At 42.4% G+C, this 122,463-nt stretch overlaps 6 protein-coding genes across 11 annotated transcripts; 5 read left to right on the plus strand and 1 right to left on the minus strand.

The window, feature by feature from the left end:
* Positions 1-5,724: 5,724 nt before the first annotated feature.
* atp5f1d (ATP synthase F1 subunit delta) lies at positions 5,725-11,545 on the minus strand. 2 transcript variants are annotated; one of them, XM_086116409.1, is made up of 5 exons: positions 11,302-11,545; positions 9,978-10,131; positions 9,783-9,871; positions 6,385-6,521; positions 5,725-5,852 (listed from the first exon to the last, which is right to left on the minus strand). In XM_086116409.1, exons 1-4 carry the CDS (start codon positions 11,416-11,418, stop codon positions 6,399-6,401), a joined length of 483 nt encoding a protein of 160 aa, XP_085972535.1. In that variant the 5' UTR covers positions 11,419-11,545; the 3' UTR covers positions 5,725-5,852; positions 6,385-6,398. The 2 variants fall into 2 exon arrangements, with proteins under 2 accessions (XP_085972535.1, XP_085972534.1); XM_086116408.1 differs by having other exon boundaries at positions 6,361-6,521; positions 11,302-11,544.
* Positions 11,546-12,461: 916 nt separating this feature from the next.
* Positions 12,462-31,206, plus strand: cbarpb (CACN subunit beta associated regulatory protein b). Of its 2 annotated transcripts, none has more exons than XM_086116381.1 (10): positions 12,462-12,566; positions 17,058-17,130; positions 18,374-18,525; positions 22,816-22,877; positions 23,268-23,430; positions 24,902-25,073; positions 25,401-25,544; positions 25,650-25,887; positions 27,244-27,424; positions 27,752-31,206. In XM_086116381.1, the coding sequence occupies exons 2-10, from the start codon at positions 17,083-17,085 to the stop codon at positions 29,223-29,225; spliced, it is 2,634 nt and encodes an 877-aa protein (XP_085972507.1). In that variant the 5' UTR covers positions 12,462-12,566; positions 17,058-17,082; the 3' UTR covers positions 29,226-31,206. The 2 variants fall into 2 exon arrangements, with proteins under 2 accessions (XP_085972507.1, XP_085972508.1); XM_086116382.1 differs by lacking the exon at positions 12,462-12,566 and adding an exon at positions 14,915-15,002.
* A 20,270-nt stretch (positions 31,207-51,476) lies between these two features.
* Positions 51,477-60,378, plus strand: fstl3 (follistatin-like 3 (secreted glycoprotein)). Its single transcript, XM_086116059.1, has 5 exons — positions 51,477-51,671; positions 52,598-52,777; positions 55,759-55,974; positions 56,825-57,052; positions 57,135-60,378. Exons 1-5 carry the CDS (start codon positions 51,605-51,607, stop codon positions 57,185-57,187), a joined length of 744 nt encoding a protein of 247 aa, XP_085972185.1. The 5' UTR covers positions 51,477-51,604; the 3' UTR covers positions 57,188-60,378.
* An 11,192-nt stretch (positions 60,379-71,570) lies between these two features.
* LOC147202551 (E3 ubiquitin-protein ligase RNF126-like) lies at positions 71,571-79,868 on the plus strand. Its single transcript, XM_086116370.1, has 9 exons — positions 71,571-71,687; positions 73,780-73,838; positions 74,113-74,173; positions 75,927-76,162; positions 76,245-76,313; positions 77,024-77,093; positions 77,184-77,277; positions 77,908-78,023; positions 79,000-79,868. Exons 1-9 carry the CDS (start codon positions 71,613-71,615, stop codon positions 79,183-79,185), a joined length of 966 nt encoding a protein of 321 aa, XP_085972496.1. The 5' UTR covers positions 71,571-71,612; the 3' UTR covers positions 79,186-79,868.
* A 1,216-nt stretch (positions 79,869-81,084) lies between these two features.
* Positions 81,085-93,109, plus strand: bsg (basigin). Of its 4 annotated transcripts, XM_086115421.1 has the most exons (10): positions 81,086-81,303; positions 84,567-84,658; positions 84,743-84,917; positions 86,337-86,505; positions 87,424-87,512; positions 87,711-87,847; positions 87,933-88,209; positions 90,803-90,827; positions 90,907-90,978; positions 92,053-93,109. In XM_086115421.1, the coding sequence occupies exons 1-9, from the start codon at positions 81,240-81,242 to the stop codon at positions 90,965-90,967; spliced, it is 1,089 nt and encodes a 362-aa protein (XP_085971547.1). In that variant the 5' UTR covers positions 81,086-81,239; the 3' UTR covers positions 90,968-90,978; positions 92,053-93,109. The 4 variants fall into 4 exon arrangements, with proteins under 4 accessions (XP_085971545.1, XP_085971546.1, XP_085971547.1 ...); XM_086115419.1 differs by having other exon boundaries at positions 81,085-81,303; positions 84,567-84,917; XM_086115420.1 differs by having other exon boundaries at positions 81,085-81,303; positions 84,567-84,917; positions 92,057-93,109.
* Positions 93,110-94,133: 1,024 nt separating this feature from the next.
* hcn2b (hyperpolarization activated cyclic nucleotide-gated potassium channel 2b) lies at positions 94,134-118,822 on the plus strand. The gene is made up of 8 exons (XM_086116209.1): positions 94,134-94,918; positions 95,840-96,263; positions 99,424-99,585; positions 103,751-103,969; positions 110,114-110,260; positions 111,147-111,387; positions 113,713-113,877; positions 116,068-118,822. The coding sequence occupies exons 1-8, from the start codon at positions 94,233-94,235 to the stop codon at positions 116,949-116,951; spliced, it is 2,928 nt and encodes a 975-aa protein (XP_085972335.1). The 5' UTR covers positions 94,134-94,232; the 3' UTR covers positions 116,952-118,822.
* The last annotated feature ends 3,641 nt before the right edge of the window (positions 118,823-122,463 follow it).

Genomic DNA, 122,463 nt, shown 5'->3' on the forward strand with positions numbered 1-122,463 from the left:
CAGACACTTCCCTTTGTGACAAAATGCCACTTGTTGAGTTGATTCTTTGGAGGGATGCTCAAGTCTCAACATTTCTTTTGGGTGACATTTTACCAGGTTTAGTTTGAAGGCCGCAAATTGTTCCACTGTTGAGGTTCCAATGCGCAGCAGTAGGCAGGCAAACAGGCATGGTGTAAAAAATGTAAGCTTGGATCGAGGGTGACCTTTCACAGATAGCCTCACCCAGCGCAGAGGGATTAGCTGGACTGTTGAAGGTCAAAGAGGAGAACATTAGCACCTGCCACCTAAAGGGAAGTATGCATAAATAATGTTCGCTCATTGAGGTTTGAAAGTTAGAAAGAATATGCGGTGTAATACAGTCGCGAACAGCAAATGCTGGTTATTTCGACATTTGTAGTTTGTTTGATTTGTGAATGACTTTTATTCCTAATTTTAGTGATTCTCAAAGTGTGGTATGTGGATCACTCCTGGTGCGTGTGCTCCCTCTCGTGGACAAGGGCAGAATGACTTAATTCAATGCTGATCCAGTCGAGTACATTTGTAAAGTACAGTTCAGTTGTATTTAACTGTTAACTTTTAACATTAAAAAGATTTACAAATAATCTTTGGAACTGTTTGCTTTCAAATATTTTTTTTTTTACAATGTTGAACTGGGACTGTTATGGTCTTATGGAGATGTCACTACAGATGACGTCACGTCATTGCCTCACCTAAAAAAATGAAACGTTTGCATGGCTGAATTACTACAATGTCACAAATGTCTATTTCGTGTTTCAAGTGGGATTAAATTAAAGTCAAACATAAAGTCAGTACTGAACGTGACTCATAACTTTGCAGATTCACGGACAATCCGATACGTATCCGATCTAGGACCACATATGAAAGCGACCCAGGTTGGATTTCAAAAACATCGGAATTGAGGCATTCAGACCGTCATTAAAAATACAAAATAAAAAAATCCAAAACAGGTCTTACACTTGCAAAAATAATGGGTGGCATTTCCCTGCAGTGTGAACCTAGCCTTGGAAAAATGAGCATGTGCTCACATATAATAAAAATGATCTTTCAATGCTGCCAAAGCAAATCAACAGGTGCTCTGATGGTAAGCACTTCTGCTTTTGGCTTGTTGCGGTTAAAGCGTGAGAAAGCACAACACAACAAAACAAGCCTGCAGCGATGGCATCCCGTACTTAATGTGCAATTAAGAAATCATAAAATCGAGTTCAACTTTTGTGTGTGCATGTGTGCACGTGTGCATGCGTGTGTATATGTGTGTGTTGGGGGGTTCATTTATCGCCCGCTGTGCAATTCTGAAAGCAAGATCAAAATTTTAGGGAAAATTCATTGAACTTAAAAGTTAAATACAACTGAACTATACTTAGGACGGTGAGTCTTTGGCATCCCACTACGGAGAGCAATCGGATATCATGTGCACTCAAGGATCACAGTCTCTTTGCCTTATTTGGGAAGAGTCAAGTGTCCCGTGCCAGGATTGGCGCCATTCGGCGCTTGGGTTGTCAGCTGTGGGCTCAGGTGGCCTCGCACAAGCACTGGCGGGGCGCACGGTGACGTCAAGGCCGGCACTGACGCACAGGTGGGACATTTGGTAAGCATCGGGCGTGTAAAGCCACAACTTGGAGCGAACCTGTTCGCCAGCTTCAGCTAAATATAATCGGAGATCCGCAGAGCCGGTCAAAGACAAGCATCAGTCAGTGTGCGTATGGGTGCGTGTGAGTGTGCGGTTTGGCCTTCTCTTATTGGAAACCACCACACTCCTATCTGAAACCTCATCTTGCCGGCACGTTATTTGTCTTTTTATACACATCCACACATACACGGTGGTGTACAAGTTGGGTCCCGCCCTGATGGTGAACTCTTTCGAGGCCTAAAGCAAGTGACACCTTCAATTGGAATGCCAAACAAGCGCAATCTCCTTTGTCAGGAGCCACAGGGAAAGACACATATGACACATTGGGCACATATACACAAACTTATGTCAAGGGGATACAACAATGGCATGATGCAATAGGATGATCCCGTCCTCACACTGGTCAGTTTACAATGGAATCTTCTTCAGATTGATGTCCATGGATTGTTACGGATGTCAAATCAGTGATGCGAGGAGCGCATTGCTCATTTGAATCAACAAACCAGTAAAAACGACCAGCGAGTCAACCCAAAATTGTCACGGATTTGAACCCATGTCAAAACAAGAACAGTATTGATGTTGAAACACGTCGTGCACATAATTATATTGGTAAAGAGCAAATTGAGTACTTTGTGCACACGATACAATTATTTTGTTGCCAGGAATTAGCATCTGTGGCTAGAAATGAGCTTTTTTTGTGCATGATTTACCGATTTTGTGACCGCAAATGAGTATTTCTTTTTTTTTTTTTGTCGAAACCAAACTTGTTTGTATGTTTTTCCGTCACTTGTATAAACTGTACCTGCGTGCCAAGGTTGCTTGCAGAGAGGTGGCAGAACAGCTAACGGCGCTACATTGTTAACATGCCATGAGGGTGTGAACGAGGTTCACTGAGACAATATGCCGTGAACAACAACAGCTTTTGTTTGTCATGCAAACAAAAACATATGTAGAATTCACTTTGTATGAGTGTGGCGCAGTGGAGGTAGGCGATGTGATTGTGACGACGACATCTGTGATATTGAAGCGTTGGTACCTGCGCATCTGAAAGAAAAAAAGCTAATTATCTCAACCTTTTTACAGCAGGCTTTGCCATTTTCTCCACTCCCCCCCCCAATGCCCACACTTTTGCTATTTGGAGCACTGCTACCTGGCTGTAACACGCTGTGTGGAGGCAAGTGTCTGAATGCATGTTTGGCGGATGGACGGGTGGGTGGGTTGTTTGTGCCAAGCGGGGGGGGGGGGGGGGGGGGGCTGCGGGAACGGAGGGACGGATGGCACATGAGGGGGCAGAGTGGTGGGAAGCTGGTGTCACGGCCTTCCTCCCACCGCCAGGCTGCACGCAAGGAGCTGACGGAGAGAGCCTGCACCAAAGTCTCCAACAAAAGGTCGCAACTCCAATCAGACTGTTCTCCGGATGCCTCTTATCCTCTTGTACCTGCCGCCAAGGCCTCGTTTCGCACCTTTATACGCACTTAGCTGTGCTTGACCATATTTACTGAGTAAAAAAAGTCTTTTGAAATCTCCCCCCCCCCTTCCTGGAATAGGCCCGACTGTAAAACCAAAATGGCAGACTTCCCATTTTTTCGACATAGTATTCTAACTATCTGACTATCTGCAGTGTGACTATCTCACAGTCACACTGCAATTCCAACCCTAATAAATTACCGTCGCCATTGATGTCTAATTGGGCATCACACAATTCTGTATCGAGTAATTATGATTCCAAGCAGACAAAAAAAGAAAAATCCCTAAAATATATATTTTTTAAATGGCCCCTTCACACAAAAATGGCATTCTCTCCCCACTGTGTCTTTGCACGCACTGGTCGCTGACTTTTTTGTGGGTATCACTCATGATAGACATCCATCCATCCATCCATCCATGCATCCATCCATTTTCTAATCCGCTTATCCCCACAAGGGTCGCGGGCGTGCTGGAGCCTATCCCAGCTGTCTTCGGGCAGTAGGCATGCATGTTTTTGTAATGTGGGAGGAAACCAGAGTACCCGGGGAAAACCCACACAGGCATGGGGAGAACATGCAAACACCACACAGGAGGGCCGGAATCGAACCCTGCAACTCTGCGCTATGAAGCAACGTGCTAACCAGTCGTCCACTGTGCCGGCGATGATCGAGATGCGGACCGAATGCTTCACCAAAGAACTGAAAATTCCTTTGATGCTATCTATATTTATAAATAGTGATAAAGAATGTTGCGTAATACCGTTCCAAAAATAGGATGTAGAACTAACTGCCTGCCCCATTTCCAGTTGTGTAGGAATAAATAAAAGCTACTGTCTGGAAATATGTTATTTGTGGACGAATCTTCCCTTCCTGTTACTTAAAACTTTCATAATCACCCCCAATTAGAGCGTCCCATGTTTTTCTTAGTTGTGGTGGATGAACAAACACTTCTGCTGTGCTGTCGGTTGCATGAACGATCACTAACACGAGGAGCGAAATGTCAATGGCGATTGGCGAGGCATGCAAAATGTGTCCCATGATTTGGCAGGACTAAAAAGAGGGTCTTATGAAAGACTTGCAAAATTCAGTGGCTGGAGTCATACAGTCAGATGACAAGTGATCTTGATAGATGAAAGGGTGCGGCCTCCAAAATGGGTTCTGGTCATGCCATTTGACGATTACTGCTTCCTATCTGGAAATCATCACGGTTCCTCCAGACGTTATAGAATGTTTTTTTTTTAGGGGAAAAAAAAGGACGCTCAAGGGAAAAAATGCGTGAAGGGTGACATTTGTGGCCTTGAGAACAGCTGATGTCATCCACTCGAGTCTCTGAAATTCATTTTCAGTGGCTGAGGGGGCGAGGTGTTGTCTTTCACTTAGCAGAAAATAAAATGCACATGTAATGCATACTTTAAAAGGAGTCATCTGTTTTATTTGTTCTCTATCCAACAAGCTGGCTGTCACGGGAGGCTGCCTCCCCCCACCCCCCTAACACTCAGCTCTTCCGCCTTCTCTTTGTGAATGACACACAATCACAGTTGACGATGAGGCACTCTAAAGCAGTGACACAATTTGACTGAAGGGAAGTGTGGATAACCGCTGAAGCGAATGAAGGCGCTCAAGTTTTGACACAGTGGGGGAGGGGCGACTCATGCTTTAAAAAATAAAATAAAATAAAAATCTGGAAAACTGAAATGAGGAGTATCTAGATAAGTACCACATTGTGGTGTCTTTGAATGTTTTCAGCAATTATCTTCAAACATGTATATTTTAAAAACAAATGTCTGAATGAATGCCCTTCACAGGGACTTAAAGTCAATTTTCCATTGTGTAATTTTTTTTTTTAAATCATACTTTGGCTCTTGATCCAAACTGCGAGACAAACTCAGTATCTCCTGTCAAAAAAGTCCAATAAATAGTTTCTTGTGATGCAGGTGTTTCATCCAGACTGTCTCAAGTGTTCATGTCCACGAGCAGCTTGAAGATTTTGATGCAAGCCTCCAAACAGTTCGGTTCAAGAGCTGTTGAGAACTGGTTATTTTTATTTCGGATCGGAGACATCGGGCTCGCAGGTCCATGCTGTGATTCAAAATAATATCGCGTTTATGGATTCACAAGGAAGCGGGAAGCCTAACCTTCGCGTTCGGCCTCCCGAGTGTTTGGATGTCAGTAAAAACATGAAAGTGCTTTCTTTGTACGCTCCGACGTGTTTAAAGGCCTCAAGAGTCTTGACATTTGAAACAAACTGGTTTGAATCCAGCACACGATTGAATGAAATGAAGCTTCAAGTTGGTTATGAAACCGAAAAAGGTCCCGGTGGAGCACAATAATGGGCGTCTTTTTCCAGCTTGATGAGCAAAACCCAGGGGTCATCGCTCATAGCAAACAGATTGTTATCTCATCTCAAAGCAGTTGTATGTGGTACTTTATTTCCTTGAAGGGATGTTTAAAAGGTCAGTTAAATAATAATCAGATGATTTGACACTGTGGAGTACTTGAATAAATCCCAGATAGCTGATATCTGCTGCCACCAAGAGGCCGCACAGCGCCAAGTTTTAGAAATGGCGGAGGATGAAGTTGAATACAAAAAAGCAGGCAAAGGTCAACAGATATTTTCAAATAAATTTATTCTGTTTTTGTTCTTTTTTTTCGTCTACTGTACAGAGCAAGCATGGCACCCACAGGGCAGCTGGAAATGCTGAATGTGTGTTCCACCAAAAGAAAAGAGCCAAGATAACCTGGAAGAGCAAAGAAAGAAACAAAAGGTCTTGAGTTGCAACAAACACAAAAATCAAGTGATGATTGATGAGCTGTCAAATAGCCCACGAGCCACTACATTGGGTATTTATGACTGGTCCAATCAGTCGAGCGAACAGCAATAACTCACCACAGTTGGGCTTGTACACTTCATCGTGGTGAACTGCTGAACGTCTAACTTTTGACAAAGAAAGAGAAGCCAAAGCTACGGCTCCGACGACCTCACCAAACTTGAGCAATGGAAAGAAAGGGTCTACCCGTCTATTTGTTTGCATTATTGTTGTTAGGGCGAATCCGATTGATGACTTACTGAGTTCTTTCCGCCTCACGTGCGGACCAAATATGAAATATCGCGACGGGCCGCTTGCCTCGTGCGTGTTTGTTCACGGGGCACGCCGGTGGGATTTTGCTTTCGCCTCTTGCAAGGCACACCGAATGAAGTGGCTGGTGAGGATGAATCAACTTGCGGAGTCTTTTTCTACGGCATACAAATGAACTGGTGTTGGGCCACACCACGCGGGGGAGCTCTATTCCAACGCCTTGACGATGGCCTCGTTGGCATCTACGCTGACTTGAACCTCTGCCCTCGCCATCTCGTCGGACGTACCGGCCAGGTCGGCCTGGGCCTTCTCCAGGTTGGCCTTGGCAGCCTGTGGAGGGGCAAGAACACTGAGTTGAAAGGGAATGAGACAAAGACAATTGACAAATACTGTGCAGGATGATATACAGTCGAGGGAAGATGAACAAACAAATCATTAATTTTCAAATTTGGACACACGAGATCTCCACTGCGCAGTTGGTCAACAAACTGAAACATCCACATGAGGCACCAAAGCACCTCCGTCAAGGTTTAAAGGGGAAGTGAAGTCAAAAATGATCTTCACAACAAATATGCTCTGTGAGGCGCTAGTCGTCTGAAAACGGCGTTCTGATTATGATTGCCTTTGTGGAGTATGAATGAAGCAGAACAATCCACCCATTTTCATCCATCTCTGTGGCGGCCATTTTGCTACTCTGTGTCGACTGAAAACGACATCACAGTTGCTGAGGGCTCAAGTAACAATGAATCGCAGGTCGTCGGTCAAGCCGAGCTGTAAACGGTCAAACGACCTGAGCAACTGTGATGTCATTTCCATACGTTTATCCGTTTCCTAGCTTGTGACGTAACATAATCAGTGTCTTCACTGATATCATCAATCATGAAATAGCTCTCGCTTTTAAAAAAGGTTGGTGACCCCTGCTTGAGGATATTATTTGCGAAAAGGATGAAGCACTTCATCCAGATGCAGAATATATTTTGGATCGGCATATTGGAAGGCATATAACGTACATGAACATGACAAACAAGGATACGGGATTAGAATAGGATGGCTACGTTATTATATAATGTGGTAAGATTCGACAGGGATATGCAACGCTTCGCCTCAGGATTCAACAGGAAAATGTATGAAAGAATACCTACCCATCAAAAATACAAGCAAATCTCGGAGGACGTCACACAGGTCAAATGTGTACAACCAATCAAGTTCAAAAGTAGCAGAAGCAGGCAGCAACTCGTGTTGGAAGTCGGTAGAGAAAAATCAGAGCTGCCGCATTTGCTCTGAAAGCTCAATTTGTCACAGTGGCGATTAGAAAGTAGAAATGCCAAAGATGGCTGGAAGTTAAAGGTCTCCCAGTGGGGATTTGACACATCTGCTATAGCTCAACAGTGAGTGACCTTTTCCTCCTTATTAGCAGCGTGGCCTCGTTGTCGGTATTGTTGCCGCACATTCGGAGGAGGAGGAGGAGGGGGTGTGAAAAAATAAGAACAAAACAAAAAAATGAAATAAAGCTCATTTAGTCCTTCGGAGTCAAGTTGACAGTGCCGTTGCCCAAGGTCAAAAACGGGGCAATGTTGAGAGCGTGGTGACGCATTAACAAGCCTGACATTTAAACGGTCAAGTTCAACTGCGAGGACGGCCCGATGGGTCGTCACCAACGGCTCGGCAAATCAAAACGGGAGGTAATTAGAAATCTTGCCAGGGGTTCAAAGACTGCTTTCTCTCGACAAAGAGCACGGCCCTGCTGGGAGATGCGGCGGGGGAAACGGCTGGAATTATCAACCCTTCAACATCATCCAGTCGATGAGGAAACTCCCAGCTTTCAAATCTCATTAAAACAAACCACATCCATAACAGAAATCGACTTGCTTGCACTGGACTCCCTTTTTCCTGGAAGCAAGCAGTTTTCCACGTCCAGTCAGACTGTTCAACTTCATCTGCACTATGTCTGGACACCATGACAACAGTTTTTAGTTGGTGCTTGTAAATGAATTTGAGGCTGAACTCCCAACCACCTTAAAGCCTGGAAAATTTGGAGTTGGACCCAAACTATTATGGAAATTTCTCAAATACTGCACAAATTTTGGACATTGAACCCTCACAGTGCTTGACGTCATGCAAGTTGTTGCTGCAGATCGGTCAGCTTCATTTCAGCCGACAGCATATTGTTCTTAGCGTTTCTGAAGGTTTAGGCAACAGAAGTTACTGGCAAATATGCCGACTCATTTTAAGTAGAAAATGTTCCAGTATCAACACAGCTGGAGATGATACGAGTCGTCACATGGATGACTGAGCACACGTCTTACTCCTGTCAAACCATGTTTAGCACGGGAGTATCATGCTTATGATTTGCCAGGGTTGTAAACATTTGGATGGGAATCTCAGCTTCCAACATTTGAAGAAAAAAAAAGGACTTATTTGGACCTTTGCATGACTGGCGTTGTAAATTTGAGTCCATCTGTTTATGATGCTTGACAAGGAGCAACACTGACTGAAGATGTAGAATTACACGTTAGCAATATGCTTGTCAGTTGTGATTTAAAGTGTTTTTAACATGCTTTGTTATTCGTGCTGCGTTACGATCTCCTCTCATATGCGAATACTTAACTTTGGGGCATATTTGGAACCCAAGAAATTTGGGTCCCATTCCAAATAGTGCATCATTTGGGGTTTTCATTCTACCACTGTATATGGCAGCCAGTTCTGGGTATACCCTGTTTCGTTTACAACTGTCCTGCAACGAAGCTTGAGGTTATTTATGAACCATGTGCAGCATTCTCATTTGTGCCGTGGCACGTTAGAAGGCAAAAAAATAAATAAAAGGCATTTATACAAATATTTTACATTCATCTGACTTACCTACTGCATGAGTAGGTTAGTGATAGAATAGGACGTGTTAAGACGTAGGTACAAATTGGGGTTGCGTTACTATCGTGGGGACACAACACTGTCCTAAACTGAAAGACCCCTGTAATTTTTTAGGGGTGATGACAATCTAACTCCCCCAGATGGGATAAGTAAAATATTTATCGATCGACCTTGCCTCTAAGCTTCATAATTCAATTATAAAGGTTATTAACACACTGTACTTTGTTTGCAAAGTGTCCACTGCGGAATAGAGTGCAGAATGGTGTAAGCTTGCCTGTACTTGGTGATGGTTAATCAAGCGATCGAACAGGAAGTAGCTTTGTGCCTTTTGTCACTGGTTCGGACGTTAAGTCGGCCTCAGCTAGGCAATATGTATTTGTCACTGTTATAACAGAAAGCCCTAAACTTATTTAACTCATTCAGTACCAGCCAATTCTGGACCAAGTCTGAAAAGACGTTTAAAAACGTCTTTGGGAGTGAATGAGTTAAAAAGGGGGGAGACATAGAAGAATAGGCTTTCTTTTTTAAACCACACCACATTAAGTAATTTTTCTTATGTGCCAAAGATGTGGGGATAGCATTAATTATTGATTCCTCTATTTTCGACTCCATGCTGATTCCACTGTGGAACTCAGACAACATTTTTCAGAATGGATGCACCAAATGTCATCACAGCAAGCAGTACCCGAATTGGACTTTTTTTTTTTTTTTTTTTTAACTCACAGCCATGTCCAGCTGGTCCAGCGGTACAGCCTCCTCAGCGAGCAGTTGCACGGAAGAATCGGCGTTGACAGTTATGGACCCACTGCTCACTGGGTGACATATCAGCAGGAATGTATTCATCAGACCAAATAACCTACACATTACAGCGCATTCAGGGGTGGTTGAGTTGGCTGTTATATGCCATGTAAGACTTACCAAAGTATTTAGCAGCGGAGCCATCATCATTGAAGACCGTGACGACGCCGGGCCGGAGCACCTGCAAAGTGGGCACGTGGGCGGGGAGGATACCAAATGCACCAGTGAGTGTGGGCACATCCACTTGCTTCACGCTGGCCTCTTTGAAGAAAACCTGCAAATATGACAAGAATATTATGGGAATTATTGTCCACGTTGGAGTTGTTTCACAAAAGTAAGCCCTTGCCATTTCATGAACTAACCTATTTTGGACCTTTTTTTTTCTCTACAATGACTAAAACGTCATGCCTACATGCATATTTTTGTGCTTTTTGTGCAGTAGCCGAAGATGCCACCCAAATGCTCTGCTCCTTCTAAGATGAATATGATTCCTATAAAAGGTCCTACAAGGAGATGAGGAGGCTCTTTGTGTGGTATCCCCAGAAAAAGCAGGTCAGTAAACATCTGCAGAAAAAGATCTGGACTGCTAATGGCAGTAGTGGAAGTCAACACCTTCTGAGCTGTTAACACCCACCTGCTCAGCGTAAAGGCCCAACAAAAGACAGTCATTTACGATATACTTTTTCTTTTTTTTATGAGAATACCTATGATAACAGGAAAGGAGCGGCTGACACGTTTATGTGTTGCTAAGAAGCAACATAGACACCAGCATCCTTGCACTTCGTTTTTCAAAAAAGTAACCTGGAAGCAGTTAACGTTAATGGTATTGCTGTACAATTAGTTTGACCTTTTATTGCAGTGGTTTGAGATCGTAGCTTTGCGTTATATCTAGGCATTACTGTATTGGAAATTATCAATAAATTTGGGAGTGCATTATTCTTACGGTGTTTTCCAAACATATTTCCTCACCTCGGATACGGTTCAAAACAATTGCTGTCGTTTCAGGGGTGACATTTCATACTCCCAAGTGTCCACTGTGTGCAACCCAAGGTTGCACAGCTATCATGACAAAATTCAGTCGGAGTTCAGTAAACATATCAAGTTAGCGCCATATAATTTTAAAAATGCATGTGCGATAGTAGGCATGTCATTTACACGAAAACCTTTTTTTTTTTAAGTTAACACGGTTGGAATCAATTACATTGCAGGTCAACTAGAAATGAATGACAGCAAGCATTGCTAGCTCGTTAAGGCTAAAACATTTCCAGCACTCAAATTGTGCAATAACCGATAAACCCGAACTCGGACAAAGCAAAATAATCAATTGACATACACTTTCGAATGATTTTTAACAAAGTCCGACAATGCATTTTAGGCGCAAATTGAGCAAACAGTTTAGTTAACGCTAGTTAGGCCCGCTTAGCATTCCCAACGCCGCGGCTACCTGAGTCGGAGAGGCAAAAGTGAAGGACATCTGCGGGGCACCGGTGGCGGCCTCGGCGTAGCAACGCGCTTGCCTGAGCACGGGGAGTGAACGGCGGAGAAATCTTGCTGCCATCATGTTGGAAAATTCTGACTTAGTTCAAGTACGAGTAACTGACAGGGAGTCCCCAAAATTCCTTGCGTCCAGGCAGATGGTGTGCGTTTGGTGGACAAGGACGTTGGTAATCTACCCACAATTACTTGCGGCACCGTAACTGTGCTGGGTAATGTAGTCTCTAAAGCGGAAAGACTGATGCGTGTTTCCGATAGCTTGCTTGCTTAAAAAAAGTTCTATTTCATGATCTTGACTTCTACGTTCTCTCGTTTTGTCTAATATCCAATTTCTCCCACGGACCTTTAACATTGACGATGACCGCTTTATTGCTGATGTAATCTTATTTTGACAGACAGACAGACAGATAGATAGATAGATAGATAGATAGATAGATAGATAGATAGATAGATAGATAGATAGATAGATAGATAGATAGATAGATAGATAGATAGATAGATGGTTGGGTTAATTTGCCAGGAGATGGCGCCATAATATTGCTCAAAATATAATGCTCATGGTAAGTCTTTTATGTAGGAAGACTGGCGCAATACCGGAAGTCTCGTGCTTTGGTGCTGAACGATAGCTGGCGAGACGATAGAGAGAGAGAGAGAGAGAGAGAGAGAGAGAGAGAGAGAGAGAGAGAGAGAGAGAGAGAGAGAGAGAGAGAGAGAGAGAGATCGGAGGAATTTTATAAATTAAATTTGCCGACTAGATGGCGCTATAACGCTATTCAAAAGGGTATTTAGCACGAGTGGGTCAGAAGTTGTTTTTTTGCTGTGTGGACCGAATTTAATTGTGGCTTTGCAAAGAAAAAAATACCATTTTGTTTTAATTTCCTATTTTATCATGTATTCGTTTATTTATTTATCTATCTATTAGTTTTACAACGAAATAACACATTCCACTGGGGAAATTATTTGGACCGAATGAATTTACACAACTGTGTGTGAGAAACTGTATATTCTGGTCAACCCTCGAGCCAGTCGTCTTTAACTCACTGGTGACGTCACCTGAGGCTTCACTGACTGGCCGGTGGGCGTGTCTTAAACGCAGGGCTTCCATTCATAAATACCTTTAAGCCGCATGAAAAATTTCCACATTCAAAAGTGTTCTCGCAGACTTTCCCGTGGTTTGCCCCCTCCGCCGCTGGCCGGACCACGCAGGTTGAGCAGGTGAGTGCAATGTTGTGAAGGATACGTGTGCTTCTTTGTGAAGCCTGATGTGCATAAATGTCTTCGATGCCGACTCTGCCGAGTATCTACATCGCTGCATTCATCGTGCATTGAGACCACGCCGTGTCATCGATTAAGTCCATTTCGCCGTGATCCTGTCCTCTTGTAACTTCCGTGCACCTTAAATGTCAGCTAATTTGCAGGAAAATCGATTAATATTGCTGAAACATGCCTGCGCCATACAGGTTTTAGTGTTACTGTAGAAAACAGCGCATACAGTAGTATACAGTGACAAATGATGTAGTCTTGGTATAATCTATGCAATAATTATAGTCTAAACTATATTAACAGTGTTAATAAGATACATAGTGAGCAGTAATATTGAATATTTTTGTTTATTTAGTAGTATTTTTGCCACAGCAAATCATGTTAATGCAAAGAGTCGGGGACAAAAAGCCACTTTTCGAAAACCCTTTTCAATTGTTCATGTTAGCAAATAGTAAAATAATGAAATATGCACATCACACATGCAATTTATTAGGCATGGGCCACTCATCTGAGGTCTCGCTTTATTTATTTATTTAGACTTTTATTTAACCACCAATTGAGATGTTTTCAGTTGCAATGCTGCCCTGCCTGCAAACAGCAGAGTAAAACAAAGCAATCATCATCGTCATCATCATAACTGGATCTAATGTAGTACCTTTCATGAAACCCAGAGGACCCAAAATAGAAGCAAATACAAAGTGCATGTTCATTTTGTGATTGTGTCAGTGCTCTGTATTATTTATAAGACACTTATTCCAATATTTTCTTTATGGGTTCTTTCGGTTTGGAGGTGGGGAGAGGCTTATACAGTATTTGTACAAACATGTTGAAGGTGGGTAGAAGCCTTCATTTGTACACACACACTCTTTCTGATGATATTAAACAATATTATCAATGCATAACCATCAAAGAGAAGTGAAACTAAAAGTTAAAATGAAATAAAAAGGGCGGCCCGGTAGTCCAGTGGTTAGCACGTCGGCTTCACAGTGCAGAGGTACCGGGTTCAATTCCAGCTCCGGCCTCCCTGTGTGGAGTTTGCATGTTCTCCCCGGGCCTGCGTGGGTTTTCTCCGGGTGCTCCGGTTTCCTCCCACATTCCAAAAACATGCATGGCAGGCTGATTGGACGCTCTAAATTGTCCCTAGGTGTGAGTGTCGGCGTGAATGGTTGTTCGTCTCTGTGTGCCCTGCGATTGGCTGGCAACTGATTCAGGGTGTCCCCGCCTACTGCCCGAAGACGGCTGGGATAGGCTCCAGTACCCCCGCGACCCTAGTGAGGATCAAGCGGTTCGGAAAATGGATGGATGGATGGATGGATGAAATAAAAAGCACCATTATGACATAAGGCGGTCAAATGGGAAGAACCAAGAAAGTAGCACACAACATTGTATGCATAACTATGATGATTTTACAAATCAGTTAATGTGTTAATTATTTTAATGATTAATTGATGAATCACATGTTTTCATTTCTGTCGTTTTATTGAAAAATACGATGATCAAAATATTTTTGATGAACTTGGCACTCGATTAGTGGTTGATTAATCGATTAATCTTTGCACTTCTAGTGAACACCAATCATTACATAACCAAACACTATTTTAACACTGTGCCCGCTGCTGTTTTCGTTATGAACAGAGTTCAAATATGCTTGAACATTGAATCACTTAAATTTCTAAAATATGAACTGAGAAACGCTTTCTAAACACTGTTGGGTCAAATCGGGACGGAACCCACTTGGATCAATTTGACCCAACTTTTGGGGTTATTCATTTAACCCCAAAAGTTAGGGCAAATGAATAATTCACAAAACAACCCCCCAGCCCCCCAAAAAGATTGTTTTGTGCAAAACATTTACACTCACATTCATACCCATGGACAATGTAGCATCTTTAGTGAACCAGTCTGCGATGACTTTGGAACCTATAAGAACTGCGTGACAGATGTGCTTACCACATTTCACCCTTCTGCCAGACACAATGTTCTCAAACATACATTCAAGTGGAATTCAGTTGAGCCTTCCTGATGTCTCCGAGGCGCATTTCCTTACGTAAGGTCAAACTTGACATTTAAGCGAGCGGTCTGCCGCTCTGTTTTGCTCGCAGTCGTGCCGCCGCGCTGCCCTGTTGCTTCGAGGCCACTGGGCCGCTGCTGAAGGATGATGGTGGGGTTGGGAGGCGGATTCTCTCAAGCCACACACACACACACACACACACACACACACACACACACACACACACACACATCCAGAGCCGCTGCTTCTGATGCTACTACTGCTTCTGCGCACTGCATCAGGGGTAAGACAGACTTCGAGCATAGGGTTGTATTTACAGGCTCTTGTGCTGAAATTGCTGCATTGAGTGGTGGGCATGTTGCTTCTTCCGTGCTGTGGTGAGTATCCAGGTTGTGTGTGTGTGTGTGCGTGTGTGTGTGTGTGTGTGTGTGTGCGTGTGCGTGTGCGTGTGCGTGTGCGTGTGCGTGTGCGTGTGCGTGTGTGTGTGTGGGCGTTTGGTGCTGCAGTAGCAGGATTAATGGCTATGATCTGAAAGAGGCAATGCACAGCAGCAGCAAGCAGCGGTGGACCTCCGCTTCTGATTTGTAGCAAGGGCTTGTGTTTCGGCGATGGGGAGGTAATTAGACATTCTACCAAGTTGACGTGCCGGAGTGCTAGCAGATGATTTAACACAACACAGATGTTTTGCTTTTCTGTTTGGCCGATGATTAAGCGCATGCATGAGCAGCACGTGAGGGGCACACTTGTCTCTGCTCACAGTTGGGATTTTGGAAAGGGTTGCCAACAGAAGCATCCACAGTCATTCTTGCATGTGTTTATTATTAAACAAGCTTTATAGTAGCATCGCTAGGCAACCGAATACATTTTCCTCATGGAGGAAAATGTGTGATTTAGATCGGGCTTAATGTGTACAATTTTAAAAGTGTTGTTTTAGGAACAATGGATGTGCTTTTGCTAAAGGGACAGACTGAGTCCAGGTTTACACAAGAACAGTCAGTCCCAAACACAGTGCTTTGGCACATTAGTGTGCCTTGAGAGTTCATCCAATTTCACTTCATTGGTCTGAAAATGACAGTTTATTTGCGACAAATAATTTCTCTTGATTCGTCTATCGATGTCCGCCACATATACTGACAGGTGGAAGAATGAAATGCTCTTCCACTCGATGACAGAAGGTACAATTAACCTGTGAGTGCAGCTGTTGTCATACATGTAGAATAATCGGGTGGTGGTTATTAAACAGGCTCAGATTTCACATTGAGTAAATTGAGACGAGATCCTCATGATTTCAGTATATATAATGTACCCTCGGTGATATTTTCCTTTGTGCCACGAGTTTTCTAAAACTTTGACACTGATGAGTTTCTAAAATGACAGAATGCAGTTGTGTGAATCGGCAGCCAAACCGCATACTTAGCATCCATTTTTATTAAGGCCCAGACTTGAAAGCATTCGCTGTGATGAGTTGACGTACACTGCGCCCAAATTAAATAACGCATTTAATTGCACTCTTCTGTCTATTTCCAAGCGATGCAGAATTTTACTGAGTGCCCTAACTCCTGCCAAAGTGATAAGACTGATGAAGAAGATGCTTTGAGTTGTAGTCTTTGAACACTGCCTTCAAAAGGAAGTTTAGAAGAGCCAAAAAAATGTAAGCTTACTTTACTGCTAAATAAATACATGGGAAGAGGAGCTTGAGAAAATCACATCTTGAATTCAAATCACAATATTAACCCTTTCCATGCACCCTGTAACCTGATAACATGATAAGCTGTCCACTGTCGTAACCGCTGTCCCTGAAAGGGTTAAGTTTAACACAATAATTGCAATTTCAAAATAGTTCAGCCCTAATTTAAAAGAAGCACTCTCTGAAATATTCTGAACCCCTCTTTCCATTCCATGTCATATTTCTGACATCACAAGTATAAGATAAGATAAGATAAGATATCCTTTATTTGTCCCACACTGGGGAAATTTATGTGTGAGCCACTGCCCACTGAGTGTTTTATTCACTTTCTACATGAGGCCATTCATCAACAATCAACTCCATCTTATGTAACATATTCATTGCAACACTTCTGTATAGAAGGTCAGGAAGATCATGGTGGAAACCGGCATTGCCTGAAAGCGCTTACTGAACTCGTCCGCTCGGATTACAGTGATGCACTGAGCTGAGTTATAGTCCTCAGTTCACTTCTTTCACTTCCACTCGGATCGTCAACGGCGGCTCTCAGCATTCATGTGCAATCGCTATATGTGTAACTGTCATCCCTCGTTAGACTCCGGTTTGCTTACTTGATTTAATGCAAGCAAAGGATTGTGTGGTATTGAGTGGAGTTAAAAGGCAGCAGCCTGCCTATTGTGCTTTGACATCTGTGACTTGATGAGGAGGTCCCGAAACAGTCATTTCCTCTGTGTGTGTTGTCTCTCAGGGGGACTCCTTAGTTGGCCTGGACCATGAGCTATGAGTCTGCCGTCTGGAACATCCCACCAGAAAACGCCACTGTAAGTTTGGTGCCATGTCAAACTTCCTGTGGTTGTACGATTTGGTCATCCATTGCACTCGTTAATAAACAACTTCCTGATCTGGATCCGGCATTAGTAAATAAGTAATCTGATCCCAAGTGTAATTTCTGCTCACAAAGAAACAATATGACGACGTGCTCTGGCTGTCAGTCTATCTACTGTACTGATTTATTTGTCTAATAGGGTAACATGAAGCCTTTTTGGGTGGTGGTCCTGCTGGGCCACCATCATCCAGTTTGTTGTGGTCCTACTAACTTGATTTAAAACAATACTTAACCAAATTCATATTCGATATGCAGTCCAGGAATGAGCAACAAAAATTCCTTATACTGTCTCTACTACAATATGAGTAGGCCAAGTACTGCAATGCTTTTGCGTATTTGGAATAATATGCAGTTGTACCTCAGTAATCTAAAAGTATTGAATGAGTTGAATTTAGTGAAAAAATGTACCGTACAAAATGGGTTCTTGCACTTAATGTTGGTTTCTTGTTCAGCAATTCAGTACAATCCTTGAATTGTAATTTTCATGCAAGAGAGCCTTTTGTACCTGGAAAAATAATACAGTATGTTTTTACTTTTGTTGTTTGCTTCAAACGCTTTGTTGTTGGATTAGGTTAGCGGATCTTTTATACAAGCATTTGGAAAATGGAAAATGAAATATTTTAACCGGGTTAAGGTACAGCGCTTACTACAGTGGACGCCTTATCGTGTTATCAGGTTGCAGGGTGCATGAAAGGGTTAAGAGGATGTATTTTGCACATGTGCCTGTATTTTGTCCATATTTAAAATAGCTTTTTGGTCATACATCTGGTCAGGAAGGGTATGTGTCCTCCAGCCTTTAAATTGCCCATCCCTGATGTAGGCCTACCTGTGGATGAAATATTGAAATGTTTACTCTCAGCGGCCAAATGCACGCAAGCACGGGGATCAAGGCAGCTGCTTAAAAAAAAATATATATATACACTGTCCACTCTCCAGTATATGGTTAACGTGATTTAAAACAATACTTTAAGGACAGCATCTCAAAAGTTGTTGATTTTTCAATATTTATTTTTTTTCAAAAACCCACAATTAATTTCAACAACATGCAAAGAAATTATACGTTCTATCACATCACATGTCTATAAAACACGAATACGACTCGGTGTGTGGCCAGACACGTGGTGGTCCCGGGCCATCAAGCTACTGTTAATGTCGGACCCTGTCTCATAATGTCTCAGGAGGTACCGCTTGAGACGGAGGAACAGCAAGATGGCTTTGTGCTTCTGCTGGTGATCCTGTCCATCTTCCTGGCGGGGACGTTGATCTTTGTCTCCATTCTTCTCATTACCTGCCGCCGTTGCTGCCGAGGAGGAGGTCAATGCTGTGAAAGGTATGAAAATTAAAGAATTTATTTGAGGACTGATTTAGGTCCATCGCTTATAATTTGAATGAATGAAAGGAATTTAAGATATTATTCATGCAGAATGGGAAAATGTGGAACTGTGTTGTCCGTTTTGATTAATGTATCAAATTAATCTCAAGTGCAGTGGAAATGGCCTTGATCGCTGATTCTCAAAATGCCACTAGTGGCTCCCTCTAGTGGTGTGTGAAAGAATCACTGAATTAAAACGAGAAAAAAAACTACAATCGGAACACATAATGAACCGTGTAGCTATGCATACAAGTTTCGAATTGTTTTGACAATCCCGTGTCATACATTCTTTACTTTTCAAGCATGGTGCATTTCAAAGTACAGTTCGATTATATTTCACTTTTACGTCCTATAAATGTGCACTTTCATTCATCAATCCTGTTCGCATTCTCATTCTTCTTAACTAATTGTTATGTTCTATACATCGAAGCGCAGCATTAATGTTTGAACAGAGAATAATAATGTTACTGACGCTTACAATAATAAATAGGCTTTACATGATCATGATTTTGTAGCCACTAACCCAGTTAAAAAAAAACTAAACAAAAAAAATAACCAATAGGTAAATTACAATCGAAAACCCATTTTGCATGACAATCCAAAACATCCAGCTGATCATATCTATGAAACGTATAGTCATGTATACACTTTATAGGAGTAAAACCATATGCTCATTTGACAAACACTTAGACCTACTACATGATTGTACAAAATATTTTCATGTCACGATGATGGTGGTACTTGAAAGGCCAAATATTTTATGAGTTGGTATTTGTGTAAAATGTTTGAGAATCAAGGCCCTAGAACTAAATTCATACAGCCACTTGGTTTTCACACAGCTGAAAATCTTCCATGCCAAACTGATCTGCCTGCCCGTGTTTGTCAACCACTCATTTCCTGGAATCGAGCACCCACACAAAACGTCCCATGTGCATGCACACCTTTATTGCGTATCTCCTGTTGAGTAAGCATCACCAAGGAAGTACATTGGAACCGGTTCAAAAGTTTTGTGTTTATTTATTGGGAGTGACTTGTTCAATCCGCCACCATGAGGCTAAAGGAAGTTCAAAGTGCCGACCGGCCCTTTGAATAAAAAGACAAGAAACACCGTAAAATTCAAGAGTGAACTTGTAGTATGAAAAAGGCGGGTTACGCTTCCAAACAATAATCTTCCTCCGTCTTCCCCAGTCATCACTTTCTTGCGCCATCAACAGTCTTCAGTGAAGAAAAAAGTTATCTTAAATGTTCATTTATCAATGCCGTTAGGCAATTCACATTGCCTTAGGGCTGCAACAAATGCTTATTTTAATCTTTGAATTTAATTTCTCCCTCCTTTTTCAAAAACATGACGTTCTTTCAAATTGACAGTGCAGAAAATGCACAAATGTAATTTTATTATGTTCCATTTCACTGGTTTGGCCGGTAACATGTCAGAAATTTGGCAAAAATGTGGATCAAAGTAAAACCAGTTGGTTGCAAATTATTTATTTTGAAAGAAAAAAAACACACACAAAGACACCCAGTCTGGTTTGATGGAGATTTTAGATTGATGACATGCTGAAATTCCAGTAGTTGTTGATCAATTTATTAATCATTGTACCTCTACATTGCTTTCTTTATGTTAAACTGTAGTTATTCTCTGTAAAATGTTTTTTATAAATATATTTGATGCCAGGAACAGACTCATTGGATTTGTATTATTTCCTATGGGAAATATTGATCCAGTTTCTGAATAATTCCGTTTTAGTTAGACTTAACCATGAAAACCGAGGCACCTCCGTACATTTCACATTCTCCTGTATCCTTGGCCAAAAATAAAAAGGTATAATATGATAAAATGGTTAAGAAAAACTGTGAAACAACCCCTTGTCTTGTGTGCACGTGCTAGTGCGGTCCCTTTAAGGACTGAGCAAGAGAGAGAGTGTGGAAACGTAGTCGTGCAAGGTGTGAAGGAAGCCCCTCAGGGGAGGTGCACCTCACGCCCACAGAGAAACACCAGTCTATCCGATTCATTATTCTGCTTGTTGCCAGGCAGAACCTGTGGGTTACAATGGGAGATACAGTTACAATTTCAAATGAATCTTCTCAATCAATCCACTTTGAGAGATTCCTAAATTTAAAGCACTATTTAGCACTAGTTCACCTAACAATGTTTTCCCACATTCACACTGAAATTGTGTGTTACTCATAACTTTAGTTTCATTGGAGCCGACTGACAATAGTAAATTTCCGCGCATCATTGACGCTACCCGGAATGCTAAAATTAATCGTTTATATCGGGGGTCGGCAACCTGCGGCTCTGGGGCCCAATATGGCTTTAGCGTCGCCCTAGTGGCTCCCTGGAACTTTTTCAAAATGGTTTGAAATGGAAATAATGCGGGAGGGAAATATATTTTTTGTTTTAATATGGTTTCTGTAGGAGGACAAACATGACATGACAACGTTTTCCAATGCTGTAAAAATGTGTTGATAAATTTTTAACTTCATTATTTTTTTGCGGCTCCAGACGTTTTTGTTTTTTTTGGTCCAATATGGCTGTTTCAACATTTTGGGTTGCCAACCCCTGGTCTAAATCCTAAATATACCATAAACTATGATCCCCAAACACTTTAAGAGCATTTCAAATGCTGATCATCTTCAAATATTGGAATTGCATATGAAGCTTCCTGCACAACAATCCAGGAGCGTCTTTCGTGAGATCACCTCACAAGCAGATTGCAATTGAGCCGTTTTTGCAAGGTGCTTAAAATTGGATGGGGACGGGGTTTTTTTACTTAGTCTTTATATTTACAGCAACACACATCATTGCCCGTACTTAAAAAATATGAGAGCAGCAGGTATAAACAGAGCACGAAGCCGCCAAAAGGCAAGGAAGGCTGTGGCGGTTGAGAGCATCGAACAATCAGCCGGACTAGTACGAATGATGAGCGTAATGAGATTTCATCGCAGCCATCGGCGGTGATTAATCTACCCCCACCCCCACCGCACTCTGCTCGGTGCACAACACAACACACACATTCACGCTGACATGAAAACTGTGAGAGCCACACCGGAAATGAAAGACAAGAGGAAGCTGAGATCTGGGATGGCACACATACTTTAGCCGCATGCATGAAGTTTATTGCTCTGCACCAAGATTTCAGATGGAAGGAAATGACTGGACGGGATTTTCATTCTCTTTTCTCTTCCTCGTAAAGTAAATGGCAGTTTTAGGGTTTCACTTGGATGAAGCAAGGCAAGCAAATATGTTTAACACCACACCGTGTGTGTGACTAATGCCTGTTGTTTTTCACACCAGCATTTGGATTTTTATTTGCATTATGTCCATGATAATTTTAGAGACCTTTTTTATGAAATCACATGAACTCATTACGGTTTTATTTCCTGTGGTGTTATGGTCAGATTAAAGCAGAACCTTTAAAGTTGAGCGCAATCCATTCTGAGACTCTGTTCGACCCCCACTTTGTTGTCCAAATGACTTTTCACACATGAAATAACAGAAATACAAATAATTCTAACATTTGAAAGGAGCATTTTAAGTGTGTCATTAATGTATAGCTGAAGAACAAAAAAATCAACATGCAGTTTGAGGACTTTCGACCAGACAGTAGTAGATATAAAAAGCCTTAGGAGTAAAGATGTATACCCGTGACATAAAAAAAATATATAAATGACCAAGATAAATGTTGCAAAACCTTTTCCCACATTTAATGTGCCCTATACAGTTAATTTTGTCCAACACATAGCAAAAAGAAAGCTATGATAAGGTGCGTGATAATTGATATAATTGACACTATGCATTGCGTTCCGTTATGAAACAAGTTATGGTGATGTAGCATTGATGGTTTGCTTCCAGATGTCATTTATCAGCCCATCGCTGTATATAGTTTTTTTCTATCACATCTCATTGTGTTCTGCTATGGTGCAGTCATTGCTGAATTTCTACAGGTATCTGATTGGCCAAAATGTCCTTACGGTTGGGGTTTACACAGCAGTGCCGCACCGCTGTACAATTAAAGCCACACTTGAATGCAACACGAGTTGTGGATCAATGTCTAGGGACTTTGGAAAAGTGCAAGCTAATGAAGCACTAGCTGACTGACATGATTTAGCCCCTCTTGTCTTGGAGCTATTTTTCAATGAAGCCACTGAAGCATCAGCTTCTGCATTTGTCCATCTTGCTTGATGTGAAAACAAGACGGGGCAGCGTAATGCATTTCAATGTTGTTGGTTGTTTTTGTGCCGCAGAAGCAGCGATGATGTTGAGAAAACCAACGCTACATACACGGAGGAGTCTCAGCCCACCCATGGTGAGCGTGGGTGGTTTATATGTGTGTGTGGGTGTGGGAGGGGAGGGGTGGGGGTACAGTGATAGAGGGAAGAGAGATGCAAGAAAGATGTTGGGCACAGTGACGCTTTTATCATGTCAGCACAATGTCTATTACATTAAAAAAAAACAGCAATTTTTCAAATTACTTGCTTAAAGCGCTCGCAAAGTGCCTACGACACGTTCTGATACTCTGCGGACCAGTGAATGCACTCTGTCGCTGCAGAAAACGATTTAATAAAAGGCAGCATGAAACTGCTTTTCTCAGGCGTTTTTTATGAAGGAGTTTCTCCTATCTGGAAAATGATCAAACAACTGCAATCACTTGGGCATAATTGCCACATTTCTTCCTTTTTTTTTCGTCTCCGGGTAGAAATCACGATCAAGGTGGATGAGTCCGACTGTTTGTCAGTGGCCAGCTCTCACGATCAGGAGACAGAGCGCTTCCTCTCCACGGGAACCACGGGCCGTCGGGTCTCCTTCAACGAGGCAGCGTTCTTCGATCACGGCAAGAAGGCTCAGGAGAAGGGTCGCAGGTTAGAGAGAAATGCATGCCAGAATTGTCCATGCTATGTCACGTTCATCTATGCATCCATTTTGTATCGCATGTCTCTTCATTATGGTCGCAGGTGACCTGGTGCCTATCCCAGCTGACTATGGGCGAGAGGCAGGGTACACCCTGGACTGTCGCCATTCGTCAACCAGTCGCAGGGCACGCATAGACAAACAACTATTCACATCCACATTCACGTCAATGGAAAATTTTGGGTCTTTGATTGATTGAACATGCATGGTTTTGAAACGTTGGCAGAAGAACAAAAACACATGGAGAACATACAAACTCTACAATCCAAAAACATTTTGACTATGGGAAAGAGATGCTAACCACTAAATGCTGCAAGAACACGTATTTGAAATGTCAAAACTCAAAGAGACTTTGTGGTGGTACACCAAGAAGAAGTATACAATTTTGTTTCTTGGAATAAATATGCTGGGTACATGGAAATGTATACTTATGCCAGCCCCCGACAATTTTCGACCTCGAATGGACCGGCCGTACGGGAGTCCTCCTGAAATTTCCGATGGCCACAATTCACAAATATCACGTTACACCACCTGCGCCACAACTTAGACCAGATTTTAGATGGTCTAAAGTTTAGTTTACTTTCAGCCAAATGACAGGTGCTTGTAAAATAAAACTCCCTCGGTCCGCTGGTACGGCCAGCATGGAGCTGCGCCGTCTGCCAATTTCTTAAACATGTTACACTCGGCTTGCGTCAGCATGAAAATGAAGATGCGCAAGTTTTGATAAAAGTCTGCCACTCAAGGAGCTGTGCAGTGCTGTCACAGTGTGCTGGAGGTACTTATAAATTGAGACTTTCTCAATGTCCATTTCCTGGATGTTCAGGAATGCAGATGGGGAGTGACAGCGCCTGCTAAAAATCCACCACCAACTCCTTTGTTCTTCCACTACTGATATGTCACTATTCCATAAAGCCCTGTGTAACTTCTCTGCAATACCGGCCGTCTCTGTCCGTAATGAGGCTGACAATGACAGAGCCATCAGAGAAATTCTGCAGGTGACAGATAGGGGTGCTGTCGCTGTAGTCTGCCACGTAGCGGAACAGGAAAGAAGCCAGGACAGTTCCTCAGGATGCCTCGGTAATCCAGGGAAACATGTTAGACTTGCAAGGCCATGTCCTAATGTGCTGTGGTTCAGTATCTTCCGTGTAATCTGGTGGCCAGACTTCGGTAATTGCTTGAAAGTGACACTGGATCCTCACCTATCCTAGCTGATCATTTCCAAGAATCTAGTCCACTGTAGAGTTACGGATTATGGATATTTTAGTATCGGTTCTGGATACATTATAGACTCCGTTATTTTTATACACTTCACGTCTTGTGAAATCACAATGTGCATCATATCAGCATGCGCTGAACTATACGAGTATATAACTACTATACCTCTATATATGCTCATTTTTTCCCCCCAACCTTCAATTTCAGATACACTCTGACTGAGGGAGACTTTCACCATCTTAAGAACGCGCGGCTCACGCACCTCCACATTCCGCCCCCGACGCTCAAGATAGTCACCATCCATGAGTGCGACTCAGCGGAGAACACCATCGCCATGACAACGCACCCTGTCGCCAAGTCGGCGCTCTCCATCTTCCAGGTGACAGTCGCATCCAGTTACTCTATCCCGGTTACATCATTGCTCATGACATCCTCGTGACAGGATCTTGAATATCATGTCACTTAAGTCAGGACAACCACGAAATAAATTGACGATTCCAAACACAGAGACAAGATCTACCTTTTTTGGCTGCGTGTATTAATTTCCTATTTCGCTCCTCATGTTCAATCATTTGAGCTTGCAGCCTGGGTGGATTTTTGGGGGAAAATATCGCAATGGAGCTTTGTTGTAGCCAGCTCGGTTTGACTCTTCATTCCGTGACGTAATCAAATGACAAAGACTCATAGTGTGTTTGAACCCCATCAGCCCATGCTGTGTCCCCTGCCGCAAACTGCACTGACCAGCTTGAGCCCCAATTCCAGCTCTGCTCTCCCTGGGGACACCCTCAACTCAACCGTGGTGGAGGCCACTTTTAGTGCAAATACGACTGCTAAGACAAATGGAGGGTCTGTAAGTTGCCTCCAGTTACTTTACACCGCACATATCTGGAAGGTGTATCAATAAGAGATATTTTGGATTGTCAGAGACCACCATTGCTGCTTTCTGTCTGTTCAGACGGAGATGATCGGAGTAGCGTCCCGGGGCCGAGGCGGCAGCGTCAGCGCAGGAGGAGGGACCGCCCCCGCCGGCACTGTGCCTCCTGTGACCAGCGGTTCAGGAGGCCAGGGTCCTGTCCAGCAGTTCTTCACGAAGCTGCGGCGCCACGCGAGCCTGGAGGGGGCCAGTCCCTATTTCAAAATTAAGAAATGGAAGCTCGACAGCAGCCAGAGGGCTTCAAGTCTTGACATGAGAGGTAAGAAACATTCCATTGAGTGAAGTGGATTTCTGTGAAAATCATTTTCATAGTTATTGGAAAAAAGGAAAAGTGGTTCAGTCCTCAACGTTCTTTGTAATTATTTGTGAAAACTCTTTCAGGAGGGCATGTGCAGTTGAATTACAAAACATTAGGCTTAGCTATGACAGATACATCTCTTGTGTGCAACGCTGCCAGTCATTTTTCTGCAAACTCAAAGGCAACAAAATGCTTTACAACTTCTCACATGACCCCAGTTTTACAATTTTGATTATGTGCCGACCAAAAACCAGCGGGAGGTTTTCTTACCTGGGATCAGCCCAGCATTGCATTTTTCATCGAGAAAGTTCATATCCATAACTAAAGTAATCCCTCGTTTATCGCGGGGGTTACGTTCCAAAAAGAACCTGTGATAAGTGAAATCCGTGAAGTAGTCATCTTGATTGTTTACAATTATTTTGTATACAGTACAATACTGTATTGAATGAAACCAAAGATTAAATAAATGTTCACGCCCACGTATTTTAAAAAAAAAACTAAAATCGAAATGTTTCTTACAAACAACTGATAGTTTATAGAAATACTGTGTTTCGTCAACATGGAGAAAATTTGCCAAGCTTTACAGCGATGAGGCGTGGAGTCTGTTGACATTAGTCGACAGTCCCTTAGCCAATCAGGATGAAGAACACAATGCACTGTAAAAAAAAAAATTAAAATTAAAAAGCGAGGGATTCTCCTAATATGTCCTCCTAAAATCTCCTAATTTAATGTCCATCGTGCAGTGAGACATAATAATAAGTATAAGAATCAACAATTCCATTCTGATTTTGAACACATGAGTTGAGCACAGCAGTGTCCATTGTCCTCTGAAAATGATTTTTTTTTTCTTTTTCTTCACCATGCCGAGGTGTTTCACTTAGCCGCTTCGGTGTATGGCAAAAATAAAGCAGGGTGCCACGGTAATAAACTGTGAGTGGCCTTCTGGCTGCTCTGACGATTTGGATATGCACAAACACAAAAAGGACAGATGGCTTGATGATTCAAAGTTGTGTTGCTCCAAATCAATTTAAGCCCCCGTGTGAATCCTGCCTGGCATCACACACACACACACACACACACACACACACACACACACACACACACACACACACACACACACACACACACACACACACACACTCCCCTATCTACTGCGGGATCAGTTTTTCCTTCATACCAAGACTCCAAAGATGATCCCAAAATCCCCTTCAGATGCCTTAACGGCTGATGGTAGATTTAATCATAATCAGTTCGCATTTCCCATCCTCCTGTCACCAAACTTTCCAAACTTCTTCCCCTACTCTCTTCCTGCGTCAGGCTCACCGAAGAGAAGGCAGTTCCAGCGTCAACGGGCCGCCAGCGAGAGCATGGACCAGGACGACAATGACACACATCATATTGATCTTATCCAGTACATTGCCCGCGCCCAGGACATCGCCTACGGTCCTGGCCGGCCTGTGCTCTCACCTCCATCTGCACCACCCCCTTCCCTCGGCAGGTATCTTTAATTCCCTTGCCATTCATCCTGTCCACTGCTTTGCTTTGCACTCATCTTATCAAAAATGTTCAGCGACGATTATGACGCTACACGCTCTGCGTTCCAGTTCTTCCTAAGGGGTTCCATACATTTCAACAAGTCGCTAAATACTGTGATACTCAGCTAAGATAAGTGTCAGGACATACCACGGCAGCCACTGCAAATCATATCAATCATTCCGTGCTCCGTGAAAACAGCCGCGTCGCCGGTGAATGTGATGTTCCGTAATGTTCTGACATTGTCATTTTTGCGTATTTCCTTTTCCTCTTTACCTGTGTGCAACCACAGGGTAGAGGTAGAGGTAGAGGTGATGGTGGAGCCCACCTGCAGCCATACTGGACCGGGGGTGATTGGCCTGTCCCCTGATCCCCAAGATGAAGGGTTTTCCCTGGCGACAAGGGAAAGCTCAGAACCGCTATCACTCCAGGATCCCCAGACACTTTACAGAGACATTTGGACCTTACGCGCATCACTGGAACAATATGCTGCCTCAGACCAAAGCAGCAATAATGATCGGAACTCTGTCTGCAGCGATGCTGACAGCGTGTGTACAGAAAAAGAAAGAGAAGAGCTCCCCAGCTGCTCATCCCAAGACTTGGGAGATGAAACGGAAGGTGCAGAGGATGAGAAGGAGTTTTTGGTGTACATGGATGAGACACTGGGGGCAAAAGATGTAAGGAAACAACAAAGTACTGAATCCGAGCGAGGCGGGAGTGACGGTGAAACGTCTACTCGTAAATTGCTGCAAATGGATAGTGGCTACGCTTCAATAGAGGCCCCTTTTCGTGGTCCTGAAGATTTGCGCATGTTTGGAAGCAGCAGCCCGAAGGAGAGAACGGCCCACGAGAAAAGGCACCACTTCACCAAGGCAGGGCGTTCTGGCACGATCGGCGAGAGCTTTGAGTCGCACCTCTATGAGGAAGGGCCAGATGAGCAATTGTTGGGCGCCACTGGAGGAGTTTCCATCGAAACTGGCGTTGAGCCACCGAGCTGGTTTCCATACGGCCAGATGATCACCCCTCGGGAGGCTTCACAACCCCCCGCTCAACCCGCAACACTTCATCGGAGAGACTACAGCATAGATGAGAAAACGGATGCGCTCTTCCACGAGTTTCTCCGTCATGACCCCCAATTTGACCAGCAGGAGTCAGCGCTAAAGAAGCACCGGTCCCGAATCCACATTCGAAAGCAGTGGCAGCGGCACAAACAGTGGAGCGACCCCGGCGTCAGACACTTCCATTCCTCTTTCGAGAGACAACGAACTCCATTACGGAGGGGTGACAGTGTGAACTGCCCGATGGATACGAGCTACCAGAGCATGCTACCGCGCATCGTCAGCGCACCCGACGAAGAAACCAGCGACGGCAGCACCCCCGAAACTCCAAAGATGGAGATTACAACTCGCGAGGTTGCAGGGAAGGAGAAAGGACAAGATTCCACCGGCGATCCGATATCATCATCATCATCACATCTTCAACCATCCATCTCCGAGAAAGACGAACGGCAGAGTGAGCGTCCGGAGACTCAAGAGGACAGCAAACCGCCCGGACACCCCTTAGAACCTTTGGACGAGCGATCGCCCCTTCAACCACCCGACTCCTCGGGCTACGGCCCACAAACCATCACGGCAGAGCTCACGGACAAATTGACCGCTAACCTAGACGAGAGGCTATATACGAGCCTTCGAAGGACCAAGGACACAGCTACCGAGGGTTTGACGGTGACGGCTACCCATGCTTCTCCAGACCACAGTCCGGTGTAGCTCCACTCGTCTTCACGGTTGACACCATAGCTGCTCATTCGCACTCACGGCTCTGTTTTGATAATTAATTTAAAATGAGATGAATGAACCAGCCAGGCGGTACAGTTCAGTTTGGTTCGCTTCGGTAACATTTGGAAGATTAAACCCTTATCCGGACGGACATCATTTGAATATGACAGTTTTACCCAAAAAGGCTGGTGCTGCATGCACACGAGAAAATTTCGACCCATGCTAGTTTGTAAATGCCACCTTTTTTGTCTTCTGTTGTCACGTAGAGGTTACAAGCAACTGTGAAACATTTTTTAAATTTCCCTTCACAACGTTTGAGGGTAGGAATCTAAAAAAAAAAAAATGGAGCATCACACAAAAATGAATGAAACGGTATCGCTTGGTGGTCATTTAAGGGTCTTATTTTTGTCATTTGTCAGTGGTCAGTGGTGAAATGATTTGTAGAGTCGAAGGTAATGACACGGGCAAACATTAATTTTTGTTTTTCTGTTCCTGTCTTCTCGTAATTAATGTTAAGTTATGGAACGGTGTAGATGGTCCGCATGCGGCAAGTAAAGTGGTACAGGTGTAGACTAATCTATAACAAAATACTATGATAATATATTTTATCACTACAATTAGTTGTTTTGGGGGGTTTTTAAGCCTACCTTATGTGTTGCATTTTATAAACACAAATATAGAATATGCGCTAAAACATGCTGGGAGATTCAGGTTAAGCTAGTTGTTCGGATCACTAGTTTGCCAAATCATTGGACCCACATTCTTTGACTGGGTTTGTACTCAACTGTATGTAAACAGACACGAGTCACAAGTATCAGTTGTAGTCGAAAACACTGTCGCTTTCCATGGGTAGTTAGCTAGCTAGCTGCTAGTATTTCTTCGATTAAAGCTCACGTGAAAACATCGCATCCGTTTCCATACATTGTGTTCAAATAGTTTGGGTTCTACTTCACCTTTTATCGATTTTCTCTTAGAGTCTCCTTCAATGTCTTCATTCATGTGCAGCTAAATATATTTATGTACGTGCTTTAAGTGTGAACGTGCTAGACACTCCAATGCATTTTTTTAAACAACACAGGATCGCGGAGAACACTTTAGGTCCAGTCCTGGTCTTGTAGAGGTTTGCGGTTTTGCATTAGCAGTGAGCTAAAAGGCTCGCTCTTTACGGGTGTTTGCTTTTTTGTTGGATTTCTATGAAAGGCATGACTTCTTGCGCATGACGCTCAACGGGAAGGACTTTATTTGCCTTGCATCTGACATCCTTGTTTTCCTGTCCGCGTATCCTCGTCTGCTCCTAAAACAGTTGACAGCAGAGGAGATGCCTGCTAACTTGCAATGCACCTAATAGCCAATCATTTTTTTGCTCCTGGATCTTTTTGCTTGAGTGTAAGCCTGTTTTGATGATAGAACATTATTCCCAGGGGCTCCCTGCCTCATGCGCAGTGAGGGGAGCCTCTGCAGAGGTGTGGTATTGAATATAAATCATCCCAGTAGAGGGGAAACCCTCATTTTGAGTCTCCTCCTTTGTGAGCCCGTTGCATCGCGGTGCCTCTGCAGTTAATGTTTGAAGGATGAAGTTCCCTGAAAGTCAAGAATCAGCATATCGGTACTAAAACGTAGATCAGCATTTTGGTTTTGCGTATGCTAGTAAATCATTTCGGGTTCACGAGAACAGATTGGTGGTAACTGGAAGTGTTTTTTTTAATGAAATATAGGTTTTGCTGAAAGTATTACTCTGATGACATTTACATTTCCTGTCGTCCAAAGACAGCTGGGTTGGACTCCAGCATGCCCGAGACACGAGTGAGGATGAGGATGTTTCTCAGAAAACGTGGTCCGCACAGGGCTGCAAATGTTGAGCCAGTTAGAGAGTCAATATTTTTTCCCCCCTTTTACAAATCAATCACCATACTTGACTGTTTACATCCTTGCATAAATACTGCAGAGATCAAATAAACAACCAGACTGAGAACGGCGCTGTTGTTTGTGTGTGAATGTATTTGGAGCAATGAAAAATAGCGACTTCCTGTTCATGACATGTTGACACTCCTATGTACGCGAGAGCCCTTGATACCCATGAAATGCATCAGCACGGCTAGAATGTAAATACAACACAATGCTGTCAAATTCATCATTGTCCATTGTGTGACAATGCGTCGGCAGAAAAAAAATTCCGCCGCTGTACATTTTTAGTTCTCGAGGTAGCTCCGATGATTTACAACTGTAATTAACCTTATGCTTCTTGATGTAGAATGGGAACAATGGTGCGGTGTTAACATTTTTAAAATATATATTTTTTGGTAATTTTGCAACAAATAAGGAGTCATGGGCGGCCCGGTAGACAAGTGGTTCATGCGTCGACCGTGTGGAGGTACCGGGTTCGATTCCTCCCTGTGTGGAGTTTGCATGTTTTCCCCAGGCCTGCGTGGGTTTTCTCCGGGTACTCCGGTTTCCTCCCACATTCCAAATACATGCGTGGCAGGCTGATTGAACACTTCAAAATGTCCCTAGGTGTGAGTGTGAGCGCGGATGGTTGTTCGTCTCTGTGTGCCCTGCGATTGGCTGGCAACCGGTTCAGGGTGTCCCCCGCCTACTACCCGAAGACTGCTGGGATAGGCTCCAGCACCCCTCGCAACCCTTATGAGGATGAAGCGGATCGGAAAATGAATGAATGAATGAGTAGTCATGTCGAGCATGGTTTCCAGTTTAAGTGGTACCAATTGCGCCGTAAAGTTGATGAATGATTTTTTTTCCCCCCAGGGAATTGCATGCACTTTTTTTTTTTAATTCCTGCCCGTGAGTCAGCAGGATTTGAAAGGCACCCAGTTCAGCTAAAGCTGGCATTTCATATTTTGCATTGCCCTTCAATGTATGTAATGGCTTTTGGTGCGGTCAAGGATACACACAATCACTGATGCAATCTGTTTGCTTTTTTTAAATAAACAGAACGGCAACAAATAGGACACACTCACACCAGAGTAGCTGATGGCCACAACTCACGCCCATACCCTCCACACTAAGACTGACTGTCCCGACTTAGACTTCCCCTACCCGGCTTGTCCCCTCTCACTGACATCATCCCCCTACTCAACTGGCCCCCAGCCTCTCACACAAGTTCTTCGACTGAATATCTTTTTATGAAGGCAGTAAAGCTGTCCCAAGAGTAATAATAATTTCAAACCAATTTTATACTCAGTAATTGGTATCCATGTACCTACCGCTCCAATATGAAACAATTGGAGTCGACTACGACATTCAAGAATCTCCTGAGAACATAGAGCTGAGTGAACTCTCTTTATTTATTCAAAGCACACCGCAGGAACATTTGATTTAGAGCATATATTATTTTTTTAACTAGTTTTACACAATTTCAGTTTTGGGCTCACGTCTACCTTCCTGGGAAATGATTTCTAAGAACCAAGCATAAGCGGTTCAGAGAATGGATGGGTGGGCGTAGTCCCATTTACATAACGCATATTAGAAGAAATAGGAGTATGAGGGCCAGATTGAAAAGAAGCATCCATCCATCCATGTTTTATGTTGCTTATACTCAGAAGGGTTGAGTTTGAGTGAGACGTGTGGTACTTCTGGAGTGGACGCAGCCACTCACAAGCCACATATAGACAAGTAATCAATCACATCGATGACCGATTTTTTTTTTTTAAGCGAGCGTATGTTTTACCATGCTGGTGTCCAATAATACAGTACGCCTTATGTATGTGTTCAATAAAGAAATGGCACCCGTAACTAAGACTACGCCTTTGAATACGGTGTGCTGTATGGTCGCGAAAATACATTATTTGCTTCATGTGGCCCTAATAGTCTTTCATGGTTGAATGTTTTTTCGCCATCTGTCAAAGTGGGATTGGGATTGTGTTGCTGCCACCAGCGGAAAATCCCGAAAGAGAGGAAAAAAAACATATTTTACATAATTTAGAGCTCACCTATGATGCACCTAACAAAAGATGTTCACCATCAATTTTGCTAGATGTATGCTTATAATGCTTATCCGGCAAAGTGTACATTTAATGAGTTTTCATTATTATTCTAACAACTGCTTTCAATAAGACTCAGTGCGGTTTGCAAGTTGGAAAGTGCACATTTATCTATTATCGCCAACTACTGGCCCGGCATGCACATTACAGTGTTTTTCAATCATGCCTTTGTTTGCAGCTTTTCATAAAGTCTTACATAAACCCAAAGTAAAAATACAATTACTTTCTGAGAATGGTGAGGAATAAGAATGCCTCCTCTGCGTAAAGCGTAACACAATCCCGCTGCGACAACGTACAAACAAGCCAAACCAATCACTTGACCTCCTCAGGAGAGGAAATAAATGAGCCTCGTCTCTCTCTCTTTGATTGGGCCCTATGATGCTCCTTTTTCCAGGCAGCCCAGATTAGATCTCCCGCCTCTCAAAGATGAGTGGGCTCGGAGGCTCATTAGGGCAACAGTGGTGTTGATGGAAGGAAGCGATTTCAAATAAGTAGCTGGCGCAGCGGCCTCTTCCTTCTGATTATTATCTTTTTTTTTTCTAATCTCATCACATCGGCTCCCTGGATGCATAATCCCAGCTCGAGTTTTTGCGCCGATACACAACACGTGCTCTGCAACATGTTACTCCATGACTATCTATAAGTAGAAGATGGAGAGTGAATATTGTTGAAAGACTATAACCACAATCACTCCTCATCGGATTCAGAAGACAAAGACTCCATTCATTCAGGATCAGTGCGACCATAATACTAAGAAAATTGATTATGTTATTGATATGGCTGCTTCATGTTTCATGACATTTCTTTCAGTCATAGTAGATTCCATTTCTTTATCTATGATTATCTTTGAAAAAAAGTGCTTTGTTACAGCTGCAGCTGTTGTGAAAGCGTGATATAAATCAGGATGTATTGTATTGTAAAACAAAACAAACAAAAAAAGCCATGGAAAATCCTTTCGATCACAGGTGTCAAACTCAAGGCCCGGGGGCCAGATCTGGCCCACCACATCATTTTATGTGGTCTGCGAAAGCAAATCAAACATGTCAATTTCCATGATGCTTGCTAAAATCTCGACCAAAATTAAAAATTCTCATGTGCAATAAATAAGAGACATATTTAAGTATTTTCTTGTAAACAAACGTGAACTAAAATGTGGCCCACGACAAAAATGACTTTGACACCCTTGCTGTTGATGCTCACAGAGTTGAAGTCATCCCTGTCAATGGTTTAAACTCCCAAGATTTGATCCATATTTAAACTCTAAATTGAACTTTGGGGGTTCCCCTCTACGTAACTAATAATAGAAATGAAGCTTTATATTACTGAGCAAAAAATGTCTTGGTCGGTATGATGGAATACTTTTTAGCACGTCTGTCTCGCAGGAAAAAAAATAGGCCAGCTTTTGCATTATCTTAAGGGCAAACTCAAACAAAAATGTCCATCAGAACATGCTTGAATATTTCTATATTGACTTATCAAATGCATTGAATCGGGGATTAACATTTTAGTGCAAATAATATCTCCTCACACTGTACAAAAATAAACATATCAATGTCCGATTCTCTGAAGAGACCAAATTGTTCTCTCTCCTCAAACACACACACACACACACACACACACACACACACACACACACACATACAATACTCAGCTAAACCAACTTGTTGCTTTTTGTTGAAGGTCAAGCCATGGGAACCGATCATAAATCCTTTTTCCCTCCGCTCAGGAAATACATTCAATTTATTTTTAGAACCATTTATTGTTGTTCAGAATGATTTCTTGCCAACTTAATTGTCAAAACAAGACAGCCCAGGAGTTACAGCGCATTACTTTTTTTTTTTAAACCATTTGGGATAACAAAAAAGAGTATCAGATCCAATTTAAAACCCGCCTCAAAACTCACTTATATTCTTTGGCATTTGACTCAGCGTGGCTCAGACTTGAACTTAGATTTACTGTTGGGTGCTTTCTACCGTCCTTGTTCATGATTTACTGCTTTATTGTTGTATATATGATAATTGCTCCATGTACAGCCCTTTGTATGCAGCGATGGCTGTTTGAAAGTGCTCTATAAATACAGTTGAGTTGAGTTGTGTACGAAATATGCATCAGATCAAAGTAAAACAAATAAGATAAAACAAATTAAGATGAAGGACAACATTCATCATTCATTCATTCATTCATTTTCCGAACCGCTTTATCCTCACTAGGGTCACGAGGGGTGCTGGAGCCTATCCCAGCCGTCTTCGGGCAGTAGGCGGGGACACCCTGAACCGGTTGCTAGCCAATCGCAGGGCACACAGAAACGAACAACCATTCGCGCTCACACTCGCACCTACAGACAATTTGGAATGTCCAATCAGCCTGCCATGCATGTTTTTGGAATGTGGGAGGAAACCGGTAGACCCAGAGAAAACCCACGCAAGCACGGGGAGAGCATGCAAACTCCACACAGGAAGGCCGGAGCTGGAATTGAACCCGGAATTTAATTGTTCATGTGAATTGTGAACATAGGCTGACAACACGAACAGACGGGCGGATAGATAGATAGGTCTAAATTAAAGGCTGAAGCTACTGAATTTGCATTTTTAGGGGGGGGGGGGGTCCTTTTTTTTTTTTTTTGTCAAGATGGAATTACTGACAAGCGTATTTAGTTGTGTGTCTCAGTAGGGTGTCCCCGATGGTAATATGAGTATTGCGTCATGTAATGTGATCATTATTTCCGGCAAGTCAATTCGCGCGTGTTACACGTCCCATCTGGAAAGCACGAATAATTGCGGCGTTCCCCGCTTTTTGCGTCGTGCCTTCGCCAGTCCGCCCACGTGTTGCACATTTCAAGTCACTGCACAAAAAAAGGCGCACGTGAATGAACACGTATTCCTCTTCCCCCTCCTTCTGGCGACACCTCGCCTCCCCGAAGAGAGGCTGTGAGGAAAACCCACCACGCTCCTTCTCCACTCGCCCACGCATTCCAATCATCGCCACCCCCCCCCCCCCCCCCCCCTCTCCTGAAGAGATCGCCTTTCTCGGGTGGGCAAAAAAAAAAAAAAAAAAAAAGAGACGCAGATGACTCACCATCTTCCTCCTCGCTCCCATTGAATGGGGTGAAACATTTCAATTCGCACCAACTTGGGACTGAATATGTGCCATAAACATTGGACACTCGCATTAAGTGCCATGTAGAGTCAAGATAGTGTTTAGCTCTCATACACATGTAAGCTTATGTTATATAATTAATTATTATCATTTTATTTTTGAGCATCATATTCTTTCATGTTAAGATGACCTCAGAACCCCTCAATTTACACACACAAACACACGAATATCCCCCCCCCGCCCCCCTCCAAAAAACCCCTCACAGTTTCACCCCAAAAATCTCTCGCTTACACACACAAAAACCTCACAGGCGTGATTCACACAAACACACGCCAAAAACCTTGCACCCACAAAAACAACATCTGACTCACAACCCAGAAAACTATCACACACAACTTCTCTTTTTTACCGAAAACCTTCCTACTAAATTGAAAAGAAAAAAAAACAGACTGAAAAGAAGACATTTTCTCCATGAAAGAGAACTTTTATATCTAAGTGAGACTCAAAAATGCTTCTGTGAAAGTCAAAACGTGTGTGTGAGAGAGTGTGTGTGCGTGTGTGTGTTCGAGGTTTCCTGGTGTGTGAGAGTTTATGGTGAATCTGAGAGGTTATGGGGAATGTGAGAATTTTTTTATGGGAGTGTGAAAGGTTTTTGTATGAGTAAGAGTTTTCTATTTCATGCGTGGATGAATGTGAGAGTTTTTGCCGGGTGTGAGATGTTTCTGGTGAGTGTGAGAGATGTTCCTTGAGTGAGAGGCTTTTTGGTGCGTTTGAAAGTTTTTGGTGTGAAGTCATAAAGCCAAATGAACCATATTAATTTATGTGGATTTCGGATGGGGAGAAAGGTGCACCTTTCTCTCCATCCAAAGCGGTTGCTATGTGATGTCATTGTGAGATGCTTCATGAGTTTGTAGAACAGTAATATTTTCAGGATAGGTAATTGCAACCACCTGGGAATGGCCAATTGCAGCTCTGACCTGATTGGCTTGCAGCTCAGGTGAACTCTTTTTATTAACAGGTGATTGGGGAAATCACTGGGCTGAACAGCTTGAAGAGCATTTGATACATGAGTTCTGCCAAACCTGGTTAGCTGGCTCCACTTGAAATCAAGAAAATTGGAAAATCTCCTTCCTAGGTCCTGGCTGAACTGACATTTTATTCTTCTTCCAAACGGCCTGCTTTTTCGCCGCATAACAGGTGAATATGAGAGATTTCTTTTGTTTGTTTCGCATGAGGCATTTTTAGTTGGGCATGACAGTTTTTTGAGTGTGTATGAGAGTTCTTTGGCGGATGGGTGAGAGGCTTCTTGTTTGAGCAAGATTTTTTTGGGTGTACAATGTGCAAGAAGTTTGTTGTGTGAGAATTGTTTTTGGGGGGGTGAAAGTGAGAGATTTTCATTGTGTGTGTGTGAGTTGTTTTCAGTTGTGTATGTGTCAGAGGTCTTGGGAAAGTGTGGGAGAGGGTTTTAGTGGGAGGCTAAGAGGTTTTTTATGGTTGAATGAGTGGGTGTTTTGGTGTGGATGTGGAGTATTTTGGGTGTTTTTGTTGTTGTTGAATGTTGTGGGGGGGGTTGTTTGGTGTGAGCGTTGAAGGGTTTTGGTGTGAGCGAGTTTTTTTTTTCAGTGGATGAAAGTTTTTCATGGGTGTGAGGGTTTTTTTCTGATGCATTATTAGATTTTTTTTGGATGTGAGTGAGAGTATTACGGGGGATTATCAGATTATTTTTAGTGGGAGTTGTGTGAGGTGAATGTGAGTGATTTTTATTTTTTGGGCTGCATTTGAATTTTTTGACACGCTAAGTTATCTACCAATCATTTTTGTAGGATGTGTGAAATGTTTTGGGGGATTTTATTTTTGTGACTCTGACAGGTAAACATAATTTTTGGCCTATATACAAACCTCATAAAAATGACTTGCTGTTGACTGCTGTGGATAAAAGCCTATGATGCAGCATCCTTCCCTCGTGTCCAACCCACACACACTTTCCCCACCCCCTCCCTCGTTAAAAAAAAGTCCTACTACCACCTTCCTTTTCCTACTTTTCTCAGCAAATCTCCAGGGAATTTAAAAGTTGCAGTCCAATTTATTGCATGTCAGCTGTGACGGCTTGACAGCCACACGCCCCCACGCAGCCACCAGTTAATTAAACCCCGTTGAGATACGATGGCACAAACTGCCAACTTGTCGAGAGCTTGTTAGCCCGTGCTACCTTGTACCGCGATAACCCTAAAGTCTCATTTATACCCTGAAACAAAGTCAACCCTTAAACTCTTCTTAGAGGCTTTGGTCCAGATACTCTGTTAATTTTGTCTGTAGTCCTTTCTGTCTCCTAGAAAGTTGAAGGTATGGATCAAATGTTGCAGTACGCCTGGAAATAGTGGGCAAAGTGTAGAAATTTTATAATGGAAATTTGCCAGAGCGGGTTGCTAAACATGATCGGATTTGAAATGTCTTTTCGACTTGCATGTGATTCTTTTGCCAAATGTTGTTCTTGTACGCTCTGTTCCGAGTGACGTTTTACAATTGTGTTTGTAATCCGGAAACTAATCTCGTTTTGTGTAAAAGAGACGGCAGTGATCCGGATTCTTTCTTACAGTGATTAAATAAATGAGACAACTCCTGGGGTTTCCCGGTGTGGATTGCATTGACCCTTTCATGCGCCCTGTAACGTGATAACACGATAAGCCGTCCACTGTAGTCACCGCTCTCCCTGAAAGCGTTCATATAGAAACAACTGCCACTACACTAAACTTGCAACCTTTTTAAACGGACTTCTAATCGGAGGGTACTTTCCTTACGATATACATTTTGAGCTTTCGAATGGTGTGCAAAGAACTTGCTCGCGTAGTAGCATCAGAATATGTCAAATTGCCACCCTCGGTTACTGCCATACATAGTAAATCTTTATTTACTGTAATTATGATTTAGGATGAGCATAGATTATTGCTATGCTAATTCTGTACAAATTTGACGTGAAGTCGCAAACGTAGTAGTTGTAAATGAAGGTCCCCCTGTATCTTGTTTGCCCCCATTGATAAATTCCGTCAAAATTTCAGCTGGTCGTGTTGTCTTTAATGTTCGCTACACTATGAAGGACCAAACAGAGGACTGCACGACAAAGTGCAGTCCTCTGTTTGGTCCTTCATAGTGCTGTGTCCAAATTCGTAGGCTGCATCCTCCAAAGGCTGAATTTGTCTGCCACATAGCGTAACTTCCGGCCCGACTCGACCACACCGATATCGTCCGAATTCACCCAGCCTTCGAATTTAGCCTTCAAACGTGGCCTTTGTCGCTAGTCTAATTGTATGTAAGAAAGCAAAATGTAGATTAAATAAAGTGACCATCCAGCTAAAAGATGAATGAATCAAGTTGTTGACAGACTGGGTGGAGCTAATCGGGGAGGGGGGGGGGGACAAATCAGCATCAGGTAACCCCCCCCCCCCCAGAACAAGCGTACGCAACATTTCAGCGTGACTATCAAACCCACTGTGATGTTAATCACTGTTGAAGACCTCACATAACGTAAACTAGCGACACTTTTAAAATGGACTCCAACTGACCCACGAGCCTAAAAGTTGCAAGTGCTGTGGACAAAAGGGGGATCTCTGGTTTAATATCTCATTGTTTCATTTCTATATGAATTTATTTGATAAGATTCTGTTTTACATCGGGTGATTGGAAGCTCCAAATGTCCTTCTTTCCAAGGCATCATTCATTGAAGGACAATAACGTACAATCAAGCAGTATGCACTCTTGACAAATAAAGCTCTTTTAATCAGCGCTAACAAGTGTTCTTTGTCAACAAATCAGTGTCGGGTGCCTCTTTTTCATTTCATCCTCCTCTTCATCACCTCTCCATCACAGCGGGGGTCTCAGCTGATGAGGGAGATCCATAAATATGCAATCAGAGCGAGGTTCTCATTATCACCCTGGCCATCTAAACCGGAGCCGTCAAACCCAAATTCACACCGTTTGGAAGACAACGACACCTTGGCGAAGGACTCGCAAAGGGGTCGGCGGGTGAAACTAAAATAAAACGCAAAGGTGATGCACGACGTTACCGAGAGTGTGCCTATAAGCTGACTGCTGCAGAATGACTCACCCTGTTGCCATGGCAACCCAAAGACATGCGCTCCTTCTAATGTGCAATTTCAAGCGGCCGGTTTAGCAGGCAGGCAGCCGAGGGGGGGGGGGGGGTTGTTGTGATGTACCATTGTGGTGAAGGGTCATTGAGGGCAGCGTGGGCGCGCGTGCGTAGGTGTCGCACCAAAAATAAAAAATGAAATAAAAGTATCAGCGGAGATAACGCCGTAGACCAATGAAAGGCATTGTGTGTTGAAATGCTGCATGTGGGTGTTAAACTTACATGGCCTCGATAAATAAAAGCCACGTAGGACAAAGTCTGGCCTCCCACCTTCTTCATTATGAAGTTTTTATTGCTGCAGGAATTCTCATGTTCCCTTCACACGTTCATTTCCATCACCCTGAAACTGTGCAGTATGAGGCACAATGACTCATTCGTTTAAATCGCTGTTTTTTTTTAATTGCTCACTGTGACTGACATGAAATGTCAGAGTTGTCAGTCAACGTGTCAGATTTGTTTCAGATGGCATTTCATACAAGGTTTGTGAGCCTTGTCCCCTGTGTGTGTGTATATAATCATTCCACATTGTTCTTTTGTAAATAACATGCCATTGTGTCATTATGCAAGGTTATTATTGCATGTCACAAGTTCCTTTTATATTCAGTATCCTGTATGTGTAACTGGAGCTGCTGTGTTCATCCTTGTATACTGCATTCCTTGTCTGCTCGATTTCACAAAATGTCAACGTGGAGGTGGAGTACACCACGGCTTGCGGGCTCTCACATGTTGTGATTGAAACATACAGTATGACAGTCGAGCTATTCCGTGACACAAAATGAAAGGGAATGTTTCCGTCTTCCCGTGCAGCGGAGGCGGGAGAAAAGCAGATTTGCGAAGAGACAAAGAAAGGCTCTGGTGTTTCATTTAATTGGCTCCTGTGTGGACACGCGCTCTCTTCCTGGTTGCTCGTTTGTTATGCTCGGCACTAGGAAGAAGAAATGTTCCAATAGAGAGGCTAACACAATAAAACAAGATGGGATGGTAAATAAATCCAGTGGCGCCTTTGACTTCTGTGTTTAATTCCTGTCTTGACCATGCTCGGAAAGCACAACACTTGTATGTCAAATCAGCAATCCTTATTGGAATGAATGGAAATGGCACTAATTGGTCCCAGCCCCACAAAAAAAAAAACACCCCCAAATTTTGAATGAATATAATAAGGAAAGCAGCATTCTAAAGCATAGAATAGAATTTTGTTGCCATTGTCACGGGATCAATGAAAATCAGTAAAATTATAATACAAAAACGGATTTGAATCATAAAATGTTTTGTTTTAACCAAAGCGAATTGAACTGCTATTTTATAGTATTCCATGCTTGACTCGTATCACACCCCTTGTATCGAGGTACATGATCTTTTATGATAATGCACAAGAAACATACATTCATTCGATGTTGCTGATTTGTTTTTTGGGGAATTTCATTAACCTAAATAGGCTTTGTTACTGAACCATTTGTATTTAAATATCCATTGCTTAAAGCTTAATACCACCAAAACATTGATGCTAGTTTGGTTAGCCCGTTTATTGCCTTTTACATTGTGGGTTAGCATTAAGCTATCGGACCTTTTGTAAATTGTACAGTTTGAGTAAATACATAACATGTCATTCTTTTTGTTGTATATGTACAGTTAAATTGTGAATGGTAAACAATACTTCATCACTATTTTCATGATGAAAACGACAACAGTTATGTCACAAACACAAAAGAAGCTTCTGTGTCCCTAATTAAGTCAAAACATCTTCACATCCACACTAAGTTTGTCATTCATAACATTTCAAGTGGGCAAACGGGTGAGCAGTCGGTGACATGTTGGTGACATAATGGCGACCTCCCACAGCAGTTGCGTATCACCGGTACGCAGTTGTCCTACCTTTTTTGCCGACCCATTGAACACAGAAGCATAAAGACCTTTTGTTTTGTAACAGCTCGCACAGCATGGTGACAATTTGTGTGCGTGCGTGAAGTGCTTTTCAAAACGATTACGTGAATGACGCGTGGGAGGCCCCAGTGCTTCGGTACAACCAAGCATTCTGGGAAATAATGACTCCTCCTTGTGCCCTTGTCGCACAGCCAGGTGGAGTTTTGACGTCATCGTCGTCCTTGTGCGCTGGCCGCCTTGTTTTATTTTTATTTTATTTTTTATATTGCTGTTATTTTGCAAGCAGCAACCCACACACTCAATCTCCACTTACCGTACCTCACCACCTCCGCCGTGCACTTACGTAAAAGAACTTTTAAGGGCAATTACACCTGCAATGCACTTCTTTTGGGCTACCTGGGCTTGCAGGCCTCAGGAAATATCCGGGTTTTTTTTCTCTCCAGGTGCCTTGCATTCAACATAAATGAACTAAAGTGATGAATTTAGTCGTCGTTTGATTGAATGTGTGCCTTATAAAGGTCGTTTACTGTTTGTTTTTAGGTGGTTGCAACAAATTTGACCCTGTTATGGGGGGGGGGGGGCGCGCAATCATTTTTTAACCAAATAATTTGAATGGGTTCCTCCTACACACATTTCAATGTAGGAGGGTTTGTTTTTGAGTTTAAAGTCAAAGTACCAAATTGTCCTTTTTTATTGCAAAGCAGCATGAGGTGCCTTTTAGCATTTTTAGGACCCGACAGGTGTGTTCAATCAAGTAACTGGGGCAAACCAAAGGAAGAGCAAGAGGGGGGGGGGGGGTTGATGGGAGGTTTGCAATTGGTGCATTTTTTATTTGGTGCAGTACATCATGTGGAAATAAAGGTCAATGAAATCCCATTTTAATTCTTATTAGAATATTTTATAATGTTGCTTTATTTTATTTTTTGTCATTACTGTATATTTATTATTTGCATGCTTGATACTTTACACCACCCTAAGCAGCACAACATTGGTTGCAGCGCCATCCCCCTCAGTTAAATAAGCTTTCCATAAATCTAACCAGACATTTTTTTTTCACATTTTCAAACTAAAAATCCATTGTAATCTGATGTTTTCTTCATGCAATGTACATTTGGTTCTATTTTAAGTCTCAAGCCTTGACTAATTAATACTGCATGGGCTTCGGCACGGGCCCTCCCCTTTGTGTTTATAATGATTGACAGGGTGATGCCGAATTACTTAAAAAAAAAACGACATAAATTTAAATATTAATAAAGCATCAGGCTCATTTCGGTCTACCGGTACCCGTGGCGCCAGGCACCGCGTGAATCAAACCGTGCCCTGGCGGTGAGATTGATCTAAAAAGAGACTCATTAATCAGCCTGTCAATAAAGAATTGAGAAACAAAACGTGGGAATCTGCTGCGAGTAGTCGCCATTAATTTCCATGTAAAGCCCAGGTGGGGTCACGCAATTTGTAAGATATGAAATGAAAAGTTGAATACAAAGAGGTGTCTAAAAGTGCACCCCATAAGCACTGTATTTTGTGACGGAAATGGTGGTTAAATGACATATCGTCTCTTCAGACTGGGTTTGAATTGATTTATGTATCCAGTGGTGTTGTTCATGTAACAAAAGCCTCAGCTACGCCTAGGTCTTTTGTCGTCATGGTAACTGCAGCCAGCTGGAGCATCAGCACTTGTCATCAAAAGGGGCTTCACGGTGGACGCATTCACTTCATTTTCATATTTTTATCGGGGCTGGCTGCTGCATTTGAGTAAGAGGATTTTAGTGTTGGTGAAGCAGCATGTGGCTCATCGCCCCAGGGTTATCTCTGTACTCCCTGTGCTGAGTAAATGTAAATGTGATGGCTCCTGGTTAATTTAAGTGCGACCGCAGCTCGGAGCACGACTGCTTTCTGTGCTTTTGCTCAGTGGAACTACTTCTTGAAAGAATTAAAGGGACAGTGGAACGGGCTGAACATTGGCACTTGTGTTGTAGTTTTATATGTAAAAAATGATGTCAGCAGCTAAACATCGGATGAGAAAATGAAGAAAGTATGGACCTCGATATTGAAATTGACTCCCAAATTGACCTGGCAAGACAAATGAAATTTGCAGATTCTCTCTTGGAAGCCGAAGTGTTTTGGAAAGAAATGGCTTATTTGTACAAGAGGAAAAGAGCAGCAAGTATAACATTAACTTTTTTTATTCAATTCATTCCGAATACACAAAAGGCTCACTTATGCTTAATAATACGAATAATGAGTACCGGTATGTTTATTTCTCACTTCTTCCCCAGTCTAAGATGCGAGCCAGAGTAGCACACACAGTCATTACATGATACAATATAGTGATTACAATTGTGTATTAATAATTAGGTGATATCGATTAGCTTGTCTGGCTCCGGCATACACCTCCAGGCCTTGTATGCTTTTTATTTATTTATTTATTTATTTTTATTAATGGATTTATGATGGCTCATATTTGTGCCGCCATTTTTGCAGTGAGTCATTGAGTGCAAACACAAACTTGTTCATGCTACGCATTAGTAAATGACTTCCTTCTTCACAGAACTTAGATTTAAGAAAGTGTGAGAACGCTTACAGCAAAGATGTCATGCTGACGATGTTGTGGAAAATCATTTTTTACTAAACATGCTTATCTAAGCTCAGAGGGACTCGTTTTGAAGACATGAATGGCATCAAGATGAGATGGAGGCAAACCAACTTAGCACATGAGACAGTTCTGAAGTTTTGTCCATAGCTAATGCATTGAACCAATCAGGGAGCAACACAGAGCAATCGGGTTGCTGTTACATCTTGCAGAAGTTCCGCATTTGATAAACTTTGTCCCCCATCCCCTTTCCCACACACATACTTTAATAAGTGTCCATGGAGATTTGGTTACATAATCACTTGTGAGGGCAGCAGTTCATCAGAAATGCACTTGTCAATTTGGGTACATGCACTAAAAAGTGCTTCGGCCACTTTGGCTGACCTAGCTGCCGGGTCATGGGCTGAGAAAAGTTATGATATTAATTGGGCACTCTTTCAGAAATAAGATAACAAAATATTTACTTGGTTATTTCATTTCGTGCATGATTAGCAGGCATAAACTCCAAAGAGTCTTCTTTTTTTTTTTTTTTTTTTTACACAAACAATAAAAAGTCACATTTCCAGAACATGACCCTCTTAAAGAGTAAAGTTAATGGTTTTGGTCTCCCTTGCTTCTTCAGAGTGGAGATGGAATTTGGTGATATCAATTGACTCCTGACTTCATGCAGTCATTGATTTTTCCGGTCAAGCATTCAATATTATTTATAAGCACTATTCTCATGCCCAGTGCAAGTCTAGCGCAAAGCGCGGTTTAACTGTGCGCTAAGGTGGTTTACCACTTTTTTCAGTATTTTTGTAGATGGCCGCAGATAGAAAGGGCCGTTTGCGGCGTTGTGGGGGTGATCACTGTCAACTTGCTAAAAATAGTAATCGCGTTAAGTAGAGAAAGTTGACGTTATCTGGACTGATTAACATCGTTAGATGTTAGGGAGGAGCCACGCTTAACCCGGGTTGTTAGCAGAAGTTACCAGGTGTATGTTAGTTACCGTTTAAACTATGGATATACTGTAAACAATTATGAATATTTTCAGGAGTGTGTCAATTACGTTCATTGTTGCGTTATTGGTAGCGGCCAAGTCCTGCTGCTAAAATTCATGGGGGCACATTCTACATACAATGTGTTTCATTCTTAAATGAGATTCTACTCAGTTTCAATCCAAAGGCTCAACCAACTTTAGTATCAAAATACTTCTGGGCCTAACTAAGTTCTTTGATTTTCCTGTCAGGCGGATAGGATGTTATTCTATGACTCTAGTGCACAGTTGACCTTTAGTTTGCTTACGTAATTAACTTTATAATCTCCAGCCAATGTCCTGAATGTTCTCGAATCCTGTGTGGAACATCTGTTTGTTGAGCAGCATGCAGATGGAGCCTGACCGGAGGCCAATAGCGGCAGCAGTGGGTGTGGGGGTTTCTCCCCTCAGTCACGACTGCATCGGCATGCTGCTCTCGTCGGCAAATGGGCGGGGAGCCGAGGGGGGTGGGTGTTCCAAGATAAAGGTGAAGAGGAAGGAAGGAGGTGGGGGGGCAGCTGTATGAGCAGAGCGTGTGCTGACATTAACCTTCTCCATTAATGAAGCGCCGGGGGGACTTTGCATGCACAGGAAGGAAGTGGAGAGGTTGAGGGCAGCGTCAAAGTGGCAGAGGAGGAAGGCCGTCAATCAAAATGAGACTCAAATTGAGTGGACGCATGACGCGGCTTGCTTTTAACCTCACCACTCTCTTGACTTTGGTTACATTGTGACGTACGCACTGACAACTTCATTTATTCTCCATCACATTGACTCACCCGTACGACACTTGGTGATGACATTAGGTCAATACATAAGAGCTGCGTGGTACTAAGAGGTACTCCTGAGTAGAAGGAAATATGAGAAACGGCTCTCAGCATGACCCAATGCAAGTTTACACTGCAAAATACGACAAATTATTGCTATAAATGACTACAATTATGTCACTGATGGATGATGTGGTGCACGGGTGTCAAAGTTAAGGCCAGGAGACGGATAACTGAATTTATTGTAGCTCGCAGAAGCAAATATTGTGTCAACGTTCCTGATTCTGCCTAAAATCTCGATAACCTTTCTAAATGTCATGTGTAATGGGGCCCGCAGCAAAAAAAGTTTGACATCTCTGATGTGTTGTCTTTTTAGTTGTAATGTAGCAAGAGAGGAGAAACTGTACAGAGCATACAAAAGGACTTCGGAAAACGTTACTTAGTGTGGTTCAGATTTGTTTGGGGCTGGAGTTACCAAGCTTTCTTAAATTGAGACCTACTTCTTGTGTAGTGATTAATATAAAAGTTTGATCCACACTTCTGAAATAACTTATTTGCCCAAATTACTTTCTACAATACTGTTAGGAACTCACAATGTCCCATTACGAGCAAGCTATTTTTGGAACAGGCCTGGGAGCTACTCATGTAGTCCTAGGGGACTACCTGGGCCCTACAGGGACTAGGTTGGTGATGCCTGGCCGAATGATTAGTGAGTATATCTCACAATAGCGGTTTGAACCTTGGCTCATGTTTTCCTTTTTCACCTTCTCCCCATACTTGCTTGGGTTTTGTCCGGAAATGCCAGCATCATTGTGGGTTCCAAAAACATCCATGTTCGGCTGATTACGGACTCAGAATTTAGCTAAAGTATGAATGGCCATTTGTCCCTGAATGCCCTCTGATTGACTGGCGACCAGTTTTTGATTCGAAAGCCCACAATCTTATTTTGATGGCTTTTTAGATCAAAATGACGTCGTATGATCCCTTTAAACTGCCCGTATCAAGTACAGTATTCCAATCGAACGACAAATAGCCAACTGCCTGCAAGTGTGGCGAGATTTTTGGGCAAGGTAAATGGTGACCCCTTCTGGAACTGACTAGTGAACGCCAGAACATTTTCAGTACAGAGTCGTCTTCAAAACACTGACATACCCAAATAGTAGATGCTGGTAAAAATGTACATCCAGACATCATTTGAGGCTTCTGTTTTGTTAGCTACATCGACAAGGTTTTATTTCCATTCACATAATATTGCCATTTCTTAAATCAGTCAAGCTAAAGCTAATACTAGCTGCGGCCATATTACGAGTTTGCTTTTTATCACCATTACAACGCTATCTTTTGACAAGCAGTGGGTACGGACTATTCACAAATATTATTTTATGCCAGGGAAGCTCTGTTAAGAGAAACATAGAAGGTGGAGAGGCTGATCAACAACTCAGTCTTGATGCAACTTCTTTTATGTCGATGGGTGCCCTACAATTGGCCCCGCAACCAGTTCAGGGTGTACCCCGCTAGATGAGAACAAAAGCAGTCAAAAGTCACCAGCATTGTATGAGATGACTGTACACGAATCAGCAATACTAAACATATAAAGTCAATTACATGTAAGTGTCATAAACAAAATTATGCTGCAAAAAGCTAATTTGCAGATAGGACCCCACACTATTTAAAATGCCAACTTTTGCCACTAGATGACAGTGATGTCTTCCACCACATCCACCCAATGTTTGGCCTATTAACCAGAGAACTCCCTGCCTGCCCAGTCAGTCAAACCTTCAATATGTGTCCAGTTCACCCAGCGCAGCATGCCAATCTTCACTTTCACTCCGTCAGATGGAGCCACGCCACATGAAAGGGGGCCCCGATACGTGCGAAAGATCATACATTTGAGGGCGCTCCCCGTTCCCCGACATGCTGTATTCATTTGTATGGCTCGGCGGCTGTGATGCAAACCATATGAGTGAACGGGCAGACACCCAGCGAAAGAAGCAGCCCACCCACGGCTCGTAGGCTCGCTTTTTGTCTATCCTTCCCCTCCCAGGTCAGGCGGCATTCCTTCTTGGGCCCTGGGGATCTCGACTAATGAATGCAACCAACATCCTTCACGAGGACTGGGATATTACAACATGTGCTACTTAAAAGACAAAACAAAGGAAGAAAACGATGAAAAGAGAACATAAAATATGGTGTCAGACAAATTTGCTAGCTTCTCACAACAAGGCGCGTGTAGGAATGGTTGTTAGGATTGTATTATTATTTTGTGTTCAATGTTATGGACAGCGCTTTGTTACAGCTGCCGTTGTGAAAGGGCTACATAAATAATGAGGTATTCTATTGTATTGTAAGGAGGTGAACGAGCGCGCAGGGAGATGTTTGGAGGAGACTCCTCTTTGGTCACAAAAAAATAGAAGTCCTAATTCCTTACTTTCTTGTCATGTCCTTGAAAAAAAATATGCAATTGAAATAATGCATGAAAATATTGTATGTGTGCTAACGTGTAACGTCGACTGTACAAATGTGGGTCTAAAAAAAAAAAGTCTACTACTGGCCTGCGAAGTGAAAATCCCTCTCATTTAAAAAAAAAAAAAAAAAGAAAATGAATGAAAAGATTTTGTCGATGCCAAACCGCAAGTACGCATGTATTATTATGATTATTAATTTATTATCATTTAGTATTGAACAACAGAATACCTTCACGCCTTCTCTGACTCTGTCCTTCTTTCCCATGCTTTGATTTACCACAAAAGTTGGGGAAATCATTGCAACCGCAGCAGTTGGATCAGATAACAACAGACTGTCAATCAACTGCGGCGACACTGGAATGGTATGATCATTGGAGGCACTTGATTTTAATAAGATTTGGCACATGCTGGTTAGAAGAAGTCCCCCGGTTATAGGGGTGAGATCACAGTCTCTGCTTTCTATCACAGAAACCACATGAAGAAGGCAGGCTGGGGCAGTCAGGTCCATAAGTATTTGGACAATAATATTGCGTTGCTGTGACAGACCACCGCTGTACGCAGACTTCATGATAAAGAATTCGGATCAAGTGATGTCATTTGTAGGGCGGCATGGTGGTTGACTGGTTAGCACATCGGCCTCACACTGCCGAGGTGCGGGCTTTGAGTCTGGCTCCGGCCTCCCTGTGTGGAGTTTGCAAGTTCTCTTGGCTTTTCGCAAATGGATGATGACGGAATTCTTTTCCCTCGCAACATCGACAGAAGTCCATAATATTATGGGCTGGCGTATCATTGTCAAAATTTACAGCCAAGAGATTTCCTTCATGAATGTATACAGAGAGGGCTGGCAACAAGTTGCAAACCACTTGTAACGTTCAAGAACAGGAAGGCCTGATCAGACTGCAACCGATGAATGGATCCAAACATCAGCTCCCGTGTTTTGCAAATGAATTCTCGTGTATCAGAATGACAGAGATGAAAAGGAATAGCTCAACCAGAGGAACAGTTATGCCACGCAAATGGAATGGGCTCACAGGTGGAAAGGAATTGTGTGGTTAATTCCTCTGCGGATGATGACATATTGTACAAAAAAAAAAAAAAAAGACACACCGGGAAATAGAGATTTCAAGTCAACAGTGAGTGATTAAGATCTTGGGAACTTATAGGGCCTAAAAAAACACTCACAGGGAGTATGTGAACCACAATGACAATGACGCTCGATTTTCTCCACCCATGACTTTATTTTTTGTGGATTGTATGTTGTCGGCTGTCAGTCTTTCGCCAGCCTAAAAGCCACAAACGTCAGGCATTGAAACTGTGTCTTTGAAATGTTTTTTTTAGATAGGTATGGGGTATTTTTTTCAGTACTTATTTGTGATTATCCATCCATTTTCCGATCCGCTTATACTCACAAGGGTCACGTGGCGTGTTGGAGCCTATCCCAGCTATCATGGGGGGTCGGCGGCGAACACCCTGAACCGGTTGCCAGCCAATCGCAAGGCACACAGACGAACAACCATCAGTGCTCACACTCACACCTTGTGACAATTCAGAGTGTTCCATTAGCCTGCCACGCATGTTTGTGGAATGTGGGAGGAAACCGGAATACCCGGAGAAAACCCACATAGGCACAGGGAGAACATGCAAACTTCACACAGGAAGGCCGGAGCTGGAATCGAACCTTGCACCTTTGCATTGTGAGGCCGACACGCTACCCAATCGACCACCGTGACTCTGCATGCGATTCCCATTTGATAATTGCATCTTCGTATCCTTCAGTCATGTACAGTTGGTTTCAGAATTATTTGAACAGTGACTATTTCCTTGATGCAACACCCCAAAGGATTTAGAGGAAAGGAGTGGGAAAAGAAAATCCGCTCTAACGACTTCAGGTTGCATCCACTTAATAATCACCACATTTAGTGATTATTAAGCAATATCAAGTGTTTCCCCCAAACACTTCAAGTAGTCAGAACAATGCTGCCATCAATGACAAAAATCCAAGCTGTTGTGGTGTACTTAATGAGCGTGTAATTAGTCTTTTGTGAAGCTTATGAGGTCATAGACGTGGCTAGCGTCTGGCGCACGGAGGGATCATTTCCCGACTCTGGAAATTGACTCAGCCTCAAAGTGTCGTGCCTGCCCCTTCTTATTACTGGCTGAGAGCAGCGCCCATCCCAGCAGCATAATTCCATCTGGGCTAAATATTTATACAGAGGAGGAGGGTTGAGGTGTGAGGGGGGTGGGGGTGGGGGGGGCGGATTCTACATCACTTTAGCCACAACACATTCATTCACATAAGGAGAAAGAGGCTTCAACACCAAGTTAGTGTGAGAAGGTTCGTGCCGGAGAAACAACAATTTTATCCCTTTTTTTGGTGAATTTTATTTTTTCGGGGGGGGGGGGAAGAACAGCACAGGATGAAGAGCTTTGTGATATTCGCTGTTACTCTCACTTTGTGTCAGATTGGGAGGAACCCTGCCAGTGGTACGTAGATTTTGGATTAGTAATTGCATGAATTGGTGCATTTAGTCCCCTTATTGTGCAAAAAGAGCTTCCAAAGGTGTGTGGAAAAATAGCATATCGTGTTTAAAAGAACAAAACTGATGGAAGAAGCTAGTTGAAATGCATTTACTTTTATGAGCCGAGTTTCCCAAACTTAGGCTTGAGGACCCACAGGTGAATTTTTTATGTTTATTTCTTGCAGGTCTATCATGCGCATAATTTAGTGGAAGTTGTATTTCTTTCAAGCTTGTTTAAATGAATGAATCTGTGTTTTGGTGGTTGTATTTAGCTCACAAAGTGCGGGTAGGTCAATGCATTTGCAGTTCAAGATCATTTTTCATACGTTTGGCTCGAGGAAAAATGAAAGTCGAAAAGGTCTGGAAACTTGGATCCAAGGCAATGACTTTACCATTTTATGATCACTTGTCCAGTGACTTCTCCTTGGAATCTATTTACCTTCCTAACCTACCTAATCTAGTTACCAAATCTATGTACTGCCCGGTTGACTGTGTAATAAGCTTACCTAATTGTTTTTTTACTGTTAGCTATCCAATTACCTACCTCCCGTACCAACTTAATACCTAATTACTAGGCGATTTCACTACCTTCCTACTTGCGTACCTTACACACAGGACAATATATATCTTCGCACTGATGATTCTACCTACGAACCTAAATGATCTCTGAACCCACCTAATCCGTCTACCTATCTCTGCCTCCCTAGAATTGTTACATTTCTTTTTATCTACCGACCTACTATACTGTCTATTGCTCTGCATGCCTACTGCTACGAGATATACAAACTACCTAATCTCTCCACGGATACTCGACCCATCAACCCGCCTTATCTCTGCGCCTGCCGACCTATCGGGTCTATCTGTCCCACTCATCATTTGCGATCTTTGCAGCGGGGATGTGTTGGCTTCAGCAGAGCCACCGGTGTGACATGGTGCTGATGAGAGGGGTCACCAAAGAGGAGTGCTGCGGGGGTGGCCGGCTGGACACGGCGTGGTCCAACACCAGCCTGCCCATGAACGAGGTCAGCCTGTTGGGATTCCTCGGCATCGTCTCCTGTAAACCCTGCAAAGGTAAATGCAGGAAAGAAAGCAACTTGAGTCACTTTTTCGGGTTTCACTTTTTTACTGAAAAGGGAATTGAATTGCATCGCATATGAATGAGTGATGTCTCCAGGGAACCATCTATCCGTTTTCGATTGTGCTCATCCTTATTAGGGTCCGAAATCAGATGGAGCCTATCCCAGTGTGGTGCACCCGGGAGTGTTCGCCGGCCAATCACAGGCCAGGCAACATCAACACGCTTTGCCCTGCTTTACGATTAAGGATATTTAGAGGAAAACACATGTCAATTTTCCCCAACACAAGTTACACCTGCACAGTCTAATGCTATCCAAAAGAAAAATTCACATTATTTACTCATTGTTCAACAAGTTTATTGCTGTCATTGTAGTTGTATAAAACCACACTATAGCACACTGAGGGGTTTTTTTTGTAGCAAAATTGAGCTCTTTTGGTTATCTTCACGTGAGATGGCCAATCCTGTCTGAACATAAAAATACAGTAAATGTGTTGTGCACATCAACATGTACCCTTAATAAACAATCAGATCCTTTGAAATAAAATGCTAAATGTAATCTCTGAATACATGCAGCTCAGTAGAAAGACCAGTTTCTCAAATGTTGCTATTTCTAGGTACATATGGTTGAGCTGGCACAGAAATTAAGCTATCTACTTTGTAATTCATTGTGGTAAACAAAGCCAAACAAATTGACGCAAATACTTGAAGACAGAAACACAGTGAGTGCTGCATAAAATTGTAGAGTGCACCTTACAAAACAGGTTGTGCATTTTGTAGCTAATTAACACGATCAAGTTTGTGATGTGGCTGGCGAACAGAATGCAGATGAGAGAAAGACACACACACACATACAGGAACACACGCAGTGTGGGGAGCTCCACATAACTCCACTCGGCTGTCCCATGCGAGAATCTCCACAAGGTTCATCCAGGTTCACTTGAACAGTTGAGTAATGTGGTTATGCAGTTCATCTGGACTTGACACCAAATTCAAGGAAAGAGATGTGTGTGTGTGTGTGGTGGGGGGGGGGGGGGGGGCGCGTTGTGGGATACCACAAAGTACTGATAAAAGGGCACCTCCCACGAGTGTTTCCAGGGCATAACATGTCTATTTTAAGGTTATCCATCTTACACATTGGAAAGGGAGTGAGAGCACTCCTGGACGACAACCCCGAATGAACATCACCTTCGAGTTTTGTGGCAAGACAATATCTGGAATGTTCAAAGTGTAACGTTTTGTGTATGAACAGTATCTTGGTGGAAATGAAGTTTATATGCTGTATTTTTGGGGTCCCAGTCTGGTTGGTTACTTTCAGTACCTGGCTTGGTCATCGGTGAATCTCAGGGAACTTATAGACAAACAAAAATTCCCATTCACATCTCTGGGCAATTTAGAGTCTTCAATGAACCCAAAATGCATGTTTTTGAAATGTGGGACCCAGTGGATAAACACGCATGCATAGGGTAAAAAAAAATACAAATTCCACACAAAAAGGGCGAATATTCAAATCCAAACCTCAGAACTGTGAACAGATGGGCTAACCGTTATTTCACCATGCTGGCTTTGGTTTCTCCCACTGACACGTCCATGTTGGAGAACCAACATTTCATGTTGCGATGTGAAATATGCTTTGACAGAAACCGAAATACAACATTTGTAATTTATATGTTGGCAGCCAAACGCGCCCCCCCCCCCAAAAAAAACAAGAGGACCTTTGTGAGGACTCTCGTAAAACTTTAAACTCAATATAATAAAATAAAATCCATGAATAAGATACGATATAATAAATACAATAGTTGAAGCGTGGCATTATATTTTTCATAATTTTAGTATTGCCTTTGGAGGACTAAAACCTGAAATGGTCCCTCAAAGGAAAATTTCTCCTTCAAAGTCATGGGAACAAATAGGCATGTATTTTTATTTTTATTTTGCTATGGACTCTGCTCCGCCTCAGATTACACTTCCAAGCAAAACGCTGGCAATGTAACTCATCTTCTTTATCTCTCAAGATATAAAACTTTCCACAAAAGTCATTTGAACTCCTCCGACTGCCGTTCCACCCTAACCCGTCCGCCTCTGCGGGAGCTTAGGCCGCGTCATTGGACGTGTTATGAAAACACGCCCGGCCTGCATTCCATCCGTCGCAAACGCCCCGCTGCGTACCACTCACCAAAAGCGATGTGCTTATTGTAAATATCAGGCAAGGTTAAAACTTGTCATGTAGTCCGCTTTATGAAGAAGAGTCACCTGCAGGCTCATAAAGTTAATGAGGCCCAAACATTCAGTCAGGAACAGACCTGAAAAGCTTTTCTAACAGGGATCGGGAACCAAAGTGATGGAGAGTGCAACAATTGTTCATCAGGAGGCCACAAAGGACCACACATGCCCTAACCAATGACAAAAACATTGTTCGCCTAATAATGTAGAAGGTATTTCATTTTTCATCCATTTCTCAATGTATGTATGAAAGCCACGATTCAACAGCAACAGGTTTGAAGCAAACAACGCAGTAACTACTTCCTGTATTTTTTTTCTTGAGCAAATGGGTCTCTTTTTTTTTTTTTGGTTAACCCAAATTATTCAAAAAAAAATTCTGAGCCACCTCCAATATACATTTCCTCTCCTACCAACCTAACAGAATTTTTTATTGAAAAAAAAAAAGAAGTGAACGGCGCTGAGCCGCAAGTATTTGGACATCTACTGTAGTATAGGAAACGTGTTTAGAAACGCCCCCCCACCGAAAAAAAATGGGGGGGGTTTCAAGCCGGTACTGCAGTGGACAGCTTATCATGTCATCAGGTTACAGGGTGCATGAAAGGGTTAATCAAGGGTCCACTCGGAGTCTGCTCGTTGGGAACATGCCGCCAATTGCCCATTCCAGCGGCAGTAAAAATATTGAAATAATTCAGGACTTCTTATTTTACTTTGTTACATCCCCCCTAAAAATGTTTTAAAACTCCATCTTCTTTTGCAGAGACGTGCGAGGGTGTAAAGTGCGGCATCGGGAAAGTGTGCAAGATGAAGATGGGAAGGCCGCAGTGTGTTTGCGCTCCAGACTGCTCCCACATTGGACGCAGGCATGCCGTGTGCGGCAGCGATGGAAGGTCATACAAGGACGAGTGCATCCTACTCTTGGCCCGCTGCATGGGACACCCCGACCTGGAGGTCATGTACCAGGGCGAGTGCAAAAGTAAGTGTTTGACCCTCGGACTTGAAGGAAGGATTTTATTCAATAATAAAAAGCCCAGAAATGTAATGGGGGAGATTCATGTCGGGATTTAGATAATAAGTATTTTACCATTTGAATATGGTACTGGAAATTCTATCGAATAATCATGTATTTGAATAAACTTTTTTTTTTTTTGCTCTATTAAGGACCAATTTTAAAGACGAAATAGTAAATAACAAAGAACAACTGGCAGAGCTGCCAACCAATAGAAACTAACTACCAGAACAATTTGTCTCAATTTTCACAATTTTAAAATTACTGTGTATTTATGTAAAAAAAAATTTATAATATTACGGCAGAACACTTATTATGCAATCAAACAAAAGTGACATGACCGCCGTGTTTCATCACCAAGAATAAAAGCAACTGGAACCGTGTCGGGAGAACCGCTCAACTCGCTACACTGATTACCTGATTACTGTTTTAATCTGACTTGTGATTTATTGACTGACCATAATGCTTGTTGGTGAGAATTTTCTGATGTTGTCATGGTGAAAGCTTCAAAAAACTGGAAAGCAAAGCTAATTGAAGTAGACAACTGTACTGTCTTTCACATTCATTCATGGTTCTTTTGTGGTTTTTTTAAACCTAATTTATAAATCAAAACATTTACGCAGGATAAATCTGACACCGTTTAGTGTAATACAGATTAATTACAATGTAATTCATGCATGAACAAGAATCGCTTATTAAATCCCAATCGCAATATTGATCAAAAAAATTACAATCCATTATTTTTCAAAATTGTTCACCCTTAGTCGTAGCCATATCAAAATCATGGGATTGAAATGTGTTTCTCATGTTTTGGCAGAGTCCTGCTCCAACGTAGTGTGTCCAGGAACGCACACCTGCGTGACGGACCAGACCAACAGCGCCCACTGCGTCACGTGCCGATCCACACCCTGCCCTAAACCGCTGCCCTCCGAGCAGCCCATTTGCGGTAACGACAACATCACGTACCCCAGCGCCTGCCACCTGCGCCGCGCCACCTGCTTCCTGGGCCGATCCATAGGAGTCCGCCACTACGGACACTGCAACAGTACAGACACCTCAAAGTAGATTAGCTTCTAAAATGACTTCCTAATCTCACCATCACTCTTCCTTTTCCCCGTACCTTGCAGGTGCTCCAAGGAAAGTGCGCGTGTTTGACGGCAGTGAAGAAAACGCCGTCTAAAAAAAAATCGACAAACGCACAACAAGATGACCTCTGTTGTGTTTGTGACAATCATCCCTCTATATTGTACACAATTTATTTGATGTGGAAGCAGTGGCATGGCGTAGCGGAGGTGCTAGAGGAGCGGTCGCCCCATGGTGAATAGTTTTGGGGGGGTGCAAATTTTTTTTAAAAATGTAGTAATGGTGATGATTTAGTCTATTGTTTAGGAGTCCTTGTTCATTTTTGGGTATTTAATTTTTTTTTTTTTGTAAAATATGTTTATGTAAAATATGTTTGGCAATGCACCATGCTACAGACAAACACATTTTTGCAACTTGTTTGCCTCACTTCCGCGCATCTCCATTGTCCAACATGATCAAAAATGACAGAATAGAGACTTTGCTGTAGTGTAGGGTAGTTGACACAGGCGTAATTTTATGCAAAAATGTATTTTAAAGCCATGTCGGAATAGCAGTAATAGCATAGTGAGCGAGAAGTATGCTACGCCAGCAAGTACAGGATTTTTGGGGGACTGCAAGTTGCTTGACTACTTCTACTTCTTCTATTTTCTTTTGGTGGTTGGCACACACTTTTGGAGCATTACCACTTTATTTTCACCATGATCAAGAATGTTTTTTCTTCTCCTTTCTTCTTCTTCTTCATCATCATCATGGCGGTTGGCAAATAATTTTGAAGGCCGGTGATCATAAGGTGGTGGTGATGCACCAAGAATATTTGCCAACCACCAAAAGAAAGTCAACATGATTAGCGAGCAGTGATTTGGGGTGACAAGGCTCGAATTTTCATATCTACAAGTCACTCTTGAGTATAAGCCAAATTGCGGGGAAAAAATTGCAATTTATGGTCTGGAAAAACAAAATTAGGGCTCAACCAATTAATCAGTCAATAAAATAAAATAAAGAGATTTTTCTCTCAATCGCAAACAAATGCTCTGCCGATAATTCATATCTTAATAGTTGGAAGGGCAAGGGACCAAAAAGAAGTACGGTAATTTAATTTCTTCTATTTTCTTTATTATTAATTGACTGTTCGATTCCTGCTCCGGCTTTCCTGTGTGGAGTTTAAATGTTCACCTAGTACCTGTGTGGGTTTTCTCCGGGTACTCAGAGTTCCCCCCACATGCCAAAAACATGCGTGGCAGGTTAATGGAAGACTTTAAATTGTCCCTTGGTGTGATTGTGAACATGAATGGTTGTTTGTCTATGTGTGCCCTGCGATTCGCTGGCAACCAGTTCAGGGTGTAGCCCGCCAACTGCCCAAAAAGAGCTGGGATAGGCTCCAGCACCCCCTGTGACCCTTGTGAGGATAACATGATCGGAAAATCGATGGATGGATTAATTGGCTGATTATTGGAATTGTATTTCGCCAAATATCGGAATCTGCATCAGCCTAAAAATAAATGAATAAAATCTATCGATCGAGCCTTAATCAAAATGAGCAAGTATGCTATTGAAGCAGGAGAATGTTTGGAGGGTGCGCTAAATGTCAGAGACCTATCTTTTTTTTTTTTTTTTTTTTTAATGTGGCAGTCGTAGGTGTCATATCAAAATTTGAGTGGGAAGCAAAGTATAGAAAGGATGGCATCGCATGAGGGAGGAGTGGAGAGAGTAAGAGGTTAGTTAGTCTGGGGTTCAAAGTTTTGGCGGTGCGCATAATCTGAAGAAACCTCTGTAAAATTCGTGTTGCTCGTAACAGTAGTATTCGTACTCGTTAATCAGTCAAAATTAGTGGGTATTATGGGATGGAAGCAGTGGTCAAGTGTGGGTGAGGTGCCAGGGTGGATGACTGTCCTGGGTTTAAAATTGTGGGGGTGTGCAAAATTGTAAAAAATAACCAAAAAAAACAAAAGTCGTAGTTGTGGTAATTATTTTTAACCCCCCCCCCCCCCACCCTACCCCAAAAAAAACATTCAGAATCACCTTGACAGTGTTGTGTGGCTTGATTCCCCCTAGCGAGATATTTGACTTCACTTTGCCCTGAGCTACAGTGGCACAACAAGCTGCAAACGGCTAAAAACGTACCTAGTGCACCCAGCGATCACTCCAGGTCGAAACGTAACCCACACTATGCCACCGTGTGTTGAAGACCTCTATTGAAAAATACATGCTACATAATTTTGGGCAGATGAACACATCAAGAGAGACAGAACACCATGGGAGACGTGTTCATTATTTATTGGAGAAAGTATCAATCACTATTTATGATTTTATCCTAGTAACAGAGGCCATGTATCCTTGGGAACGCTGAAGCAAAAAGTATATTTATTGTGCTTTGTTTTTAATCCTTTGCCACTTGCTACCGCATTTTTATTGCCTGGTTTTATGACAAACAGTCTTTTCCTCATTAAGTCGATGAGATAAAATCTGGGCCGCCGGGCGGAAAGTTTATAGCTGTGGCAATTTCAAATCTGCACCGTGAGGGATAAAGTTGTGTGTGTTTCTTTCAGTCAGCAAAGTGTGTACCTAGGAAACATTTCATGTTTACACAACGGAAAAATATGACAAATCGTTTTGAGCATGTATTCGATATCAGTGAGATCCATCTTGAGGTCATTGTGAGTTGTTTTCGCTAGTATGACAATTCTGCATTCTACTAGTTCTACTGGCGTGCTGAATTCTACTTGCTAATTTTACTAGCAAGGACCATGAGCGTACGAGTACAAGGACCTTAAGATGGATATCAAGGGTGTCCAATAAATTCTCTAATGGCTTTTCATAAACAACCCCCTTCCAAACATTCCTAACATTGAACTGTTTCTGTTTTGGTTTTGCTTTTCCAACAATACTTCCTCTGATCTAACGCTCACCTTTGTTTTTCTTTTATTTTATAAATACAACTAAGCTTTTGTAGGATGTGCTCTGCTCTTGGGGTTTTTTTTTTGTTTTTTTTGGCTGCATCGATTTGATCAGAATTCCCCAAAAGAATGTAGTGGAGAAGATCAAATTAGTCTCGGAATGGACCGCAGTAACCAACACTTGATGTCCCGCCGTCAGGGGTGAGTCAGATCTGTGTCGTGGTGACGGCCTCGGTGAACTCCCCCGAGTCCGCGGTGAAAATTTGAACTGAGCACGCGGACGTCTCGCGTCTGTGTGTGCGCATGTGTGTGTAATCTACTGTGAAAAACTGAGTAATAAATGCATCCTATTTTTGTACTGCCGTTTTCACATCATAAAGTCATTACTCTAAGACTTGCTGCGCCTTCTTTCGCTTTTGTTCAGTGGAGTTGATCTCGCTTGCTGCCAGAGGTGGTCAAAGTATACCCACTATGAAGAAATGGAGATACAGTCAAACCTCAGTTTTCGAACGTCTCTGTTCTCGACCAAATCGGTTTTCGACCAAAAATGTCAATTTTTTTTTATGCTTTGGATTACGACCGAAAATCAGTTCTCGACCAAACTGAGCGCACTTGAATGCGCCACTTCACTCCTCTCGCCTTCCTTACATGAGGAAGTGACGCTTCCTCGTGTTGACGAGGAAGTGACGCTTCCTCATGTATCGTTCCATTGTGAGCAGACGTGTTCAATAAAGATTTTTTTTTTTTTTTTTTAAAGAGCATGGTTTCGGTTTTCGAACAAATCGAACAGCCTTCTGGAACGGATTATGGTGAAAACCGAGGTATGACTGTACTTCAGAATACTTCCCCCTAAGATAGCCCAAGTACGCCTTAAAAGACAAATGTCCATCTGGCCTGACAAACAACTAGAGTCAGAGGAAGGAATTATTTTATTTTCGCCACAGGAAGGCCAACCACTTGACTTAAAGAAACTTAAAGAAAAGGATATCCACGGCGGGTCCAAACTCCTTATCCACTGAATTGGAGACCCAGCAAGTTAACTCAAAAGAGTTTGCAGCAATGAAGAGGCTCATTAGCTTAATTCACAAAAGAGAAGGACCAAGTACAAAGGGGGGAAAAAAATCCAGCGATTTTCTTATCTGACATTAGGCCACAAGGGCAGCAGCTTAAGTAGGGAAATCAAGTCTTTCCTCTCCCCAGCCACTTCATTCATCTCTTCCAGGGGAAGGGATTCTCCGCCTAGCCAGCAGATAAGGCTTAGGCTGTCCAACGTGTACTGCACCGTCCCCTTGATCTTCCTCCTGTTGGGACATGCCCAGAGCACCTCACCAGTGAGCCATACCAGGAGGCATCACAACACGGTGCCTGAGCCACCTCATCTCCTCTAAATGCATTGGGGGAACCTGGACACTCAGTGGAGGAAACTCATTTTGGATGCTTGAATCAGCGATCCTGTTCTTTTGCCTGGATTCGTATGCCAAATCTGCATTCACATATTTGTTGACCATATTGGAAAATGGAGTGCAGTAGTGCGCTATTACAATGTACAATGGCTAATGGCAGAACCTAGAGTCGGGTTTTTTTCCGCTTTTGGTAAAGTTTTAAATGCATCTGTGTTTTATTGTAAAAGCTGGCAATCGCTAAACTAAGCTAAGCTAATTGTCTGTCCAATCCGGCGTCCAAGTTCGTAAACTCCCTTCGTGCTACCACGGCGTTAGAGTCCAACAGGCAACGGCATTGATATGTTGCCTAGATGGGCTTTATTGACGGATTGCCTGACAGTAAAACATAATGCTCATTGGCTGGCTCAACATTCCCATAAATGCGCAAACACTCCCAGGTGTGGAGTCTGAAAGAGCATGCGTCACACGACGCTGTGCACGCACCACATACGTACCTCGTGAACGCGACCCCAAGATACTTGTAATCCACCACTTGTGGCAAGATCTCACCCCCGACCTGGAGGAGGCATTGCACCCTTTGACCATAGCCTCAGACTTGGAAGTCCTGATTCTCATACCAGACACTTGATACTCTGCTGCAAAGAATTGAAGATCACGGCTGGATGAAGCCAAAATAAGAGCCAAAATCTCCACTGCGAGACACATTGGAGGTCCAAAGCGCAGTCGGTAGAGTTCACAGAAGAGGTTCATGGAGGGGCCAGCCACCTGACTCATTGAAAACGGAGGCCCAAGAACTCCACTTAGCGACTCAGACATTCCGACCCAAGTAGCAACTCCACAGATTACAATGAAGACTGTCCTGCTTTCGAAAGCACACACTTCTCCATCAAATAGTTGGACCTAAAAAAAATCTCTCACACAAGGTTTCAGGTAGCTGCAGTCCTGATATTTAGCGTATCGAAACATCTGGTTCAACATTTTGGTGAGTGGCCCGTTTATATTATTGCCCAACACATTTGAAATGATTTGTTTTTGCACATCACAGCAATGCCACTGCCTTGATCCCACGTTGCCCATGCAAGCATACATACTCTGGAAGAACACACGCTCCTTTTTTTTTTCTGTTCTGGCTGTTCTAATTTAATGAGCTAGGCTGAATGGAAAATCATCCTTGTTTTTTTTGTTTGTTTGTTTTTTTAATCACATCTTGTTATTAGGCATCCAGATGTGGCCATCAATTGACCTTCCATAAACGGTAAACACAAACACGTCGTTATCTAGGATACCAACCGCACGGCAAACTCATTAAGCAAGAACACTGTGATGTTGGAATAACACGTTCTCACGCAGATGCCGAGAATAAACGCGTTCCGTTGTTCTTTTTTTGGCATCTGGATTCACGCGATCAGCAGGGCTCCCTAAAAATTCCGGAGGAAGTCACGTTCTCTTTGTGGAAGTCGTGAGTAAATCTTGAGTCGTCGTCGCCGTCAATTTTCAAGCAAGTCCCAAGTTACTGTGGCAACAATCAAGCAAGTCACAACATAACGGTCGGGGGGGCAGAAAGTGACTGATGTGAGTACTGAAAACGATGACATGCATTCTTGGCAGCTGCACTGCCAGATCGTCGCGTTGTTAAATATTGGGGACCTCGATACATCTTTTTGGCTCTAAACGCCAGTAGAATGGCTTTGAAATGATATGAACAAGATGTGCTTTAACTGCAGACTTTTAGCTTGAATTTGAGGGCAGTTGCATCTAGTGAGTCGTGTGAACAGCTGTATAGCGTAAGTGTTTTCTCAATGTTACAAGATGTAAATATGTTTTTTTGACTGTGAAATGATATGAACTGTGTATCTGTTCTTTAGAGGGGAGATCATTTGTGTTTTTCCACGTGTTTTGTATACACCCAACATGCCGGAAAGTGTCGAGTAAGTGTGTCCTCTCATCACATTGGATTGTAATGATTGCACTTTTAAGTTTCATGTATTGTTGGGGCTTGGAAATAATGTATTTTTATTTCTCTTTCCTTATCAAGCAAGCCACTGCTGTTGTTTATTATGGTGAAATTTTCCTTAATCTGTTAGATAATTTTCTTTGATCTCTTAGATCCCTTTTCCAACTCTTTTAAAATCCAGTTAACATCTCAGTCTTTCATCTTAATGCTGAACAATTTTTCATTGTTCAGTCGGGAATAAAGCCCACCTAAAAATTATTTTGTGTCCAGTCCAGTCTTTCCAAAGACCCGGCTACACAATTTTGGTCATTGGTGTCAATGGCAAGTTTGTATAGATGCCTCCCACTTTTTATGTAATGGGACACATGAACAATCATGAATCAAATTTTGACATTTTAATTCACGGTTGCAAATCATCTGCAGACATTTGTTGCCTCGAGTCTGGTACCAGATGCTGGATTTCATCGCTGGTGATGCTGCCAGGGCCTCTGCTTTGACTGTCTTTTAGCTCCTGCTTCTTCTTGAGGTTTTTTTTTCGCTTCAGTTGTGTCAGATTGATGATGAACGACTTGGCCGTTTCATAACGTTCCACTTATTTGGTTTGTAAACTCTTTGATTGCTTTCACGGAATGCGTCAGGTGATCGTCCATTTGCACTGTCAAGTGCCATCCAAGAAAGTTTTGGAGCATTTAGCTGAATATAAGCAGAGACCATCGCTTTAGAATTCATCCACTTGCTTTTGTCATCTTGCGAACGTCACAAGAATCTCCTCAGAAAACAGGTGAGCCATGATTGATCATTACCTGAACGCTGAGCAACTGTGATGTCATTTTCAGTGGATAGCAAGCGACAAAATGGCCGCCCCCTGAAATGGATGGTGGATTTTCCTGCCCCCTTCATGTTCCACAAATGTAATATTAATGAGAATGCCGTGTTTAGACTAGTAGGGTCACATTGAACATTAGACTTCCTCTTTGAAGCATTTTGATCCTAAAATTTGAGATAGTGTAACTACAGTTCTCATCCTCTCGTGCATGTTTGACCAGTTTATTGATGGATTTTTATTTTATACTTGAATATTTTTTGTTTCTGACAAAACTATGCTCCACTCTTCTGCCCATTTACCAGAAGTAAGAGTGAAAATGGAGTGGAAATGTGAACATTCATGTTGCGAGACAATTTGTGATTCTAGTGCACCTCCTAAATTTTTTTGCGCGCCTAAAATTTCAGATTAGGGGCCATTGTGCTCCTCCTAAAAAAATTTAGTCAGAAGCCCTGCATATACAAGCAGTAGTCGTTCCTGCACCCTTCACCTGATTTTGACGGAAACACTCTGAAAGCAAAATTACAAGTCTTCAGCTAAAGCACTTCCTGTTTGTTCCATTTCAAATCCAAAAGAGCCAAAAAAGATGAGAACGGTGTCCATGTCCCAAAATTTATGCAACTGACTGTTGTATCATCCAAGATTTTTATTTATTTATTTATTTTGTTACATGTGGAAGAGGAAGACAAATCCAGTGGATGTTGGGAATGCAGAGAAGATGGAGGGGCTGCCTCACAAATGTGACATCATGGTGAGAAGGTCTAATGATTCTGTTTTTCGATTATACATGCATCGTGGCAAAGCATCAATTTGTTGTGTGTGTCTTTTGTATGATGATGTGTGTGCTTGTGATATTGATGCTGGCTACCCACCTAGTGCTCACCTCTTTTTAACAAGCGTATTAGTCATATTAACCAAAGTTACGTTACAACCTCTTGTTCCCCTGCGACGCCCATTCCGGAGGCCGCCCCTCATGCCGTGACACGTCAATGACATCCACATGGGATCCTCTGCACTTCTGCAAATTTCCCCCTCCCGCTTCCAGTAAGTCAGACAGACAACATCAAGTTCGCGAATGAGCATGTGATGAAAGTGGGCCCTGCGGACCACCCGGCCTCCGGAGAAAGAAGCGCCACCGCATTGTACTGTAAACAACCCACAGCTGAAACTAATATATATCAGAGCGGACCCCGCCGTCGCAGTGTATCTGCAAGCAGATATTATTTCCAAGGTCATAAAATTGCCCGCGTATTAATCCATATCCGTGCACGTCAGCCCACACGCCGCATGCATTTGAGGTTTCGGGGGTTCATGGAATTGTTTTCCTTCTTGTGTTTTTTGTAGTTTTTGTTTATATATATAGATAGATAAAATTCATTTACAGTGAAACACCCAATGTCAAACTAAATTGATCAATTTAACATTTATCCCACAGGCTAACATTGTTCACCCATTCTGTGACATTGCTTTTTTTAGAAAACAAAAGTTGGGGAAACGTTGCTTTGTACTCCCTAAAAAACAACAATGAATTGAATTGAATTGTCAAATGTGCTGTATGTATGTGCAACATACAGCACAGATGCAATTTCTTCCCTCTGATCATAAAACAAGAACAAAAACAGAAAAAAAAAGAGGAACATGGCAGCCAAATTTCAGAAAAACAAAGTTGGAAAAATAACTTGCTCAATCCTGAACGTATGCTACGTCGACTTCTGAAAAAAGGTGGGGAACAAAGCCGGGACAACTTGGTGACCTCATTCATTAAAAGTGTGGTCTCTATGTTAAAAATGCGTAAAAATACTCGGCTGACTTTGCTCCTCATTTCGTGTCTGCTATGCTCCATTTATGCCAAGTAACAACCTGGAAAAGGAGGAAATGACTTTGACAAATCCCCCCCCCCCCAAGTTGGAGATGTTTATACAAAACAACGATATGCTGGGTCAACATCGGAAAAGTGGTCAACTAATGCCGGGTCAATTTCAGAAAAAATACGAACTAAAGCAGGAAAACTGCTGGGTCATTGTTACCCCCCTCAAAAAAAAGCTGCAAAGATGCTCAGCCGACTTTGTACTTGAATTTTACGAAACACCAGGTCGACGTTTTAAAAATGGCAGAAAAACAAACTCTACTCTTTCCTCCCACTCGGTTGGTGCTGCTTTTAAAAACAAAACACAGAAGAAAGCATAGCCCCGCATAGTCCCACCTTTATTTATAAAGGTGGGACTATGCGGGGCTGAATTTCATGTCTGTGTCATTTATACAAAATGTCACAGGGAAAACGTATTTTTAAAAATGCCCTGACTTTGTCCCCCTCGTCCAAAGAAGAATTGACAAAGGAAATATGAAAAAATATTCCAGATCTTCCTCACGCCATCAAGTTTATATTAATAATTCTTCCCAGTATCACGACACCATTTTATAATTCATGTAAAAAAAACAACCTTTTTGTCATTTATCAATATGAGATATTGATATATCAATATCAATACAGAGAAATGAACAAATGGTTGCCATTTCAAGGCAGTGTAAAAGGAGTTATAAATAAGAATGAATAAATGTCATACTCTACTGGAACACAAGTTTGCTACTATCCTGATAGTTGAACGCTTTCTGGTGAGAGCTGTGACATTACCTCATCACAAAGCTACATTCACATGGAAAGTCATTGCGCAAATTGCGGTTTGGAAAGTAACCTTGAGCCACGTACATAATTTTCATTTTGCATTTTTAGGTTTTTTTTTTCTGCCTAAAAACCAGGCCACCTTGTTCTATTTACAAGCTTTGGCCCAGTTACTTGCTTGTTTTGAGTGGAAACTGGGATTAGTTTTTTTGCTTACTTTGCAATCAGGCTTTGTTTTTCTCGAACTTTTCCAGCTCAAGGCCCAAATAAAAACTACAATTCCAATGACGTTGGGACATTGTGTAAAATGTAAATCAAAACAGAAGCGTGCAAAAAAGGTTGGGGACCGCTGGTGTAAAGGATATTGCCACGTGGGCTCTGGAACATTTCAGAAAACCGTTGGTAGTCAACACAGTTTGTCACTACATCTTCAAATGCAAATTAAACCTTGTGTCAAGCCACAAATCAACAACATCCAGAAAGGACTGACACAAAGTGGAAAAGTGTGCTATGGTCTGACGAGTCCAAATTTTAATTGGTTTTGGGAAATCATGGACATCACGTATTTCGGGCCAAAGAGAAAAAAAGGATCAGCCTTGTATATCTGTGGAGGCACCATTAAAGTTGAAAGGTACATAAAGGTTTTGGAGCAACATATGTTGCCAACCAAGCAACATATTTTTCCGGAACATCCCTGCTCATTTTAGCAAGTCATTACCAAGCCACATTCTGCACAGTGCACGTGTTACAACAGTGTAGCTTCCTCGTAAGTGTCAGTAGTGGGCTGCCAGCAGTCCAGACCTGTCGAACATGCGGCGGGTTATGAAGCGCAAAAGGAGATTAAGATGAAACTAGATAATGACCTGCTACTTTTTTTCCATGTTATTTGGTACACGTCAGCAGTTTGTTTCACTTGGTTAGCGCTTCAGCACATGTTTTATGAAACCTGTCAGGAAGAGCAATGAATACAGGAGGCACATTTTTTTGTCAGTATTTTATTATCTCATGCGCATGATGCTCAAGCTGCCTACAAAAACAAAGAGAGCGAAATCAAATCCATCCGCAAGCCTGAATAGATTGTATGTCGCGCAAGTACGCAGAGGGATTACAATTGCACGCATGCATAAGAAAGCCAAATACACATTGACATACACGCACACACAAATAGAAGATTGATGGCAAAGATTAGCCCAAGCACACCAGAAGGGAATCATTTACACATTCCTCTTTTTTTTTCTTTCTTGTTGTTTTGGCCTTGTTCCCCCTCGTACTTGCGCTATTTCTGGAACTGAGGTTTGATAGGCCTGATAGACGATCAAATATTTGAGATACAAAAGTGATGAGGTTTGGGCTCATTTCAAATCCTGAATGCCGTGACTAGCTGTTATAAAACAAGGAATTGTATTGATCTGACTGTGCTTTTAACCCTAACGGACCAGATGTCCTTTAACCCTGTTAGATAATGTTTCTGGGTCAATTTGACCCAGGATATGTTTAATGACAAAAACCTGATCAACATTATTAACCGCTTTCAATTAATGTCGAAATGAACCATTGTAATTGTTGATGAAAATCCTATATGTCCTTTTGAAACTTTAAAATGGGTCAGTTTGACCCGGGCTGTGCTGAATAGCCTTAAAGTATTCCAATAAGCATTATTAACCATTTTAATTGAAACTACAACTATGTCAAAGTTAACCATTTTAATGACAATAAACTAATATTTGTGCTTTTTCAAAGCATTGAGCAATGTTAAGTATTGACCCATTTGAGCTCTGTTGGTTGCTGTAGTGAGGTTCGTGTGCATTCAAAACACAGGGGGTAAAGCAATCCGTAATGTATCTTAGTGAAGTAATTATTTGAAGGACCACTTTTTACCTTTGAGTTTTTTATTATTCGAAAGTAACGGTATCCTGCGTACATTTCTGCTCACCTATACCGAGGACAATCCCAATTTATCACCAGAGCAGTCTCACCATAGCGTGCAGTGAATAAGCGCCGCTACGATGCTAATAGCGCACATATGTTCCTCTTAAAACATTTATATTTTGATTGCTGTTTTGCCGCACGTCATCCCAAAACACTTAATGCGTCACTGTATCACTGTGGCGATATCATCCTGGAACACGTTACTCAGTTTGTGTTTCCGTGTGGGATGCACAACTCTGGTGACACAATGTCAAATAGTGGTGTATCTGGCAGAACAGAGAGTCTCAAAATCAAGCGGGACTCAAAACAATTGACGCATGAAAGAGGCCCAGGAAGTTCCAGCCAGTGGGTGGCTGTTTTTTTTTTTTTTTTTTTTTTTTTGCTGTGTATGTGTGTGCGTGCGAGTGTGTCTATCTTCATGTGGAGATGTTTTAAGCTTATGATCATGTAAGGAAATACTTGCTGGAGGGTTCAGAAACTTTAGAATACCCTTCCAGAACCAGCGTCTGCTCTTGACAGCAGCAATTTGTTGGCTTTCAAGACTAAACTGTATATGAAACAATGTGGCAGACCATAGTAAAAAGCATACCAGTGATTGGGAGCCTTGTTTACCCAAGACATAAAACTAAAAAGATATTTGAATTTGGCTTTGAAAAGTGCAAATTCGATTCCTCCAACAAGCGACAAGCAAGTATAACTGAAAGTATAACTACCAAGAGTCCGTGTTTGTCCATCTCTGCAGTGAGTGTAAATTACCCACCAAGTAATGCAGTTCATACAGTGAAATCCAGCAACAAGGGTGTGAAAAGATCCCACGGTATGCTCGGAGTTGTTTTGTGTGGCTGACATGACCGCCGGCTGACCCGCAGTCACTCCCTGGCCACATTTGGATGGCTGATGGCTGCGATGAGCGTTGGACTGGAAGGCCGGTGACACACCAGGGCACAAAGAGACAATAGATGACCTCAGACGGGTAGACATAGCAAACCTCCGTGCTGTCAGACCTTCTCTAATCTGGACCCATGGGATAGACAGGTTTCTTCTGCTCCCACATGGACCCCGCAGACACAACAGCAGACGCGCTAGACACGACATCCACAGCCTCGCACCGGAGGAAACGTCCACTCTTTATCTACAGTCGTCTCCACCATGTTTGTTTTCATTCTCACAACAGTTTAGTTTACACATGGATCATAATACAGGAGACATGATTCTTAATTCTCTAAATTATGCTTCAGTACGATTACATTCACCAACAATTGCTTTACTTTTACCAATACTTTTTTTTCCAGGAATCACAGTAGTCTTCCTTTCACTTTCCAAAAACATTCATTTTAGATTCATTGAAGAGCCTAAAACTTCTATAAGGGTGAATGATCATCGATGTGGCCTGTGTTTGAGAGGCGACCAGTCCAGGATGTGCACCCACCTGTCACCCAAACGTCAGCTATTATCACTCGCTCACTGTCAATGGAAAAGGATGAAAATATTGTGTAGTACCGCTAAGTGTAATGATCTCACACTGTAAATTGCGTATTGCTAACCCCATTTCAACTCCTTTCCAAACTAAAACAGCAGCACCTACCGAGAGGGAGAAACATAAGCAGTAACTCAGACGAATGTTAAGTGTGAAGGTTGACAACCGTGTTGTAAAGCACTTCAGTATTGATCAGCATACGTTATGCGGGAACAGACATGCTTTTGTACACCTACGTCATCTGCAGTTGAATAAACAATCCAACAGTCCCTCCACTTGTCAACGCTATATGCCAAAGTACAAAAACGACATGGAAGCTGTATGTACTTTTCTCCCCATTTTTTTCTGGCACTAAAGGAACTTTAAAATTTAAATTAAAGAGCCCTTGTTTGTATGATTGTTATTCAGTCCCAAAGGATTCCAACCTAAAAAAATGTTAAGAGGCATATTATGTATACAGACATCAGGCCAGTTGCTCAAGGAGATGGGATTGGCTGATGAGGCGCTCGTATGAGTACTCCTACTTGCTTTTGAGCCAGACAAGTGAGACACTACCCTTGTGTGTTTATAGCAGTAAATCTAACTTACGGAAAATAGTTTCTGAATCAAATGCAGTCTAAAAATAAAAAGGAACAGCAACGACTTTTCCATCTAATTGCATTACATCTAACTTATTTTATTACATCTAATTCCATTTGTTACCGTTTTTGTCCAGGCGTGATCTTGGTTTTATTTTCACAGAACACTTTTGAAAGAATTGCTCTGAGAAAAAAACAAAAAACAAACAAAACAGCAACACTTTAATTTAATTGGTAAATAAAATAGAAAAGTAGCTTCAATGCAGTGGGAAAACAAGAACCATGTTCCAGACAGACACATACCAAGTTTTACACCATGGTGGCGATACAAATCGGTCAATGTGATTACATTAATTTCTTCCCATGAAAGATAATTGTGGCAAGTGAAAGAGAATCTATAGAAAGTACATCCACCCCTTATAAAGAGCGAGATTGTACATTTAAAATTAAATGCTGCAAGCCACTAGATTCACACGGCCGCCATCTAGTGGCAACATTGTGTGTATGCCACAAACGCCTAACTGTCAACACGGAGATTAAATTCGGTTACATAAATTAAAAACAAACGAAAGTACAAATTGAGAGTCCCATTCTAATCTCATTTGTTTGAGGGAAAAAATGGTGTGTACTATTTGTATGAGTCGTGTTTCCTACAGTCTCATTAAATCTCGTTAGTTATAGCCTTCAGCCAAAATAGATAGGAAAACACATTCAATTGTGAATTTATTTGTTCCCTTTGGCGATACATGCTATTTTGTCCAATTTGGGGAGTGTGTGTAGTGAAAATATTGTCCTCTGTGGTGCCCCATACTTGCTCCAGCCTCTCCGCCTCAGAGGCTAAAAGATGGCCGAAGCACATCCGTGGCCTAGCCGGTTCTTCTGTCACAGATGTACCGCTGAGATCAACCCCCGCCTTCCCGTAAGTCCTGCCGACAATACGTTAAGGTACAAAACGTCCAAGCGTAGTCAACACACGTTTGATGCTTTGTGACGTTTATAGAGGGTCATTTCGCCATCAGTGCCAAACGTTAGCACGCTAACGGCTACGAGGTCACGTTTTAAATGTAATGCTAATGGCAAGCGTGCTATCTTTAAACCTCGTTTTACATGCAAAACGCGATGGATTTTAAAATATAAATTTGTGTCACTTGTAAAGAAGGAAGCGACGTTCCTCGGTTTCTAAAAAGTTTGCTGTCAATTTAATATCGACTTCTTAAATTGACGTTTAGCTGTTTATTATGGTACGTTTTTGTTGTGTGTGTCTGTGACGACTATAACGTCAATGCCGTGTTGAGTTTAACAGGTTACGTCACTCATTTGCTGAAACAACACTGTAAACCCCGTTATGACGCCAACATGAAGTCGATTCGTTTTGTTGTCAGCGTGCCATTCATCAAGGTACACAAGGTGTCACGTTCTCGAATGATCCCATCCAGATGCTGCATCAGTGATCGTATACATTACTTATGGAGTGCGTTAGAAAAGTTCCCCAAGAGCTGTCATTAGTGTCATACACGATACAATGCAAACCCAAATTATGAGTTTTCCCTTCAATGTGGGACAGGCAGTATGTTGGATTTGGTCAGTGCGTGGGAAGAGGCAGTCTAGTTGTGGCAGGACAACTCATAGCTGTTCAACCTGCCCTGAGCATCAGTTCCTGGTTGAAGAGCACAGCCGTATAGGACAAACCTCTGTATTCACCTGACTAGACTATTCCCGACAAACCTCTGTATTCACCTGGCCAGACTATTACCAAGCCTCGATTAAGGGGAGTTGTATTGAAGACGTGCCAAATCAAGATGACCTCGATGATCAAGCTGCCAACTATGCTGGAAGAAATCTTCCAGGAGGAGTCTATGAGAGACGATGTATACATATATTGATAGCGCAGGCACTTGATGCATGCCCTCACATAAGAGAGGTTGCAGTTTGCCTCACTAGCAGTGTTGTGGGTAAAACAACACTGCTAGTTAGGCTAAGTAATGCGGTCTTGCAAAATTTGCCCATTTTCCAGTTTTGGCCAATCGAATGCAGAACTTTTTTTCCAGTCAAGTCATCAAGACTAGAGATACTTATCAAACTCACAAAACATGCAGTGTATATTTACTTCATCTTGAAGGTTATGTCAGGATTTCAAAGACTAAATGTAATCAATTTATAAACCATGTACATTGTTAAGTTTTGCCATTGCAACATTAAATGTTAATTTCATATTTTATTTAAAATTGTATTTATGTTAAGTCAAATATATATTTTTAATATAAAAACAAGTACAGTAACCCATTATAGAAGTGAAATCCAAAAAAAGACTCATTCTTTTTTAAAAAATAAAAACTTGTTAAAAAAAGTATATTGTTTTGAATAAAAATGAATTTTCTTATTAAATATCATTTATTAAAAATGCACTTCCAATTTTAGTGGCGAAACCAGTTGTTTTTATGTCCAACAGGGTTGTCGGTATCTGCTGAATATGACTATTAAAGTAACTTGTAATCTAATTTTGTTATTTCTAATGTCAAGTAACTAAGTTTCTTTTTCTTGGTGGCAAAACTGCTCACCAGTAATAAACAATACCGCACGCCACAGGTCGGGAAACTTTAATAGAGTCAAAATGGAAGATGGTGGAGGACCTTATCCGTTACCAAAAAGAATTTAATGATCTGATAGTTGATAGAAATAGAACTTATACTCTCCTCTTGTTTTATGTTGTCTTGAGAGGGAAGACATTTCATCTGTGCTGTATGTGTTTGACAATAAAGTTGTATCCAATCCAATCCAAAAATACACTTTGGCTGCATACAAGATGATCGGCAAAGCAGATAAATGCCGACTTCTCTTGCATCGCTGATGTTGCAATATTGCGAAATCGGTGTCACATATGATGACGGTTTGAAATCCTATAGTTTGGGTAACTTTAGAGGCACATTCTCCCCAAAAGTGTTCTTTTAAATGTGAATGTAATGTCAATGATTAGGGATGTTCCACAATTGTTTTTGTATTTTTTTATCAAGGAATACACATGTCCTAGATGTGAGTCGGGGTTCATCGAGGAGCTGCTGGAAGAAAGAAGGTATGTGTTGTTTAAAAAAAAAAAAAAGCTTAGCACCATACAAATAAGGTATACTTTGAATTTGTCAATTATGTCAAAATGTATAAAATTAAATAACAATCATAACAATCATGTGGAAGTGGTAAGGTTACATTGAAATGGAATGCTAATTGATTTGCTTTGACATTAATAGGAATCTAAACACACAAGCCCTATTGGTGTGGTTAAAAAAAACAAAACAACAAAAAAACTATATAACGACACATAACACGTCAACTATCTGTCTCCCATCTAGTGCTGACAATGGCTCCGCATCTACCATCTCCAGCGGGCCACAAAACCAGCAACCATTTGAGGTTCCTAACTCATTCTTTACTGACATCACATTCTGTGTTAAAGGGGACATATTATGGAAAATTGACTTTTTAATTGCTTATATACAAATACTAGAGTCTGTTGAGTGGCAGGCCACCAATGAAGTTGAAAATTACACTCACTAGCGAATCTTTTGTTTGCTGCCAATTTTAAATAACGTGTGTGAGCAAGCTGTTCTGTGGGGCTAATTTACATAGTAACCCCCAAACCGAGTTTCTCCACCCATGACTTGGAAGTTAGGCTTGGTGAAGATCTGCCACTTTCGAGCAACCAGACTAGTGTCAAAAACGATAAAGTACAGGTACAGTATATCAAAGTCAAAAGGTAAGCGCAGCTGTAGCAGATTGATCGGCACACGAATGATCAAGTGTAATTCGACCACTTTTATAGACTCTAGGTATTGTGTTAATGAAACCCATAGTCGCCATTGGGACAGCGATATATGGGGGAAGATGAGCAGTGACTTAATTGCACGAGACTGGCCTTGAAACTTGCTGATTTCAGCAAGACTCCAAATTATGGATACACGAATATCGGTGTTGATGCTGATACTGTCCATCTAGATTCTTAATTGGATTTGTAAAAAGGCTCCAATATGACGACACCCAGTACCAGGCCGCCATATTCATTCACACTGTATTACTTTGGTCCTCCCTGAGATTCATCACCGCTAGCTTCATGCTACACATAATAGAAAATGCCATAGACTGGGTAATAAATTGCATTAATCTAATAGCAATAAGATGGAGAACAATGATATAACAATAGTCGGGCATCGGCGGGCACTTACATGCAAGTACTTGTCCATGAGCCTGGTCTTTAAAGAGGAATCGGTGCATCCCTACAAGAAAAGGCTTTCAAATGTAGTGTAATTCTACTTGGTATTTTTGATGAAAGCATGTCCAAAAACATGTTAAGTCACCCAAACTGTTTTAAATTGGGAACTGGGGGGGGGGGGGGGGCATAATATGTCTCCTTGAACTGTCAACTTGACTAACTTCTCAAGAAGTGGACTTCGGTGCTTGATGAGGAATGATGTGAGAATAACAATCCTGCGTTAACACTGATGCCAGTCAATGTGCAAAGACTTCTGCCAATGTTGTTGTATTGTCTTTCGATTTGACAGTCGACAGAACTGCCAGTCTTCACACATGTCGTTCAGTACATGTGCTTTGCAACGTTTTGGTCAGGCTCACTTTGGCGTTTTTCACACATATGCTTAAGGTCAGCCCCTGATTGTGACGTATTGCCCAAAAAAATGTTGTCTGCTAGATTACATCATTATTTCTTGATTCTTTTTTTTTTTTCTTACCATCTTGGATGTCACATTCACAGAGACCAGCAAAAAGAAAAAAAATGGTGGTTGGATTGTCTCACAGCAACCGGGTTTCCTTTTTATATGGTGGTGACGCCACCCGAATTTATACAAAATCAAATTACTTTGTTAATGACCTACGCTAACTCAGTTTTTCAGTCATACCTCCAGTACAGTTCATATTTTTTGTTAAAAAAAAAGACTTATAGGTCATCAGTATGAAACAGAAGACCCCTTCTATTTATGCCCCTATGCGTTTTGCTGCCATTTTAACACTGGTCTGTGTTCTGCGTAGATTTTAGCTCAACTATATCAAATGCATCAGGGTTCGCGCTAATCAAATGTAATCTGATCAAGTGTGAATTTAGCATTGTGTTTTAGGTGTTGGAGATTTTAAAATTCCCCTTGTCTTCCTCCAGAACGCAGACCAGCACTTGTTCACATTCCCGACAGGCTACGGCCAATTCTCACTGAGCGTCTTCGATGACGCCTTCGACTTCGGAGCCGCACACGGAGCGGAGGACAACCGTGATGCCGAGAGCCGGCAAGAAAGGGAGAACACGTCGCGGCAACGCTACAGTGCCAGGCAGCCAAGGAGTCGTCACGGCTCCAGACGGCAGCCCGGCAGGCATGAGGGTGTTCCGACTTTAGAGGGGTGAGTGTCATACAAAACAGATGCAACCATGCCTTGTTTTCACGTATCCTTTCTGATTGCTCTCCTCTCCTTGCGTTTGTAGAATCATTCAGCAGCTAGTGAATGGAATCATTGCACCTACCGCAATGCCAAATATTGGTGTTGGACCCTGGTGAGTGTTTGTACCTTCAGTGATGAATTGGAAATGATCAGTTTGTACATATTTTTATACTCACTTGAAATAGCAGATGATACTATCAACCCATTTTTTGTAGCGCGTGTCCACATTATGGTTGAGCTTGAGCCTAACTCAGCAGACTTTTGGGACCCAGCCAATCACGGGGTCCATTTCGACAAACCATTCATACTCACATTCTGTCCTGTGGACAATTTACAATCTTCGGTGAACATAATTTTGTGAATGTGAGAATCCGAAGTATCCCGAGAAACCCACACCAGCACATGGAGAACATTGCGACACTGAACTGACCTGTGAAGCAGGCGTGCTAACGACATGTCCAACGTGCAGCCACAGAGAATATTAAAGAAAGCATATTTTCTGCTGTTAGGCTTTTCCAGTAAGAAATTACAATCCGGTGTTATTGCAAAAAACCGATACTCTTCTTTTACACTATGTGGCAAACATTTAGGGCCTGAATCAATTGCGCCCTCTGATGGTTGCTGCCAAGTACTGAAATCCGTAATGCCTTCATTGCGACAACACATATTGACTACAACAATAGGTGACTGATAAACATTCAGCATGAGCGACAAAATTATTAATAATCCCAAATCAAAAAGAATACAGTATTCCTCTTGTCCGTCTCTAGTAGCGAAAACAATAACTCAACTTTGATTGGTTTTCATGCTCCCATTTCACAGGGGTGTTCTTCATTCAAGTCCTATGGATTATGCATGGGGTGCTAACGGGTTAGATGCCATTATAACGCAGGTATTTCCCGTAATTTTCTATTTACCCATGAAATACGGTTTCCCAGTGCAGTGGGTGTCTAAACAGCATGTGTTTTGTCCTTATTTTCAGTTGTTAAACCAGTTTGAGAACACGGGGCCTCCGCCTGCTGATAGAGATAAAATAAAAAATCTGCCTTCAGTCCGAGTTACAGAGGAACACGTTGGTAAGTGTGGAAGAAAAAAATTCTTGGCATTGATATACAGCGTGTTCATATACTCTCTTAACAATTGAAATGTTTTTAATGCAAGATCAATCAATCAAGACGTGTTAATCATATTTGTTCTACGCACTCGGTGGTTAACGTTTTTAATCACTCAACGTTGGTGTATTTCAGGACCTTGCTGATGAAATTGTTTCATCAACAGGGCACCAGAAACCTCCCCAAAAATTATTTGGCCTCACAAAAAGCACAATGTGAATTGTTATGTATTGAAGCAAAATCAGATTTAAAGAATCAACAACACTATAGCAATAAATATGTAAGACATGGTACAATACATTTGTTAACAGAAACAGTGGAAGATTAAAAAAAGACAATAGTTGCAGACTCAATGAGGCAGAAAAACAATTCAATATCTGTTTGTCATTTGAACAGATTTTTCTGTTCATAAACTACTTGGGAAAAAGAAAAAAAAGAAAATGCATCCACTTGTAAATTGCACACAACTAGCTCAAGGAATAGATGTTTAAATCAGCTTGCTCAGCAAAAAGGGCCCCTCGGAGCCACTTCACGTATTATACTGTACAATTGTCATTTGTAAGTTGTTGCTATATTATGTGCCATGTCCTCCAGCTTCAGGGTTGGAATGTCCTGTGTGCAAAGAAGATTACAGCGTGGGAGAAAACGTGAGGCAGCTGCCGTGCAATCACATGTTCCACAACGATTGCATTGTCCCCTGGCTCGAGCAGGTAAGAGACTGCCGCCGTGAACTCTGGAAATGTTCTGCCATCAGATTGAATAGCATGCGTGGGTGGAGCACAGCACATTGTGAGGAAATCTCCATACATCTTTTTGAAATGTCGGCGGAAGCAGGAGGACCATGCAAAGCCCAAACGGGAGCTGCGTTTCAAACCCGGAACTTTTGCGATTGTGAAGCGGAAGTGCTAACCACTAGCATACCACGCAATCAAACCATTCAAGCTTTGATGACGCGTGATAGACTCATAGCATAATTTGTTTTCCTTCCCATATCATACAAACCCAAATGCATTGAAGTTGGGAAGTTGTGTTAAACGTAAATAAAAACTGAATGCAATCATTTGCATATCGTGTTCAACATATGTTCATTGAATACACCGCTACTAAGACAAGATGTTTAATGTTCAAACTGATTATTATTTGCTTAAAATCAAAAAAGTTGAACTTGTGTTGTGGCAGCATCGTTGGAATGTGTTGCAGCCATACAATTCTCAGTCAATGATGATTTGATAAAAAACAAAGTTTCAGTTTGAAGATTAAACATCTTGTCTTTGTCGTGTATTCACTGAAATATAGGTTGAACGTGATTTGCAAATCTTTGTGCTCCGTTTGTTTAACACAACCTCCCAACTTCTTTGGAAGTGGCTTTGTTCAAGTGTAACAAGGGGTAACTGCCGTCAATTCATTCAACGTTGCGCAGCGACAGCACGTACGCATATCGTCATCATGACATATGATCAGCTTTCAAACTTTGCAATCAGACTTCACAGACAAACGGTTTACGTACCTTCATCGCTGCTGCTGTTTTGTTTGGCAACAGAACTGAAATGGGCTCAGCAGGGAGCTCTTTATTGTCCTTGTGTACGTGACGCACGGCATCTATTCCTATTTGAGGAAATGACATATATATACTGTATATATATATATATATATTTTTTTTTTTACTTTCTCCGCCACTGTCTCCAGCACGACACGTGTCCGGTGTGCAGGAAAAGCTTGAGCGGCCAGAACACGGCAACTAACCCTCCAGAATTATCAGGGATGAACTTTACCTCCTCATCTTCCTCCACCTCCTCAACGTCCTCGTCGTCTTCCTCCACCCCGCATTCTTCCAGCTCCACCAGTAACGAGAACTCCACTGACAACTCTTAGAAAAGCATTTCATACCCGTCTCCATCTTTTTTTTTTTTTCTGGAGGTCCACTGCTGCTGCGGCCTTGCTGTCTCTCCGAAAAGGGGGAGAAAACCTGGTTCTCAGTCTGTTGTCTCATTAAGAGCACCCAGTTCAGCAGTAAGGAAGACGTGATGTCCGGTTGCTCCTGTTTTATTAAATCCATCAGGGATTCAAACAAAAAAAAAAACTGGATGGAGGCTCCGTGGAATAAAGCTTCTGTCGGGGACAATGTGGGGAAGCATGCGAAAGACTTCAAAGGATGCCTCATGCTAGACCATTTGGAATTGAACTGTTTTTGCCAGTGTGAGAAGCAAAAGGAACATTTTAAGAGGAGCATTCATATGTCAGAACTCTACCATGCACCTAATTTTTCTGTATGGTTCCTTTTGTTTGGAATTTTGCAATGACTTAACTATCAAGGCTCCACTTTCAGTTTTAACTTAAGACCCAAGCATATTTTTACATAAAAACTTGCTTTCCACATACACAACCGTTTTTATATTTTATCTGCAATGCCTAAAAATCTCTTGTATCCTCCATGTAGTTGGAATATTTCAAGTGTGGTTTAACCTCAGTGGAAAGTGAGCTTTTTTTCTAAGGTTGCCTTTTGATTTGCAGTATGATCATGTATGAAATAAAGAGCTCTGGGTCAAAACACTCAAGACGCATCATTCTTGTCTCTAGTTTGTGCCACACTGCAACATAATCAACACTTGTAACACAATTATGCATCAAAAGCCCTTTGCTAACAATATTTGACTGCTCGAGCAATAAAACGTTTCATAATGTAGTCAACACACTCTGGAAATGGAATCCATTTCAAACCCTGATGCCAACAAACTCATAGGGAAGCAGCTTCAAAGTAGAGGAAGATTTTTTAGATTGTTTTGTTATTTTCGAGTGCTCGGGCTCTTGTCGGATTCTTGCCTGCATGAATGAAGCCATCAATTCTGCTTCCTTTTTAATTGTATGGCCATCAGGGCGTGTACTTCCTCCATTTTGTATCATTCCTCTCAGCATCAAAGGGCTTCAGTTACAAAGGAGTGTTCTTATCGACGTGACCAGTTTTATGAGGAGAGAAAATAGCTTGGCTTCACAACATTAACTATTCAAACCTTTAAACAATGCAATTCAGTCTGCGATTAATGATTGGCCCTTTCACCTGGGTCAAGCAGCTTCATAATGACATAATTCATATGTATCATAATGTATGTTTGTAAAACATGTTCATTTGTTAGATTTTTAAAATCAAGTCGAGTACAACTTTATTGTCAAATGCGCTGTATGTGCAACATACAGCACAGATGACATTTCTTATAAATAGCTTAAATGAATAATTCATATAGAGGTCAGCGGCTAGGATGATGAATGGATTTCGATTGTATGTTCTTTTAAACAACAAAGTGTAAAATGGTTACCCCATTCATCTCACAGTTCTGAGGTTGGATGTTCAAATCTGAGTTTGTTCCTATGTGGAGTTTGCATGTTGTAGTGCTTGCATGGTTATTCCTGCCACATTCTTAAATGCAGACTCAAATTCATTGAATAACTGTCCTTCTGTGGCAATTATATTTTTCGTTTTTCAGTACTGTGAGAAAACAGAGTTAGATGGAGGCAACGGATTCGCTGTGGTGACCCCTGAAGGGAAAAGCCGAAAGGAAAAAAAGACAGTACTTGACTGAAATATAATACCCAAAGACGTCATGAAATTTTACAAAACCACGTATATATTAATAATTAATATATTAATATTATTTGATTTTTGATCATGGCGTAAACGTACGACAAAACTGAACTTTCGGATATTTCATCAGTATAGTCAAGGAAAGAGACTGTTTGGCCACGCCCCCTACGTGACGTTCCGTGTACGTGCGGCGTGGGGCGTGAGTCGCAGCTAGAGGACGGCGAGCGTCTCCGCTGGCGAACATTTGCTTCGGCGCCTCGAACTGTTAGGACGTCAAACACAGCCGAAATCTACCCGGCGTGGACGGCATCTATCGACCTGTGGTCGAACACGTTCTAGATTGTCAACCATGAAGCTATTTTGGGCTGTCGGTGTCCTTGTGTTGAGCTGTTGGCGGGCGAACGCGTCCACAGGTAAGAGATGCCCCCCCCCCTTCTTCTCTTTGGTCAGCCATGTTGGTGGAAGATGGAAGACTTTGCCCTCGGCGCGAGCGACGTTTATGTGGTTCGAAACTCATTGCTTTATTGATGCTACTACGCCAGCGGTTGTTTGTTTTTTATCGATGTAAACGAACATGTATACCAAAACGCGTGTTTTTTTTAACGAAATAAATCCACGCCCTATAGGTCATAAATATTCGCTCCAGTAGCGTCCCTGGCTAGCATCACGTTGTGCTCATTTGCTGATGGTGAAATTCATTAGAACAATTAGTTTCAATGACCCCGGTGTGTTTCAACTCAGAAAACCTTCGTACGTTTTTTTTTCCAGTTTACATTTTTAAATACTGTAGCCCTTTGGGTGTCGTTAAATAGCCCCGAGGAATGTCGACGCTTACGCAATAGGTCGTGTCAGCTAGTAGATAATTGGTAATGTATGTCCTGTCGATTTGTTTTTCGGGTTTGCTCGGCCTGTGCAGGCAACATTAGCTGTACGAATTTTTAATGAACAGCCCCCCCCCCCCCCATTGTTCATTAACTGCAAGACTTTGAGGATAATGAGGATTTAGTTCCGACTCCCATACAATCAATTGCTCTCTATTACAAGAGTTGGATTACAATGATTTCAAAAACTATTATTAGAAATCCCCATCGTGTCTATCGTTCATCTTAACTTTGTTTTGAAAAGTAGGTCATAACGCAGTCTTTTCTGACCATCTACCTCAGTCATTATTGTGAATTGTGTTAAATATTTTTAATTATCATTTGACAGCGCAGCAGCTTAAATTGCTTGATGAAATTGTGGTAGTATTCCAATAAACAGTAATGGCCTGAGCAGTATTGTTGAAAAATGTATGCATGCACCTGGCCCATCAAATACAATACAATACATGCTGATTTATATAGCGCTTTCACAACAGCGACAGCTGTAACAAAGCGCTTCACAAAACAGTTAACACAAATGAATGAGTATTGTTGGAGTAAGTGGGTGACATTTGTTTGTATGTGCAGCATTATTACAGATTTAGTGAATGTCCTCTGTGGACTAAAGTGAAGAGGAAGTTAACCCCCCTCCTGTCAAGCAGGGGGCCGAGTTCAAATAACGTCAGTTAATCTCAATGTTTTCCATTCTTGCTTCTGGATGTGACTGTTCTCTATTGTACGCAGCCTTGACATTGTACTCCCCTTGTGAGTTCAGTGTAAAATGTCAATATTTGCAAGTACTGCCCTAGGACGGCTCCTGTTTGTCTTTCCCCAAATGCTGAAGAAATCTTCAGTTCATGAAATATGAACACTGACTCTCACCAAAGATAAAGCATGCAGACCTAAAGTTTGCACTTCACTGCACAGCCAAAATTTGAGCTTTACCTAAAATGTCGGTCCGACATCAACCGTTTACTCTTCTGCAAAGCTCACAAGATTGATTCACGTTATACTGCATTGAAATTAGGGCTACATCAATTAATCAAATGAATCATTTGGTCATCAGAAGGGGTTGAAGTGAAATCTCTGCCTCAAAAGCTCGCAGGGACTAAGCTGGCTTAGGGCGATGGCAACGAGCAGGCAGGAAACGGTATAAAAGACATACCATAAAAGACAACGAACATCCAGAGTTCGGGATCATTTGACATTAAACAAGGAAGATAAAGTGAAATTTGTACCACAACATCACATCAACGATCACCAGCCCAAAAGAATGGATCATTTATGATGACCTACCATCGCCAGTTCAAAGATTGTTATGCCACCTTCCGATTGAAATCAGTATATTTCATCATTTCAACAGCCAGTTTTGCCCCCAAAAGTGCACAGCATCTCCACGCAATCTGTGCTCAAGATCCCGTTCATTATCCATGGTTGTCTCTTGGCATGTAGTTTATCAAATCCATGACAATCAGCTTTTGTCTTGAACATTTTTGAACAGTGTTTAATGTAGAATTTAAAAAAAAAAGATGCTTCTCAAGCATTTTCATTTGGTGGTTAAGTACACACTCTCATCAGGCCAAAGTAAGCTTTTATTTCCTTTTTGATGAATTACCACAAAATGCACTGTGAAAGTAACCTTCGTTAAATGTGGCAAAGGCATCTCAGGTTAAAACGGTTCCGTGCTGCAACGACAGACAGACTCTGTGCCGGCCGTTGTTCACCACTAATCCGCCTTCTTGGAAAAAGCCAATTAGTTGGATCCCTCATTTGTTCAAGCTCCATACTCCTGAAGAGTCTGGAGTTTGTTTTCGGGACGTCTATCTTTCGCTCTGTCGGCCTGTCGTGTGACAATGCTGTCCGGGGCTCACGCAAATGAGACAGTCTCTTCAAGCCTGACCTCACGTTATCCCCCCTCCTCAGACGAGCCAAAGAAAAAGATGTGGGGAAGTGGACAGTCGGAATTATTCTTGCGATAAATGTTGGAAATGTGGCTGTGAAAATAACAGAATTGACTCTGTGCGCGTGTTTTTTGACTTTTTTTTTTTTCCAATGACATTTCAACGAATTTCTTCTCATTTGATTGACCCCCCTGAGGGGAGCGGGTGGCTCTTGATGCTCCTTAACCCGCTTTGGTAATCTAGAAGCAAGACTCTCTCACATTCTGGAGTTGGAATGAAGTCGACAATTTTCCATTGCTCTGGTTTTATGCATACCTTTTCCTCCTCTCACACACACACATGTCCCTCAAAGACAGACGGGGGTGGAGGGTGCCTTCATAAATATTTCCAATCAAGTGCATAAAATATGCTCATTTCGTTCTTGATTCCATATCAGCCTCACCTGCTTTGCTTCTCCATACGTAAATCATGGCATGCTTTAAATCGTGGGTTGCTTTACTTTGTGTTTGGGTGTTAAGATATTCTCATATTTGAAATTGGGCTTAATAAGTCTTAGACCTGCATTTGTTTCTCGAAAAATGACATTATATAGAAATTTGGCATGATGTGATACAGTTCTGCTGTTATTTCAAATGTGAAAAATTATTTTGTAATTTTTCAAGATGATAACAATTAGAAATGTGTATGCGATCCATTTGGAAACTGTTCAATTTCACTTGTATGAGGGCGTAAATCATCTGTTTACTCGCATATTTCCATTTCATCTGTGTTTTATTAATCTTTTTTTTTCCTTTCTCTTTATTGCCTGTTTTTCTTCTCTCACCGCCTTATTTTTCCATCACCAATACATGAAATCACCCGGCTTTGCTCGAACCCCCCCACCACCTCTTATTAACACACGCCCGGCCAACGCAGCGGGCTTCATCAAGTCTCCCCTCTCCGTCACCAAGCTGCTCGACGACAGCGCCGAGCTGCATTGCGAGGTGATAGGCAGCCCCATCCCTGAGGTACAGTGGTGGTTCGTAGAGGGCCAAGAGCCCAACGAGACGGCCACGCAGCTCTTTGACGGGGCGCGCGACAACCGCGTGCAGATAAACGCCACGTACGTCACACACGCCACCAGCGCCGTTCACCTCACGAGCCTCGCCCTCGACGACTCGGGCACGTACGAGTGCCGCGCCTCCAATGACCCCGACCGCAATGACCTGAGGAAGACTCCAAAAATCAAGTGGATCCGCTCACAGGCGAACGTTATCGTGATTGAAAGTGAGTGGCCAAGGAAGCCCAAAGGAAGACTCGGGTCAAAGTATCTCCCCAGTAGACAAGACCTGGACATCCTACTCCCTCGTCAAAACCCACCCTTCGTTCTTATCAGCCCCGTAGCAAAGCACCCCCTCCTCAGAACCCTCCGAGCTCCTGATCTAGAAATGATATTAATCCTTGATCTTTTCCCGAGTCTTGGATAACGGTGCGATTTTATTTATTTATTTTTACATATAATATGGGTCACAAGGTTGGGTTTCTGAAAATGGCTTCAGAAAGTGTTTTTTCACACCCGGCAGGGCAATTCATGACATTTCTTTGATTGGCTCAAGAGAAAAGTGACTGAATCGAAAGTGCCTCTGCTGGTTACAGCTGAGTAGTAATTTTGTTTCAGTTTAAAGGGCGCTATTTCCCGACACCAAATTTAGCCCACCCTCACTATTATTATTTTCAGGTTTTGCAGTACTGTTCTGTACAGTATTTTAGGTCACCACCAGTTACAATTATCTGCTTCACGACCCTTTCACACAACGGCCAGATTGACATTAAAAAAAAAGGCAAAACCGAATTCCACAAAATTTGTCCTGCTCCAACGTCCGCGTAAATGTACCCATTACATTTTGGCGAAGATCTTGATGCATGTACAAGCATCAAATGTAGCGCTCCAGTTTTGCCTCTTCAGTTCAGTTCACTGCCTTCCACTGTGTGACTTGATTTAGCGTTGATTGAAAAAAAAAAGGTCACATCAGACTTTTGCACAGTACTATAACTATTTGCTTGAACACAATAACTTGTAAATCAACTTTTCGTGAGGGGTTGTAGCCTATTCCTGATTCTACCCGTTTAACAATATCGACGAGGAAGAGGCTAACACTGCTTCTCCCAGTCGTTTCCCCTCCTTGTGGACTCGTATTACTTCAGTCAGCGAAGAGGAACAATACAGTTCTGTTAGTCTGACTGAAGCGTCATGTGACAAGTACTTTTGTCCCATGTGATCGGATGTCCTTAACTTTGCTCTGCCATCTTTGTTTGCTTCTGCATGTTTTTATTTGAATCACTCCCTTCCTATTGAGTTCACCTCTGTATCCATTAGTTTCCCTCTCCAACGTCCTCCTTTCCATATTCTCGTGAATATCATGCGCACTATTTGTCTCACTAACCTTTTTACACTGTTTACATTTGTGAGAGGGCTTGAATGTTATTTCCAACACTTGACCACACTCGACAGTTATTTCCAAGCACATACACATTCAATTTGTTCTATGTAAATAACCTCTACACCAACACGCAAGTGTCTCTCATTGTCTCTCATTCCATGCGTGACAACCAAATTCAAATTTGAAGTTGCTTTTCATTTAAATCCTCAAGACTGTGTTGAATTGAGAAGAATAAATGTCGTTCCTCTTTTCGTCCCGTCTCAAGCGCCAACCATCATCACGGATCCCGCTGAGGTTAACAACCAGACCTCCGCCGTGCTGAGCTGCAATTTGACCGACACCACTCTCGCGGTCAAGGGCTCTTACTGGACACACAACGGCAAAGTCATCGAGACATCCAAATCTACGGCCGCTAGCCACAGCACGGTTCTGAAGTGAGTTGCATACGTGCGTGGAGTGACTGAGGCGTTCATTGCCATAATGCTAAGCTTCATTCCCTCCGAGTCGATCTCATCTCTTCTCGCGCTGTTGCCTCCATTAGCAGCAGGGCGCTTTGTCGGGCACCCGCTGCCCCTGGTTAGCAGAGAGAAGGACTGTGCAGACGCGCCGCTTGTCCTGCGCTCTTGGCAGCACGGATAAGCTGCGCTAGCGGTGCTGCATACTCACCCTGACCTTAATTTGCCGTTCGACAAAAGGCACGAGAGACAAACAAAAGCGCAATTGTGACGACCCGAGCAACTCCAACCATTTTGGTTTTTGTCACTTGCACTTGCAGGGAATGATGACTTGGCTTCATATTTATTTTTAATATGTACTTTTTTGTGTATGGCTGTGGTCCACCTGGCTGCTGCGAACCACGTTTCACCATTGTGGGACATTTATTTGTCTATGCTGGAAGCCGATGCTTTTTAGGCTGGCACAAAAACACATGCCAAGAATCACCTCATAACGCTGACAAGAAAATATCTCCAAGCCACGGTTGAGGAATATCTCACTTCTCTGAAAACGTAGTCATTATCATTCATGCTCCTTGGTCCACGTTCCTCTATGTTGCTACTGTCCGTTTTTTTTGGGGGGGGGGCTGGGGGTTCTGCCTTGCAAGAGTAAATCTATTTTTTTTCGTTGCGTCTTCATCCACAGATGATCAGGAAAAGCAATTACTGATGTACAGCTTGATGTTAACTCATTCAGTACCAGCCAATTCTAGACCAAGTCTGAAAAGACGTTTAAAAACGTCTTTGGGAGTGAATGAGTTAAAATATACACACCTAGCGACCCATTAGTGTCCACAATTACAAAACATGAGGAAGAGTCCAATCATATCCTGTGTTGTCATGTTTTTCCACCACCAGATTGGACAAGATCACCCATAGCTCCGGCGGAAAGTATGAGTGCGTCTTCCAGAGTGAGCCACAAGTGCAGCAAACAATTGAAGTCAAAAGTAAGACAATGATGAGATCCCAATTTTCACCTGCTTCTTGAAGTAGCATTTAAGCCTCCTGTTGGGATTGTTTCTAAAATGTGTGCGCTTTTTCCCCACAACCGCTCTTCTCGGGGCTCTCGTCGTTTTTATTCCATCTGAAATTCTCTCACAAGATTGTTCCCGGGTTATCTTCTACCTTTCCCCCGACGCTTGTAGCCATCCCGCACGTGGCAGCCTACAAGCACTCCGAGCACGGCAACGAGAGAGACAAAGGCGTGATGGTGTGCGTGAGCCATGGCTACCCGCTGCCGACCGACTGGACCTGGTTCAAGCTTCAAGATGGCGCCCAAACGGTAAGCCACACTCTGTCGGCGCGTACGCCATGACCTTGCAATTGACGATTAATGTCGGTCGTCGTCGCACCGTTGAACGCCTCAGCCCATCATCAACGGTACCAGTGACAAGTATGAGATCAAGAGCACCCCGGAAAAGACCGTGCTGACCGTCAACGACCTGAGCATCGAGAACGACGTGGGTGACTACGTCTGCTCCGGCACCAGCGAAATGGGAACCAGCACCGACCAGATCCACCTGCGCGTTCGCAGCCGCCTCGCCGCCCTCTGGCCCTTCCTCGGCATTGTGGCCGAGGTCATCATCCTTGTGACCATCATCCTCATCTACGAGAAGAGGAGAAAGCCCGACGAGGTCACCGACGGTACGTGACACTTTGAAAATGGATGTCGTAAGTCCTAAAATCCTTAAAGTCGGTATACACTTCCAGACCAATGGGGTGCATTAAAAAAATTGCCCTTGCAAAAATATTTTAATTAGGTTTTGATTGACACTATCACTTTATCATTATGCTCATTATAAGCGTTAGAAACAGGATGAAATATGATGCAGGACAGCACTACGCCGATGCAAACATAGTGTTGGATGATTCAAATCGGAATTTAAGCATATTTATCGAGCCAGTTATTTATTTTTTGATTTTTTATGTTTATTTTAAGCAGCTTGTCTTGACTCCTCTACAATAGTGCAGACGTGCCCAATATTGTTGTGTCTGGTGGCTATACGTTGTGCATTTTGCGTCGCCTATCGATCTTGTTTTATTCCGGGGTGGTTTCCCTCCTTTGTAATTCGGCAAAACCGAGAGCATCAATTTGGCGCCGCAGTGCAATTGCATATTCACAGCGTAGTTGCATGCATTGAGTACAAAGTCCTCTTTGTCTTTTGGTTCTTTGTCATTATTTGCATTTTCTGGTAGAATTTTCACAATTCAGTTTCCGCTTGTGTGTACAACGATTCTTTTATTTTTATTCTTTACATTTGTACTTCTCTGTTCGCTGCTGATTTTGCATTTGGTAAGTGAATAAAACTGCATGACGGACTGAAGTGGTTGAGCTGGGGTGGCCGCGTGATCAACTGGAATGAACTTCTCTCTTGGTCACCAGCTCTTGAAAGGAATGTGCTGAGAGATGTGCTCACTCTTTCACTGGCCCTTTTAGAACAAAGACCCATCGAGCTCCCTTTTATTTCTTATTGGCCCCGTTGACGCCTTTTTAAATGCATGTCTGAGCCAGAGAAAGAGTCAAACGAGACCAACAAAGTGACATGGAACCCGAGACGAAGAAAAACGGCGGCATCGCTTGCATGAAACGTGCATCTTGTCCTCCGTGCATGATTAGGCTGTTACAGTGGTACCTCGAAGGTAGAACGCAGCAAGTTCCATTACAATAGCTGAGTTTCAATCGTTGTTTGTTCCAAAGTCCAAAATGCGTCGCAAACGCAATTTCGAGTGTTGACTCAACCTACCATGCGGGAGGAAACTGGACGACCCAAAGAAAGCCCATGCAGGCATGGGGAGAACGTGTAAACTCCACATGGGAAGGCTGAAATCCGAATCCAAACCCATGAACTCTGCACTGTGAGGTCGATGTGCTGACCAGTCGCCCGCCGTACTGATAAAATTCCAGTGATGACCTGATTTTCTCAGTCGCACCCACACAACTTTTTTTCATCTTTAATATTAGTCAATATTCGGATGGAAAACCATGTAAAACTAAACCGTTAAACTCCTTTACTCCTGTGGCAGGCTTGCACTCTTGAACGAGCAAAAAATTGGTTCGTTGCTTGTGATTCATAACCGCAAAACGGAATGTGCGGCTATCATAAACCCTGTATTTTAAAAGTAATCAACGCTAAAACTTGCACGCGCGCACACACACACTTGACTTTTACGGCAAACGTGTTGCTGACGTATCTCATTAACATGAACTGCCATCCAAGTATTAAATGAACTCAGGCGCAACCAATAACTCTGAAAGCATGTTGCAACACTCATCATCGCGGTTGTCAAGCATTTGTCAATGTGTCAAAGCATAAATGACATTCAAGTCAACGGTTTACGTTGAAATATGGCGTTCGGCGTCTTATCAGTCCGTGGAAATGGGAATAAGACGCTGAAGTTAGACAACGTGCAAGCCAGCATTTCCGGCTCTTGCAGTCTACATCTTCACTCAGTGCTTTTCCTTGCTTAAACGGAAAAAAAAACGACTGACTCAAGCCGCACGGTCCCTCATACCTCCGCCAACGACGGACAACCATGCTGACTAGAATCCAAGATAAAAGTTGCAATTTGTCGAGTAACAATTTTCTTACATCGCCATCCTTCTTTCAAGAAAATCATCCTTTTGATGCTGGCGAGAATGAGATCTGGTGACGGTTCAGGAGTCTTGCGTACATCAATCACTGTGACCGATTAAAGACTGTCTGAGAATTTAACATTTCCGAACACATTAGCGTATTTTGGTCAAAGTGAACTTGAAGACCTTTGGAGGTGCCACTGTTGTTATCCCATAAAGGAATCTGCCTCATTCCCTCCTTGGCTCCCGCGGAGAGCCCGTCTGCATACATGGCTGTGGTGTCGTCAGGCCACCGTTAGTATCGACTTTTTTACCGTTTGGACGTCCAGATCCCACCCACAGTCTTCCCTTATTGCTGCTTGACTGCATGAGCATCTGTGCTGTAGTTTCCGACTTCTTTCCGTACGAGCTTCATCGGCGCGTTGCCGTGCATACGACTGTACACGTTTGTCAATATATTCCTCGAAGGTTTGTGTTGTCAGAGGCAACAGGCGGGCATGCGGGAGTTTTCGATCTTTGTCCACTCATGGAGTCACCTTGCCAAAGATTTAAAGATGAAAGCTGGAGTGGTAAGCACTTGGCACACAAATCACATGCTGTTAACTGACTGCTCTTTCTGTCTGCCCTTCTCCTCCTTTTTTTTCTTCTTCTGCCGCGGTCCAGACGACGACTCAGGCTCGGCTCCTCTGTAAGTACCCGTCGGCACTCTCTCTGCATTTGTTTCACTTGACGGCACTCTCGTTGGCATTTTTTTGTCGGTGTTTCAGGAAGAGCAACTCCAATGCCAACCACCAAGACAAGAACGTGAGGCAAAGGAATTCCAACTAGAAGCAAAACGGGTACGCACACGGAGTCAAAATATTGGCATATCGCAGGTGAACGATGCTCCGTTTACGACACAGCAAGTTAGGAGCAGCGCAGGATGAAATCGTTTTGTCAACAGTCGCACGGCACAAGAAAGAAAGCACGCGCGGTCACCGCAATACTTTTCCACACTACTAGTAATTGTGCACCTTACTAAAAAAGCTAATGTAATTTCATCTGCCTTGTTTAGCTAAATGAGAAGGGTGAAAAAGCAGTACTGATCCGCGAGGGGATAAAAATTAGTAAAAAGATGTCAAATAATGAAAGGTTGTTTGGCCACGTTTTCTTCAATTTGTTGTTCGTTTCAATGCCAATACATGCTGCCAATACCGAACAGAAGAAAACGGGATGCTGAAAAGCACTATTTTGGGCACACGTTTTTAGTTCGAGCCTAGAAGTGTTGACTGTAATGTTGCAGCCTTACTTTATGCATCAAGCTGTTATGCGACGTTTTCAATTTTGTTTTACTTGCAACTAGAAATGGAAGTTTTCTGTCTGGGGGTCAGGTGTCACCTCCCTAATATGTTTAAGCACAATGGTTTTCCATCGGAAATCATTTGAACCTTTATTAACTTGAGTAACATTATTCTTAATTGTGAAAATGAGTAAACTGTTGTTATCAAGATATCTTAAAAAAAACACACATCACTGACAAAGACCAAATGCAGCATTTCAGGCTGGGCTTTCTTTTTATTTGTACAAAGCATGTTTTTAGGAATAATTATACTAGCCATAAGAGTGTTTAATTAAGTTGATCACAAGTGAAAGGGTAGTGCAAATAAAAATGACTGTGACAGAGGACAGGCAAGAAGTAAGGACAACAAAGCAGAATCAAAAAGCCACGTAGCTTCCTGGAACATCAATGTTGATGCACGCCACAGTAGAGCAACCACTTTTTTGGGCATTCACACTTAATTTATCTCAGAGGCATCGCGACCATGAAGCTAAAAATATGAGCGACGTGCAGCTTCACCGACTTTCAAAGTGAAGACATTATCGACATTTGGTGGTCAATGTCCATTACAGCAGGTTTTTTTTCTCTTTCCTAGAAAGAGGGTCCAAGATGTCCTTCTGCACCTTGTCCCGCACATCCTGCAATGTCAAATAACCCTTTTTTTTTCTTCCTGTGCCCGAGTGTTAATGTCCTTAAGACTGATTTCCTCTTTGTTCTCTTCTCTAATAATCTTCACCAAGCCATGCTGAACCAGAGAGCTTAGTGTGTGAAATGCGTCTTTGCTTGCGGCCACAGGGCCACCGTTGCATGAGTTTCAACGCCGTCGTAGCCAAGTGTGTCTTCTTGTAACCAGAAAAAAAAAAAAGGAATAATCATCACCGTGTCTGAAATGAGGAATGCTAGTTAGTGCAGTTTCCCCCGGACGATCTTGTCAAACCCTGTGGATTGCTGCCATTCTTTACACTTTGATTGGTCCCTTCACAAAAATCCTCTCAGCAGTTTTAAGCCGCTTTTCCATTTTCCGTTTTGTACTGCAAGTGTGCACTGTGCAGTGGAGGCTTGCACAGTCCATTTGATCCCGCTCCTTTTGATTGGTGCCTGAGGCCAGGCTGACCGAGGCCATTTGGGTGTGGTGTCCGACCCTTCTGGAACCTTTGAAATGGGACCTCAACCGTAAAGCACTCTGCTTTGTGTGTGTGTGTGTGTGTGTGTGTGTGTTTGTTTATTTTCCGACCGTAGGAAATCGATTGACTTTTTTTCATGTTAATCTTGTTTGTTTGGTTAAAATAAATATTCTGTATCTATAAATAGGCTACATATATGAGATGAAGGACCAACTGCAAAAAAAAAATTGTAACAGCAGTTGCCACATTGAAACGACTCACAACAGATATTTTACTTCCTTTTTGACTTAATTTGATCTAAATTTAAACCCTTCACCGATTTTTTTTTTCTCTCGTGTGGGATGGAGTCGAATCATGTAACTGTTAAAAAACAAAACAGTGCATTCTGCCTGAGTTGTGTGGTGATTGGATGTTGCTGTTTTAAAGTTACGACATTTAAAAAGATCTTAGCCAGATTTGTGTGAGTTAACGAGAATGTCACCATCTGTTGTACACCTGGCACAAACTGAATAAAGTTATCTAATTTTACACCTGTCTCATTTCATCTGAATCGTGGACCACCAATTTAATTCAACAACTACACATATTAAAAATCGTTATTGTATTTTATTTTTTTCATATAGACCTACTAGTAATTGTGCACCTTACTAAAAAAGCTAATGTAATTTCATCTGCCTTGTTTAGCTAAATGAGAAGGGTGAAAAAGCAGTACTGATCCACGAGGGGATAAAAATTAGTAAAAAGATGTCAAATAATGAAAGGTTGTTTGGCCACGTTTTCTTCAATTTGTTGTTCGTTTTAATGCCAATACATGCTGCCAATACCGAACAGAAGAAAACGGGATGCTGAAAAGCACTATTTTGGGCACACAGCTACAGACGTGAGAACTGATTTTGGTTATCAAGAAAACCATGGAAAATGGCTAAATATAAAGTCTTAAAACAAGACAGTACAGAAAAGTGCTCAAAAACCACAGTCATGAAAACGTATTTTACGAAGATTATTTCCCAAGAAATTTAAATCATTGTAGTTACAAGTGTGTGCCACGAGATGGCGAGATTTTACCGTGGGAGTGTCCTGCGAGCATCTGTTCGTTCACTCTAAGCAACAGGCTGACCAAAACTGTACATTAAGGTTTTGTTTTTTATAAAATTGGACCTAAAGGTGAGTACAAAAGCCTTGTTCCACTGTGTTAATATTTCATGCAACTGATCATTTTGGGAAGGTTTCTCCTGACATGTTAAAAAAAAAGTGAGGGGTGGAGTGGACCTGAATGTGTGGATTTTTTTTTCGAGCGCGACTCTAAGTGTAGTTAACACACAAATTTGTTGTATGCGTGTTTTGTGTGTTGAAAGTGTTACTCTGCCACTATGCGTGTAGTTTTCTGTGTGTACGTGCCAGTAATGTATTTGCGTGCGAGTATGTTTGAGGAAGCGTGTGCGTCGCGTTGTTTTGTGAATGGGTTTGAGTGACTGCGTGCTTGTACGCGTGCTTGTGTTTCAGTGTGTTGGCCTGTGTGAGTTGAAGAGAGTGCGTTGTGTGCGCGCGCGTGTGTCCCAGTGATGGGAGAGGAGGAGTCCAGTTTCCCCTCAACCGGGCGCGCCCCTCTCAAGCTTCCGAGGATGTTCGACTTGGAGGAGGCACCTGCACCATGAAGAGACGCTTGCCGGGAGGAGGCGGGGCCGCCAAAAAGTCCAACAACAACGAGCTCTTGCTCCTTCACGACGAGCCCTCGGAACCTCACGACATCGTCGGCGCAGCTTCGGCTCGACTCTTCCAGAGGGATGCGCGGGACTCGGTGGCACCGGAGTCTACCGCGCTAGGACGCCAAGCCGGCGGTATGATATGCAACAAGAACGGAGACTGTCGAAGGGAGCCCACCAGCTCGGGGAGCCTGTCCTCACTCATATCCCGACAAGAGAAGCACTCCGATGGGGGAGTAGAAGCGGCCGAGGGCGGGAAGGCTGCGAGCATGGATGGCCCCGCGGGGGCAGAGGGACCCGGCGCCGAGGTCAAGAGCGCCGCGGGTTCGGAGAAGAAAGACTCCCGGGTGTCTTTCTCCCACGCGCCCGGCGGTAGAGGGCACACCTCGGCTCAGCTGTCCAGGAAGTCGTCCGCGAAGGCGGTGTCGGCGGAGGACGGCTCCTTGATCATGGCCGACGCTGGCGAGTCCAACCGGAGCCAGACGTACATGCAGCGGCAGTTCAGCTCCATGTTGCAGCCCGGGGTCAACAAATTCTCCCTGCGGATGTTCGGCAGTCAGAAGGCGGTCGAGAAAGAGCAGGAGAGGGTCAAGTCGGCGGGCAACTGGATCATACATCCGTACAGCGACTTCAGGTATAGGAGTTGAGCTGCAGGGAGCAAGTGGCAACGCTGATACTGAACCAAACTTCGACACCACATGAATATAAAGACAATCACAACAACATATTCAGATAGTAGTGGAGTGGTTTAAAAGTTTCAGGACTGAGGACAGCTATATTCAAGAGACCATCTATCTCTCGCCATCATCATTTGCACCCATCACTCTGTCCGTCCATCAGATCAACTTTTTATCCATTCATCGAGCAACCTCTACACCATATATCACAGATCCATCACTATTGCTTATTTAGCCACCTCTACTCATCTGTCCATCCAACCATTTCTCTGCCATCCATACATTCAATCCATCTCCCCACCTAGCTCTCTATCAATTACCCCATCCATCAATCCAGCCATCTCTCCATTTTATTTTTCCATCTTTTTAATCTCTCACAGAGTCAAACTGTCTCCATTATAAATCTAAAGAGGCAATGGTATAAGATTGAGTGCAATGTTTACTACTGTAAAATAAAACAAAAATCAAATGAAACTACCGTACTTGCCACTTAGCGGCATATTATTGATCCTAGTTAAATGGGTAAAGCCTTTGTCATTTAATGAATTGCATTGTTCATATTGAGCCTTTAGGAATTAGCATTGAGTTCTGGTTCTATGCTTATTATCACACTTTCCCTCATTGGTTGTCATCAGTGGTACCCTTCTGTGATGGCAAAAAGCCCAAGAAAAAGCCAAACACACACGTAGACTTGCTCACCGAGCTGAAGATCATGCACGGTGACATTTTGAACTGTTTTCTATTTATGATTTATCATGTATTTATTCTTATTTTGTCTCAATATTTTCCCACAGCGTCTTGGTTGCACTCCAAACCGTACCACTTTAGAGTTGCAAGATTGTGTATGATTGAGAGTGACATTCCTGTCCTTGGTCTAGGTTCTACTGGGACTTCACCATGCTGCTGTTCATGGTGGGCAACCTCATCATCATCCCCGTGGGCATCACCTTCTTCAAGGATGAGACCACCACGCCGTGGATCATCTTCAACGTGGTATCCGACACCTTCTTCCTCATGGACCTGGTGCTCAACTTCCGCACGGGCATCGTGTTCGAGGACAACACCGAGATCATCCTGGACCCCAACAAGATCAAGAAGAAGTACCTGCAGAGCTGGTTCGTGGTGGACTTTGTCTCCTCCATCCCGGTGGATTACATTTTCCTCATCGTGGAGAAGGGCATCGACTCTGAAGTGTACAAGACGGCGCGGGCGCTGCGTATCGTGCGCTTCACCAAAATCCTCAGCCTGCTCCGCCTGCTCCGGCTCTCTAGACTCATCCGTTACATCCACCAGTGGGAGGAGGTAGGAACGCGCTTGTTTCGGTTTGAAAAAAAAATAAAAGTACTATCGAGCACCCGTCAATATCGCAATCCAGGATTTTTCCTTATTAATGTTATAAACTATAGGAAAGCACGTACGTTGTTTTATTTCATGCCAAAAAGAACTCGTGCACAGGAGATGACTTTTTGAATACAGACAGTGGAGCAACACATGTAAACAGTCAATGTATCAATACACACAGCAGGCATATGTTCTTTGTACTCGACAAAAAAAAAAAGACAAATATCATAACATCTTCCCGAGTCAGAGTAGCAATACAAGAAGCACTGCATGCCTGTATTAAACTGACTCCTGGTAGCCAAAGTGGAACAGCACAATGAATTGGATTGCAGTATTAAAACCCCCATCATTATCTTCTTCGCTTTTCTTATTTTATCTTTTTTTTTCCCCTCTCAAAAATTTACAACAATCATTTGGATTGAAAAAGGAAAAAAAATTCTGAGAAAAAAATTTGGCATTTTGACTGAAAAAAATTGCAGTAAAGCTATACTATTACCCGTATATTCAGGAATGCAGTGCGCAAGGTCTTGTGACCAACACGGCAGCTGATGTCACTTATACTGTACTTAACATGAGCTGCTTCGTGATCCCGAGCATACGATTGTTGACAGTTACTTGGAACCGGGACTTCAAAAATAACCTTGGGACAATGAGCCACATGCTGCTGCACCACGTCTAACGACAAAAACACTATTAGATGATCACATGTAAGCAGCATGTTCCCATTACAACTGCTAAATCAGCAGTACCAACCAAAGATTGTCTCTCAGACGAATTAACATCTACGTCGTGTGAATATGTACATCATGTTATTGTCAAAGCCCGCCCGTGACATCAAGTCATTGGAAAAGTAGAAGCTTCAGTGGGCGTAAAAGTCTTCTAGAACATCAGAACAACATCATTTGGGAATAAGCAGAAGTCAAATGGTTGCATTCATGAAAAAGTTTGAATATGATTGGTTGATCCTGTGCATTGGCACATCCCCATTTATAAGAGGGGGTGCACACTTGTGCAACCGCATTATCAGACTTGTTTTGATCAACTTTGCCTCCAAAATATTTCTTTTTTTTCCACACACACACACACACACACACACACACACACACACACACACACACACACACACACATTACTCTGCTACATAAACACAGTTAACCTCAGTGCACTGTTTGTATTTGTGCACGCATGTTAAACATAAATTCCATCCTTTCTTTTTCAAGATAACTGAGCTGCTGTGAATCACTGAAAACAACCACACAGCCTTTTAATTACCAAGCGGTAATTTGAGCTTGGGGAGAAGCCTAATTACTGTCTCCGTCGCATACAAACAACTACGTGAACCGCACTTAGTACATGCATCACATCAGCTCACATCAGCTCGGAGTAGTTTGGCAACAATTATGTAAAACATGTCATGATACTAGGGGAATAACAAAACATATTTTGCGGGGAGTGGGGGGTGGGGGGCATCATTGTTCCGCAATAAAACCAAGTTAAGCAAGAAACCAATTCTAGATTTCTGATCACCACTGAAGATTGGGTGGTCGCTGATGTATTATTGCATATTTTTTCAGAGAGGTAAGGTGTGTGTGTGTGTGTGTGTGTGTGTGCGTGTTCAGAGACAGCGATAGGCATTGCCAGGAAGAAGCGGAACAATTTCCTGAGGCAGGAAGCTCTTTTCATAGAAGCTCTTCACTCGCTGGCACGAGGATGCTTTTGTTTTAGGACAGACTGAGGGAATGTGTGTGTGTGTGTGTGTGTGTGTGTAAGTGAAAGTGATTGTTGTTGGAAATTTTCCAAAACAAGCATGTGAACAGGCAACACAAGTGTCTTGAGACTTGGTGAAGCAGCATGTGGCTCATTACGCAATGTTATTTTTGCACTCTCCGTTCCACGTAAACGATTGTGCGTTCGTGGTCGGGAAGCGGCTCGTATTTTAGTAAAAGCGTGATAGCAGCCGATTGCAATCGTGTGTGTATGTTGGCTGGTCGTATATTATGACCCAGAGTGCAGTGTGTCATGGACACGCGACCACTTTCTGCTCGAGTATCATGAGGGGAGTCGAGGTGGGGCGGGGTCCATTTGTGAAAGAGTTGCATGAATCATGTAAAGGGAATGCCGCTCGGGTCTCCTTTTTGCCATTGGACCTTGAAATTGTAAGAAGCATCGCTGTCTCAAAATAGAAGTTCAAGTCACAACCTGTCATTCCTGAAATTTTGACATCCAGCTGCATCGTTTTCTAACAATCTTGCTCACATTTGACCAAAATGGAGCCCGTGATGCCTTTTATGTTATGTGTCAGCCTGACCACTAGGTGGCGTTATGTAAAAGATGCCAAAAAAAAGAATATTGAGTCCAGTGAACGTACACGGACTGTAAGATGCCATGTTACCTGTGTAATGTATATTAACTGCAAAAGTAAAGGTAGTAAAAATAAATATTTGTATTTTGAGAATCAGGAGCGTGCAAGGTGGGGTAGGTGACCAGGCGGGTGTCCACCCGACAAAAACATTTCACCGGGGGGGGATCCGTATTAATGAAGGGGGCAATTTACAGACACAATGATGACAAAAAATTGGGTTCGAACAAACCTCACCTTTGTATCATAGATTTCATTGATTATACGTTTATTTTCACACCCAAAAATATAATTTTCAGTTCGATTTCTCATTTTCAAAAACAAATCCACAATTTCACTCAGTTGGTGTGCTTTGTTTTAATTTTTAATTGATTTTAACTTTGGCAACACAACACAATGTTTTTTGTGCCCAACCTTGAGTTAATTAATTTAGTTTTAATAATTTTTTCATTTTATTTTTGCACTTGGATACTTTTTCAACGTAATCAATGGACATTTTATTTGCGCATTGTAATGAATGAATTAATTAATTGACACAGATTTTCTATATGAACAGAATCCCTCTTCATACCGCCCACGCAAAATAAATAAATAAATAAATAAATAAAATCATATGTAATCGTAACCCATGATCTAATTTTACCCAAAATATGGTTATTCGTCACATTAACGTGATCAACTGCGGCAGCAAATGACATCGCTATGAAGTTCGTCAAGTCCTGACAAGTAACCCAAAAGGAATAATGGACTTCCTCCCGCCAGATCTTCCACATGACGTATGACCTGGCCAGTGCCGTGATGCGGATATTCAACCTGATCGGCATGATGCTGCTGCTGTGTCACTGGGATGGCTGCCTGCAGTTTCTGGTGCCCATGCTGCAGGACTTTCCCTCCGATTGCTGGGTTTCCCTCAACAAGATGGTGGTAAGTACATAGTCACTGTCGTTAAATTTATATCTACCAAGATGATTAAGTTTTGCAAAAAAAATGAATGAAATTGTTGAAACTAAAATTGAAATACATTTTCCTAAATGAAATAAATAAAAACAATATATATATATATATATATATATATATATATATGTTATAATATGTTAAAATATATGCTCCAAAAATCTGTTAAAACTTTATTTTTTACTTTATTAGTATTAGAAACAAAAACTAAATATTTACAAAACAAAACTCACAACAAAGTAAAAAGTAACTGTAGCAAAAAATTCTAAACTCATATAACCTTGGCATTTACTTCATTGTCAACATTTCTTTTGAAGACTCTGAGACTTCCTCACTGATGTTGTTTGATGTTCATGCTCTCAATGGCGACAAATTTTGTTTGCACATCCGTTTTCTACCTATTATACACATTTTACATGCAATATCGATTCGTAATGTTACGATAAGGGCGATATCGCGATATGTCATGATATAAAATGCAGCTCACCAGTTCAAAGTGGCAGGTTATTTTCTATCTGTGCAGTTGCAGCACCCTCTGGTGGTTAGTTTATTAGTGCAGTTGAATTTGAATTAGGCATATTTTGGCCACCTACGTTTCAGACCCACGCTCATCGCCAGATGAAGGGGAACGTAACATGTTTGAGGGTTTTTTTTGGTTTATTTTGGATTCTACAGAATCATCATAATTTTGTCCATCAATAATCGTAATTGGTCACTGTAATTGCACTTTTCGTCCCGTTTCATCTCCATTCAGAGTAGAACCGGCGTCATAACTCTTTCCTTGTAGAAAGACCCTCCAAATTGCAGCGTTACTGCTCCAATAAACAACAGATCGTCATTACGAAGGCATTTGATGCTTTGAGGTCCACCTCCTGCGAGTACTTTTGATGCACGTCTCTGAGAAAATGGCAGAAATAATGACTGTCGCGGAGTTGAAATGAGCCTCGCCGCACAGAATTTTGCAACGCGTCCAACGAGGAGAGATTCTGGCAGTTAACGAGCTCCCTCAGATCATCAGCGGGAAGCACAGCCCATCCAAAATCCTCATTAGGATGCTTTTTATAATATTTAATTTTCAGCAACACTCACTGGAACATTTGGTACCAGGCATGCACACAGTGTCATTTGTGTTCACTCGCCGTCAAGTCAAACATGACTTCTCACTTCTCATTTGAGCTTGATGGCAGTAAAGATGTGCAGTTTTTATTTTTGAAGTGGTAATGTTGGCTAAATATGCAGATCAGAAAGTCAATGAACAACAAAAAGATCAGCACCGTTTGATTGACAATGATCCTCATCTGGCAATGCTTCTCTTGTTTGCGTTGAGGCCCCATATTTTGGAATTACGGTACTCTTGATAACATAAACGCGCATTTGTCCCCAACTAAACGCACATTGTGCTCCTTGATAGAGTTGGAAAGTGTTGCTGGTTGGCGGTGAGAGATAAGTCTCGCTTGTCATCATTTGCGTGCCAACTTTTTGTCGCTTCCAACATTCAGATGTTGGCTTTGTTTCTAAGTCGTTATTCCAATTAGACCAAATAAACAGTTTTGAGGGCGTTCTAGTCAACTCGCCTCACTTTGTAGGCACTTTCATGCTGTTAAGGTGTACATTTGAGCCTGATCTCCCCAAATTTGTTTCCTCTCCTTGCGCAGAATGTTTTTCAACTTGAGGACTTGGAGTCAGTTTCACTTGGGACAGTGGCTCTCAAAACTTTTTACATGTACCAAGTACCGCCTCAAAAATGACTTGGCTCTCAGTCGCGCCATAATACCGCACTTTGGATAACATTTGCACTTTCTACACCATTTCCACCACGTTGATGAATTTCTCAGTCTATATCCATCAAAGTGTTCAATTTGGTGATGATCCAAATTTGGATTGTTTGGCCTTGGTGGAGGTTTGCATTTGTGCTCTTTTTGTTTGGCCTCGTTCTCAATGTCATGGCGGCATTCAAAGACCCGCCCCTGTTCTTTGCAAAAATAAATAAAAAATAAAAATCTTCCATTCGTGCAATTACTAATAAACAGCAGATGGGCCAATTAAGACTGCAACCCTCATTGAAGTGCCGATACCGGTATGTGTTCTTTGATATGTCCGTACATCCATCAATCCATTTTCTGTTGCGTTTGTGCTCACTGTGGCTGAGCTGGAGTCCATCGCAATGGAGTTTTGAAGAGAGACAAGGTACAACCTGGACTGGTCAACAGTCAATCTCTGCTACTTCCTGAAGTTATTCAGAGATAGATAGAAAGCAATAAACACCGGATGATAAAAAAAAAAAAGGAAGAATCATCAAATATTCGGATATTTGAGCTGAAACTGATATGTCATTAATTTAGTTCAACTTGAAATACTTCATGTAGCACATCTGCCTCGGAGTTCATAGGTTGTCGGTTCAAATCCCAGCTCTGTCCTTTATGGAGTTTGTATGTCCTTTCTAAGAACTTTTCAGATTGAACTGAAAGGACTGTTTGCGTTGTGTAAATAAGCCAATTCATTTGAATTTCAGACCGCTTGAAACTAAACTAAACACGTATTTTGTTCTGGATTGTGTTGGAATCCATTGACTCATGTCACTTATAATAAGCACGACGGAAAGGATTTTGTTAATCGATTCTTCCCCCGCCATTTATCATGCGGTTGTCGGACATGTTGGAGTATTAGAAACAAAGCACTTTTTAAAGAATGGATCTGAACATAGCTCGCAGGTGCTTTTGTGTTACTTAACATATTAAAAGTCTAAATGGAGCTCTGCCAAGCAAGATAAGCTCTCTGTTGTTGCTTTTGGATGTCAGGGACGCTCTGCACACTGTCACACACGCGCGCGCACACACAGGCGCACACGCACACACTTGTATAATGACCCCCTATCATACATCATTGACGTCTCATCCTCTCATTGTGCCGCCATCTAAATATATTATCTGCAAATGCATGTAAGTGGCAAATTAGCCGTTCACTCTAAAGAAAACGGCCACCACGATGAACACAAGCCCCTTAATTTTATTATGCACACCCCGCTCCCAAAGGAAAAGCACCGAATCCATCAAAGAAACGAAACTCATACCGAAGGTGATATATGGCCCTATTGTCCGTGCTCATTCATTAAATACATTAATTTATTGTGCTGGCATTCCATAATAACTTTGGAAAACGGTGCTAAAAGTTAAATAACAGCACAACTCGATTCAGTTTTATTTAGAGAGCAGCCATCCCTCCGTTATTTGAATCCGCTTTATTGTCATGACGGTCGTGGGCGTGCGATCACAGCTTAAAAAAACAACAACAACAACAACAAAAGACAACCACAGTTGTTACCCCACCTGGAGTCCCCCAATGTTGAATTAATTGGCTCTGTAGCGGCTATTGCTCTCTGTAATTGGTCCATACTATAAAGGTGTGTGAACCGCAGATGTTTGGACAATGTCAGGATGAGTAGTGCCAGCGGAGGCCTTTCCTTTTCTGTAATGAACCCACGACTGGGGACATCTCGCACCAGCCGAAGCAAACTAGAGCAGGCAGATGCGGGCTCGCCTCTAACGAGGCGCTTCTTCCCGCTCTTCCTCTTCGAGACAAAGCTGCATTTGATCATGGGTGATGATGATGATGATGAGGATGATTAGCTTCTCCAACCAAACAATCACCAAATGCTCACAGTGATAGTACCCTTGAAAATCTCACTTCCTGGAACATGCAAATGCATTTCCTCCAACAACTTAGTCTGGCGGACAACAGTATCTCTTGTGGTGCCTTCCAAAAATGAAATTAGAAACTTTTGGTGGATAAAAGTGTGTTAAGACCTCAGAAAGGATAGCCTAAATTATGTTCATGGATAGTATCTCTCTTTAGCCCCTCCCACTATTTTTCAGGTGATATACAGCTACTGGTGGCTTCAGTCCATCATGGTGTGGCACCACGATGCTACCAGATGACGCTACAGCAATCATTATATATTAGACATGGCTTCGGCCTGAACACAAAAGTAGCAACCCCCCCCCCCCCCACTCCAAAAAACCCCAAAGAAAATCAGATACGCAAATTCGCAAATGCTAAGCCGTGATGGTGATCGATGTTCAAGATGTCTTTCAATTCCATCCGAAGTAGGTTGATTGGCCCCTCGGTTCTCTTCCAGAATGACACGTGGAGCGAGCTCTACTCCTTCGCCCTCTTCAAGGCCATGAGTCACATGTTGTGCATCGGCTACGGACGCCAAGCCCCCGAGAGCATGTCGGACATTTGGCTCACCATGCTCAGTATGATCGTAGGGGCCACTTGCTATGCCATGTTCATCGGCCACGCCACTGCTCTCATCCAGTCTCTCGACTCTTCCAGGCGCCAGTACCAGGAGAAGGTAAGGATGTCCTTTTTTTTTTCTTTTTTTTTTTTTTTACGGGGTGGGAGTAATTTCATTTTTGGTGTTTCTCAATTTCCTTCATATTTTAGATCACAGCGCAAGAGTGACAGCAATTTGAGAGCATTTTGACAGATTTTCCAATACTGTAGAATAGAGCGTTCAGTTAATTATTTTTTTAAACATTGAATCTCCCAAATGAAAGAATAGACTCTTCTTTCACCAGAATTTTTTTTCCATTCTCTAGTTGGCTATTCAACCACAAGTTTTAAGAAATTCAGACGCTTTGCCCAAAGTAGCTTTTTGTCTACACAAACGTGTTACATTCTTTGCTGAGATTTGGTTCTTCTGAATTCCAAATGATTTTGTGTGTTCAGAACTGACCAAACAAATCATTTCAATTGAATGTCGCCACTGAAATGAACCTAGAAAATGTGATCAATTCAAAGGTCCTGTGCCACATTTTTGTGTCAACTTTGGTGACCCGTTTTTGTAAGACCTGCAAAGCTCATTGAATCTCCACAAAGGCTCCACTAATATCGTCGCTTTTAAAAAGGACTTCAATAATTTTGTCCCTTAATTCCAGCACTCTTTGAAAGGAAAGTGTTCCATTATTTCTACGCTCGTATCTGCCAATCGCAGAGCCTCAGCCTGTCTCGTCACCACTAACGTTGATCAAAGCTGAGCTCGAGCCAGGCAAGGTGCCCCTTTTTGGCCCCTGGTTGCGTTGTTTTGCAACCCTTTTAAAATCCTGAAACAGATGCTGCCTAATTGCACGTTCATGCTGACACAAACATCTTGTACACATCTCGGGGCTTTGTCTCGTGTCGGACTTGTCGGGCCAACATTGAGCTGAGATTGATCTCTGTATGCTGCGGCCATATTTATTTATTTATTCATTTTTACAATAACAGTGGGAAGCACCAATAGTTCTCTTTTTAAGTTTATTATTTTGGGTAGCCCATCTACTAGACGGGGGTCTAAAATGCCACCCCCTGCTGGCCGTTCTCCTAAAAAAAAAAAAAAGTAAAAAAAAAACGTACATTAATAATAATATAATAATAGATTTTATTTATAAGCGCCTTTCAAGACACCCAAGGACACTTTACAATAACAAAAAACACAAAACAATACCATTACATTTTTACCTCATTTGAAATGTATATTTCAATGAAGGTCAAAATTGAAAAACAGGCTGATCTTCTACCTCTTATTTTTATGTCCGACGCCATAGGAGTCAGTGCCTCACCAGTCATGAACCTCACTGCACGTCACCGCTTAAAAATATTGTCAGCCGATATTATTTGACGGTGGTCTCAGCTTGAAACGTTTGCTGAGAGGTTTTCTTCGGGCTGCAGCTAGTTCATTTTAGTGCGTGCTGTACGATTTTCCATCTTAGCTACAGTAACTTGGGGATGGCTTCATTCTCATCTGCATCTTATTTGTGAACTGACTTCCAACTCGATGTTATTTTTAGAGCCCCAATGTCCTGACCACATCCAGCAGAGGAGGCTAAAGTAAAAAATAGATCAATAAAAAGCCCGCTCTGCGTGATAATTGGTTCAAACTTTTTGTAAAGTGGCTAAGCAACTCATGATTTTTCAGTCTGACTAAAGTGCCGTATTTAGAATTGTCTCCTTGGTGTCCTGTTTTTTTGTTTGTTTGTAATGTCTTTTGGTCTTGTTTGCTAATGAACTCAGCTCCAACTTGTTGCTATTTGCAGACTCCCACAGTGTCACTCTTACCCCTGGGGGGTGTAATGTATGCTGGCCCGCCTGTTTGTGTTCATTTGTTTGGTCCTAGCTACTTTACATCTTTTTATTTTTTTTAAATGTCAACTAGTATAATTGGACTGAGGTGGAAGGTGTCCTGTTGTGTCCTTTGAAGACCCGATGGTGCAGCGTTGTTTACCTAGAATTACCAGATGTGGTCAAGCATGACATTCTCTTCAAAGTAGCTGCAATGCCCACAAATGTATCAGATATATATTGCTGCACCATGTCAGAGGAATTGATTTATGGTTGGGCTGCAGGCAAAGTTCTCAAAACAGTGTTTTTAAACTGAGTATGGAAGGCATAATTGGGTAAATAGTCTGCTGGCTGCTTTACTGTAGTATCTGTCTTCTGTCAGTAACTTCTACAACCGTCAATTTCCTTTTTTTTTTCGTCCACGAGCAATTTAGTAACATGGTGCGAGATGGCCACCCTGGAGGCTCATAGATAAGAACATAAACAATGTCAATTGACAAATGTTTCTGGAAATCAAATAAGGAAAAAGAAAAATCAAACTTTACAAAGTTTGTTAAAATGAACTTTTATCCAGATCCACATCAAAAGTGAATATTCCTAAAATAAGTGGAAAATTATGTACAGTAATAAAAACATTTTTAAAAATCTCAGCATAATGTAATGCAAAACACCAAAGATGTGCTAATGAATGGCTATTTGAACACAAACGGTGGAGCAACACATTTAGACGGACCATACGACAGTACTCTCAGGCATATTTTATTTATCCTTTGCAAAAAAAGGGGCATTTCTGTAGCTTACTGAGTCAATTGTGAAATTCCTCTTCATGTGCTAATATGTTTATGTTATCCTGCCGCCAGTTTGCCAAATCACGCAAAACACCTGAAGGAGCATTGCAGTGCCCATTTGAATTGAAACAAAAAAATGTGGCAACACCTGTTTGATTATTGAGCATACCACACAACATAGTGGTAGGGTGGAGAGGAATGGCCAGCGGGTCACATTTGACCACAATGACTTTGTGGTCCTCCCTTCACATGGGGGTGAGCGCTGCCTTCGTCTTGTCTTCCTCCACATCTTCATCTTCAGTCCTCGCATCCCCGCCACACCTCCTTCGTTAATTCGCCCTTGAGTGTCTAGCGACGCAACCATCTGCCCGCGGAGGTGACACATGGAAATGGGACATTGACTATTATGTAACTGTACCCCCCCCCCCACCCCCTTTTTATGGTGCAGTGATGGGGAGCATGTGATCACCCCCCACGAGACCAACAGTGATGAGTACACAGTCACTAGACCTTGACTCAAAAAGGGAGAACGCTGCTAATCACATTTTCAATCATTGAGGCCATCGGGTACCAGAGACACCTTGTCATCAAGCTGCATTCGAGAAAGCGAACATTTTAGACCCCCGTCTAGTAGACGGGCAATGCAAGGCTACCCAAAATTGGATTTTTTTTTTTCTTGGAACTGAAATCCCCCCTCCCTTCCCCCACAGCCCCCAACCCTCAAGCACCAGGAAAAATGTGTCAATCAGAGTAAGCGCAATTAAATGCAACCCCTTGGTCGCACACGTGACGCATAGATTTCTTTAACGTGGACTTTTACGCTACACCAACTCTCGGAGCCCGGTTGACTTTTGAGTGACGCGGCCGCTAATCTCAAACTAATGCCGCGGAAATCACAAAGTCAATAAAACTTCCAATGACAACAACTTCTTAAAAGAGGCGGCGGGCGCGAGCGAACTGTCATTTGGCTTTAATTGAGAGTGTCACACACTCTGACTCCCCAGGCTGCAAACATCGAATAAGGGCCGCCTGGCTTATCCCACTGTGGCGCTTGTATTGGACAGCGGCCTTGAATTTTAACCCTTACATGCACCCTGTAACCTAATAACATGATCAGCTGCTCTCTGTAGTAACCGCTGTCCCTGAAAGGGTTCATTTCTAACAAATTTGTTCAACAATATAACTTTTTTTCTTTAATTTAAAATAACACAAAGGTATGTTCGTGCAACAGTGCCACCTGAATATAATTTAAAAATATATATTTTTTCAATGCTAATAATATTCTGTTAAAGCTAGGGGTAATTTTGTGCCACCTGATGTTTTTTGTTGTTGTTTATTTTTAAAATGAGTTATTAATTAATTTAAAAAAATTATTTTTGTTTTCAAGTACTTTCACACAAAATGCAAAGTATATCCTGATGCAGTATACCAAGACTAATGTTTACCATGTTACCAGGTTACGGGGTGCATGACAGGGTTCATATTTTTCCTAAAATTCACGATATTTGAAGTGAACGGTGGACTTTCATGCAGTTCAACAAGAAGCGAGAAGCCGCAAGGAAGATTTGATGCGTGAGTGGTTGTTGATGCCGTGTCCCCTGACCCTTTCCTTGGAAAATACCCCTCAATCCAATTGACAGTTGGTTCCACAGAGCCATGACTCACGCTGCGTGACACACACGCACACACACACACACACACAGGCACGTCAGCGTGCGCACACTCTCGACGAAGTCCTTGCGTTACATTTTAAAGCTCCAAGAGGTTTCTCGTCAACAGTCTCCTGGTCTCAATTATCGAGCAATCTTCAGCCTGACTGATTTTGAAAAGTGTCAGCCCGTGAAAAAAAAAAAAAAAAAAGGTGGCCTGTGCGCACATGGTACTTTTTTGAATTCTACCAGACATTATTTTCTTCCTGAGACTCTTAAATCTTTAGGGGATTGTTTTGTTTTGATTGTCACAAGACCTCTATTTGTTTAAAAAAACAAAACGCATCAGGCACAGGTCAGCAGGCCAATTATTTTCTTCTATCTTTGTAGAATTATATTTGCTATTTCATAACAAGAATTGAGATGGAATGAAAAGGGGAAATAAAAAGAATGCACATCCCTTGTTCAAATGCCAGGATGTCGAGACGTATTTCCATTGTCCACTGTAGCGACCACTATGCATAAAAATAAGAGGGACAATTTCGTCCATATTTCCCATTATTTCCATACACAAAACATATGGATGCATTCATTTTACACACATCATGATTCTTCTTCTTTTCATTACAGGATGGTGATAATGCATATGTCGTTGTAGCTATGATGTCCGTGGATGGGGAATCATTAAAATCTTTGTCCGGTGGCGGACACGCCGTCATTCCACTGCCAAGAAGCTTCCATCGAAGCATCAAGAGACATTGTGTTTGCATTCGCCACATTCCATGAATACATCAAGGTCGACTTTCTGCGGAGGCAAACATGACATACTCTTTTATTTGCGCACGCCCTTGCCTTTGCCTCCTTTTATTTATTCATTAATTTTGGACGTGGAATCATTGAGAAAGGCATGCCTTTAGTCATTTAAAAAAAAAAAAAAAAAAGAAGAACAAAAGTGCCTGGGGGAATCTGGTCAAAGTATTTAATATTTCAGAGACACAATTTATTCCATCTGAATAAAGCATATGAGCAAGCTATATTGATGCAATTATGAGTCAATACACATTCAATAGTATATCAGTATAGTGGTAAATGTATAGTTCATAGTAGAAGTGGGCGGCCCGATAGTCCAGTGGTTAGCACGTCGACTTCACAGTGCAGAGGTTCAATTCCAGCTCCGGCCTCCCTGTGTGGAGTTTGCATGGTCTCCCCGGGTCTGCGTGGGTTTTCTCCGGGTACTCCGGTTTCCTCCCACATTCAAAAAAAAAAAACATGGCAGGCTGATTGTACACTCTAAATTGCCCCTAGGTGTGAGTGTGGGCGTGGATGGTTGTTCGTCTCTGTGTGCCTTGCGATTGGTTCGTAACCGATTCAGGGTGTCCCCCGCCTACTGCCCGAAGACAGCTGAGATAGGCTCCAGCACCCCCCCGCGACCCTAGTGAGGATAAAGCGGTTGGGAAAATGGATGGATGGATAGTATAAGTCGGACAGAAGTCCTAGAATTTTTAGTCGCAAGATTTGTATGGCGCAGCGTTTTAACGTAGCGTCTCTCTGCGGTGTACAATCTCTTCTCTTTGTGACAAGACATCAACTCGCTTGGAGTTTCCCAATTGTTTATTGTTTACAGTAGCAATCATACAATCGAAACAGCCGTTCACAGCAACATTATGTGGTCGTGATAAAAAAAAAACCCACACACACACAAAAAAACAAAAAACGATACGATTCAGCGTCTTCGAACAGCAGGTGTCACGTTTCAGCTGATTGCCTGGAGAAATAAACGGGCCACGTGCTTCTCGTGTGGATCCGCGCTTCTCGCCTGAATATCATGAAGCACTTCTTTTTTACGTAGACCTCTGCTCGTCAATGTGACATAAATGTGGACAAACGTGTGCGCCTCTCCTCTCACCCCCAAAACCCCCAACCTCACCCCCTTCTTATCTTCCTCTCCGTGGCGTTCAGTATAAACAAGTGGAGCAGTACATGTCGTTTCACAAGCTGCCGGCAGACTTCCGGCAGAAGATCCACGACTACTACGAGCACAGATACCAGGGCAAGATGTTTGATGAGGAGAGCATCCTGGAGGAGCTTAATGAGCCTCTCAGAGAGGTAGCTGACACACGCACACACACACACACACACGCACACACACACACACTGAATCCCATTAGTCAGTCTTTGCTGTCGTGCTGCTTGAATATTGATACAGTTACGCAGACAGTCACCTTTGGCGTCTCTTGTTAATTAAGTCTCCTTAAAAATAGTAGTAAGTGCAAGTAAAGGGTCAGTATTTATAATCGGGTTTTTTTTTGTTTGTAGGATTAAAAAAATGTAATTTAAAATATTCGTCTAAATTTATAATAAGGCTGAAATTAGTATTATATTACGTATGTGCATAATACAATAAATTAAACTGAAGTGGGGCATATTATTATAACCTTTACTCACTCAAGTATCTGAAGTAATATAAAAGAGAAAATAGAGGAAAGATAAATATGAAACCTCTGGTGGATGTTGTTTGTTTAGCATACTTCATCAATTACCCTGCGGAACCGTGCAAACAAGAATCAAGGCCTCGCTTATGAGAATAGAATTGTACAATTTTAACGGCAATAAATTCAGAATTATGAGAAAAAAAATTGTCATTTCATGATGATAATGGTGTGATGTTGGAATAAGGATAAAGGCTTACTACTGTATTTTGAAGGGGAAATGTAATTTTAGAGAATATCGTCAAAAAAGAAAAATGTTGCAATATTATGAGAAATAGACACAATTTAAAATTCTGAGATAAAAAATATTTTGTTTTTACCAAGAAAAAAAATCAGAACAGAATAAAGTTGTGATATTACAGTAAACAACAAAAAAATCTTAATAACATATGGAGATGTTATTTCATACTAAGTGAGTCATATAATAAAGTGGTTATTTGTGAAAATAAAGGCATACTATCAGAAGTCTGCTCATTTTAACGGGACGTCGTCATCCCGGTCAGGAAATTGTCAACTTCAACTGCCGTAAGCTTGTGGCCTCCATGCCGCTGTTCGCCAACGCCGACCCCAACTTCGTGACGGCCATGCTGACCAAGCTGCGCTTCGAGGTCTTCCAGCCGGCCGACTACGTGGTGCGCGAGGGGACGATCGGGAAAAAGATGTACTTCATCCAGCACGGCGTGGTCACCGTCCTCACCAAAGGCAGCGTGGGCATGAAGCTTGTCGACGGATCCTATTTTGGAGGTAAGCGCCGCGATGGGAAAAACCCTTTCAACATTTATTCCACATCCATCTTAAGGTCCTTGTACTAGTGCACACACACTCTCTCTCTCGCTCTCTCTCTCTCTCTGTATATGTATATATATATATATATATATATATATACACACAGTATATACTGTATATACAGTATATATATATATATATATATATATATATATATATAAAATATTGAAGTTCAATGTTTGTCCTGAATGTCATTGCAAATCCGCACAAAAATTATTAGGCCAACTTGACGTGACGGAATAAGACAGTATAAGATAAACCAAGCCATCTTTGCCATCTAGTGATGAATGCTGATATTACAACTTAAAACTGCAGTCAAACCCTGCGTACTCGTAGTTCGACACACACACACACTGAATCTTACAAGTGAGGACAAAGAACATACTACAGTGGTTCTTAACCTTGTTTGAGGTACCGAACCAACAAAAATATGACCATTTACAAATTCAAGACATAAAAAAAACCAACACATTTATTAAAAACAGACAAAAAGTAAATAACATTTCAAGACATACGTTTTTTTAAATTTTACGACGTACTATCAAGACAGTCACACGTATGCCATACTAGTACGTTGACCTAAAGGTGGTATGCTCTTGTTGGCACGAGTAAGACGACAAAAAATGTATTTATTTTATTTCATTTTATTTATTAATTAATTTTTTTATGAATAAGGCAAAACTGTAGTTGACAGTTTTGTCTCACGGGTAACATGGAGTACACCTCCTAGTATGCCAACGTTGTCCTACGGCTGTGCAGAAATATCATATGGTAGAGGAATTTAGGAGTGTACAAAGAGCCCACTAGTCAGGACAAAGAGCATACTAGTACAGTGCTTTAAGCTGCATAGTGCAGATATCAGATAAAGATACAGATATCAGACGGCGTTCTATACAGAGGTGGCAAAACTACTTGCACTGTACTAAACTAGAAGATACTTGTGTTTCAAAAGAAAAAAAAAGACTGGTAATGGTAAATGTAGTGATTATCCCTTTCAGGGACATCGGTCACGACAGTGGACAGCTTATCATGTTATCAGGTTACAGGTTATCATTATTGTTGCATGAAAGGGTTAAACTCCTGTCAGAAAGTATTTGTACTTGGTTACTTCCTGACACAGAAGAAGAAGAAAAAAAAACAGCCCCGTCAGCATGATGCGTAATGCAGGTGCAGCCCATTGGAGCAACACAATAGTGATGATGATGATGATGATGACGCGGTCATTTGTCATGTCTCGCCCACTTTTCATGAGTGCGCACATGGACACTCTCGACGATATTCGGGCACGTGGTTGTCAAGACGACGGGTCAGAGAAGAAGAAGATGCAGAAAGACAGAAGAAAAAAAAAGTGAACGTAATGGAGCTTAGCGGGCCCGCTTCCAAATATAGCGTGTGCTCCATTAAGGCAGCCTGTCAGCCTGACGCCTCTCACAGTCAGCGGGTCGAAGTAAAAAAACAAATTGACCCAGTAGTTCCTGAGATGTACAGTAAGGGTTCAAAGGAAAGGCGTCCATGCCCCTTTTTGACAAAATTATTAAAATTCAGGGGGCCATAGCTCCCAAATTCCTACTCCGATTGACCTAAAATTTGAGATTTTGAGTTGTGCGAAGGCGGCCCAGTGGGCGAGTGGTTAGCGCATCAATTTCACAGTGCAGAGGTTCGATTCCAGTTCCGGCCTTCCTGTGTGGAGTTTGCATGTTCTCCCTGGGCCTGCGTGGGTTTTCTCCGGGTACTCAGGTTTCCTCCCACATTCCAAAAACATGCCTGGCAGGCTGATTGAACATTCAAAAAATTGTCCCTAGGTGTGAGTGTGAGCGTGGGCGGGTGTTCGGTTCTGTGTGCCCTGCGATTGGCTGGCAACCGGTTCAGGTTGTACCCCGCCTACTGGCCGAAGACGGCTGGGATCGGCTCCAGCACCCCCCCCCCCCCCCGCCCCCGCGACTTTGTGAGGATAAAGCGGTTCAGAAAATGGATGGATGTGTTGTGCCGTCACTATCAACAACTACAGAAAGTTGCAATACAATCAAAATCTGCTTGGTTAAATTTTTCTGTTTTTTTTCGGGTGGTATTAAATGGAATGGCCCAAATATACCACAATCTACGGTACAATACAATACATTGTATTGCGCTTTCACAACAGTTGCATCTGTAGCATAGCGCCGCCTCAAATCCCATTGGTGTTTAAATATGTGTGTGAATGTGAAAAGATTTTATTCTGGGAAGAAAAAACAACAACAGAATCCGGAAGTGCAAGTGTCCATTTATTTTCCCTCTCTTCCGCAGAGATCTGTCTGCTGACCCGCGGTCGACGGACAGCCAGCGTGCGGTCGGACACGTACTGCCGCCTGTACTCGCTCTCTGTGGACAACTTCAACGAGGTCTTGGAGGAGTATCCAATGATGAGGCGCGCCTTTGAGACGGTCGCCATCGACAGGCTGGACAGGATAGGTGAGTCCATGTGATTGGATGACTGATGTCGCCTGTCTTTGGGACTGCGAAAGGGTAGGAAGCCACTTACCCTTTTTACCCGTACAGGACTACTTTTGTGATCTACTTAGCAGCTTGTGCTTACACAGTTTCAAAGGGGAGTCATAATTGTTGTCGGAAACCGTCTGAAAAATTCATCCCGAAAGATTTTGGTTCCCTGGTATGATGAAGACACAGGTTGGGAACTGTGTCTTGTTCACAAAAGCCCGGGGGTCATTCACGAGAGGAAAGGAACGGCGACACTGACTGATTGCTGTAATGAATAGCGACGAAGATGTGTCATGAAGGGAGCCTGAAAATGTATTCGCAGTCGAGTTTGATTTCTTCTCACTGGAGACGTGTCGCTACACTGAAACACCCTCTTAGCACATCTCACACCTTTTTCTCATTCATTTAAACTAGCATGGATAAATTTGGGTGTGTATGTGTATATATGTACATATAGTTATATCGTTTTTAGAATATCATGGCAGGCCAGATAAAATGTTCTTGGAGGCCACGTATGGCCCACAGGCTGTCAGTTCCCGGCCGTGTGCTTTAAACTCAACGATCCTCAACCTTTTTTTCCCCCATGGACCAGTTTAATGTCAGGCAATATTTTCATGAAAACGGTGGTATTTTCTAAACATAATAATAAACACGAATCATGACGCGCGGAACGTCCTATCTGGCAGCAACGCTCTCTGGTCGCTATGGTAACGTTTAAACGTGCCTTCGAAAGAAGGTACACTGCAAGTACAAAGTGCATGAAAAATACGACTCGCCATCTCTGCCTATTATGCAGAGTGGGCTTGGTGCGTGGGAATATCCCGTTGAGATAAAACCATATTTCAAGTAGGACTCCTGATACCATTAAATGTAGCCTTCTTTATCTTGAAAGTCATAGGCTTCTCTTTTGTCTCCTGGCTGGGCCTTTTCCCCTTCCCAAAGAAACTTTCCAAAGACGTTTTTACTCATTTTGCTAGCTCCTGGGTTTCATTTTAGCGCTAACCTATCACTTGACCGAGAAGCGTGCCCAAGAGTGACGTACTGTCAACGGATGGAATAGAGAATCCGGTAATTTTTCAAAATAAAAACATCTTTCAGATTCCGAAATAAATAAGACAGAAGTAAGGTAAATTATTTTTTCTTTCTGTGCGGCCCGGTACCAAATGACCCACGGACCAGTGCCGGTCTGCGGCCCAGGGGTTGGGGACCACTGCTTTAAATCGTTCCATTGGAGCGACTTTGGGAGAAGATTGACAGTCATAGCCATGTTCAGAAATACCCTCGATGCTCCCTTTCACGAGTCAGCTCGCCTTTATATATTTGCAAAACGTCCCAGCTCCTCTCACCTCCCATCTGTTGCCATAGCAGCCACATTCTACACACAAGCAGCCCGCCGGTCAGCTTGCGAATTTAGCGGGGTGTGTTTAAAGCGCTAATCAACCAAAAACATTTGCCCTATGCACTCGGTGGATGATAATCACCCAAAGTGCCTTCTGTTGTGTGTGTTTGTTTGTTTGTTTGTTTGTGTGTGTATGTGTGTGTGGGGGGGGGATCAAACAGCAGCTGCACCATGAATACATAATCTGAACAGACTTGAAAATAATGACCCAATCAATGCATCTCCACGCATTAACAGTATTCCAATATCAGCATCTGGTTTCAAAGCGTACGGCACGCTTCAAAGATTTCACAATCAATCATCCCTGAGCATGAATACTTATTGAGGATCCATACAGCTGTCAAAACGTCAACCGCCACATAAACACAAACACGCGGACTTTGGATTTCATCGCCTCATATCCTCAGCGCTGGTGAGTAAAATGTCAAATATTACGTCTCGTATACTTCCTGTCATTCAAAAATATTTCTCGCATTTCGTTTGTAATCTGTTACTTTGTGTTGCTTTGGAGATATTTCAAAAGGAAGCACACCGAGTATGGCATCAACGATGCCTGAACAACAGATGACAAATGAGAAGCTGAGTCGGTCAAATTTCCTTTGACGTTTAGGGGAGAAGAATCCTCTTTGTTTGTTTTTCACGTTCAAGGACACCGCAGCCGTTTGTCTGCGGGATGTTGTGGGTCGACGGTCTTGAACCGGGCTCCCCATGAGGGCCACCGTTACCATAGCAACAACACAACCCCATTTTCTTTCTCATTTTAGGCAAGAAGAATTCCATCCTGATGCACAAAGTTCAGCACGACCTCAACTCCGGCGTGTTCAACAACCGCGAGAACGAGATGATCCAGGAGATCGTCAAATACGATCGGGAGATGGTTCAACAGGTGGACGTGCCGCGACCGCAGCCCCCGTCTGTAACGCCGCCGCTGCGCACCGGGGTTTTTACTCCGCCGGGTTCCTCTCAACAGGCGCAAAGTTCCGCTGTCGCCACCTTGCAGCAGGCTGTAGCCATGAGCCTTTGCCCACCCATGCAAGGGAACTCGGTGGGGGGTGGGACATTGCAGTCTCCCAGGATGGTGAGGAGATTCCAGGTGTTGCAAAATGTATCTACCCCTGGCTCACCGTTGCAGTCACAGCTCCTTGCTTCAGGTGCCTTTGCGGCAGTCATGTCCAGTCCCACTGTCCAGAGCCCCCGGTCATTCCCTTATGGATCCAGCATGCTGGCTGGTCCCGCGACCGGCTCCCAACTGTCTTTGGTCCAGCAGCGACACAGCATGCATAAGAGCACACATTCCTTGCCAATGGGGAGTCTCAACCAAGACACCAGGGCTCTGTCGGCCTCTCAGCCCTTGTTGCCGCACGAGGGAATGCACCCGGGAGCCCCGAGTCCACCCCCTTCCACGCGGGTCTCCTCCACTTCCATTGGACCAATTCAGACCCCGTCGGGTCACGCAAGTGTCTGCAGTGCGATACCGCATCGGATTGTGCTACCCCACCAGCTTTCAGTGGGGGCCTTCGGGACGGGAGGAGGTTTCGCTGTGGGAACACCCATCGGGGACTTGGTACGACCCAAAAAGGACTCCATCGCGAGCCTTCCAGAGGCGGAGCACATCAAAGTACGATCCCGGTTATCCTCGAATTTGTGATCATACCGAAAGCCTTTTTGGAGTTCACAAGGGGCTTGACATGAGGAATATGAGGAAACGGAGGTGCGCCAGCAGGACAGCGTGAACGTATGCAATGACTGGCGGAAGTCGACTCTGAGACAGTATGTAACTTTAGACACTTTTGCATTGAGTTGTTTCTACTCACAGATATAAAACTAAATGCACAGAATGATAGCGTAGCATAAGCACACCCACCCACATTTGCCTCCTTTGCGTATGGTAAGTTCACAATGCACTGTATGCCTCAATATCCTTGTATCCATTTTGTTTGACTGAGGACTAGAATACGAACGGGAACTTGCGTCTGAGTTTCTGATTCACAACGCTAACTTTAAACACCGTGCTATAGTAGATACGTGTGTCATTAGCATCCATAACACAGCTCAGTCGTCTAGGCTCAAATGTACGATGGTAGACTGACAAATAGTTCTGTGCTGCATCGAGAAGCGTCGTATTCGAAGTTCGATCGTATCATAAAGTTTTGGCACGCAACAAAGCAAAATGTTGACTGAACAATCGCTCCTAACTCCGAAATTGGTGCACTCATCAAGGCACTTTGGCAATCAACAAAAGCCAGTGCAGTTCTTAATCCAATCTGACTTTGGGCAAGAAGTAGAGTACAGCCAGGACTGGTTGCCAGCCAATTACAGGGCATAGTTGTTACCCCCCAAAAACAAAATACCAAAACTTAATCTAATCCACCCCTGTGTCGATTTAGGCTGTGACTCATGCCAGACTTGCACTGGGCAAGAAAACAGAGCCCCAATTATTATTATTTTTTGGACCCTTAATCCCCCAAAAATGCATTTTGCAGTTCATTTCATCCATTCTTATGAGCTGTCAACATATAAAACAATCATTAAAGCATATTAAAAATGAGCCAAGGGCTAAAGTGGACCCGCCGTCATAGCGTGTGCAATGTAAAAACAGTTTGGATCAACGGCCAAGTGCTCTGGGCTTTGAGTGGCGGCTCAACCGTGCCCTCAAAGCCCCAATAGAGGTTCATCGGATGCCACCGATTTGTGTCCAAGCTCTTGCTGTCTCTCAATGGAATGGGACATTCCATTCAGCTCTTCCTAATGCCCGCTGCGCCATTACTGCCTAATGACAGTAGAAAATGGAATCCCTCGGATCTGATAGGGACTCTTATTAATTCCCCTTACACTGGAATTCATTATTCTGCGCCAATAATGATTTCTTTCCCCCCAATGATGATGATGACACTTTTCATTTTGTTCACTTTGCGTACTGTATCTGGAGACTTTCAAAGCATTTTATTTTAAGCAACGTTTTTTTTTTCAGGTCAGTTGTGTTTTTGTTCATGCCCAAATAATGCTTTGGTGGAACCTATTTTTGGGTGCTTAAAATTACACTGGAAAGCGTTTTTTTTCCGAAATGATTTAATCAGATGCAAGCAGGCTTTGGTAGATGATTTTTTATTTTTTTTTGCGCTGATTCCAAATATGTGGCATGGCTCAGTGGTGGAGTGGTCGTCTCCCCAACCCAGAGGTCGGAGGTTCGATACCTGGCCATTGCGACCTTGTCGAAGTGTCCTTGAGCAAGCTACTGATCCGAAGCATATTACATAACACTAAAGAAGACTCGAAATTGTCCATAGGTGTGGATGGCAGTGCTAACGCTTGTTTTTAACGTGCCCTATGATTGACTGGTGACCAGTCCAGGGTGTGTCCCACTTCTAGCTCAGCCAGGAGCTCACCTACAACCCAAATGAGGAGAAGCGCCACAAAAAAAAAGTTAAAAATGGACAGATGGACGATACAGTACTGAGAATGTAGTGCAAGAAGAAACCGGGTTGTATTGTAAAAGGAATAAAGATTGTGAAATCCAAATATCTCCGACAATAAATAATAACATCAATATTCACAATCGGGCTGCTGAGAACTATGGGCTTACTCCATATTTTTCTTTTTTTTTAACGTTGAGTGAAGAAATGAACAGCAGATGAATATTGGTTGATTCAACACTTTTTTTTCTGATTCCTGAGTGCAACACTAGGTTGACTTGCTGGTGAATATCTTGCTAGCATTTCTCTTTACTTTTCCACCGCAGCAATATAACAACTACATTTTCGAACTGTTGGACCAAGGGCAGCGATGATGCAAAGTGGTTTTCCCATACAGGGAGATTTCTTATTGCAGTGAACTGGAAGTAGATGCGATTTACTTCGAGCTTCTTTGATTAGCGTCTATTTTTTGCATTTATCCACTCTGCAATTCCACAACAAACTGTGCATACCTACATAGTGCCTAGCATTATACTTTCGTCTCCACATAATATATTCTTTGTGTGTGTGTCGCTGTCCAATATTTGTCCCTTATACTCCACATTTCAATGCAATAGAATAAGAATAAAACACAGTGTAGTTGAGTGCAGTCGGTGTGATTTCTAATGCTTCCTATTCCAGGGGCTCGCTTTTTGGCATGTCGGAATAGCACCCCGCAAAAGAAAAAAACAAAAACAAAAAAAAAATCAAGTGACCCCGTCCAGCTGTGACGGGCTGCTCGTGGTGGCAGAGGGGCTTGGAAGAGACCACATTCTGCTGGAGTTCGGGTGGACTCGGAACAAGGCGGCCTGGTTCTACGACTTCACGCTACCACCCCTGAACAACTCAGCACACCCGCGCAGCTCAACACCACAAAGATATTTTGAGCATATTCAGAAAAAAATAGCATGCGGTATTTTTATACAATACATCATGATTTCTCCAGCGCTTACACGACAGCTGTCATAAAGCGCTTGACAGAATTTTGGCAAATTATCCTGTCGGTCGGTCGGGACATCGCCCCCCGCCCGCCGACACACAAGCCTCTCATTGATGCATTGTCGCAGTTGGGTAAACTTTGTTTTGGAAGTGGTGGTGGTGACGGGGGGGAGCATGTTGATTGATATACAGTGAATATTTTGAGGGGGAAAAGTTAAAATCTGAGGAGCTTCATTAAATGTTTTGTGAAAGATATGTTCATTAAATTTCAAAATTTTCCTAGTGTTCTTGTGCATCTTTGGACCAAAACAAAGGAAAGGCATGTTATTTTGGTTATTTATAGAGTATGTTATAACTTTTAATGGTCCGGCCTACTTGACATCTACCGAGGCCCTATGTGGCCCACAATGTGAAATGAGTTTGACACCGATGCTATACATGACGTTTTGTTTTGGCTAAAACGCCTTACTATACATGGTCGTGTTTTTCAGCTAAAAACGCCTTACTGTATATTGTCGTTTTTTTCGGGTTAATACGCCGAACTATACATGGTCGTTTTTTTCGGCTAAAAATGCCTAACAATACATGGTCATTATTTTCGAGTAAAAACGCCTTACTATATATACATGGTCGTTTTTTTGGGCTAAAAATGCCTTACTATTATACATGGTCGTTATTTTCGGCTAAAAACGCCTTACGATAGATACATGGCCATTTTTTTCGGCTAAAAACGCCTTACTATACATGGTCGTTTTTTTACCTCTAAAAACGCCTTACTATAAATGGTCGTTTTTTTCATCTAAACACGCCTTACTATACATGGTCATTTTTTTTCAATCTAAAAAAGCCTTACTATACATGGTTGTTTTTTTCGTATAAAAAAAGCCTGACTATACAGGGTCGGTTTTTTTCCGGCTAAAAATGCATGACTATACATGGTCGGTTTTTTCGGGTTCAAACGCCTTACTATACATGGTCGGTTTTTCGGGTTAAAACGCCTTCCTATACATGGTCGTTTTTTTCATCGAAAAACGCCTTACTATACAAGGTCTTTTTTTTTGGGCTAAAATTGCCTTACTATACAAGGTCGTTTTTTTTGTCTAAAAACGCCTTACTACATATACATGGTCGTTTTTCTTCATCGAAAAACGCCTTACTATACATGGTTGTTTTGTTCGTCGAAAAATGCCTTACTGTGCATGGTTGTTTTTTTCGAGTTAAAACGCCTTACAATACATGGTCGTTTTTTTTGGGCTAAAAACGCCTAACTATACTATGTCGTTTTTTTTGGGGCTAAAAACGCCTTACTATACATGGTCGTTTTTCTCGGCAAAAAACGCCTTACTATAGATGGTCATTTTTTTTCGGCTAAAAACGCCTTATACATGGTCGTTTTTTTTCCGGCTAAAAACGGCTTACTATACATAGTCGTTTTTTTCGGCTAAAAACGCCTTACTATACATGGTCGTTTTTTTTTTGGGCTAAAAAAACGCCTTACTATATTATGTCTTTTTTTCGGGCTGAAAACGTCTTACTATACTGTGTCGTTTTTTCGGGCGAAAAAGGCCTTACTATACTATGTCGTTTTTTTCGGGCGAAAAAGGCCTTACTATACATGGTCGTTTTTTTGGGGCGAAAAAGGCCTTACTATACATGGTCGTTTTTTTCGGCTAAAAACACCTTACTATACATGGTCGTTTTTTTCGGCTAAAAACCCCTTACTATACATGGTCGTTTTTTCGGGCGAAAAACGCCTTACTATACTATGTCGTTTTTTTCGGGCTAAAAAACGCCTTACTATACTATGTCGTTTTTTCGGGCTAAAAACGCCTTACTATACTATGTCGTTTTTTCGGGCTAAAAAACGCCTTACTATACTATGTCGTTTTTTTGGGCGAAAAACGCCTTACTATACTATGTCGTTTTTTTTCGGCTAAAAACGCCTTACTATACTATGTCGTTTTTTCGGGCGGAAAACGCCTTACTATAATATGTCGTTTTTTTCGGGCGAAAAACGCCATACTATACTATGTCGTTTTTTCGGGCGGAAAACGCCTTACTATATGTCGTTTTTTCGGGCTAAAAACGCCTTACTATACATGGTCGTTTTTTTCGGCTAAAAACGCCTTACTATACATGGTCGTTTTTTTCGGCTAAAAACCCCTTACTATACATGCTTGTTTTTTTCGGCCAAAAACGCCTTACTATACATGGTCGTTTTTTTCGCTAAAAACGCCTTACTATATACATGGTTGTTTTTTTCGGGCGAAAAACACCTTACTATACTATGTCGTTTTTTCGGGCTTAAAACGCCTTACTATACTATGTCGTTTTTCGGGCGAAAAACGCCTTACTATACCATGTAGTTTTTTCGGGCTAAAACGCCTTACTATACATGGTCGTTTTTTTTCAGGTTAAAATGCCTTACTACACATGGTCGTTTTTTTTGGTCTAAAAACGCCTTACTATACATGGTCGTTTTATTCGGGTTAAAACGCCTTACTATACATGGTCGTTTTTTTCCGGCTAAAAACGCCCTACTATACATGGTCGTTTTTTTTCCGTTAAAAAACGCCTTACTATACCATGTAGTTTTTTCGGGCTAAAACGCCTTACTATACATGGTCGTTTTATTCGGGTTAAAACGCCTTACTATACATGGTCGTTTTTTTCGGTCGAAAAACACCTTACTATACTATGTCGTTTTTTCGGGCTTAAAACGCCTTACTATACTATGTCGTTTTTCGGGCGAAAAACGCCTTACTATAC

This window comes from Hippocampus guttulatus, chromosome 7 (genome assembly GCF_054856545.1).
Source record: "Hippocampus guttulatus isolate MCC_2025c chromosome 7, RoL_Hgut_1.0, whole genome shotgun sequence".
In the NCBI taxonomy this organism is placed as follows: domain Eukaryota; kingdom Metazoa; phylum Chordata; class Actinopteri; order Syngnathiformes; family Syngnathidae; genus Hippocampus; species Hippocampus guttulatus.

Coding starts and splice junctions, on each gene's coding strand:
- atp5f1d (XM_086116409.1), bottom strand. CDS start 11,418: ATGATGGCAGCAAGATTTCTCCGCCGTTCACTCCCCGTGCTCAGGCAA. Junction 10,132..11,301: donor CTTTTGCCTCTCCGACTCAG/GTAGCCGCGGCG, acceptor TCATATTTGCAG/GTTTTCTTCAAAGAGGCCAG. Junction 6,522..9,782: donor TGGACCAGCTGGACATGGCT/GTGAGTTAAAAA, acceptor GCCCCTCCACAG/GCTGCCAAGGCCAACCTGGA.
- cbarpb (XM_086116381.1), top strand. CDS start 17,083: ATGAGCTATGAGTCTGCCGTCTGGAACATCCCACCAGAAAACGCCACT. Junction 25,074..25,400: donor CGGCGCTCTCCATCTTCCAG/GTGACAGTCGCA, acceptor GAACCCCATCAG/CCCATGCTGTGTCCCCTGCC. Junction 25,545..25,649: donor CTAAGACAAATGGAGGGTCT/GTAAGTTGCCTC, acceptor CTGTCTGTTCAG/ACGGAGATGATCGGAGTAGC.
- fstl3 (XM_086116059.1), top strand. CDS start 51,605: ATGAAGAGCTTTGTGATATTCGCTGTTACTCTCACTTTGTGTCAGATT. Junction 52,778..55,758: donor CTCCTGTAAACCCTGCAAAG/GTAAATGCAGGA, acceptor CTTCTTTTGCAG/AGACGTGCGAGGGTGTAAAG. Junction 55,975..56,824: donor GTACCAGGGCGAGTGCAAAA/GTAAGTGTTTGA, acceptor ATGTTTTGGCAG/AGTCCTGCTCCAACGTAGTG.
- LOC147202551 (XM_086116370.1), top strand. CDS start 71,613: ATGGCCGAAGCACATCCGTGGCCTAGCCGGTTCTTCTGTCACAGATGT. Junction 76,314..77,023: donor AATATTGGTGTTGGACCCTG/GTGAGTGTTTGT, acceptor CCCATTTCACAG/GGGTGTTCTTCATTCAAGTC. Junction 78,024..78,999: donor TTGTCCCCTGGCTCGAGCAG/GTAAGAGACTGC, acceptor CACTGTCTCCAG/CACGACACGTGTCCGGTGTG.
- bsg (XM_086115419.1), top strand. CDS start 81,240: ATGAAGCTATTTTGGGCTGTCGGTGTCCTTGTGTTGAGCTGTTGGCGG. Junction 87,848..87,932: donor TTCAAGATGGCGCCCAAACG/GTAAGCCACACT, acceptor TGAACGCCTCAG/CCCATCATCAACGGTACCAG. Junction 88,210..90,802: donor GCCCGACGAGGTCACCGACG/GTACGTGACACT, acceptor GCCGCGGTCCAG/ACGACGACTCAGGCTCGGCT.
- hcn2b (XM_086116209.1), top strand. CDS start 94,233: ATGAAGAGACGCTTGCCGGGAGGAGGCGGGGCCGCCAAAAAGTCCAAC. Junction 110,261..111,146: donor TTAATGAGCCTCTCAGAGAG/GTAGCTGACACA, acceptor CATCCCGGTCAG/GAAATTGTCAACTTCAACTG. Junction 111,388..113,712: donor CGACGGATCCTATTTTGGAG/GTAAGCGCCGCG, acceptor TCTCTTCCGCAG/AGATCTGTCTGCTGACCCGC.